Source organism: Cavia porcellus, unplaced genomic scaffold (genome assembly GCF_034190915.1).
Source record: "Cavia porcellus strain 051 isolate PalLab524CR breed Dunkin Hartley unplaced genomic scaffold, mCavPor4.1 scaffold_12, whole genome shotgun sequence".
NCBI classification, from domain to species: domain Eukaryota; kingdom Metazoa; phylum Chordata; class Mammalia; order Rodentia; family Caviidae; genus Cavia; species Cavia porcellus.
Window position 1 is genome coordinate 59,623,974 of NW_026947495.1, and position 124,269 is coordinate 59,748,242.

Here is a 124,269-nt window from a genome sequence, read left to right on the forward strand (position 1 = left end):
CCCATTTCTCTCACTCACCACAGGTCGATGCAGAGCTGCCTGCCAGTCCCGCTCTCAATGCCATTTGGGCCGATTCCAGCTCTCAGAGCTTTGGCGTGTCTCTCTCCCTGCCATGCGGATTGGAACACAGTAGCGGCAGCAGGAAATTCAAATCACGGCTTCCAGTGGCACGGGATCCAGCTTTTGCACTGAGATTTTATCTGTTCCTGTAATAGCATCAGGATTGCATTTCCAGTTGGTTTCTCTCAGCTTAGTTCGTTCCTGGGTTGGCAGGGTACATCTCTCCTCACGTAGGACTCCTCATACGTCACCGCTCCTGGATTCTAAACTGGTAATCTCAGAGAGCCTCCGTGGCTGCTGTTATTTGTCCGCCATGTTCTGATGATTATAAAACTTTATTACAACATTAAAAAAGATTGAAATAGAGCAATATGTTCATGGATCGGAAGCCATGGAATACGATATATTGTATTGTATAAACACAATATAAATTCTTCCAAAGTGGCTTACAAACTCACTGCAACCCCAATCCAATTTTTGAATTGTCTTTTGGGTGGAAATTGATAAACTGTTTCTAATAATACCACAAAAGCATTTGCTTTATTACAGATCAAAAAATGTTTAAACAGGAATGAAGAAAGTGTAGACTGGCACAAAAAAAGACCAGGATGACAAAACATAGAACTCAGAAATAGGTTCAAGCATACACTGACACTTACCATCAACACAGAGGTGCTTCAAAGCTGTCAGGAAGGGAAGGCCATTTCAGTAAGCGGTGCTGACCAGTAGACTGGCCAGAGAAACGACCCTTACCTCACGCTGTATGCCAGAGACAAGTTTCAAGTCAATGGAACCTAGAAGTGAGAGGTAACCCAGTATGCTGTGCACACCTGTAATCCCAGCATTCGGGAGCTGAGGCAGGAGGATTGCCATGAGTTCAAGGCTACCCTCTGCTACATAGCAAGTCCAAGGCCAGCCTAGACTACATAGTGAGACCCTACCTCAAAAACAAACAAACAGAGGCAAAACTATACAGCATTTAATAAGGAAATCACTGTATTTTTGACCAGATACAGTAATTTTTAGAACAGGAAATGCAAAATAAGTTAATCATAAGGAAAAATTGATGCATTTGAACATATTAAAATGCTAATCTATCAAAACCTTTGTAAAGAGCCACAAAGTAGGCAAAGATTTTGCAACACAAACAACTTATACAAATGAATGAGAAAAACAGGTGAAAATTTGTAACATATTCTTCATTTATGAAAAACAAGATCCAAATGGCCAATAAATGTGAAGTGTTCGGCTTCATTTGCTACAAGGAAAATGCTAATTAAAACCACAATAAAATTCCATTATATACCTATCAGTTTTTGATAAAAATCAAAAAGTCAATATACTTGGGAAGTAGTACAACAATCTTCAGAAAACAATTGATTCTAACAAACCTGCTGTCTCCATGGTTCTGCTGTCACGTACTCTTTTCTAGATGCACACCCCACAACCGTGTTCACAAAATCCACAGCAGCACTGTCTGCAACACCTCTAAACTTAAAAATAAAAGATCCATCAACAGTAAAATGAAAAACAAATTCTAACACATTCACATGATGGGATACACTATGGCCACACAATATGAATGAGTCTTACAAACGTCATGTTTAGCGGAAGACGTCTCAAAAGTGTGTAACTGGATACATATAAGTCTCTGGAGGGGGCCAGCCTACCTTGTACCTCACCAAGCAGTGCTGAAAATGAAACCCAAAGAGACCAAGAAGAGGTTAAAATATGGGAGAGGGGGAGTCTTATGTCCCTTTGACTAAGAACCCCAAGTGACCAGCATGCCCCTTATTTATTCACCCAGACACAGGCACAAGCAATCAGGAACATGGGTCCTCTGCCGCCCACCATGCGCGGCTTCCACTGTTCTCCCTTTTCCCTGCAGCGTGAGGAAACGCGCTCACCTTGCCTTTCACAGGTGAAGCCAGGTAGGCTTTAATCTTCCTACTGGCCTCGCAAAAGTTTCAAAAAAAGGAAGTGCATTTAATGTTTAGGGTGTACCTGAATAGTAAAACTGTAACGGAAGGCACAGACATGAAGAGGGGGGATGCTGTGAGAGTGGAGAGAAGGAAGAACACGGGAGGGATCCGAGGTGTCAGAGATGTACCATTTCCGAACTGGTACCCACACGGATGTCGCTGTCGTCACCCTCATCATCGGTGGTGGTACTGGGGCTACACCCAGGGGGTGCCCAACCACTGAACCACACCCCCAGACATTTTAAAATCTTCCTTTTGAGAAAGGGCCTCACTAAGCTGCCTAGGCAAAACTTGAACTTGCACCTTCCCCCTCAGCCTCCCAGAGTGCTGGGATGACATGTGTGTCACCACATCTGGCTTTTTATGATTATTTAAAAGGTGCATGTTTGTGTGTTTCATGGACTTTCTGCATATTCCACAATAAGAAAATCGACCATATGACCAGCACACAGGAAAAGACATTTGAGTCCACTAGCAATTAGAAGAATAAAGAATGAAACAAAAACAGATCACTTGTCATGATTGGCCTAATAGGCTTTCTTACTATAGAAAGAACAATATGTAAAATGTAACATGTACAAAAATGTAAAACTCATTTGTCTTGTGAATTGTCCTAATAGTAGCATGTGTGTAAGATGTGCAGACAATGATGTTTTTCACTCACAACAGCAGTGTTTACAGTGATGACAAATGAGTAAATGTCAATAAAGGAATCTTTACAGAAAATTTCACAATCCACAGAAGGAAATACTACACAGCTCTTAAGAATGATGATACATGTTTATAAACTGACATAGGAAGGTCTCAGACATAGTATCAGAATAACACATCTGTAGTCTGTTTTTAAAGATAATCATGTGTATTAATATAGTTTATACAAAACAGACTACAAGTTTAAATTCATACTCTCATCTGTTAGCACTGACTCAATCAGGAAATGGTAGGGGAGGAGGATTATGAGGGCGCTGTTCAATCTTACTCAATACACACAGATTACTATGGGTTATTACCTTTCCATGGGTCCTTGTGCATTTTTAACAAGTGGTATAGCAAAACAATACTGTGATCTGTTCCATTCTGAAACTAACTGGATACATTTGGAAATAACTTGCTTTCAAAGTGAATTCTTGGGGCTGGGGATTTAGCTCAGTGCATAAGTGCCTGCCTTGCAAGTACGTGGTCTTGAGTTTGATCTCCTGTACTGATAAATTTTAAAAAAAAGCATGGCTAAAGTGAAAATTTTTTTTTTTTTGTCTTTTTCATGTTTATCGGTACCATGGATCGAACTCATGACCGCCTGCTTGCAAGGCAGGTGCTTACGCCGCTGAGCTAAATCCCCAGCCCCTGCAGTGAATTCTTTTGTTCTTGGAGGCCCTAAGAGGCTCTGTTGGTCACAGGGCTGCTGGCCACCTGTGGAGTGCTGAGCAGGACACTAAGTGACTCCATCTCTGGGCTTGCATCTTGGAGGTCCTGCACACATTCTCATACCCAGGCTCAGTGGCAAGAGCAATGGTTTCCCAGAGCACTTTGCTAAAGTAAATAAATGCAGACGCTCCACATTAAATCACATTCATGGGAAAATGCATGTTCGGGTCCAAATCAGGAACCACACCCTAGGTGAGGGACTTTTGGAATTAGTAGCTTTCATTGGGACTCCTGAGGACCTAGACCTCACTTGATCACCACATATGTGCTTTTCATTTCCCTCCCTCCTCCCCTCCACCCTAGCCCTTTCCAAATGAAACTGTTATAAAGGTGAGAGAGGAGGCAAACCTGATCATGAATTATTTAAAATCTGTAGTAAATCAGTACAAAAAGCACTGTCAATACATTCATGAATGAAAATCCAACTACATGCATACGTTTTGGTGTGCTTTATTTTTGACAGAATGGTACCATCTGAAAGGAGACTGCGTAAGCGCCCTTTACTCTTTTGAAGGCTTGGCTGTGCCTTGCTGTGTAGGAAAAAAGCAAAATAAGCAAGCAGTGCTGGAGACCACCTCGTTTCCTTACCCACACTGACAGAGAGGCACCGTCTCAGAATGCTTTGTATGGATGGAGAGGATCATATGCACATTAAGCACAGAGAGACCTCGGCCACACGCCTCCCTAGCCTGGTCCTCCGGCAGCCACTCGCATGCACTTTGCTAAAGTGTGACTGATTCATCGCCTACACTGTGTCTTTTACCAGCGAACACCTTCTCATTCCAGAATGGAAAACAAACTAGGAATTAAGCACATCCGATATTGATACTTTATTTCCGTAAGTCACCAAGAAGAGATTTAAATATATTTATTCTTATGTGACTCTTAATAAAACACTTTCAAAACATTCTGTACATTTCAAGCCACTCTGACCGCATTACATTTCTATAAACGTGATTGGCTGGGATGAGGTGCCAAGATGTCTGTACAAAGATGTACAATATGTACAGTCACTGCTAGTACAGGCTGTGCAGAGCAGAGTCTAGGACACTAATTCATGCCAAGGCTTAGAAAACATTTCAACAAATAAGACTAAAGCTTGAGGCTGCCTTGTGATTTTTTCCCTTGGGCAAATGATTACTTTATACACAAATGTATGTATACGTCATACAGAAAGGATAGTCTGACTCCCCTGCTCAGCCAGCACCATGCAGCTGACCGGATGCATCACAGGGCTGCGCTCCTCCGCCCTCCTCACGCTGCCATCTGCCACTCTCACGACCGCCTCGTCATGGAGCTGCCGCTGCTGCCACCTTTGGCTGAACCACAGGAACACTAGGAGACTTAAACTTCGGAAGATAAAGGCCAAACTTGTTTTCAATGCCAGCGAAAGTGGCTGTGGCGAGTCTGTATCCGCCGATGTGGTCAGGGTTGGCAGGAGGAAGTTCTGCGATGCGTGACTTAGGTGTGGGTTCTGAGCCAGAGGGTTTGCTGTTGGCAGGAAAAAGCCCAGAGTTAGTGCGCTCCGACGGCGAGGGCAGCCCAACCCGTCAACACTCAGCCCGACCCGTGTGCCACAAAGAGGCGTGCTTGTCTTGACCGCTGCCATCCATCCCTGCTGCCCTATGATTCAGAGCTGCTGTGAAAGCAACACATTCATATATTTGATCTGGAGGAGACGTTTATGAGATATATATGGAGAGACAGATATATAGATATATACTTATACATATATGTGCGTATATACATATGTAAATATATGTGCTTAGACATGTATAAGCAGACTAGACACAGAAAAAAGGGGGGATCAGGAGGAAGCACATTCTTTTTAAAGTACCATTATGGATCTTTTTTCTTTTCTCCCAATTTTCCAAATTTTCTGTAGTAAGCATACAGGAAATTAATCATTAAAGCATATATTTTCCTTTTATCCTGACACAAGAGTTAACTTTTTCAAATAGTAGGCTCCTAAAAGTTATCACTGAAAGGGAAGAGAAACAGATTTACTTTTTACTTTCACAGAATATGGAAGCAGAGAAAATCCTGAATGTTAACCGCACAGTGTAAGAAAGGTCACTGTTCTCTTTTTTCGTATGGGTTCTTCATAGATCAACTGCTAACTTCCTGCTTAGCTTTTGAGCAGGAGAGGGGTTCCCAGGTTTATGAGGACTGGAAATGGTATTTGGTCTTCTGCTGAAAAGCTACCAATTGCTAGCTTTGGGTACCACTTCACCACCACGCAAATTAAACAAGTAATTCCTCTTTTCTCCAGCGTAAGCTATGAGTGCAAACTTCATGCAGCCTCGTCCTGACCTACACGCTGCCAACGGCTGTATCCACGGGCAGAACCTTTATGAAACTATGAATGTGGAGTGAATAGTAGAGGACGGTAAACAATGAAACATCAGAGGTGCAAAGGTGCTTGGATCTTTGAAAGAAAATTCACCAGAGAATTACCCACGCATGTTTACATTACTTCTGGGGAAAAGATCATGTAATAAAATTCACATAATATATGGACTAATTCCATAAAACTCAGTATTTTCTTATAATAAAAGTTATTCACATAACATTTTAATTTGCTGCCTCCCTAAATGTTCACCAAAAAGTTGCTTAATATGTATAATATATAATAGTTGTGTATTGTATCATTCTTTCTGGGTCTTAATCTCATTAACACTGAAGTTTTTAAGTGACTATTTCAAAAGCATTGAAGGATTCTGTCTTTTTAGTTTTCTAAGAGTCCCAAAAATGCCTTTGTAATCACAATAAGCATTTTTTCTGGTCTTGGTGATTTCTTTCTAAAAGAATTGAGCAGCTGCACTTACAGGCCTCCAAAATCAATGTAAAACCACCGCTGGAGAAGTTCATAGGTGACCAACGTGACACCAAACTGGGGTGAAGATCGAAACACTCGAGCTGAAAGAGACAGGTGGCATGGGGTTGTTTTAAAACCAGGATGACGACGGCACAGACCGCCAGCGAGTCTCAGGGGCCAGACGCTAAGGCTGGCCGGCCGTTCCTGTGTCCCGGCCCTCACCTGCAGTCCCTTTCCAAAACGCCGAGGGCCCTTCTTCCCGGAGGATCTTCCTGAAACAGTCAATGACACCACTGTATGTTGTCTGGCCGGCACGAGCAGCCACTTGCAGTCTTGTCTTGATGACATCAGCAGGGGTCACCAGAGAAGCAGCAGGCACACCTTGCAGGAGAGACACAGCACTTTATGAAGAACAGCGATACTGTGAACAGCTAAGAGTAGGATCTGCAACTTAACCACCTGAGGGGAAGCAAAGCTCCAGAGCTGATGTCTAGGCGCTAATGGAAAAAAAGGTCTCAGAGTCGCCTACTACCTGCTTCAGTACGATCAACAAAATCATTTTGTTTTCTTTCTGAATGAAGAAAATCACTATGCATTGCATGAATCTGAGGGGGAAATGCAGCAATGTCAATATAATTCTAAGTGGTCTCTTTCAGTTTTAATTATTTTGCCTGCTTTTTTCTTCCTTAATAAGATGTACTATCATACATAAATATAAAAGGATAATGTCAATTTAATAAGCTGCTGAATGTATCTGGCATCAAACTGTAGTGGTTTTTTATTGGTTTGATTCTTGTCAACCACCCCACAGGAGGTGAGTATCAGTCCTAATGACCACTCACCTGATGGAAGGGCTAACTTGTGAGTGCACCGTGACTCCTTTCAGACAGCTTACATGACAGAAGTCATTACACTGGGGCGTAAGGAGGCCGAGCAACCGGCTAAGGAACCGTGATCATCAAAAGGTCTTTTCATCCAGGCTCTGGGCCTGAGCTCCCTGGGGTCATGCTGAGATTGATCATCAGAAGATGGATTTCACAACTACTCCTCTCCCTCACCAACCAAAATGGGGCAAAAAGCAGCAACACAACCTTCCCCAGGGGATGAATTCAATTTGGCCTAAATACCACTGTCTCAGCCCTAGGCAGAGGGAAGTGATGGTCTGGTGGGGGCTCTGTTAAGATGATGCAAATTCCTCCCCTCTCAACAGCCCAGCACCCAATTCAAACAAAACTAGGAAACCTGCCCACCTTTAGAGAAAGGACTCAATATCCTAGCGCTGGCCAGCAGAGCTTTACCCTAAAAGTTACTCCTCTCTCATTCTGAGAACATATCAAATGTCCTCAAGAAGTTGGTACTGGGGGCTGGGGATTTAGCTCAGTGGCATAAGCGCCTGCCTTGCAAGTAGACAGTCGTGAGTTCGATCCCTGGTACCGATAAAAAATGAAAAAAACCAAAAAAAAAAAAAAAGTTGGTACTGACTTGGAAAGTGTTCGCTTGTTCTGTCAACCACTGACAGAATACCTACCTATGACTAAACTGCTCCTCTCTGGTTTTAGTTTTCATTTTTTTGGTGACTGGAAAGCACAAGGAAAATGGTGGTTCCCATTTAAAACAGGAAAACTGGCTGAGTACCAGAGAAACAGGATGGCTAAACACTCAAAGATGTGACTGAGTACATAACTTTACTGGCTTTACCAAAATGACAAATGCCAAAGGACAAGGGATTTTCAGGATCCCAAGTAAGGGCTTAAAGCTCTCCAAAGGAGGTTTTTTTTTTTTTTTTTTTTAATTTTCAAATGACCCTCTATCATCGCATGCAGGAACAGCAGCACATCCACTTAACCTGCTCAGAACCAAGGGTTCCTTGCATACCCCACGCACTACAGTCCAGAGGGGCGGAGGGGTCTTGCTGTTCAGCCAAAGTCATCAGCAGAGAACAAAGCCAGCCAGTAAGAGCCAAACAGGTACATAAACCCAGCCGGTCAGAGCCATGCTGAGCTCTGTAACTGTAATGCTTCATTCCCAGCTGTGAGAAACAAGGACACCTGGTTCACCCTACTCAGCTCTTTCCTGACTCGAGGCTACACCTGTGAGACCATAAAGAAGCATCTTAGTACTTTCCTGTATTTGCTAGGCTCCTGTCTCAGATGGAATCTCTTCTGTGCCTCATCTGGTATCCTAGACTAGATAAAGATTTTTCGCTCATTCCACTAACACATGGAGCTCCTTGTATTGCTATGTTGGCTACACAGGGAAGACAAGGATGAACAGAGTGAAACAGAACGGGCCCCCAAGCACTGTTCGCCTGCACAGAGAGAAAACCTAAGTAAACACAATGTTAAGATGCAGAGAGATGAGAATCAAGTTCGGCATGACTTGCTTATTTGGTCTGTAGGGCTACCATAGGAAGAACAGAGACAGCCTCATGAAGAAAGCTCAGCTCTGAGCCGAATCATGCAGACTCCAATGCAGAGAAACTGCAGGGAAATGCTAGACCTGTGTGTCAGCATGATGCATATAACAAAGCAACTGATTTGATGAGAACTTTTCCCCATAATGCGGAGCGTGGCTACACTGAAGGTTGCAGGGGCACAGGAGACTAAGAAACATGCTAATGATGAAAGCCCAATTTAGATGGAACCCAAATTTGGCTCCAAGTTGCAAAGCCGCATTAAGCTGTTTATCCACATTATGCAAATGTAATTAACTCTCATCAGAATTACAGCACATCCCACAAAGGAGAAAAAGCAATCATATTTAACTAAGTCAGATACAAACAATAACTCTTTCAAAAATAAAGGGAAAAAGTATCAGGAGGAGGATTCTTTTAGTTTAAAAAAAAAATTCTGCAGTTACCTGCCATAGCTCCAGCTGCAAGGAGATTTATACCTCCCACGTGTCCATTTTCATCAGCGAGCAGTAGTTTGCAGTGAGCATAAACAGGAAAATAGATTGCGGAGAAGGGAATGTCTCGGAGGAAACACGCTTTGGCACCCTGTCACACAGTGAGGAAATAGTGCAAAACAGTGTGAAAACAGTGTGTAAACAGTGTGAATGCCCAAATGAGATCCAAGGTGCTGTCAGTAACAAGCCTGAGGTGTCCCTCCCACAGCACTGGAACTGATGCAGAAGGGAAATGGATGTGGGGGAGCCCAGCGGGGCACAGAGAAACATGTATGACCCACCTTTGCAGAAAGGAGCTGGGTCTTAGATCCTAGAGCCCTAGACTTAGTAATTAGGCAGCCAATTTCCTAGCATTTCTCTTTGAGATTCAGAATTTTTTTAAAAAATCAATTTTTGTTGTCAGAGTATGAGCTCTACCCTGTTACATTTTTAATTGTGTACGATATTAACCAGAAGTACAGGGCTCTTTAGCAGATTTCCACAGATGATTAACACTGCATACCTGAAAATATAGTCATTGAACTAGATTCAGTTTTTAATGTTAATAAAAATTTCAATTCTTAAGCCTTCAGGATTTTGTAGGACAGCTGAGGGAATCAGAGGAGAGATTAGACTTCAGATCCCAAAATTAACAGCAGTCATATAAAGACAGCCTCTAAAATTATCAAATTGTCAAACTCAGTCTGTATCAGTGTAGAGCCTCTGCAGTGCCAGGAAGAAGCAATGGGGGCAGAGGGTAACTATTCTAGGAAAGGGGGGAAGAAGCCACAAAGGCATGGCGGTGCATGCCTGTACTCCCTGCTACATGGGAGGGGCGCTGAAGGATGGGGAGCTCGAGGCCAAATTGGGCAACATGGCAAGACCTCGTCCCAAAGCAGAAAACAACCCCTACACCACTAGGCATAGACGTGTGCACCCACACGCACACAAATCCCTCTTCCTTGTTTGCAGGTCCTAAATAGCAAAGGATTGGGGGAAACTCAAACACTTCAGCAGATTTCCACAGGAGTCAAAAACCACCTAGGGAAGAAACAACTTTGCTTGCTGCCATGTCTGAAGTCACAGTGAACGCCTTCCCCGGCCCTGTCAGCAGCTCATGGTGCTGCACTGCCCAGGGCTTTCCCAAGCCAGGCAAATACTGGAGCCTGGCATTTGGTTTACTGGGGCACCATTCTTAGAAGGCAAGAAAAAAAGTCTAAAACATCTAAAGGAAAAGAAAGAAACACTGTGTGTAAATTCAGCTCTCAAAGAGAATTCAAGAAATAATGGAAATGGGGGGGGGGTGTGCGCACAAAACTCTCCAGAGATGTGCTCGGCTGTCTGCTGGTCTCCAGAGGGCCCAACAGCTGTGTGACTCTAATCTGGAGAATTTCTAATTTCTAACTTGCAGATACAGAAGCAAATTTACACATTTCTGCAGGGATGGATCTATAAATAAATCAAATGCTCTGGGAAACACAGTTAGTTGCCTATAGTGGTTAAATTTATGTATTCTCCCTTATACCAGGCAAAGGAAAGGCAAGAAATGCCCTTCCTTGTTTAAGAAAAATAATAGCTTCTGCTCCATTACATCTGATCTGTAATGATGGGAGTAAGCAGACCTGCAGGGAAGGAATCTATTGACTGGCATTTTGCTACAGTACAGTACACTGTTGTTGTTCTTGTTAATGGAATTCATTATCAACAAATCCTACCACTTAACTTCTTAAAGACCTGAAGCCTACCAAACTCTGCTACTGTTTTACTGTAGTCAAATTATTAAGACAAAGGGAAGCTCCCACTGGGAAGATAACAATAGAGATATTTACACTCAAAATAAACCACTACGCTCTGTGGACAGGTTTAGGGCTTCAGAACACCAAAAAAAAATTCTCAAACCTATCAAATGGAAGCCTGTGACCTGAGACTGAAAGTCTGCAGCTTCAGAAAAACTGAAGATGGCAAAAGGCGAACCTGGTTTTGGACCCTAATCCCCTTAGCAGAAGTGTCTTCTCTTCTAATTTTTGTCTGATTTTCTATCCATGGATACCTGTGGGACAAGGTTGCCTTTCTAACTGGGAGCAGGGGAAAGAGTCTGGTTTCTGCATCCATTCACATTAGTTCTGGTACACTCTGAGATGGCCCAAGGGGGTCCACCCACCTTATACAGACCGAAAAGCCCCAAGTCCCGAAGCACGTTCAGCGCACTGACTCTGGGTCCGGTGGTGATCTCTCCAGCCACCTGCAGGCGGATCTTCACTATCTCCAGTGGGTTGGTAAAGATGACCTGGGAGCCTCCAGCCTACAGGCAAGGGAGGAGAGACGGGCAATTTCCACAACAGAGCCGGACGGCAGTGTAAATGAGAATAACCCAGCAAAGCCTCCATTCTTACCATCCTCACTCCTCCCTTTTCACAGAGGAATGAGGGTCCTACACTCTGGCTGATGCTGGCGGGCTCCCAAAGTTTGTCTCAGGTCAGTCCATGGCTGGGCTTATTTCTATTTGAAATGTCAAGATTGTTTCTCAGACCGGTCTTTCCAGGATCACCCCAAGCATATTCAAAACAACAAAACTAATAAACCCAATGTGGAAAACAAAAGTGAAGCCAGATGTGGCTGGCAGTGGGGTGCTCCCACAAGAAGTGGGACAAGGAGGGGAGGAGATTGGTATCTTTTACGCCCTGGAGCTAAACTTCAGATCTGCATTGTTCCTGTACACCCCACTAACCTCACAGAGGTGCCTTCAGCCAGAGGGAGCCAATTCTGCCCAGTTCACATCCTAAAATATATGAGCTGGAGCCCAACTCCAGACAGTTTAACACAAAAGAAGGGAGTTTAGAAAGGAAAATTTCAGTATCCTTTTAAGACAAAACTAGAAATATTCTAGAGGGCAGCTCTGGGAAGCGGAACAGCTAGTTAACCATGCGTACAACACACTCAGATCAAAACCACATTCCATGTTCTCTAGTGATGAGTGACAGAAATTTCAATTTCAATAATCAGACTGTATTTGCATCTGAAACCTGCCTACTAGGAGAAAAAAAAAAAAAGAATGTTTAACATAACTGCTACCAACTCCTTTTTGGTTTCTGTAAGACCACGTATGTGTATGTGTGACCATGGATATTTAAAAGTAAAAATAAAATATATATTGTCTCCTTTCATAAAATGAAAAAAGTCTCATTTGTACATTTTCATCTTAAACTGTGACTGCTTACATTATAACAGAACTATATTCACACAGTATCCATAACCACATAACCATAATTACAGAATCATAACTGCAATGCATGTCCCATGGGAAATGGGAAACGTGGGCCTTGCTGTGGCCTTGTAATTCCCTAGGTATCGAGATGCTACCGACCACACCCCCAGAATTCTCCAGCCACATTCAGTGGCATTTCAGTGCCCGACCTTTGCCTGCATTCCTACACTGATCTAAAACGCACGGCCTTCTAAGACCCATTTCCAAAGGGTAGCAGTGTGGCTCGGCCCATCTTCCAAGCCAACGTGGGACCACAAAGTCCCAACTACTGGGGTGCCAATCGTGACCCCTGATTCCTTTCAACCTCCACAGAGACTGACAGACACTAGATTCCCTTCCTCTTCAGGGCAGCTCAATGCCCTGCATTCCCCAGGGCCCTAATCCTCTTTCTGGCCAAGAGGCAGGGAGGCTGAGCGATTTGCCATCTTCCCGGCTCCCATCCTGCCTTTCCTCTTTCTCCCCTCCTCTCTCGGCTTCCTGCAACTCACACAGGTCCCCCAATGACGTACTGACCCAATTTTACATGTTGATTTGCCTGCATTTCCTTCTGTCTTAATCTGCTGCACTGCAGGCAGAAGGGAGCGTTTCAGTGTTTCAGCCTAAGCAAACAATACTTCCAAAAGGATTGCTGGGTAAAAATTATGTTACAACGATAATCCAAATAACTGTTCCTGTAGCTAGTATTAAAGATCAAACCAATTGAAAAAGTTTACAACTTCTTTGAAATCTCTTGTTTAAATAATGGTTGCAAAGACCACCTTTGGGAAAATGTGCTTTATATTCTAAACTAAAGATTAAAAAGAAGAAAAAATAGAGTTGATTTTTATTATAATCTCCCAAATTTGCCTCCACCAGACAGTGTCAGTCCCTGGGTGCCAACTGTTAATTGTGAATATTATGTTTAAACACATTCAAAGTTCTTTCATGTTTTTACTCATTAGTAAACTAAAACATCCTGCAGAGGGGGAACACTCCAATCTGAATGCCACCCCCAATCCTACAGCTCCCTCCCCATCTCTCTTCTCTCATACATAGGCTTTTTGGGAAATAACTGCCAGTTTATGAGATCTTACTCATTTAACAATTCCTCAGATTTTTTTCTGAGTCATAAAATAACAGGCTGTCTAAAACTCCACTGAAACAGAACAACTGAGGAAAAGAGATGACTACATTTTAAGAAGTATTCACACTCATAGCTGTATGCTTTGAAAGTCAGTTACCAAGCATACACAGTAAGTCCCAACAATGCACTCAACAGACCCACAAAACTAAATGATGTACGTTTACAAACATGTGCATTCTAGGAAGGAAGTGTGGAAACAATGCCACTAATGTAGTGAGATGCACGTCTGTGAGTTTGTTTCACACCTATGCAAGCTACCATATTTAAAGGAGCAAAACTAATAATTATCTGCATAGTTTATGCTTAAAAATACTATTTTAAAAATCTTACAGTAGATACTATTTTAAAAATCTTACAACAGATCTAAGAACATGTGAGCAAATATTATCCAGGAACATTGAATTATTTTAAGAAAGATGAAGATTACTATTGAATTTGTCTAAAACTTTGGATGTTTGAAAATTTAAGGGAAAGGACACATGGCAAATGTCACTGACCTTTTGTAAACCTGTGGTTGACCACTATCTCATACATATTAAACTGGGGACAAAGGGGGGGGGGATGAAATCTGAAATTAGTTCAATTACACTGGTAAAAATTCTAGCAACATAGAACAAAGATCATATTACCATACCCTTTGATTGTTTCCTCTCTAAAGAAAAAATTCAGGAAAATAGTTCTTCTATTCTAAGGCCCTGCTGATTATAAGCAATACCATTAATATAATACCAGTTTTCTAAGGGGGGGAAAACTGTTTACAGTAAATATAATCATTTAATATATAGAATTTCATAAATGTTAGTTCAAAGAAAATTACAGTATCTTATTTGTACAAATATGCCAGTTGCTAATTCTTTTTTTTTTTTGGTACCGAAGATCAAATTCATGACCTCACATTTGCCAGGCAGGTGCTTATGCCACTGAGCTAAATCCCCAGCCCCAATTTTTAGGTTTCTTTTTTTTTTCTTTTGGTACCAGGGATCGAACTCCTGACCTTGCACTTGCCAAGCAAGCATTTAAGCCACTGAGCTAAATTCCTGGCCCCTCCATTTTCTTGCTTATAGCAAGAAAATTAAACAGAAAAATTCAACTGCCCAATAAGAAAACAGTTAAGGAAAAATAATTATATGATCTTAATAAACAATGTCATTTATGGTAATAAAATGCCAAATTACATAAATAATATAAAATATGAGCTATTAGGGGCTGGAAGTTTAGCTCAGCAGCATAAGCACCTGCCTTGCAAGCAGGCAGTCGTGAGTTCGATCCCTGGTACCGATAAAAAGGAAAAAGACAAAAAAAAAAATATATATATATATATGAGCTATTACCCACCACAAATATGTCAAAATACCTGTTTATCAAAAGATTAAACATTGTTACGTCCTAGGAACAGTAACCGAATAGCTGCGAGAAAGCACTCTCACAGCACGGCCTCTTGTTACCTTTTGCATTCTGAATCACGAGAATGCCTTAACTACTCATCCACAACAGAAAAGAAACAGAACCAGTCTTAGAAAGAATGGCTTCTTTGTAGCCGAGGTCCTCTTTCACACATTCTCTCCCATGGAAATTGAGAATCTTTTATATTATAAATGTACCTTTTAAACTAGCTCACACTAGTTATCTGTGGATTCAAAACTTTCAAAAGTTTATGGCTATATGAACATTAAAAAAACCCAACTCATATGTAACTAGTGATTTGAAATAATAAACATTAAGATGTATAAAATTTTAAAATGAACCAGACACAATGACACAGATTTAAACGGCATTGCCTAATTCGATAACTTGCTGCTTCTGGTGCCGACTTTAGACAACATACTTTGGTGAAGCACACTTTGGTGAACTTTTTCTGCCACCAAATCACCAAAATTAGCTTCTAACCTCCTAATCACTATGTTTCCTTCATCAAATTTGCTGCTTATTTTTCTTAAAGAGATGCAAGCACTAATATTAAAACAAGCTAGATACTTTTATTTTTCAGTATTGTCTTTTTGTGGCTGCAGAAATGAACATGAAAGACATAAAAGTGAACAAATTCCCACCGGGAGTAAGAGCTACCCAAATGCAACAGGAGTGGAAAGAATACAAAAACTTCCATGGGGCACATAATTTTTATGGGAAAATAAACCAACTAAAGTTGATGGGAAAAGGATACTATGTCGTGAGGTCAGCAGGTCTCCAGTGTGCCCCAGGCTGAGGCTACACACAGGATTGAGCCTGTCCAACCTTCTGTCCTCTCATCAGACCCCGAGGGCAGGATCTACCAGGAGGCTGGGGGTTGGCCCTGTTGTGCCAAGTGCCCTGTGGATTTCTTTCGTTGATCTGCTGTCTCCTACCATTTGGAGCTATTTCTCTCCAGCCACACCAGCTCTTTCAATAGGTGTATAAAATACATACATTTAAAATAATCAGACAAATCAACAAAAGCCACACAGAATTAGTCATCACTAGGACTAAGAGACAGTGACTGTCTTACCGAAGTTCAATCAATCATTCTTAGATACTTTCATAAAGCCAGAGAGCAAACTAGTCCTTTCTAAAATAGTCTTAAAATAGTGACCGTTTAAAAGCAACAAATTGCAATATGTTTCTTGTTGGTGGTTACATACACCAGAATGTTATGATATCAAACTATAAATACTTATAGCTAGAGTAAGGAAGTGCTATGATCCAAACACTGGTGTGCTTCCAAAATTCATGTTTGAAATCATTACTTACCAATGTGACAGCATTAAGAGGTAGGGGTTTTGGGTAGAGACTAAGTCCTGAGGGTTTGTCTTGCTCGCATGAATGAGAGTAGAGCCCTTCTGGAAGAGACTAAAGAGGGCTGCCTTGTCCCTCCATGTGAGGAGCTGGTAATAAAGCACCATCTTGGAGCAGAGAGCAAGCCTTCACCACACTGAATCCACTGGCACCTTCATCTTGGACTTTACAGAATTAGGGGTGGTAGTTACTGCTGTTTATTAGTTACTCAGTCTAAGCAGACTTGTTATAGCACATTGATGGGCTAAGGTAAGAAGAACCAAGATCCCTGTGGACCTATCTGACATAAACATAGGACTTTTTAACTTACACACATATGGTGCGAACACCCTGATTCCTGGAGATGGGAGGCAGAGGAGCTGCCTCCAAACAGCTCTTCAAAGATGTCCAAGATCAGCTTCAAAGGAAGGCACAGAGATTTCTTTAGCTAGGGAGCTGGTCAGCTAAAGATCTTGCCCCCAAGGATCAGCAAATACTCCAATTGAAGAACTTTGCTTCTTGTTGCTTCCATAGGATACAACAGATGGGTAAATTCAAGGGAAGAAGCATGGAAGAAGAATGGGAAGAGTGTGGGTTTGGAAGCCTGCTGACTGAGACTGCCACAAACCAACCCCAATTTGAAAACTAGGATCCCACAAATACCACCTGTATCCCACAGAGCTTTTGAGAACTAACATGAGAGCACCGTGTAGACTGTGAACTCAAGGCACCAAGGAAGGGAAGAGTTCCTTAGGATCGTGTTCACATGGGCCTGAGGACGCTCACCTGCAACACAAGCGATCACCTCAGCCCTTTGCTGAGCAATAAACTAATTTGCGGTTTTATGACTTCTGTCTGCTAAGAAGTAAACACACTCTGAAAGAGATCATGCGGTCTGTCAGGAAAGACATAACTGACCTGTGATTAGAGTTTGACAATAAAATAACAGGTACTTAGACCGACAAAATATGTACTTTAGAAAGTACATATAGTTTGGTTTTACTCTCTTCCAAAAAAGTAATAAGAACCGTGGGAGCAATGAAACCCAAAATGTGTAATAGTCATGGTACAAAAGAGAGGAAAAGAAAGTACTCTAAACTATATAACTGCATGTATATTTAAGTGTATAAGATAGAAAATGATATCACAGAGTTTTATTGGATCAATGAACAGAACTGTTTGCAGTATCATTGATGGAATGTCCACTTTACAAGCTTTAATTTTGTGACTTGAACAATTATTTCTAAGATGACAATATGTAATCCATTAACTAGTGATTTCCTACTGTTCATTTTTTTTTCTGTAAATCTGTATAACTTGTACCCTTTCCCTGCTTTTTTTTTCTTTTCTCCTTAAATAAAATTAAAAATAAAAAAAATAAAAAAAAAAAAATTAAAAAAAAAAAAAAAAAAAAAAGAAAGTACATATAGGTCAATGCACTTAGACATCCAAAACTTTCTACTTTGGTATTTAGAAGCATTCCCACGTAAGTTACAGGATATAACCAAGAAACTACATAATTGACTTTTTACCCACAAGCACCATGAAGAAAATAAACAAATGACACATTGGGGAAAATATTCATTACACATGTATGACAATGTGGGACTTCCTATAAGTCAATAATAAATATGGAAGGTCTAAAAAAAGAAAGAATACTAGGTAAAAGACTTAAAGAGTTATTTCACAAAAAAAGATATATGACTAACAAACACATGAAAGAATATTCAACATCTTTGGGCATCAGGAAAAAGCAAATTAAAACCATAATAACCTGCCTTTCATCCTCACTAACTGCCTAATATCCAAAGATGAGAACTTTAATATCAGTGAAGATGTGAAATAACTGGAATATCTGTAAAATAGCCCATCCGATTATAAAAGTTGGTAGTTTCTTTTTTCTTTTCGGTAGTTTAAATTGAAAACATCTACCCTATTCTATCTTACTCACCCAAGAAAAATAAAAATGTACACTGATAAAAAGATTTATACAAGAATGTTTACAGCAACCTTATTAATAACAGACAAAATGTGGAAACAACCCGAATGTCCACCAGGAGACAAATGGATAAGCAAATTGTGGCAGATTTATACAACTAAGCAAAATTAAGAAACCAAAAGCTGACCTCCCCCTCTACACAACAAAAGGATGAATCTCTGAAAACAGTACGTTAAACAAAAGGGGACACGGGGAAGAATATACTTTGGATGTTGCAAATAATGAAACAACATTGTGACAGGACTCAGAGCCATAGTGTCCTAGAGGTGGGAAAAGGAATACATGGATTTTCTGGAAGGAAAAGGTCTTCATCTCATCTTGGGTGGTGCTTAAATGCACAATCTATTTATATTCCTATTCCCATGTATACTCCTTACTCTTATTTCTAAGGTGGATGTTCCGTTGTGACTTCCCCCTTCTCTAAGAGAGAGCTGCTTACATTTTCAATCAGGAAAGTCAAAGGCAATAAAACTGCCCCAGGGGAGGGCACACAAATGTGCTCGTGTACATGTGTTGTAGAAGAGTATGCACGCATGGTACACATGTACAGTACAGGAAAACATAGAAGGAAATACATCGAATCCTAGCAATGAAAAATGAAACAGTCTTGTGATGATATTTCTGCTCAAAGTAAAAAATCCCTCAAAAACCAAGGCTAAAAACTGGTGTTAAAAGATCAAAAACCTAAAACTATAAAACTCTTAAAAGAAAACCAAGGCATAATGCTGTGATCTTGCATTAGGCGATGACTTCTTATACATGATAGCAAAAGCATAAGCGATGAAAGAAAAAAAAAATAGACCAACTGGATTACATTGAAATTAAAGTCCAATTTTTCAAAAGATGCCATCAAGAAAGTGAAAAATATCTGCAAATAACATACCTAAGAGGGAACGTGTATCTAGAATATATAAAGAACACCTTATAACTCAATAACAAAAGATACCCCAATTTAAAAATGGGCAAAGATTCTGAACAGATGCTATACTGAGGTGGACACACAGTGGGCAATGTGCACATGAAAAGGTGCTCCACGTTGTCAGGTGTTAGACCACAAGAAGATCCCACAGTTCATGCACTCTGGACAGTAGCTATAATATAAAGACAGACAACAGCAAACGTCAGCAAGGATTGCAGACATCAAAACACACATACACAGCCAGTATAAAGAGGCTGCAGTATTTGGGAAAATTTGACAGTTCCTTAAAATGCTAATTAGAACCTTATGGAGAACCTATCTCTAGACAGAGCCTTTATACAAAGGTCCTGGGTTCAATTCTCAGTACCAATCAATTAATCCAGTAGCTCCTTTATAATTGCCATATAACCCACCAACCACTCCATTCATATTCAAATGAAAACATGTGTCCATGCAAAACCTCATATACCAAAATTCACAGCAACACTATTTCTAACAGATGAAAACTGGAAACAACTCAATAAATGGATAAACAAAATGTGGTATACCCATAGGATGAGTAATAAATAAATAAATACTGACACAAGCTATAATACAGTGGAATCTTGAAAACAGGCTAGTGAAACAGGTTGACACAAAAGGCTACATGTCTTGTTATTTATATTAAATATGCAGAATAGGCCAATCTACAAACAGAAGGTGTAGTACTAGTTATACAGCACTTGGGAGTGAGGTGGAAAGATTGGGAGTGATAGCTCTAGGCTCTCAGGTTCTTATTGTGGTGCTGAAAATGTTCTAAAATCATTTGTGGTGATGGCTGCATAACTCTTTGAATTACACTGAAAACCACTGAATTGTTTGTGCATGTTAAATGGGGGAACTGTATAATATATAAATTATATACCAATAAAGCTGGGGCTGGGGGGGGGTTGTTCTAAGGTTGTGGGTATAGCTCAGTAATAAGGCACATGCTTAGCATGCACAAAGCCCTGGTTCAATTCCCAATACCACCACAACAAAAATTTATTTTAAAACTTTGTCTAAAACATAGCAGGCATTCAATAAATGAAAGAATGCATAAATGAAATTATAAATAAATGAATAGACAAATCAAATGTGAAAGAATATAAATTTGGAGGCGGCAGCAGCAGTTTGAATTTCAACTTTGGCGTTTACTATGGATGTTTTAATCAACCCTAGTTAGGAATACTAGCAAGATGACCCCTATAAAATATTTAGCCCACTAGGAAAAGTCCCCACTGCTCATTAACAATCCAGCAGATTAGAATATATTAAAAACAAAAATCAGTGTCAATGACAATAATACTTTAGTTGATTAGGGTGGTAAGTGTATGTGTACCCCTTTTATTATTACTCTTTGTATCTATAAGCATATTCTTTTGCATGTTATCACTTATCTTTAGAAATTGATCATGGGACTGGGACATGCAGCTCAGTAGTAAAGTATATGCTTAGTATGAGTGAGGCCACAGGTTCAATCCAGAGGAAGGAAAGGAAAAGAAGAGAGGGGGGAAAAAAGGAAGGGAGGAAAGGAGAGAGAGAGAGAGAGAGAGAGAGAGAGAGAGAGAGAGGTCATAAAATAAAATAAACATCAATGAAAAATATATAACACAAGAGGACCAGAGATTTTCACTGCTCAGCCACCTCGAGATGCAGTCAGCACACATCACTTTCCTACCAGTCAGCACAGTCATTTTCATGGCATTAGGATTTCCCTCCCGTCTCTTAAGCAGAAAGTCAAAACCTAAGTCTTTGGGAATCCTTCTGCTGGGAAAAATCTCTAACTCAGTCGAGTCACCTCTTCCTAACTGTCCAGGTACAGCTGTGTTACTGGGTAATGTTTTTGGAAGAGCTCTTCTCACTGACAGCACAGGGTAAGCACACGGGGCGCTGCACGCTGCACCTCACCACTGCCTCGGGCGGCAATGACTCTCAGGATCAGCCTGGTGGGCAGCTACTCTGCCAGCGCTTCCCTGGTAGCATTCAAGAAACAGAACACATGCATTTCACAAGGTCAGGATATCCTGTAGAGACTCATCTTTTTTTGTCTAAGACTTCATTTTCTCTGTTGAAATTATCAACTTTTGGGAAAACTAGTGGCTTATGCTTTACCAATCACTTACACTGTATGTAGAATGACTGAATTGGTCAGAAGAAACTGCATTAATTATACATTTTCTTCCCTCTCTAAATAAAGAGATTAAAGTGGAAAGCAGGAAGATATTCAAGGTGAAGGACTGCAGACAACCTAATCATTCTCATGCTGTCCATTTCCAGCTAGACAATCAATCAAAGCTTCCAGAAATGAGTCATGATTAAGAAAGATACTTAGTGCCAGCACAACCCTCAAGGCACTCCAGGCTTCAATAGAAATTCTCAAAGTTCACATCTATTCACAGGGCCCGCACCCAAGGAGAACAAAGGAACCAAATATCTAATTATGGCCGAACCATGTAGGTCGCAATGTCAGACACAGCCAAAAGCCTCTGGACATCACACATTCCAACAGAAATCATTAGCTATACGGAATGGAAAGCGCATAATTTAGGTTTCTGGTAAATATGTGCATTGCTGTGGTAAAAATGAACTGGGAAGTCTTTTAACCAAATGGAAGCAAAAAGCACTGAGAAATGAGGAACAATTTTAGTGCTTTCATCCCACCTAAGCAAGAGGCTTATTCTTGTCCACTGTTTATCCTCCATGCAAAAAGAAATTCAGCCAGAGAGGCATCCTTTCTGAGAATGTGTGCACAGACACACACACGTACATGTTCAGACGTGCGCGTGAACACCCGCACACCAACCCACCACTTCCATAAGGAGTCTGGCTGCAGAGGGGGAAGACTTAAGTACATGCCAGGCTGACAAATCACATCAAGAAGAAGCTGGAGGAACCTGTCTCTGGGACCCCAGGGCCATCTTCTCTGAATTAAAACTTTTAAGGTCACTGACCTCATCACCTTCAGCTCCTTAAGCAACTGAGGTTTTAACCAAAACTCAGAAGTTATTAACATTTCCTGAAACAAAATGAACTAAAAAATCTCAAGCAAACCACACTGAAGACAATACCACAAACAAAACAAGCTGAGCTACAGACTTAGATGCAGGAATTGTTCTAAATTCAATGTGATGCTTCAGTTTACAGACAAAAGCATTTGTGCTCTAAGTAAATATACTCTGAATCTTGGCTTCAGAATTTTTATCAATAGCTGTGATATAGTTATAGTTGTCTGTCACACACTCCAGTCCTAAAGAAGGAATATTATAATCAGACCCGTGCTAGAGCTGAAGTATGAGTCCAATTAATAAATCATCTCATGCTTAAAATTCCAACTAATATGAACATGTTGTATTTTCTGTGTTGCTTAAGAAGAGTAAGAATTAGGATTTACAAAAGTCTGGAAAGTAATGCTTCAAAAGCTTCTAAAAGAGTTGATGAAAATAGTATTTCCTTTTTAATCTTCAAAACCAGTTATATTATACAACGACATTTTTAAGAATCATTCCATATGTGAAAACTTGCTTAGATTGCTCAAGGCCAAGGGAAATGCTAATCTTGTATCGTATCTAAAGTGCAAAAAGGTAAGAGGGATATATATATATACACAATATATATAATTTTTTACAAGAAATAGTCAGGGTTAATACTTACACAACCTCCAGCAAGAATCTCTGCTGGAAGTGGAATAGAGCCATCGCTTCTGATAAATTTATCTCGGACAAAATCATTAACCTAGTTAGAAAGACAGCATCAGTTAACTAGAATTCCCAATCATTTCCTCTCCTGGTACATTGCTGCTTTTTGAAGTCAGCAGAATATCTGTCTTAGGATAACAATTATCCAAGGTTTACACATAAATGTAAAGTTTTTGACTGGGCATGATGGAGCCTACCTCTAATCCCAGCTACTCAACAGACTGAAACAGGAAAAACATAATATCAAGGCAAGAGTTAGTGAAATTCTGTCTCAAAAGAAAACTTCAAAAGGCCTGGGAATGTAGCTCAGTGGTAGAACACTTGCCTAGCATTTTTAGGGGCCTGGATTCAAAGGGGAAGAAAGGAAGGGGAGAAAAGTTTTACAAGTGCCTTAGAGGCATGCCAGTCTCAATAGCATCAATTTTAAGTTTTTGGCTTAATCTAAATAAATGACACAAATTCAGTAAGAAAGAAACTTACAGTCAGTTTAATGGCCTTTTCTGGAGCAACTCCAATGAGCTGTGGTATCAGACCTATATAAAGAGGGAAAATCATCAGCAACGAGATATACTAAATATAACACACAAGTCCTGCAAGGAAATATTTTCCTCATATTACCTACCCATCAAACATTTCTAGCTTTTAATTAAAATGGGGTAAAACTGACGATACTAGTAACATAGAGTAGCTCAGTTAATACAGAATATCAATTCTCATAATTTTCTCTCCAGAAAAAACCAGCATTCATTTAAATCATTTTTTAAAAAGCCACAATTGCCAAGAAAAATGCAGCTTTTAGTATCATTTAATGAGTATCTTCTATAAGCAAAACATATGCCTGTTATATTTTTATTTACTAATACATGTCAAGCTTAAGACATTTAAAAAGAACTTCCTTAAAATAAGCTATTATTCTTAAGAAGCTAAAATTTCCGGGCTACAGAGAAAGAAAAAAATAATAATATAAGCAATTCAACATCTGTAAATATTCATATTCATTGGGCTCAGCTCTCTAAAGCACACAGCTTATATAAATTGTTAGCATACACTTTTTTGCATACTTTTAAAAAGGATGCTAACAATAAACATTTTATATCCTTTAAATTGTCCAGCCAAGGGGGAGTTATTGTGTTTGAATGCTTGCTTACTGCTGATCTTAAGCCTACTTTGAGGATACTGCTGAGTGATTTTCCATGAGTTGAGAGCCAGCAAATAATCATACACAGGGGCTACTGTCAGTCAAACTGAATTATCAGTGACAAACACAAACCCACACACACCTTCATGGATAGCGGAAATGATTTAAAAGAATAAATCAGCAGATGGCAGTCTTAACTGCCTCACCCTATTTTTAATCTAACTCGCATACAGCCATGGCAGCATGTGTATTTGTTTTACAACTTGCTTCACTAAAGCTCGTGGAATTTTAATAAAGTAATGATTTATGTCATTTTATCATTGTTGCCTACAAAGAAATTTAGCTAATCTGTCAACAATTTTGTCAGTCATCTGACAGAATAATGGACCAGTTCTAAGCAATATATGACAATCTCAATAATCATAGTGCTCACATATGGAACTCCTACAATCCTCTCCCTAACACAAAAATCTCTCATTTAAAGGATTGATTTTATCAGCTCACGTCATGAGTAAAGCCAACAGTCCCCCCTACTTGCCATACCTCACCCATTTAATCAGCATGACATCTCCCCTAGGTGCCCAGAAGATTAGACTATGTATCGTTTATTTAGGTTTATCCATTTGAGAAGACTAAACTATTAAACTATCTATTACATATCTAAGTTTCTTCTAATAGAAGACATTCTCTTTGTAATTTACAAAGTATACCAAGAAAAAGAAAGATTATTACTGAACAACACAATATTAGCGATGTCAACAAACCCCCTACTAAATAAAAATCTAGATAGGCAGGGTTTCGCCAGTTTAAAGTAAGGCTTCACGTGGGCAGCTCTGTATTCAGGTCAATGTGCATCTCTTCCCACAGAGTACAGACTGTACAACTGGAATTTAAGGAGCAAAAAATTTTGAGCAAAATTAATTAACTTTCAGAGCAGGGTTTTTGAGCCTAGTTTGATTCCAAAATGACTTTCTCATTCCACATATAATGAAAATGAATACTGTTATGGCCCTGGCTGTCACATGTAAGTGTAGCAGAGTTAGGACACTTGAGTATCTGAACGTAATGCTCAATGTGGTATTTTTTCTCCATGAGCATAAAGCTTTGCTTGGGCCCAGTCTTCCCTTTCCTAAGAAGAGGTTCTACGCAGAACAGTTTAACAGAGCTCAGAAATGAGGTAGAGATTAATAAGCCTCTGTGTGCAAAAAAAAATAAGTATAATAAATTATATAAATGCCCTGGACTTGAGCAGGTTGAGTGTTTTTAAAGAATTCCAAGTGGCGCCCCAAGGGATTAAAAAATTAATCTCCCCCGCAAAGGAACCCTAAATTCTAATGTGAAGACATGTCCATGAAGGTTACTCGCTTTCTAAAGAGAACAAGTTCCTGCAAAGCCAACAGGACTGGGGAGAAGGCTGTGCGGAACAGCAGGCTCGGTATAGGGTTGGTGATGACGGTCTCTGCAAAAGAAAATGTTCTCTGCTTTACTGGGTGCCTCTGAGCAAATGGGAACGAGAGGGAGCCCAAGGTGTTTCTTTTATTTTGTTTTAAACTTCAGGTGACTCACTGGAAATGATTCATAAACAGTTTTCTTGGAAGGGACCAAAAAAAAAAAAAAAAATCCCAGAGTTCTTCCAGCTGAAACAAGTGTAGAGAATAAACACCTTTAAGGAGCTGCCTGGCTTCTATTTCACAGATAAAAGCGCCACTGCTCCTCCCTAATTCTTTCAGAAAAGAAGCTCTCTGTGTCTCAGCTCCTGGCCTTGCATTACACCTGCAGGCATGTGCTTCAGTTTGCAAGAGTATGCTGACACTGACTCACATGGGGACAAATGCTGGATTCAGATTCCAAGAAACACGAAAGACAGGAAGAAGAAATGAAGACCCCGTGTGCACACTAACCTTGCGGGTCACCAGGGAAAATGAGCAAAGAGAAAACACAGAAATAGCTCTAGTCTGGGCCAGCAGGTTACACATTGGTTTGCACACTGAGTTAGAATCTGCTGCTGGTGAAATAAAATCGTTAACCTTAGCAGCTGAGGTCTGCGTACTCACCCCGATAGAGTCCAAAGAAGCCCTCGTAACGCAGGACTTTCTTAAAACAGTCAAAGCTGTTTTTGTACATCAGCTCCCCGACAACAGAGCCCGTGCCCCGCTGGTTTTGCATCCGGGTCTTCACCAGATCGATGGGATACACCGCTGTGGCCCCCACAGCTACGAACAGAACAGTTTTAAGGCTTTCAAGTAAACAATTAAGTGAAGCATCCACAGGATAATAAATCTTATCTCAGAAGGTGAGACCACAAGACGCAATATTTACGCTCACAGACAGGACTGTATTTTTCCTTTTTCTTACACAGCCAAAGGATGAAACCACAAGAGCCCACAGGCAAAGAACACCTGTGAACAATGCTCTTCTATACCTCAGGTTCATCCGTTAAAAAATGGATCATCACCAACACTGCAGTCAATATTCAACTTCCTATAATGACAACATGAAGCCATCACATTCCTTTTGTTTTGTTTCGTTTTGTTTGTAACAAGTCAAACTCATGACCTCAAGCTTGCTAGGCAGGCGCGTTGCCACTGAGCTAAATCCCCATCTCTAACCTTCTTTTATTCTTTCCATTAATGACTAATTTATTTTGCCAGTTACTTCTTACTAACTAGAAAATGGTCACATCTGCTAAGTGGCTGTAATTTTAAAATTTAGTTCACTAAAGCACTTCTGTTGCAACCATCGTATTAGAAACAAAGTTCCATACAATCCTATTCCTACATATAGAATTTCATTTTTCAAAACATTAAGGCTATGGATTTTTGTTTTTTGAGACAAGGTCTTGCTATGTAGTTCAGGCTGTTCTTGAACTCACTATGTGGCCCAGGCTGGCCTCAAACTTGTGACAATCCTCCTGCCTCAGCCTTCTGAGTGCTGGGATTACAGACAAGATTAAGCCGATACAGATGCCTTAGGCTATGTTTTAGAGTTTCTCAGGGTTGGATATATTTATTATTTGAACCAGAGTATTACATTTTTTAACTACTGAAAACTGAAACACACTTGGCGGCTTCTAAAACTGAGAATGAAAGGAAAAAAAAGAAAATACAAATCTCATCAGTTCAGCCTTGTTCTGAAAAAAATCATACACATTTTAATCACACCTGCTAGGTTCTTTTCAACAAACCAATTTCTGATTCTACACATTTCCTTAAACAGTGTCTCAAATTTCTGCTGGGAACAGGCAGGGAGAGGGCTTCAGTAAATAAATTACAAGTCTCGATATTCTGAAATGAATGAAAGAGAGGAAAAAGCAAAGCCAAACCAAGATCACTTTGAGATGTGGCTTTACTTCATGAGGTTCTGTGATTTGTCCCCAAGTGTTGATTTCCCTTATGCCTCTGAACTCGTTGTTTTAATGCGGGCCTTAACTGATATCACTCAGGTGAGCAGTTCTGCATCCCAGACTTTGACACATTACAGAGGTTTTATCCTGAAGACAGACTGGAGCCAGAGGGGCCACAGCCATGCTATGACAAGTCCTCTGATCACAGCTAAGAATAAAGAGTGCTGCACAAAGCCCTGCCGCCACGACCCCTAGGAAAAATGCGTTGTACCTCTGCTGATCTGCCCGGTCTAGTCAGATAACATCACCTAACATAGCCGGAAACACAGAGAAACTGTCACTCACCTCCAGCAATGGAGCCCAGAGTAAATCTGTAAGCAGACTCGGCAATCTGGAGCCAGATGGGTCGACCAAACCCATGAAATTGCTACGAGGAAGAAGAAAATACACTTGAGGAAACCAGATAGTTGATGGAAAAGTCCACAGTTTGGCTATTTTGATATAAGAAAATAAAATCTAAAAGTTATATTGTTAATGATGTAAAATCTTTCCTTCTGAAAGAAAGGAACAGGGTTTTCAAAAATGGAAGCAATGTTTTTGCAAAATAACCCTATTATTTGCATTTTACAGCCATATGCAGCAAAATAAACAGTAAATTTTTTTTTCTGATTTTTCATAAGCCTATTAATGCCTCATTTCCTGGCTAATGTGAGGGAATATATTGTTATCCTCCAGAAATGAATCTTTTAGGTAAACAAAAATTTCAGGTATAAAACGTTTCCCCCTTCTGTAACTAATTTAAATTTTTAAAATTGTTCTAAACGTACAAAAATTATTTTAAGTCCTAAATCAGGGAATGTTAATCATAATTTGAAATCTTACATGACTATTATCCTTGCCATATTTATAGTTCTAATAAAAACTCTGAAAATAATAAGGGAAAAAAACACCCCCATATAGCCCAGTGCTATTTCATAGGTATCGTATAGCATAAAGGACCTGAGAGAATTTGTCTATCTCCGTGTATCATCTTAGTCTTTAATATTTTTATTATGAAATACCTGCTACAATTATGCAAAGTTTGAAACAAATAATAGTTACTTTATCATAAATAAAACCTGAAAAATATTAACTTGAAATAAACTTTTTACAGAAGCACATAAGTGACTGAGGATGTAGCTCACTGGTAGATCACTTGCATGGCATGCTCACGTCCCTGGGTTTAATCAAAATAGCCAAAACAATCAAAAATTTAAAATTATAATACAAAGTTTAGATACTCTTTACTGTATTAACTATCACATATAAACATAAGTAATAAACATAAAATAATGATTTGAAACATATAAAATAGAAATTACTAAAAGAGATAAAGTATTTAAATTTCTTTGTATTAATGCAAACAATTTTTGCATTACTTTAGTATCCTTCAGTGAGTTTTCAAATGTTGAGTGAACACTGTTACCTAGTGAAGCTTACCAGTTAAATCTGATATTACTTTGCTTCAAAGACAACAGTTGGAAACATAAGCATAAACTATTCAAGATAATGATACTTAATATCATAAATTTTGAAGATATTGAACTTATAACATTGGTAGGAACTGAGTGACTGTATACCCTTCAAATTCACTTGTTAAAATGCCTAAGTGCATGTCTGGGGATGGAATCTTTGGGGATAATTAATTCATAAGAGTACAGCACACATGATAGGCTCAGTGCCCTTACAAGAAGACGTATTCAGCCAGGCATAAGTAGTGTGTGCCTGTACTTCCAGAGCTCTGGAAAACAGAGGCTGCAGGATCACAAGTTCAAGCCCAGCTTGGGCAAGTTGGTGTCTTAGTAAGACCTTGTCTCAAAAAAGTAGGGGGAGAGAAGGCTGGGGATGTGGCTCAGGGCTAAGGCCACCCTCCCTGCTAAGGAGGGGAGGCAAAGAGAGAGAAACACAGAGACACAGACAGATAGAGATCGATCCATTCTATTTCTCTCAATCACAAGTTTGGGTGAAAGTACCGCATCCTTAAAGTTTTATTTTCAATCATGGGTCCTCTCAAAAGATTATGTTACAATTCTTACAATAAAAAGGCCCTGATAGCAAATAAGCATCAAGTAACCACTAATTCTCTAATTCACATAAAAGATTTTTCCTGTGTTCAATCACATATTTTTCTTTCTACTCTCCTCCTTTTAAAGAATGCGTATAAGCCCTATAAAATCTTATGAAAACTGAAGGACTATAGCATGCTTTAATTCTTAGTTAAAACACCTCAAACTATAAATACCCAAATGCCTTTTGACAGAATGTCACCTCCATCCCTATTAAATAGCATTTATTAAAAACCAAGTAAATGGCTTCTGAGTTTTTTTTTTTTCTTAAGGTTTAGGTATCAATATAACTTATGGTTCACTTGTATTCAGGTATGCAAATTAACATAATTAATGCTATAGATTTCACATCATGAATATTCATAAATGAATGCTACTATAGCTGTCATCCCTATTAATGACTGTGTACTGAATTTTTAGCATTTAGGCTGAAAGAAAATATTCAGCACTAAGAAGATCACTTACTGTGAGCAAATGGGCCAAAGGAAAAGGCACTCTTCCCCTTAAGGTTATGATTATGATCATGCAGGTTGATATTTAACACAGTTAATTAAGTGTTTTTCAAAGCAAAGCAAGAGTTGAGAAACTCAAATGATTTTTAACAGGCTCTCCAAGCATGTGTGTATAATAGGAAATGAGTTGAAATCTCATTTTGAAGAAAAGATATTTTCCTTTTTTAAAAGAAATACCTCATCATATAAAAGAATTACCTGGGTAAAACAAGATCATGACAGTAAGTCAAGCAAACTGCCCAAACCAAGCTGCTTTGTGTAGCACACCAACCCACTGAAGGGAAACTTCTCACTCCAAAAGCCCATAATCCCAGCTACTTGGGGGACCAAGGTAGGAAGATCATAAGTTTGTGGTCAGTCTGAATGACTGAGCAAGACTCTGACTAAAAATAAAACCAGGTTGGAAAGAGGGCTCAGTGGTAGAGCACTTGCCTAATACTTTATGTGCAAGCCCCAAGTTCAACTTCTAGCAGGGCAGCAAGGGAGAAATAGAGAGAGAGAGAATAATGGCCTCTTCCAAATAACGCACTATAATGAATGCATATAAGAAAAGGAATTGTTCAATCCCAGGAGGAGGAGAAGGAATCTCAGAACTACATTTATGGCTTTAATACTCCTGAATTTGAATTCAAAACTCTTGACCTTACAAAGAAAGATTAAAACCCAAAGCATTGACAGTATCAAAGTGAGTAAAAGTAACATATTTTACATAATTTTTCCCCAATGCTAAATAAGACGACACACTTTTCTCCCACTAACAGGGGAGTTAAAGTTCATTAAAGACTATACATCTATAAGTCTAACAACTTAACAAGACAGATAACAAATAAACAAACATACAATCTTAGTTGCTTCCTTTTTTGAGAACAGACTATGGTGTAGGACTAAAACAGGTGATGGAGGTTAGAAAGAAACTAATATATGAACTTCAGTGTTTTCCTCTGTGTACTCATGAATCCAAAGTTCAAAGGCAGCCCAGGAGAATGCAAACTACACGTAAAAGACAAAATCCTATGACTAAAGAATGCTGTACATGAAAGAGAAATAAAAATCATTATAATAATTTTATGCATTTTATCTATTCTTGTTAAATTTTTTCTGACAGGGCTAGGGAGTTAGCTCAGCAGCATAAGCGCCTGCCGTGCAAGCAGGCAGTCGTGAGTTCGATCCCCGGTACCGATAAAATAAGAAAAAGACAAAAAAAATTTTTTTTCTGACAATTTTTTCATTTTTTAAATTTTTTTATTTTTTTGAGAAAGGGCCTTGTTTTGCAGCCCAGGCTGGTCTCAAACTCACTGCAAACTTCCTGCATCAGCCTCCCAAGTGCTGAGATTACAGGTGTGCACCGCCATAAACAGGTTTCTGAGAATGTCTTGACAAAACTTGGCTCGATTCACCTAGAGTGGCCTGTAGATATAACTTCCAGCAGAAACAAAACTTCGTGGTGATGTTTTCTTCTAATTCAAATGTAAAATCAGTGTGTAATTTTCTACTGCTCTTTTCTGGTTTTATGAAGGTTGTACTAGCCTCATTAAATGAATTGGGTAAGTTCGTGTTTTTCTATTAACTTTCATTTGTTTAAAATTTTACATATTTCATGTAATTGCCTACATATTTCATGTTACATATTCCTTTTTCCCACTTTTTAGTAGTGCATACTGGTTATGCTTTCTATTCTTTTTTTTTTTTTTTTTTTGTCTTTTTCCTTTTTATCGGTACTGGGGATCGAACTCATGACTGTCTGCTTGCAAGGCAGGCACTTACGCCGCTGAACTAAATCCCCAGCCCTATGCCTTCTATTCTGGGAAACATGTTTATGCATTCTACGCTTGGTAAGCATTTAGGTTGCTTCTAGCTTTTTTCTGTTGCAAATAATGCTACTACAAATAACAGAAATACATTATTTAACCCAGAGATGTACACATTCTTGTTAAGGACTACACCCAGAAGAACCAGCAGGGCTGTCTCTCATCAGCTGTGGTTGATCCCAAAGCGGTGATGCTGTCACTGAGGGTTTCTATTCCTCCACCTCCTGAATATTTGCCATTTAGTATAACTGTGGCAGGGTGGGTAGGATCAAACATCTCCTCATGCAGGTTTTCTGCTTTCTAATATCTAATTCTTCTTTCATATCTTTTCTCTTTATCCTTTGTGCTTTGTTGTTTTGTTTTCCTTTACATTAGATACCCTCTTTTGTGAGGTTTCTGTCCAGGTCTTTTTTTTTTTTTTTTTTTTAAACTGGATTGTCTGCCTTTTGCATATCAATTTGTAGAAGTTCATTATATATTCTGGATACAGATTCTCTGTTACTTAAAATGTATTGCAAATATCTTCCCCTCTCATGAAACTTGTCTTTTTTTTTTTGCTTAGTGCCATATATACATACATGTGTGTATGTATGATACATATTTTTTTGAGAGAGAGAGAGAGAGAGACACAGAGAGAGAGAGAGAGAGAGAGAGAGAGACTGAATATGTACTTCAGGCTGGCCTTGAACTCACTATGCAGCCCAGGTTGGCCTTGAACTGGCAGCAATTCTCCTGCCTTAGCCTCTCAAGTGCTGGGATTAAAGGCATATGCCACCACACCTGGATTAGTACTATATTTTGATGAACAAAATTTCTTAAAATCTCCTTCTTTCTTCCTCCTATTACTGGAGACTGAATTCAAAGCAATGAGTTACATTCCCAAACTGTTCTGTTTTTTGTTTTGTTTTGAGACACGTCTCACTAAACCACTAAATTGCCTACCCCGCACTTGAAATGGTGATCCTTCTGCTTCAGCCTCCCAGACAGCTGGGTTTACAGCCACCATTCCTAGCCTAATCTTTTGCTTTTGATTGATTTTTATACTATAAATAAAATCTTAGACTATGAATATAACCTATTGTGTTATTTTATCTTAACTTTAGAACATTTCAGCTGAAACAGATTTTTGTATATGACATGAAAAAGGTATTTGTCAAAAAGAAAAAAAATCACATGGTTTTTGGGGCCAGGGGTTTAACTCAGTGGCATAAGAGCTGCATTGCAAGTGTGAGGTTGTGAGTTCAATCCCCAGTACAAAAAAAAAGAAAAGAAAAGGTATTTGTCCTTAAATGAATATCCATTATTAACTTTTTTAAAAATGTAATTGAGGGCTGGGGATTTAGCTCACAATGTAAGTGGCTGCCTGGCAAGCACAAGGTCATGAGTTCGATCCCCAGTACCAAAAAAAAAGAAGTAACTAATAGAATTATTATAGTCAGCACATACAAAACTATTAAAAGTAAAATGTTTCAGACAAAAGAAGAAAATGTAACAGTATCATTCGTGGTAGTTAAGGCAGAATGTCAACCTGACTGACTTTGGGATCTACCCAAGGGACTGGTAAAACACACTTCTGGGTGTGTCTGGGTGGGTCACAGAGGTACAGTCTTGGGGTCTGTGTCTGGTGTCCTGCTCTCCTTCCTGGCCTCCACGAACTAAGTGTGTTTGTCTGCCATACCCTTCTGCCATGTTTCTGCCTTCAAGGCACCTGAATTCTCAGAAACAATAAGCCAAATGAAATCTCCCTTCAAGTTACAGGTGTCAGGTATGGTGTCTTGGCCATGAGAAAGCTGATTGATACATGGTTCTTCCTCCCTTCCCATCTCCTTCCATGTATTAAAAATAGAGGAAGGAGTAAGAACTTGCTAAAATTCTACCAGTCACATTTTTAAAAATGATAACATATACACTTCTGCCCATCTTGCAGTCTGCTCATACAGCCTTGAATAACAGAACAACCACAAAGAAAACAAAGGTCACTTCTACTTCATGCCTATGAGGTATCAGGTCTTGTGTAAGTTCATTCATCATCTTGCATAATTCTCACAACAATCCTGTCTGATGAATATCAGTGCCACTATTTAATAAATAAGAAAACAGAATGAGAGGATGTTGCCCAAACGCCCAAGCTCTTAACCATTGCCTCCTTTATAACTTTATATCCTTTATAACTTTTATTTCCGAGCTCACAGACTCTCTATTGTACACAAGTGTTTTCTTGTGTAATGAAGTACTCTCATTACTTCAGATAACAAAAATTATGTCTTCCTTCAAGTTTCCAGAACATTCCCACAGGGGAACTCTCTACGTAATAGTTGTAAATAATCACGTACAGTCAGTCCTCCATATCTGTGAGTTCCAAATCCATGGATGCAGCCAACCACAGACTAAAAATTTTTAGGAAAAAACACAACCTGCATCTACTGAACATACACAGGCTTTTTTTCTCTTGTCACTATTCCCCAAATGATGTAGTATAATAACAGTACTTACTCTGTACTAGTATAATAAATAACCTAGGGCTTATTTAAAGTAAAGAGGGAGATGTATGTAGGTTACATGCAAGAATGATGCTATTTCAAACAAGAGAACTGAATGATAGATTTTGGTATCCATAGGAGTCCTGGAACCAATTCCTACAAATAACAAGTAATGAATGTACTGCTCATTTAGCAATAAAGGAAAAAACTACAAGAGATCAAATCAAGATCTCTCTGGGAAGTGGCATGGAAATACAGCTAGGATTGCTATAATTCTGTGTTCTAAAGAATTTTAAAACTTGAGTCATTGGTACATTATCTCAAAACTGGTAGACACTGTGGCCCACTCTCTTAGAATTTCTCATAAATCTTATTTTGAGAGACAGTGCAGGAATACCCAAGCCCTCCTCCTGCTCTCTAGAGAATTCCAGATCCCCATGTCACCCCAGTTTAGGGAAAAGGCAGAGGAAGTACCAAGGAGAAACAAAACGGTGGTGGCCACTTCCTGTGTGCCCAACAAGAGGCTCTGCCTGCCCACACAAAGCATCAGATCAGGCCACTGAAGGCAGGCATCATCTTCAATCTGTCTCAAAGAAAATTCACACCAGTCACCTTCCTAGGGACAAAGAAACCTGAGGGCCACGCAAAACAAGTTCCAGATCTGACTTTTAGGAAGATCATTAAGAGCTGGGTGAAAAAGAAAGTAAGCAGCAGCAAAGTGGCAAAGGAAGAAATGCGCTGGGACTTGTAAATTCAGTTTAAACACGAGGACATCACCAAGAATAACAATATTAACAGATATCTAACACTATAAAGCATCTCCTCTGAAATGCTTCAAACTTCGAGAGCAAATTTTCATAAATACAAACTACAGATATGAAATTAAATTCAGCAAGAATTCTTTAAATATTTCAAATCTCAAACTTTTATAATTCTGTAAATTTTATTTAAAAATCATTGAATTTGAATAAATCCATCTAAAGGATGTGAGAACTCTTTTTTGTCTTTTTGAGACAGGGTCTCACTATGTAGTGTAGGCTGGCCTTGAACTCGCAGTGATCCTCCTGCTTCAGCCTCCTGAGTTCTGGGATTCCAAGCGTGCACCACCACGTCGGCCTGGATGTGAGAACTTTTTTTTTTTTTATATCAGGGATCGAAATCATAACCTTTTGCTTGCCAGGCAGATGCTTATGCCGCTGAGCTAAATCCCCAGCCCAAAAACTCTTAATGAAAATAAATAAACTTTCACAGTATCAGATAAGAAGCTTTTTTGGTTCAAAAGCAGCTAACCTGCAATGGGTTATGGATATATTTTAATCTATAGGAAGCTTTGTTGTGCATCAAGCAAAGCATTACCATAAAGTGTAGATATAAAAACTGTTCCATTTTCTTTGCTTCAACTGACCACAAGGGTTCTTATTCGTTTTGTAAAGAAGAACTAGAAATTATAACTAATTTCAGAGATAAAAACATCATTTAATGGCATGCAAGTAAAGCAAAGATTTCCCAATCTGGCCACAGTGAACATACTTAAGAACCATGATTTCTCACTTGGCCATCTGGCGAAGCGAATGATAGCAAACCCATCCTGTGGCGGCAATGAAGCAAAAGTGGGCTGGGCCCCTCCTGTGGCTCGCCCATCTCCACTGCCCGGCTCTTCTCCCCTGTCGCCGCCTCCTTTCCTCCCCTGTCCGCTTCCTTTCTCTGTAGCCTAGGGCGCAAGCCTCCCGAGAAATTATGAAAACACAGGTCCCACTGCAGTCAGAGCATGGAAACATCAGCCCCGAGCCTCGCCCACAAAGGACTATAGCCGCGGGCCACAGCGCCAGCTTCCGCCAAGTGACAGGCAGCACAGGTTTCAGGGTAAAACAAAACGTGTGGACAACTGTCCCACTCCACTCTTCAAGGTGACTGTGTGGGCTTTTCTCCCTACCAAGACAGTACTTGTAAAACTGATTGTCTGGAATTGTATTAACTTTACAGGACATAGAAGCTATTCTGAATCATCAACATTAAAAATAAATAAATAAACAAACAAACAAACAAAAAAAGCCACTTCTCCCAAAATGTAATAATAGCCAAAGTTTTCTTTCTGGCTCATTAACTAGACATGCTTTTTTATCTTGCTGTAATCTACAAGACAATCTCAGAGAATGATTTCAATGTTTTGTACTTTAAAACCCTAAAAATACCAATTTAAAACGATGCAAAATTTAACACTGATCTTTGTAAATGATTATACAAATGAATGGAAAAAATTTTAATTCCAGTGGGAAGGAGGTCAAGTCTACATATATACAAGCTTTTATTTTCCTTATTTTAATATACTAAAAGAACAAAACACAAAACCTAGTATCTTGTACAAATATTCTATAAGGGTGTCAGCGATAGCTCTTTAAAGGTAGTCTTTGAGGCAAGTAAAGTCTTTCTCTGGAACCAGAACAACCAGAAGCTTTGAGTTTGTCATGTACATACAATTTCAGCACTTATGACGGTGATTATGTTTATGAGACTACGTCTACCTGTCTCTGAAGTTCTGCCAAGTTGTAAGGTAAGGCTCCCTCGGCCAATGGGGCTATTCTCTCAATATCTGCCAAAGTCAAGCGCCTTAAGGAAAAAATATGAGACAGAATTATTAAATCACCAACAAATTCATCATAGATCAATAGCATCATTCCTTTAAAAAAAAAAAAGCCTGTGAATATTATTTCCCTGTTCATACAAATCATTTTAGTGAGGTAAAAATTTTAGATTCAGTTTATGACAAAAAAAAAAAGATTGAAGAGACATAACAGTGAAGTACATGATTTTTCTTCCCATTTTAGTAGTATTAGGAATTGAACCTAAGGCCTCATGCATTATAGGCAACCACTCTACCACTGAGCTACAGCCCCATCTCTCTCTACATTTTTGAGACAAGGACCTGCTACATTCCTCAGGCTGGACTTCAGCTGTCAGTCCTCCTGTCTCAGTTTCCCAAGTGACTGGGAGTACAGGCCTGCACCACATGCTCATCCAAGTACAAGGTGTGATGGAAATACATGATGAATATTTAAATTTTTAATCCCTTTCAAAATTCTCGCCCTCACTTTGCACACCCTCATTCCATCATTCTTGCCACTTTCTGAAGCAGTCATGGAAGTACTCTTTTATAAATGTCTTCGCAAGGCATGATCAAAACTATAGTGAATGCTGTTCCTGAGTGCCATCCATAGGAAAGGACAGAGATTTAGCTCAGTGACACAGCACTGCCTGGCAAGCAAGAGATCTTGAGTTCAATTCCTGGCACCAAAGTGGGGGAAAAAAGGATTTAAATGTAGGCCAAGATGGTGGCTCACACCTGTGATCCCAGCACTCAGGAGGAACATTGTAAATTTGATCCTGGGCTGGGCTACAGTGTGAGTTCAAGGCCAGTATGAATCTCATAGTGAAACTCTGTCTCAAAAAGACCCCCCACAAAAAAATTACAGCATGTCTTTGCCCTCCTTATTCACCAGAATGGACACCATACAATTTCTGGCTCTTCCCCACAGTCAAAATGACCATAAAAGGTAAATGTTTCAAATCAAGTCAGGACATTGAGGCAGCCCCATAGCACAACCAGTGGTACAAAAGAGAACTTCTAGAACTGCTTTGGTAAGTGGCAAAAGTGATGGGATCACTGGGTTCAAAGAAGGAGGAATATTTTGAGGCTCAATGGCAGTGTGTCTTTTAGTGTAGTAAATTTTTAATATGCAAGCATTCACTATATTCTTTAATCACACCTTGCGCATGAATTCAATAAGACTCTAATGACAAATATTACAAGTGAAGAAATCATTCTTACCACAAGCAAAGTATAGACATTGACAGTCCATATATATTCAGTGTACCCGAGCAATATATCTGCTTAATGCATTGGTTCAAAGATTTTAGAAGGAAGGCTATAGGCTGGGGATTTAGCTCAGTGGCATAAGCATCTGCCTGACAAGTATGAGGTCATAAATTTGATCCCCGGTGCAAAAAAGAAAGAAAGAAAGAAAGAAAGAAGGCTATAAAGCTGATAAATACTGTTTGCCTCCCAAAAAAGGGCATGAGGATAAAAGGTTGACTTTTTAAATCACATACGCTTTCAAATCCTTCAAGCTGGCTGGGGACATAGCTCAGTGCACAAGCACTTGCCTGGCAAGCACAAGGTCCTGAGTTCAATTCTAGTATCCCCCTCAAAAACAGTTTCCAAAGATTTACTTAAAAACAAGTACATTCCATGAACAACAAAAGGTTACTTAAGATCCAGTTATGAGGAAAACTTTTTGAAATCATTTATTATCATAAAGGAGGCTCAAAATCTTAGGCTAAAAATGTGAATTTTAGAGGATGAGAGAGACCCTGTACTTCTATCGATCACCAAAGATAAGATATGTATAAGATAGCTCACGTATTTAATATCATCTGCAGCCCAACAATTCATTATGTAGCATAAGGCTATAAATCACATATATACACTGAACTATGAGTCCCCAGTTCTACAGATAAAATCATTTTCTAATAAAGCAACTATTAGAGATAACCAAAAAATCTAATCTTTTAATAGACCAAAAATTTTCTTCCCACAGATCTGCTGGATATTCACAGACAAGGATTTTTCTTTGGATTTGCATACTTTGCAAATTAAATGTCTTTCATGTACTTTGGTTTTATTTTTTGTTAGTACTGGATGGAGATGAACCCAGAACCTTCACACTGAACTACATTCTCAGCCCTCTTATAATTTTACTTGGAGACAGAGTCTCACTAAGCTGCCCAGGCTGGGTTGGAACTTGTGATCCTCCTGCCTCAGCCTTCCAGAGCTCTAACACACCTGGCTTGATTTGTCGTCTGTTATTTTTTTATTGTTTTGCAGTACTGAACACCCGAGCTGGTCTGTGATAACTATGATAATGTCCCAGGCTTTTCTCAAGAAAATGACACTCTCCAACACAAAACAGTAAATACACTGTTTAGTAAAACGACTGTAACAAACTGAAGTGGTGATGAGATTCCCCCTCAGTTTATCTTTATAAATTTGAATATATATATATATATATATATATATATGCAAATTTCTACAAATCTCCTGAAATTCATAATGCTTCCAGAGATCCCAGATGAAAGTAATCTTCTTCCTCCGTCTTTTCCCCTCCCCTTCTCTTCTTTCTTCTTTTTATCACGTCTACCTCTCGCGCCCTCGGCCCCTCTGTTCACCTCAGCCTCCCCTTTCCCTCCATTCTCTCTCCTTTGTCCTTCTCCCGTCTGCCACCATCCTCGGGCATCTTCTTTTTCTTCCTGTTTCTTCTGTTTCCCTTTCTTGAAATTTATATAATAAATTATTGTTTAAAAAAATGAACCTAAAACTAAAATACACTACTGACTCACGCTTTTTAAAAAAACTTCCCTCTAATAAATATCATGAAGAATTACTGGAATAGTTACCCTGAAGCGTTATATAGATCTGCAAGCTGGTACAGGATATCGATTTCTAGTGGGGTGACTTGGCCGTAGCGTATGGCGCTCTGGGCAAATTCCTCTGAAAGAGAAAGGGAAAAAGAATGCTAAATCTTGACAGATTCTTAATATTCACTGAACTTCCACCTTAACCGAGGGAAATCTAATCTGAAAGCTAAAGGCATTTTGGTGTCAGAATAAAAATCTAGAACTGAAATAAATACTTAAGAAGTTCAACTACATAAAAATCACCATGCATTTCTGAAAGCCAGGAAAAGGTAGACTGCTAAGAGGACACCACAGCAAACAGACACATTTAACTTTAATGGGAGAACAATCTTCTCTTGTCATTCAGGTCTCCAGAGCTGCCCGATAAAAGTGGCTGTTCTCTGTGTCACCTAAAACATCCTATTATAATTTGCCAGAAGGAGCCTTACTCCTCTCTGCGGGGCAACTCCTCCCTGTGTAAACAAGCTGCTGCCACAGTGCCACTGACCTGTTTGACAGACTGGGCCACAGTTCTTTTCAAAACTGTCAAAGCCACTTTTCCACTCCTGACTCCTGCATCCCATTAAATCCACCTGGGTTTTGCAGCCGCATGCACACAGCACATGCACACACATGACATGCTTTCTAGATCCGCCTTTTGCGTGGTGAACTTATATCAGCCTCTGCCTCCTCGTGATGAAAGGTGAAAACGCTGAAGATTCAAGTTGATCCTTTAAAATCTCACCTTTTGTGACTTCGATATCTTTCCTTGTGCCGGCTAAAGTGCTGTATATCTTCCGAACAAGTTCCATGTTATTCAGTAAGGAGTTAAATGCATTGAAGTAGGAGAAGCTAACCTGGTGGGAAATACTTCCTCCAGCAGCCTAGAAAACGACCACACAAAACATTACAAAAGCAAAAGCAAGAGGCATGTTTCAGACACTGCGCTTTTCTCAAAGAGGATCCAAAGGAGTTTCGGTCATTAAAATGATTAACAACCAGTGCTTAAGAGTAAGAGGAAATCACCGTACTGAAAACAGTACGTTTCAGGCCCTCAGGGAAGTCTATGTGATTTCGGTTTTGAGGAAGAATGCAACATCTGGAAGCTGGACTTCATACTTCATCTACCTATAAGGTCAGATACAACAAATATAATTATAACAGATCAAAAACAATAGTTATTTAAACAGGATTTTCAAGGCCCTCAACTACAGAACTCTTGCTAGTCTGGGATAAAATGTAGGATCAATGTGCAATATGGGGAACATTTTTGAATTTGTTTTTTCTCCTGTACATATACAGAAACCTAGTAATAATTTCTCTTGTGGTAGGGGATTGAACCCAGAGCCTCCTGAACACTAAGCACATACTCTGCTGCTGAACTGTACCCCAGTCCTGTAACTATCTCATTTACTATACTGTATTGGTATTCTTTTTGTACTACTGGAGATGGAACCCAGAGTCTCATGCATGTTAAGCCAGCGCTCTGCCACTAAGCCACATCCCTGGTATGTTCTTGCTCTCAAAATTTCTCTGTTTCTCTATATATCTATCTCTCTCTCCCTTTCTCTCTTAAGTCTTGACTAGTTGCCCAGGCTGGTTAAAACTTAGGGCGATCCTCCTGTCTCAGCCTCCCCAGTAGCTGGGATAGCAGGCATATGCCACTGCACCAGCTCCCAGTAAACTTAAATTTTAAAGCTATTTTATGTCAGCTTTGCTAAGTTTTTAAGGTCACTGTAATAATTAAGATACTTATCAGCCTCTGCTGATCTCTGAATCTGTCTCATGAGAAGTAAAACTGCCAACACCTCCAAAAAAATATACAGAAAGTCTGATGAGTATGTATTTGCCACTAAGTCTTCACTGAATGACACAAAAGGGGCTGTCTCATACTGGGTTGGGGGTGGCCTGCATCACTCCTGCAATATGAAGAAGTAGTTTCTCCCTATGCCCAACACTTGAACATAAACTCAAAAAAGAAGCTATTTTTCAGTTCATAAATCCTAATTTCTAAGCGAGAGATATCCAGATAATTAAAAACATTCTTAGGGTCAGGGATTTAGCTCAGCAGCCTAAGTGCCTGCCTGGCAAGTGCGAAGTTCTGAGTTCAATCCCCGGTACAAAAAAAATTTTTCTTTATTAAAAGCTCAATGAAGCTGGGCAGGGTGGTGCATGCCTGTAATCCCAGCACTCAGGAGGCTGAGGCAGGAGGATCATTGCAAGTTTCAGACCAGCCTGGGCTGCAAAGTGAGCTCAAGCCCAGCCTGAACTGCACAGTGAGATCTTGTCCCAAAAAGACCAAAAAAAAAAAAAAAAAAAAAAAAAAACCCTCAATGAAATGCTTATGGAAATACCAGGGTAACAATTTTAATCATAAAAGTCTATCTCAAATAGTGTAGGTAATGAAGGCAAATGTATCCAACCCACTACTCATCCAATACATTCCCTAACCCAAATACAGGTTATATTTTTATTAACCTGAATTTGGACACCATGACTCAAAAGCAGGACTGAAATTACTCAGAACTGGACATGTCATGGTAAACTGAGTCTACAATAGGTCCACCCAACCTAGCAGGAAGCTTTGATGAGCCCACTCAGCCTAGGACACACTGACTGAGCCTTTCCTTCCAGGGTTTTCCTCCCGTCTTCCCACCGTCATCCCCTGTCTCCTTCTCTTTCCTTCCTCCTTCCATTTTTCGGTTGGGGTGTGAGGGAAAGGTCAAGGGGTGGGACGGTGTCAGGGAGGTACAATGTGCAGCAGAAAGTGACATGCTCCCTGTTCAGACACACTGAAGAAAAAGACCAGAAGTTGATCTTTCTACCCCAGTCTAAATCAGGGATAATGATCCTCAGCTGAAACAACAAAAGTGCTCATTGGCTTCCCTCCATTCAAAACAAGCAGTAATCAAAGATTTATACATAAATACAACACACGGAGAAGAAATTGGTAAGTGAGGGAAGCGTCACCACTCTGTGTGAGGAAGTGGATGACGTGAGTTTGCTGTTCCTCCATTCATCCAGATGATTATTTTATAGGGATTTGCAGTTTGAAAGAACAAAAAGCTGTGTCTGGTGCTTACACACGGAATGCACAGGTGAAGGGGCAGAGAGAGGAGTGAGTCGCAGAGGCCAGTGGCCACACAGTTCCTCCCTACCTTCTGCCATGGGCATGGTTATTACAACAGTGTAGCAGACAGTGACGATCCCTCCAGCAGAAAAAGGAAGGAGCCATCTAACAAGACCCTGGGAGCCTGGTAGGGTGGAAAGAGGTCAAGATGAAGGCGGTCGTGTCTGGGAGGGGTGCTGCCCACTGGAAAAACAACGGCTAGCCCTCCTCTACAAGCTCTCATTTCCCTTGAATCGGACTCTTCAAATGGGAATGAACAATTTGGAAATCTGAGAGCAAGGCGGTGGCTCTGGATAAAGCTATGACCTGAGGAAGGACTACTCACCATCACCTCTACTGCCCTTACACACATACACACACACACACACACACACACACACACACACACACACACACAGCTGTTTACCAGCTGCCCATCAGGCATGAAGTTTGAAGGGTTAGTCAGATGGATCCAGAGGCCAATCAAGGACCCAAGGTTCAGAGTGTCTCAGGAGACAGAAAGTTGGAGTACTAGCATTTTACTTACTGAAACTAAGTTCTCCTCCACAAAAGGAGTAAGCATGTGAGACCGAATGGTAACCATGATGTCACTGAAATCCAGACCAGAAATCATGCCAGTTTTGCTTTTGTCTTTCAGTGCAAAAGCCTGTCTTGCGTGTTCCAACTGCAGCTCCTGGAAGGAAAAAATGAGAACAGGGCATTCAGTTGGATACAGCAGATCCCGATCACATGTTTTGGAAAGGAAAGGAGGACAGATAGCCTTACCCCATGTGTACTTACTCCGCACAAAGCTTTTCTTTCTTTCTTGCAAATGTACTACATATGACTCCTCAAGGAAAAAAAAATGAACCAGAGCACAGCAATGAAGAAAAGAGGGGAGGAAAGAACCTTCAGATTTTCCCTGAGAAGTTTTCATCACTGGAAACAAAGCAAGTACAGTGTTTCCAGGGCCTTATTTCGGCCTTTAAAATACACAGTAATTTATTCTCTCCTACTTGAAAAATTTCTTGTCACCCAAATGTACTTCTTGAATGAAGAGTTTACATTCATAATGCACAAAGTATGTACCACTGTCACCCCCACTGATGTGTTTTGAAATTTGGTGTTTTTCTTTTTCTCTTTGAAAGAAAATGAATTTGGAAAAAAAGAGCTTGCATTAATTTTCAGTTTTTCAGTTTTAAATGTTGCAATCAAAGTCAGTCTTTCTCCCTGCATCAGACATCTTATTTTAAAATATGAGCTCAGTGTGAAACTACCAATTGATAAGTGTGCTACTTTGTAATGCTAAGATGAAAATTATGAAAAGCAAGCTCTATAACCAGAGTCCTATTATTCCCTCTGTTGGGCCTTGGGCACCATTACTCATCAACCATAAGACAACCCAGAATATCTCTGAACTTCTAAACTACTGTCTGACCCAATGTTGTAATAAGTGCTAGCAATTAAAAAAGAAAAGAGAAAAGAAACGACAGTAACCCACTGGACACCATACAGAAGGCGAAATTGAGTATTTCTGCTCTGGGGCCCCTGAGCCAACCCAAGTATACTGGGCACAGTGCTATCAGATGCCTTTTCTGTGCTCTTTCCAGCTCGGCAAGTAACAGTCATATCTAAAAATATAAATATTATTCATGGATAAGATTAAAGATCAAATATTCTGAGTTTCATTGGTTTTTATTTATCAAAGGCTTTAAATCAATCTCGCTTTACCTTTTCTGACATTTAAAATAGCTTTTGGTAGAAGTCATGCCCTTTTTCTTTAATTATACTTTTCTATAGACTTGTGATCTCTCTATGGTAATTCAAAGACACCCAAATTACTTTAGCTGGTATTTGTTTTATAATTCATTAAGCTATACATTTGTTTTATACAGGTGGCTTTCTGTATGTGTATAATAGTTAAACAAAAATTTTAAGATTTTTTTTAGCAGGGTGATGGGCTAGACACAAGTATATCAAGTCATCAGTCTACTAAATCTTTCAATAACTTTTTTGGGGGGAGGGGCACTGGCGATGGAACTCACAACCTCTCACTTGCCAGGCAAGCACTGCACCCCTGAGCTATATCCCTGGCCCCTCTTTCAATAATTTTAACTTCAATGTTAAATGATCACACTAAGGAAATACCTAAGTAAAAAGATATATTTGGATTTGCATGAAAAGAGCAATCTAAATGAAGAAACAAATTCAACTGGTAAATATGTATGTCAGATAAACGACTATGAGATAAACAGCTAGCATGATTTGACAACATTTTCTCTTTTATTCATGTTTTTCTATTTTTGTCATTCTGCCTAACTCCATCACTTTGGCACCTCATTTCCCACCCGCACCCTTTAAATGAAGCAAGAGCTAGGCAAAGCAGTGCATGCCTGTAATCTCAGCCTTCTGGGAGGCGGAGGCAGGAGGACAGCAAATTTGAGCCCAGCCTGGGCCACTCAGCAAAGCCCTGTTTCAAAATAAAAAATAAAAAGGGCTGATGACCTATATCAGTGCAAAAGCCCTAGATCCAATCCTCAGTGCTTTGGAGTGAAAAAAGAAAGCCTACTGATACAGGAGGTATTCCACCAAAAATAAGATAAAATCCAGCAAATGGGAGAGTCAACATAATAGAAAGGCAAACAGATTTTCCAGATAAAAGTTAAGGAAGATCCCAGGATTAAAAGCTCCAGCTTTAGAAAATGCTAGGAAAATGGTGTAGCTGCTGTGGAAAACAGTCAGCTCATCCCTCGAAAAGTTAAACACAAGGGCCAGGGATGCAGCTCGGTGGTACAGCATTTGCCTGATATGCACAAAGTCCTGGATTCACCCCACGCACCTCCAAGAAAACATTAAACATAGAATTAGCATTTGACTCAGCAATTCCACTCCTAGGTATATATACCCTAGATACTGAAAGTAGGTATTCAAACAAATATTTGTATATAAATGTTTATAGCAGCACTATTCACAGTAGACATAAAGTAAGAACAACCCAAATGTCCATCAACAGATGAACAGACAAAAACATCCTACATTTATACAGTGGAGTATTTTTTAGCCCAAAAAATGAATGAAGCATTATGGGTAATCTTGAACCAGTAACAACTAGCTTTTAGTCTTTCATAGTTACAATCAGCCATGAAAAAAAGCAATGGACAAAGGGTCATATTGTCTGATTCCATTTATATAAAATATCCACAGAAACAAAATGCAGCATGGTGGTTGCTAAACAGATACAGGACTTTCTTTCTGGGTAGTAAAAATGTTTTGAAACTCGATAAAGATATGTGGCCGTAAAATAATACAAATGTATTAAAAGCTACTAAATTAGGTATGTTGAAAGAGCTTTGTATCATGTGAGCTGCCTCCCTCCCCTCTTCCTTCCTCTCCTACCTATTCTCCTTCCCTCCCCAGAGCTGTGCATGAAGCCAAGGCTTCATCGTTGGCACTCAAGTGCTTTAACACCGAGCCACACTGCCATCCTTCACTTAGGAAAGCTCCTGGAAACCTCCAAGAAGATGAAACTGCTCGGACACTTCACATGTTTAAAACACACTAAAGAGCTCAGTGTGGTGGTGTACACCTGTAATCCCAGCACCCTGAGAGGCTGAGGCAGGAGGATCGCCTCAAGTTCGAAGGCATCCTGGGCTACACAGTAAGCTCAAGGCCGGTGAGAACTACACAGTGAGACCGTGTCTCAATCAATCAATCAATCAATCAATAAACAAACATATTACAAGAGTTTAATAACTAGGGCACAAAAGAGAGTGAGTTAGCACTAATATATAAAAAACTAAACAAAAACTGAAAATGCCAAGAAAATTTACGAATTTTATCATAGTACAGTTATCCTTCAGTATTCCCTGACCCCATCAAAGCATGAATACTAAAATCCAAGGATGCTCCATTTCCTTATATAAATGGTGTAATATTTGCATGTAGTATTGAATGTAGAATACAAATGGCATAGTATTTACACAATTTAAAGTTCATGGAATTTACATCCTTCCATATTCTGTAAATTGTCTCATACAAATAACCTCCACACCTCTCATAAGCTTTAAATGATCACTGTACTACTTCTAAAGCCCAGTACAATGTAATGTTAATTAAATAATTGTTCCACTGCAGCATTTAGGGCTAGGACAAGAAAGACTACATGTCCAGAAGTGTCCATGTGCATTCAGGGAGGGAGAGGTAAAACAACTAGCTTTTAGTCTTTCATAGTTACAATCAACCAAGAAAATACAAAAGTAAGAAATTAAGAAGTGGTAACACATGTTTACCGGAAGAAAACATGAAAAACAGCTATGAGTTTAAAGAAGTTGCCTCTGGTCAATATCAATGGAAAATGGGGCTGGGGATTTAGCTCAGCGGCATAAGCACCTGCCTTGCAAGCAGGCAGTCGTGAGTTCGATCCCTGGTACCGATAAAAAGGAAAAAGACAAAAAAAAAAAAAAAACAAAAACTAATATCAATGGAAAATAAAAAATGAGGATGAAACAGGGACTTTTACTTCTGTACTAAACTTAAAAGAAAATAAAAGAGAAGGAGGCAGAGGAGTAACAGTGTGTATGACACCAGTTGCAAATGCTAAGCTCACCTGGAGAAATTGCGTGAATTCTGTGTAGTTAAGATGCTTCTTCCGATTATGCCCAAAATGCAGCCGGATAAATTCACAGTCCCAGTTAAAAGGGATATGATGGTGAATTATAGTCTGCCCAAAAATTTCCTTGACATTTTCTTAAAAGGGAAAACAAAAATAAGTCAGTCATACCTAGAATAAGTAATCTAATCCACTGCAGTGTTCCTACAGAAAAAAAATTGCAAAGTTTTAAGTCAGTATCATGTGCTTCTATTAACTACAAATTTATTTTTATGCCCAGAAACCCATGTACAGGAACACAACTGATACAAAATATAATTTTACACTTAAGATTGTGTACCATTACATATAAGGCCATGATATTCTTAATTTCTCTTGATTTAATTTTAATTAGGAAGTGATTTATATCTTACACTATAAATGGCTGCTACTTTACATTCCTGTATAAAATCAATAGTGTTTTCCCGGTTCCTCAAGGAGTCGAATTAAGCCCTTTATCAGAAGCATGAATACCTAAATTATAGTACAATGCAATATTTGGCATACCAAGTATGGTTTGATTGAAGCTTGATTATTACATTCACACTAGCCTGAATATGTCTATTGAAGATAGGTAGGAGAAATACTACCAAAAGCATGTCATTAGCACAGCAGCAAGCACCTTATTAAAAGCTTCTGATATTGTCAAAAATATGGTCTTGACACAAGGCTTCAAAACCCCCATAAAATCCATGATTATTAATCTTAAGTAGTAAAATATTTTAAGAGAAGTGAAATTAGTGATTCACTTTTAAATAAAAAGTCAAACATAGCACACTAACTTTTAGAGAGGAATCAGTCACACTGTGTAATATACAACCAAGATTCTCTGGCAGCTTGTCTTCATGCACGAGCAATGTTATTCACTTTCTTACACAGTTTCACATTTATTATAAAAGTCAATTCACAAATGACTGATATTTTAACAAGCATAGACTGGATAGACTAATTTGAAAGCTCATGCCAAACAATAAAATAAAATAGAAAGTCATTAAAGTTAAGAAAGAAAGAAGCCTATATTAACTAATTTATTAAGAATAACATTGTTTTCAAATTTAAGCCAAATTATTAATATGAGTTTTATGATCAACAGCTATCAATTATACTAGAGTTAGTAAATACAAGTTTAGTGTTTTATAATCTGCTCAGACTATGCTGTTGTCTCTAATTCTTGCAAATTCTTTGGATAAGATACTGGTCTCATAATATAAATGGTTTAATGGATTCCCTTTGTGAGAGACCCTTTTTCTTAATAAAAGCACTACTACTGGGGTGAGACGAAGAATTCTGAACTTGAAATCCTACCAATCTGTACTCAAAATAATAGTTCTGAATACATTACATCAATCAATTAAGTTGGTAGAAGGCATTGGATGTCACTGGGGAGATGGGATTCTCATCTTCTCCTTCAAATGAATTGCAGGATTCATTTCTTGCCTAAGTAGCAACAGTTATTTCAGAGGTTTCAAAACGTGTCAAGTATTCTCACTTTCCAGTAAGTGTACATTAATTGTTATGTAGGTTTTTATTCCTGAAAGAAAATTAACTCAGTAACAATTCATAGAATCTTGGTCTCTAATCAACACAGAAGGATTATTCTTAAATCTATATGAAACTTCAGGGAGTAAAATACGTTAGTTTATAAGGTAATTGAAATAATAAGGGCTGGGGTATGAGACTCTGGGTGTTCAAGCCCCAGCACTGCAAAAACAAAAATGATTAATAAAATAGTAAGAGCAGTAATAAATATTTAGCACTAAAATCGTGTGGAAGAAAAGCAGAAATTTTTTAGGATCATTCTAATTAAATTAATTAGCTACTTTTCCTCCAAGATCAATTAACTTAATTGCTTATTTTTAAAGTCTAATAAAAAGTGTGCATCTAAAAAAAAATAGAAAGCAGAATAGAGTAACTTTAAGTTATATTTATTTATTTATTGCTACCGGGGATTGAACTCACATGTTTGCCAAGCAGGCATTTACACAGCTGAGCTAAACCCCTGGCCCCTAAGTTGCATTTATTTAATTAAGAATTAATTAAGAATAAGTTGCTGCATGGTAGACTTTATTTTAAAATAATTCCCAAAACTCAATTATTCCTAAAACTCAATTACTTAGTAACAAATATATATATTGTTAACTGGACAATTTTTATTTAATAGTGGACAAAACTGAACCCTTTTTATATCAACAGAAAATATCAGAATCTACAGTATGAAACTTTATCAAGTTAAAAGATTCAAAAGCCTTCAAACTAATGCAATTTAATTATCCATAAAATTTTTCTGCTACCACAAAAGGGTATATATATAATATTTGTAATGTAATTTACATTTAGAAAATTTATAATTTACATTTAGAGAAAAATATCTCTGGATAAAAACTTTTAGTTCAAAATTTTATTTTACAAACTGCTAGCAATCTCTAAATAAGACCTTAGAATGTCATTAAAACAATTAGAATAATGGCCTAAACTCCTCAGAGCAATCTCTCCAAATACAGAAGCATCCTTTGCCATGAGGATTTGCTTAGACATTTCCTACTTCTCCCAAAATGATGACATAACTTTGTATGTGGTTTTGTTATCATCATTCATATATGCTGTGGTTTATTAATTACTTCCCCAGATACTTTTAACTGTTTTAGTCATGCTATAGGCTACAACTGTGGTTACTGTGACTAATAAAATGTTAAACCTACTTTCTCTCTCTTGAGATGTATATTACTTTTTTAAAATTTCCTTTACCTTGCCTGAGGCTGGTACAGGAATGTGACAGAATCAGCATGACTAGGGTTTAGAAGTCATTCATATAATCACTTTTCTTTTACTAGTATATAATATATATATATATATATATATATTATATACAGTCTAGAGAGCTTAAAGATATTTATGAGAGATGATAGCTAAAATAACTGATGCTCTCATCCTTCTCGATTTTATCAGGTGCTGCATGATATGAAAAGGAACAGTGACAGTTTCAACTGTGCCCAGTACATCTAACTTAAACTGCAGAGCAAGCTTCCCGCCCAGAGAGAATCCCGTCTATCCAGTGGCAAACAAAGATCACTAGCTCTGAATAACTCCTTAACAGTGCTCTTTTAGTGGTCACAGTTCTGGCCTGGATGAAAGGGATGCGATGGTCCCACCTTATTGGTAGCAAGATCATGTTCTAATACTTTATACTAGGATAACATTTCCAACAGAAACAGGAATCCATTCGTTTTCTGACATATAGAAAACAATAGACCACTTTTTCACTTCCTGCAGAGCATGGGCTTATGAAAGGGAGGCCTTATAATTCCGATGAAAAGGGAATTGAAGCTAGATACAAAAGTAGCCTGTCATTATGTTCTCTTTGCTCAAAGGAGAGGAGCACAATGATTTGTCAGGAGGGCAGGTAATGGTGACAACTGTGATTAAGTAAAAATGTTCACAGATGTATAATATTAGTCAGTTTAGCTGTATCAGTCACTTATAATGATGGGACTAGATGAAATACACATCGAGAATATATATATTTATATATTATGTAAATATGTCTTAACAGAGGTTTCAGTTTCCCCAGCAGCCCACACTGTGTGTACCCATCTCATCCACCCTTATCCCTCCCCTGGATTGTATGGGAGCTCCCTACTGGTCTTGTTCACCTTTCTGCAATACAAAATTACCTCTGACCGGGGCTGGCACTCTTCTCCAAGACTGCCACCATGCCTGTTCCATGAATGAGCCTGGAAGGAGCTGCTGTACCAACGGTGTGGCCAGAGAACTCCTCCTGTAGGTATACAAGCCATCAGCCCTGAGACACAGCCCACCTACCATCAGCCCAACTTGACATCCTGATTCCAAGGATTCCAGCCCAGCGGGAGCCACTGCTTCCAATTACAGGCTTGAGACCAAACACTCTTATTGTCAGGGGGAAAAAAATTCCTCAATAGCTGAGTTTACCTGTATGGTTCTTAAAGTAAAGTCAGAAAATCTTTTAGGACACCCACCACAAACAGTGAATATCCTTGTATATAACTGAACAAACACAATGGTGAGACTTGTAGAAGAGTTTTTCAGTGAAGGACAAATTAGAGGGAAAGAGGAGCAAATGGGAGGCCAAAAAAGTAAACAAAGGAAAACAAACAACAACAACAACAAGACCAACAACAGGAACTTGTAGAGGAAGTCCCAACCATCAGAGCTGTAGACTTCCAGGGGGATCATAATGTCTTGGAAAACCTCCTCTGTGCTCTGGGAGATGTACTTTTCTTAGCCCTTTACCTACCTCCAGAAAAAATTAGTGTGTGATCGGTCAATAGAGTAGTCCTGCTGCCAAATACATGTAAAAAGATTCATTTTTCCAAAAAAAACGAGTTCACATTTAAAGAGCATCTATTATTATAGAAGCTAGAAGCTTCAATGGTCTCCCATCACATGGCACAAAATCTAGTAACACTACATCCTTTTTTGTTGTTGTTTTTTGGTACCTCTAACTCTAAGCTATTTTAGTAGGCTTGTGTATTTAAAAATCTATGATGTCTGAAAGCAGCACAAAGAAAAGAACCTCAAAACATTTTTCTGATTTAATGAATCCTCGGTGAAGCTCTACTTCATACCAAATTATACTCCTTCTCACCATTAGAATTTCATATCATCCCGTGTCCATGGTATTCTTTCCATTTAGAAAGAAATACAAGAGTTTTCATATTTATGCTTCCATCTCCTGACTTTTCAAATAACAGCAGTAGTCCAATCCATTCTACTCTTCATTTTCAGGAAAAAGAGCCAATTTTAAAGGCACAAACAGAACACATTTTTATTTGCTATTTTGCATACTGACAACCAACAGTAATAAACCAAAAGATAGCCCTCCTTTTTGAGGGTTCTATACTCAAGGATGACGATGTGTCCCTGGAAAAAAGTCACTTTGAACACATCTCATTCCTAGGAAAACTATTTTGAAACACAATGTTGATGAGTTAATAGAGAAATGAGAACATATTTTCATACTTATTAGTTAATACATAAGGTTTTTTTTGTTCGTTTTTAAAACGTGATCTTAGTCAAAAGGCCGAAGAGATTTTGTTTTTTTTTTTTTAGAATGATTACATCATTGTTAAAGCAGTAGGCCTTTTTTGGGAGGGAAGGGGGAAATGCTTGCAGCTACTGACAACATAATGTAATAAAACAGCTTAACTAGGTTACCTCAACCTAATTCTATCAAGCAGGACAGCCAGCACACTAGCAGATAAAGTGAGCCCAAGGTAAATGCACACTGTGTCTCGCACACCCCAGTCATGCGATGGTCCCTACAAGGCTCATGACACCTGGCAATCACAGAGAGACAAGCCATTAAGTTATTACTCACAGCATGCATTAGAAGTTTTATTTAAAAAAATCAAAGAATAAATAATTAAGCAACAGTTTATTCACTCCTTAGGAAAAACAACTCCAGGCCCTTTCTTAAGCCTTCCTATTCTGAAATGTATCACCAAGGCCTCAATATAAATCTTCTCCTAGTATAGAGGCAACTTTATTAACTAAAAACCTTGTTTAGCACATGAGTAAATATTGTTCAGTGTTTCTCTTTATATAAATAATGCAAAGATGCACAATTTAAGTGTACAGTTTGATGTGTATAAGAGCATATCTAAAAAAAGAGCATAGAGAACAGTATATTCAATATACAGATAACATTGTCATCATAGTCCACGAGAGATACCAGTGGCATAATGGCTCTCCCTCAACTGCACCTTCCATTCAGTAATCTCTAACTTTCTCTCCTTGTGTGCACAAGAAAACTATAAATAGCTACAAACTAGAAAACACAAGGCCCTTTGGTGAAAAAGATTTGACTCTAGTTAGAATGAATCTAAAATTTCCTTTTATCTAAACATACGTCTATAAATATATAAGCACAATTCATTTTATTAAGTGGACACAAACATGAAAACTGACCTTCATCACAGATTCAAAATCCTATAAAAATAAACTCCAAGCTAATTATTTCCACATGTAGAAATTGTGCAGTCTTGAATACAGTCTGCAATAAGTAGACCTTAGAAATCTTGTTAAATGGCATTTGATGCAAGTTTTAAAGTTTTTTTCTTTCTTAAAAAATATAAAATTATAATTTCATTTAATATATAACTATAAGTTTATTAAAATTTATTAATGTTATGAAATATTATAAAATTAATCATATAAAGATATAAAATTATGATTCCCTTCAGTTTAGTTAAGAAAAATTGTGTAACAATGGTGCTAAGAATATTGTTCAGTACTAAGGCATTTGCCCAGCATGCATGAAACCCTGGATTTGCCCCCTAGCACCACAATAAATAAAAATATTTTTAAATAAAGAGAAAATGATCAAGGTCCTTAAAAAAATAGGGTAGCACCATCAAAAGAGGTTCAGGGGTCCCCAGGAACAATGTCAAAACAGGATATAATTTTCTTATTCCATAATAATCTTCTTGTCTCTAGATTACAGAACAGAAAAATGAAAGCAATATTCTGGACAGCACGTATGTTCTTTAGGTCACACCCAGTGCTTTAAAAATTAAAACTGCTATGTTCTGTTTTTAATCTTCATTATATTTCTTGGAATCCTAGCTCATAAATCATAGTGTATAAACCAATTATTCAGCTATTTTTCCCTCTTTCTTTTCTTTCCTTTTTTTTTTTTTTGTGGTATGAAGATCGAACTCAGTTTCTCTACATTGAGCTAAATGCCCAGTCCAGTATTTTTTGAGAGCTCTCTAAGTTGCCCAGATGGGGCTTTAACTTTAGATCTTCCTGCCTCAGCCTCCAGAATGCTGGGACAACAGGTATGTGCCACCACACCTGCCTAAACAGTTTTTAATCTACTAATCAATAACGACATGGATCTCCATTGTCAGTCTGTTGGGTAAAGTAACTTGAATAACTTTATTTATTTATTTTATTTTTTTGGTACTGGGGACTGAACTCACAACCTCACATTTGCCAGGCAGGTGCTTATGCCATTGAGCTAAGTCCCTGGTGAACAACTTTATTTTTAAAATAGAAGGCAATCAAACATCACACAATAGGACAAAATAAACTAGATTTTAAAAAATCTTATCTTTAATGTACACATGATATAAGCATAAGTATACTGTCTCTAACTCAAATATTTGTGTCAAATTATTTCCCAAGCATTTTACACTACATTTGAAAATGAGATATGTAAACATGTGTGAAACCTACTGCAAATACAAAATGCAGTATTATGCGTCATACAGAGTTGATGCTGAGTAACAGGGAGAGATTGTGTGCTTTCAGCTATAGAATGTAGGTGTTTATGAAGACAGTCACCATTCTTACAAAGGCAAAATGGCCAGAGCTTGTTCTCAAAAGGGAGGATGCTAAGATATAGGCAGAAATCTAAATAGATCTGCATAGCATTTACTTGGGAAATTCTCATACAACCAGATTAATGGGTAGAGGAAGGAAATAGTTAACGCCAGGCTGGAAAATGTATTCACCAAAAGTTACTGCCAAGGAACTATGATGCTTCTAAATTCATTTGTACATTCTCATGATTCTTACCATTACTGTGATACTATTTGTCAAGTTTAAGTTAATGACATCTGTCTTATAACACATCATAGTAAATAAACATTTATTCCAGTGGCTCAGGGAAAGCCCAATTTTCAAGGGTTTCTCTCAAACGTACATATAATTGACACTACAAAAAGAGTTCAAGTTCAGCTTGCAAGATGAAAAAGCTCTGGAGGTCTGTTTTATAGCAGTAGGAACATATTTAACACTACTGAACTGTATAGTTAAAAATGATTAAGATGGCAAATTTTATGTTACTTTAATCACAAGAAAAAAATGGGGATTCAAGGTCCTTGAAAGCACTGTATTTTTTGTTGAAAAGCTTGTTGCAAGAAAGATTAGCTGATAGTTTCACTCATCATAAACTAACTTCTACAAATAAGTATCTTTAAAAATTAATGCAGCCAGGCATGGTGGTGCATTCTTGTAATTCCAGCACTCAGGAAGCTGAGGCAAGAGGATTGCCACAAGCTCAAAGCCAGTCTGTACTACACAGACAGTTCAACGCTAACCTGGACTACATAATGAGTTTAAGGCCAGTCTGAGATACACAGCAAGATCAAGTCCAAAAAAAAAAACCTAATGCACAGCTACAAATAAAAATCCTGTTCTGCACACTTGTGAAACATCAATAATGTGTTAGGTTATGTGTCTACCAAAAGATTTAAAGCAATGTCTATGTCCAACTCAGATATAGCAATTTTTTGTCTGTGTGTGTGGGTTTTTTGGGTTTTTTTTTTTGTTGTTGTTGTTTTTTTATCGGTACTGGGGATCGAACTCACAACCATGCTCTTGCAAGACAGGCGCTTATGCCGCTGAGCTAATCCCCAGCCCCCGAGATACAGCAATTTTAAAATTCTAGCCTTGTTTGCTAAAACCAACAAATCTAAAATGGGGGAAGGCTGGAATGTCAGAAATCACTAACTAATATCTTGTCTTAACTCTATCCTTCATTCTCACTGTTGGTGTCAAAATGACACAGACCAATTTTCCAAAGATACCACAGAGAAGCTCTGAACTCTCTATCCAAAAATCCCTTAAAGAATGAAAAGATTGTTCACTGTCTACTTTATAAAAAATTTTTGCCCAGGCTGGCCCAGAACAGAAAAACTTCTGTATCACCTATTTTATGAATGTGAAAATATCAGTGACTTCATGAGCTGAAGGAACAGCATTCCCATATTCCTTAATCTTTTGCATATCCTAATAGTCCACTTCGAAGAAAATAAAACCAACTTGATCTGTGTAAATCCTTTTAGGAAATTAATATTTCATTTACTGATTAGGTACTAAATAAGCCGTAATTTATATTCAGTTGCTAGATTTAACAAGTAAATACTGGGCCAGCATCATTAACTTTAAATCACATATAATCTTTCTTTCCCCTTACCAAATGTCACCTCTCCATTTCCACTTTTGTCAAACAATTGGAAAGCCACTATGAACATGGAATCTGGAGCACACAAAACAGATTCAAAAGCCAAAAACTCTTGATAGGAGATCAACCTGTAACAAAACACAAAATGTTACTGGCTAGAAAAGAAAGGGAAAATGTCAGATATTTAATCTGTCTTTACTTTATGAACTGTAGCTCGGGCTAACCAAGTAATTGATGAAAGATAGACTTATTTCAAGTATGGAGGAAACATTGCCTTTTGGTAAGCCTCTAATGAAAATGAGCACCAAGCAATAGGCTCTAACTTCACAGCAAGAGAGAGAACCAGACCAAAACTAACTAAACATAGGCACTGAGACACAGAGATCCAAATTCTACCCCAGATTGGGCAGCTTATTTATTAAAATCAAAAGGGGTGCAGGAGGAGGGTTGGGATATAACTCAGTGAGAAGGCCCTGGGTTCAATCCCTAGTACTGAATAAATACATCATATTAAACCTGAATCTGGGACTTCCGGGAGAACATGGCGGACAAATAACAGCAGCCACGGAGGCTCTCTGAGATTACCAGTTTAGAATCCAGGAGCGGTGCCCTGTGAGGAGTCCTACGCGAGGGGAGATGTACCCTGCCGACTCAGGAACGAACTAAGCTGAGAGAAACCAACTGGAAATCCAATCCTGATGCTATAACAGGAACAGATAAAATCTCAGTGCGGAAGCTGGATCCCACACCATTGGAAGATTTGAATTTCCTGCTGCCGCTACTGTGTCCCAATCCGCATGGCAGGGAGAGAGACGCGCGAAAGCTCTGAGAGCTGGAATAGGCGAACCATACGGCGGCGTTAAGAGCGGGACTGGCAGGGAACTCTGCATCAATCTGCGGTGAGTGAGAGAAATGGGGACCATTTCATAGACTAGGAGGCTCCAACAGAGGACATTCTGGGAATGAACAGACTAGCCAGAAAAGGGCCCTACAGTGACTTTAGTCGCATATTCCCCTCTCAAGCGGGAGTGGTGGGGAGCGCTTGGCCTGGTGACACTGCAGACTAAGATCCAGTAGGCTAGCCCAAATCAGGTCCCTGTGCCTGGCGGTGCACCCTAGCAGTGAAGCATTCAGTAGGTTGACCTGGAAGGGCGGGCCCAGCAGAGGGTGCCCAGGTCTGTGTCTCCCCAGTACACTGCAGTGGGCGGGAACACCTAGCCAGCGGATTCAAACAAACTGTAACAGACAAAGAGAAAAAAAAAAAAAGAACTGGGCATCCTACAGACGCTTGTATGGAAGGAACAAAAAGTATGGGAAAAGGGAGCAACAAGAAAGGCTCCTCAGTCCCCAATCCTGAGAACACTGATCCAGGAAAGGGAAATGCAAAAGAGAATGAAGACACATGCAATATCAGACACAGCACCTATAGATATAAAGTGGTATCTCCAGAGCCTCATAGACGAGTTCAAAAATGAAGTATTTAATGAAATAAAGCAAGAAATAAGTAGAATAGTTAGATGCTAAGCACCGTCCAAGAAAAACCAGATGGTGGGATGGAAGAACAGGAAAAAAAGGGGAGAATTGTTTGATGGAGAAAACATAGAATACGTGAAGCAGGTTCAAAGAGATTACCAGGAAAATAAAAACTCTATTGAAAGCTGGCATAACAGCTTGAAAGAAACTAAGGATAGATTTATCTGAACTGGAGGACAGATTTGTAAGGTGGGAGCATGAAATGAAAAACTTCTTAAAAATAACAAGAAAACAAACAGCAATAATACAAAGACTAGAAGATGGTAAGACGATCTATAACTTAAGAATAAAGAACATAAAAGAAGAAGTAGGAACTCAAACAAATGAACTACAAAAGCTATTCACAGAAATAATCCAGGAGAATTTCCCTAATTTAGCAAAAGGTAAAAATACTCAGATGTATGAGGCATACAGAACCCCAGCCACCTACAACCCAAACAGAGCTACACCCAGGCATATAATAATCAAAAATTCCAGAAATCCAATATAAGAACAGAATATTAAAAGCCGTCAAAGACAAGAAATAGATCACTTACGAGGGAACACCCATCAGAATTACAGCAGACTTTTCAGCACAAACCATCAAATCACAAAGATCGTAGGGGGAAATAATTCAAGCTTTGAAAGATAATAACCTCCAGCCAAGATTGATATATCCTGCACAACTGTCCCTAGAAATTGATGGAAAAACAAGGTGCTTCCAGGATAAAGAGGAACTAGGGAAATTTGCAACACCAATTCAACTCTACAGAGATTACTGCAAGATATTCTAAAAATGAAAAATACCAAGATTCCAGAAACAGTGGCAGAGCAGCCACAATGAATGGAGCAGAAAGCAAAATGAAGAGGACAAACTGACAACTAATGACAGAAAAAGAGCTCAACAGAAATGAAGCAGAGAAGGTTGGATGGTAGGAACAGCCATTTTGGAGAAAACAAGACATCATAATAGGTAGTGCTGATTTAATATCCTCTTGTTTTGAAGTCCTATCAAGCTTTTGTTCTTCTGTCTACATTGGTTTTAATGTGTTGTATCTTACTGGATTTTATTATATGTGATAATATAAACAAACACTTTTATAGATAGGGAGATTATACAGAAACCATTGTTCATTTTCTGGTAGTTGATTCTAAATCATTCTGTCATTCTCTTGAACGGTTTTACATTGTCTTGATACGTTTGATGCTACAATATACAAAGTTATACCCAAAGCTTTTAAGGGAAGAGACACTATGGTAACTACTATTATGTTGAGATTATCTTGTGGTAAAACACTATTTTGCTTATTGGCTATGTTTTGACCTGCACTGTTTTGTTGTTATGCCCTCTTATTTATCTCAATCTCCTTTTTATTATCTACTTTTTCATTTTTATCCTTTTAATTAAGGGAAAAATAAATAAAAAATAGCAGGTTATATTATAGTAACCCACTTTGATTTCCTATTAACTTGATTTGAAACTCTGTATTGCTCTCACCATCTTGTTTTGACTAATTTTCCTCTATTCTGTCATGCTTGATAGTACCAAGTTTAAAAGTATAGGCAACAACTATGAAGACAATAAGATTCATTGTGATGCCCATTCTGGTTGACTATTATCTTTCTTTGAAGTCCTCTAATGTCTCCAATATTTTGGTTTTATTGGTCTTATTCTTTACTGTTTTGCTCAATTTTATTATAATTGATGATTTAGGCAATTCTTCTTAAGATAGCAAGAGGCAGTATGGTAATCATTATTGATCACCTTGTATTTTGTTTTTACATTATGTATTATGTCCATCCTTTTGATTTGATTAACTCTGTCCTGGTATGTCACATTTAGTTTTACTTTCTTCAAAAAAAAAAAGAAAGTAATAAGAACTGTGGGAGTAATAAAACCCAAAATGTGTAATTGTCATTGTACAAAAGAAAGGAAAAGAAAGTTCTCTAAAAGATATAACTGCATATATATTTAAGTGTATAAGATAGATAACCATATTACTGAGTTTTTTTGAACATTGAACAAAACTGTTTGCAGTCTCACTGTTTGAAAGTCCCCTCTATATGCTTTAATTTTGTAACTTCAACAACTATTTCTAAAATGACAATATATAATTAACTAGCGATTTCCTACTGTTTATTTTTTCTGAAAGTCTGTATAACTTGTACCCTTTTTCTGTTTTGTTTTTTTTTTTTCTTTTTTCTCCTTAAGGAAAATTAAAACAAAAAAAAAAAACCTGAATCTGCTCAAGTCTCCAGATCAGAGTTTCTCCTCCTCAGCACTACTGACATTTTAAGTTGGAGGATTCATCTACTGTTGGGGTCTCCTAAGCATTACAACTCACTGAACAACATTCTTGGCCTTTATCCACTAGATGCCAACAGTGTTCCCCAGTTATGACTACAAAAAAAGTCTCCAGACATTGCAAATGTCCCTGGAAAGCAAAATTGCACCAGTTAAAAAGCACTGATCGAAATGTAATCACCAATTTAGAGAAAATATCATGGACAAATGAACATGTTAACCCCACATGACAAAATGTAGACTATAGGAGAATAAAGAACAGACATCCTATAACTGAAAGAAACTAAATTTTAAAAAAGATATAGAGGACAGTCACAGTTTTTAAAAGACCCAAAAGTTACTTAACAATAAAATTACAATGTACAGCCTTACCTGAATTCCACTTTAAAAAAAGAATACCTTTTGTGTGTGTACTAGGAATTAAACTCAGGACCTTGTGCTTGCCACGCAGGCACTTTGCTGCTGAGCTATCTCCCCAGCAACAAAGTAGAAATTTTTTAAATTCATAAGTCAATCAAAGAAATAGAAATACTGATAGAACAAATACCTGCTGATATAAGAAATTCATATGTTTAGGACAGTTTTTGTTATTAAGAGTTCTTATCTTGTAGAAATACATAGTGAGGTATTTATTCATGAAGTCTGTCATCTGGAGCTTACTCAACAGGCGGACATACACATGAAATAGATTTAGTAATTATTTTGATAATTATTAAAGTGATGAGTACACAAAATTCATTATTATATTATTCCCTGTTACATATGTTTAAAATGTCAATAGTAAAAATTTTTTTAAAGAATATTTTGAAACATGATCCCGGGTACCAAAAAAAAAAAAAAAAGAATATTTTAAACAAAACCTGACTGCACAGGAACTATCACAAAGAATCAACAATTGGGATTTCATCTTATTAAAAAGCTTTTGTATGGCAAGAGAAACCACCAACAGAATGAAAAGATAACCCACTGTGTGGGAGAAAAGGTTTGCCAGCTGTTCTTCACAAAAAGAATTACTATCAAGAACATAGAAAGAAATCAAAAACTCAGTCCTCTCAAATTTAAAGGCCCAATTCAAAAATGGGCAGCTGAGATGAATACTTCTCAGATAAAGAAATACAAACAGCAAATAAATATATGAAAAAATGTTCATCATCACTAGTCATTCAAGATATGCAAATTAAAACATCAATGAGATTCCCCTTCACCCTAGAAAGAATGGCTGTTATCAAGAAATCAACCAATAACAAATACTGGAGGGGTTGTGGGGGAACAGGAATCCTTCTCCACTGTGGGTGGGAGTGTAGACTGGTGCAACCACTGTGGGATCATTGTAGAGATTCCTCAAAAACTAGGATTTGACTCATCTATTTCCCTCCTGAGTATCTTTCCAGAAGAATTAAAAACACTGTACCACAGCAATATATGTGCACCATGTTTATAGAAGCACAATTTATAGTAGCTCTATCTTAGAAACAACCTAAATGCCCATCGACTGAGGAATGGATAAAAAAGATGTTGTATTTTTATACAATAGAGTACTCCTCGGCCATAAAGAGATAAACTTGAAACTTCTATAGGAAAATGGATGCAACTTGAGACCATATCATAAGTGAAATAAATCAGATACACATGTGTAAACATCATAGTGTCTCACTAGTGTGAGGTAAAAGAAACTATATATCTATATACATCTCTCTACATATATATCTATATACACATTATATATACACATATATATCTCTATATAGATGTCATCTAGATATAGTAGTTGTATATATAGTAGTTAAGATAGTTATACTAATGATTTCTTTGAACTCACTGAAGAGAAAGGTTTGTGCTAGTATTGTTCAGACAATTAAATTCAGATATTTTGTACTCTGAGTAACTGATTTGAAGATAACAATATGCAATGTGTATATCAGCGTTATACTCTTAATTGTTGTGTTTTGAAATTTTCTTTTCCTCTTTAAAAAAAGGATTATTTCAAAACAAAAACCCAAAGGACTTCCACTATTGAGATTTTTAGAACTTTAACAAGTCCTGTAATCCATATGTAGGACTATAAAATTAACCAGGGGCTAAACCTACACGGAAGTTACCTAGTATGACTGTATAGAGTTGGCTATCCCTCACAGCAAGCTTGCCACAAAGACTCAAACCCATCTTTCTGCTATTCATCAAGTACCACTATCCAAGTAACATCGTTATAAAAATCTGTTCCATATACACAGATATGGTATTGATAAGTTTCTTTTTCTCCTACAAACTGAAATTGTAAAAAGATAATACTAAAGAAAACTTCTGCACGACACATTTTGAAATATAGACTAATGAACACTGGGCAGTTAAAGAAAGATTGGTTTCTTGGGAAAAACACTGCAATGAAGATGAAAAAATCCATGAAAGAAGACAGTCTATTTTGAAACTAGTAGGTTTACAGGTAATAAAAATAGTAAGATTTGTGTTCTCCCAAAACTCGTATCTCTTGATATTAGCCAGGCATTTTTAATAGCTACAATTTGCAACAGCTTCCTAATTGGTGTTCTGGGTCCTTCTAGCCCTCCTCCAAGTCATCCTCAAATTGTAGCCAGAGGTTATTTTTTAATTTAAAAAAAACTTCAAGATTGAATTCACTGATCAGCCAATTCACCCATTTAAAGTGTACATCCAGGGCCACCCATTGGGAGCCCCCTTCTGTCCCTCTTAGAAGCTTTCTATTTCTCAAAAAATACTTCCTACTCTTAAAGAAAAAAGTGCATGTCCAATAATCCTTGGCAGAATCACAAAACTGCAAAGATCATAAACTGTCAGCTGGCAGACAATTTGGCCCACAAAGATGTTTTCTTTGGCATGCAAAGTATTATTTTTTCAGTTTCATTAGTTGCCAACATTAGGAAATCATAAAAGGTCATGTAAAGAGCCAGTTTTTTGGCTTCTCTAGATACAAGTGTGGGTAGCAGGAGGTTTCTGGCTCCAAAGAGTGCTGCAGAAGATGACCAGCAGTCACAAGTTACCCCCAGATCACCTTTCCCTGAAGATCTGACACATACACATTGATGACAACTAGGTGACAAGCAGCTCTTCGTTTAAAATACAAAAACTATGTAATGTACTAAACATCTACATTTTGTCTATTACATATTCAATGGGTAAATTTTACCAAAAAACTAGATGTGTTTATTTTACAGCTTTGAAATAGTATATTTTGTGAATATGATGTTCACTTTATTTTTTATATTCTTCAGTCTCTTGACCAATGGGAAAATAATATACCAAAATGTCAGCAGGTTTGTAATTTTTGAAACACTCAACATTTTTGCATAAAAATCTGTCCTATATGATGCATGTGTATATAAGGGAAAACATTTGTTAAAAAAAAAAAAAAAAAGGAACAGAGGCCAGGTGTGGTGGCGCATGTCTGTGATCCCAGCACTCAGATCATTGGGAGTTCAAGGCCAGCCTGAACTACATAGCAAAATTTTGTCTCAAAAATACCAAAAAAAAAAAAAAGAAAACTAGTTTTCTGCATTACAGATGAATACAGCTTCCTGAAGAAATTTTGAGTTGGATTAAAAATAAAAACTATCATTCTAGCAGTTAGTTTCAAACAAGCAATTGCTAAATATTTTAGATAAGATCACACAGTAAGAGTCTCTGGGATTTGCATTTAATGCATACAATCATTTTGCTTTTCATTACACAAGCAGAACTTCAAAGTTTAATCCTTAATCCCAGAAATAGGTTCTTAGCTAACGGCTTTTACTTTTAGAAAGCCCATCATACTATTTATTCTATACAATGTTGCTTTTACGTGGCTTTCCACTACAAACACCTGTATCAAAACACTGCTTAGTTTATATCTACTAGGCAACAGGAGATGGGGAAGAAACCTAGTTTATATGTTAGAACCCAGGTAGAGAAAACAGCACAAAAGAGCATAGCACTGGCCACTTCTAAACTAGCTTTTCCCACGCACCTTCCCAAAGAAACTGGCCTCCACTGCCTGCACCCCTTCTCTTGGTTTCACCTGATCTCAGGTGATTTAGAGGCAATATGTGTTCAAATTACATACCTAAAGAACTCTCAATCAAAAAATTTCAACAGAACCAAGGGACATTCTTGGGACTAGGGGAAAAAATGTACCAATTGAACCACAGATTTTGGGGGGTTTTTGTTTTGTTTTGTTTTGTTTTGGAACTACCATATTTTTATCTCTCATCATTACCCTGGGCATACAGAAAAAGGACAAAAAAGAATGTTTTAAAAAATGATTATAAGCCAGGAATATACCTCAATGGCATAAGCACCTGCCTGGCAAGCATAAGGTTGTGAGTTCAATTCCTGGTAACCAAAAGAAAAAGAAAGAAAGAAAAATGATAAGAAAAATAGACTTAAAATTAAGAGAACTAAATTTGTGTTACTAGGAAAATCAAACAACCCCAAGGCCTTATTTTCCTTAACCGTTAAATGAGAAAAGTTTATCTTCTTGAATAAGTCAAATACTTATTAGCCAGCATGATAGTGTATGCCCATAATCCCAGCATTGGATAAATTGAGGCAGGAGGACTGTTGCAAGCTCGAGGCCCAGGCTACATAGTGAATTAGTTCAGGGCTGTCCTGACTACATAGCAAGACCCTATTTTAAAACAACAACAACAAAACCTTTAACAATGATACTCCACCTTTTAAAAGTAATAATGAATCTCTTTGAAAAGCTGGGGTTTTTCCCTAGAAAAATACAAACAAAAATCTACTCACTTTGCCTTATATTTCACAAACTTCAGGAATTTCTAAAGCTCATTCATAAAAAAGAGACTAAGAACCCATGTGTTTTGAAAATAAATCTGTCTTTCTCTGCTTCTACAAATAATTTACATATTTCATTCATTTACTTGTAATTTTTATGACATAACTGTATGCGACCAATAAGCCTGATTGGCTTGGGAACTGCCTACAGGAATAGAAAAGCACATTTCTGGGTGTGTCACGAAGTATGACATGGGGTCTGTGTTTGGTGCCTGGGCCCCTGAGCCCCTGCTCTGTTTCCCAAGGACTGTAATCTGAGCATCTCTGCTCCACCAATCCCTTCAAGCCATAATATTTTGCTTTGGAAGCTGCTAATCATGAACTGGATCCCCAGAAACTGTTAGTCAAATTAAACCTCTCCTCCCTTAAATTGCAGGTGCTGGAACGAAAAATACCCAGCAACAGGAAAATTGATCAATCCAATTACGAATCAGACTTCCCATCCAATACCATTCTGCCTGGCTTCAAAGAGAAAAATAAAAGGAAAATTTTAAAGTTATTAAACTTTGAAGAAGAATATATTTGATAATTTTGGAAAATAGATAAAATGTACCTATGTTCCTAACACTTATCATTTATAATGACTCAGAATCTTTCAAACTCATTAAATACTCATTCAATAAATATTTGCTGTACTGAATTTCATGCACTGTGCTGGGCTCTGTAGGACAATAAAAATGAACACAGAACTGGGAGTGGTGGTGCACACCTATAATCCCAGCACTCAGGAGGATCACCGAAAATTCAAGGCCAGCCTGAATACATAGTAAACTACATAGTGCGACTCTGTCTCACAAAAAATTGTAAATACAGAATTAGTCTTGGACTTAATGAACTTAGATATTTTTCCATTACAAAAGTCATCTACCTGGATTTCACATCTAAGTCTTACCCCACTCCTATCTACCATTTTTCTAAAATCTGATCATATTTGTGGTGATAGTAATAATTATTAAAGATTCATTTTTGCCTAGTTCTTTACCTAAGCAACTCCACAAGTAAGAGAAAGAGCCTGCGCCCTTTGAGGTTGGGGAAGTAATTTAAAACTGCAAGCCAAATTTTTTTCCAGAATTGCTGCATTTGCTCTGTAATGCAGCCTGTTAGCGGTTTGTATCTAAATGTCCTCCATGAGCCTCATGTGCTCAGGAGTGGGCCTTCTGGAAGGTGAGTAATGTCAGGAGGGGATGCCTGGCTGCTAGGGGTGCAGCCTAGAAGGGTTTATCTCCCTCCCCCGCTTCTCTCTTCCCTCTCTGCTTCCTGGTCACCATGACATGAGCGGCTCTCTCCCATGCTACCCTGCTATCATGGCTCTAACTGTGAGCCCAAACAAACCTCTCTTCGTTTGTGTGAACTGAACACAATACACACAAATATTGCATCCCAGCAATAAGGAAAGTAACTAAGAGAAAGTAACAGCCAGACACAATTTTAATACAATAATGGTGACTTTTCCTGCTACTACAGATACTCTAGCACGGTGGTGACAAACTTATGGCACATGTGCTGTTATGTTTTCCTTTAGAGACAAAAATGTTAATCAATGACTAAACCTCAGTATTGAGATTTAATTGCAGTGTGAGCACTTTGTGATAAATTACTGGGTTTTGGGTTGCAGTTTGGCATTGGGTCTCTAAACAGTTCAGTATCACTGCTCTAGTAGAATGCGTCTTATTACTTCTGTGACTTTACAGCCATACAAAAGCACCTCCAAGACAAGGAGTCACAAGCCTACAGGATATTGTTAAAATTCAGCAAACAAGGTCCCAGCTCCACTCCAATAGTAACGACGCAATGACCCCACACCGAAGGACTAATGACGAAATCTCCCCCTCGCTGCTCTGAATCACGCATGCAGACCCACACGCGTGCTCTCGCGTTTCATGCCAAGCCTCTTCCTTTCCCCAGAATTCACCTCCCTACCTGTTCCTATTCATTCTGACAGATTTCACGCCTGTCTCACCAGCTCCACAACGCTGCCCTGACCACTCAAAGCAGAGTTAATCATGCTTACTGGGACCTCCCCTACTTTTAATAATCATCTACCAGAGCACCTCATCACAGAAGGGCTACCTTGTTTTTCTTTGATCATCTTTCCCACCAGGTTATGAGCTTCTTCTTAAAACCAGAAATTTCATTTTGTTTGTTTGCTGGCTCTAATGAGGTCTGACATTGCCGAATGTTTGCCAAATAAATAAATACCACTCCCTAAACTCTTAATTTTCATCATAGCACTTACACATCCCCTAACATGCTATCATTTATTTTTTATTTTGTTTATTACATTTGAGTAGTTTATTCACTGATTATTCTAACATCAAGGACCATAATGAAGCACATCAGGCCTTCAGTGTCTGTTGAACAAATGAACATAGTTTCCTAGAACCAATCCTGTTTCAATTACTCAATATAAAACATAGTTATTCCCATAAAACTCTTTCCAAAAAGGAAGGAATGCTAGTATTTTTGGTAATGGCAGTAAATAACTGTTCTTACAAGCTTCAAAGACATGCTTTACTAACATCAAAGTTCTAGATACAGGTAAAACTTAGGGTTTTTAATTTTCAATATGGTGTTGCAAAGCATTAGTTTTCAGAAAGCTTATGAAAATTCTCACCCATCCTTGGTTTGATCAGCCACTCCTGCCAAGAGCTGCACAATCTTCGGATTGCTATTTGGATCATTGTATAGTCCAAGATAGCGCTGCACAAAGTCTTCTGGGGTCATGTAATGTTCTCCATCAACCTCGGTACTGGCATACTAAAAAGTGAATCAATAATGCATGTGAAAAATTAATTTTATAATAAAACTAATTAAAATTACTCAGTATTGTGTAGCCACCAAATGTTTTGTGAAAAGCATAAGTTAAACCCAATATTAAAATCAAATAGCAACCACGAGTGCCTAATTTTTGTCCATAGAGTGAACAATCAAAGATGAAGAGACTGATCTAAGAACACCATGCTCTGTGTACTGACACGCCCCCCCACAGGATGAACCTTAACAATACACTAAGTGGAATGAGCCAGACAAACCACACAGGCATGCACAGGATCCCCTTACATGAACCGCCTGCCACAGGCAAAGCCACAGAATCTGCAAGTAGAACAGTACCAGGGGCCACAAGGAGGGGGCCATGGGCACTACCAGGTTAATGGGTACAAGGTGTCTTTTTGCGGATGATGAAACTTTTCTAGAATTAACGATAGTGATGGTCACATTGGAAATGTACTACTAAAAAACTGAGTTGTATACTTTCATGTCTCACATGCTGACTGTACTACTAGAGCTCTGAGTTATATACTTTTAAATAGTTACAATGGAGAAGTTTATAAGAATATTTTTATCTTTAAAATATAAACAGATAACAGATATCAGAAAGACTAAGAAAAGTGAAGGGAAGCAAGGACCTGAAAGTAAGAAAATAGTCTGCAGTAGCTGCCAGAGATTTGTAGACCAAGAGTGGGAGGTGGGCTGAATCCCAGGACTGACAAAAATTAAAAATAAGAGTGAGAGCAAAGGGAAACACAACCTGCCTGCAAACCTTAGAGGTGACATGAATGAGAAGCAAACAAGACCTTCTACTTGTTTATTTCTCTTTTTTTAAAGACCTTCCGTTTGTTCCAAGTTCGACTAATTGGAACAAAGAAACAAATTAAACACCCTATTTTACATCAATAATGTTTTTTGTGTCAGGGCTTCGCTATGCAGTTCAGGTTAACCGTAAACTCACTTCGTAGCTCACAATGGCCTCAAACTCACAGCGATCCTCCTGCCTCGGCCTCCCAAGTGCTGGAATTACAGGCTTGCACCACCACACCCAGGTTTATATCAATAATTTTTAAAGTAATAATAATAATATGCCACCTGTCAAAGAAATTCAATAGGTTCAAGGTACTGTAGTGTAGCATGACCAAACACGAACAACCAAAGCCCTCCTTGAGAGGCAGCAGATTTAGTTACTCTTGTCAACCAACAAAGCAGTAAGATCAGAAAACTTCCCAAAACTAAAGAGAAGCATTCACAAAATATTAAGCACAAAAAATTAAAACAAAACTCCACATTAAGGCCTGGCCCATGATAAAATTGAAGAACAATGAATAAAGAGAAAATCTCAACAGTTTTATGAGAAAAAAGCCAGATCACATTTCTAGTTAAAAGGATGCACCTTGAAACCACATTCTTAGGTGACATAAATCGGACACAAATGTGTTAATACTGCATTGTTTCTCTGGTGTGAGAAAGTGAAAGTGTAAATAAGGACCAAAATGTAACACATACTGTGAAACAGGAAGAAAATGTTCAAACGGGAAGGGGGAACTAGGGAGGGAGGAGGGGAAAGGAGGGCAGGGAAAAGAAAAAAAGTGAGAAAACAAAGAAAACATGGGAAGAAAGCTTTTGTAAACAAGAGGAAGACAGGTTAAAGGGAGAGCAGAGAAAAGAAAAAGAAAAGAATCAAGATATATAAGGTAGAAATTCCCTATGATGAATGTGATCATTACATATACCTAAAATGTACCAATACATAAACTTAATATAAAAAAAAAAAAAGAAGCAAGCTGAGCACAAAAAGAGAGAAACAAAGAAAAAGCAGGTCACGTATAAAAGAATCATGAATTGTGACATTGTACCCCTCAGGAGCAACACTAGAAGCTTAAAGACAATGGAAAAAGGCCTGGGAAATTCTGAGGGAAGTTATTTCCAACTCAGAATTCTGAACTGAGCCAAACTTTCATCAAATGTACACTTAGGTTAAAAGCACTTGGAGCCTGTAATCCCAGCACTCAAGAGGCTGAGGCAGGAGGATCGTTGCAAGTTTGAGACCAGCCTGGGCTGCAAAGTGAGCTCAGGGCCAGCCTCAACTATACAGTGAGATCCTGTCTCAAAAAAGACCAAAAAAAAAAAAAGTACTTGGAGATACCTATGCTTATGAAACTTTCTACTCGCATATACTGTTTCTCAGGAAGCTACAGGAGAATTTTTTGAAGAAAGGAAGGGAACTAAATTAAAGGAAAATATGGGACACAGAAAACAACCTGGGGAAATAGCTACGGGGATTCCAGGACAGCTGAGTATGTAACTCTGACCAGCAGATGGAAGGTCCAGAAAGTAAAGTCACCAAGGAAAATAGACGGCGTGGTTACCCAAGGCATTGGTTACTGGAGCGGAGTCCACTCTACCCTCCACTCCTTAGCACTCTACCGAAAATTAAAACCCACGCCTGTACCTCTATTTCTAAGCCCACGCCACCGCTCTGCTTTTGTGGCTCTTTCTTTGGTGTTTATCCTCTCTAATATACTATTTTATGGATTTTACTGTGTCCCAGGATGGGTCACAAGGGAAAGAATCTTTGTCTAGTTTGTTTACTAACATATTCCAAGCACCAAAGGCAATGCCCAGCACACGGTAGGCACTGCTTAAAGATCTGATACATTAGTGAATGGGAAGCAAGTACACAAATAGGCAAATAAAATGTTTAACTATAAAAAGCATTTTTTGCACAAAAATAGGAAATATAATACACGACTAGATTTAAACAAACTGTACCAGCAATTATAATAATGTAGATACCACATACTAACTTAGTAAAAAGAGTAAGTATACTGAGAAGAATGGAGGGAGAAAAATGAGGAAGGAAGTAGGAGCAGAAAGAAGTACGTTCTCAACTACCGGAATAGCTTGTTTTGTTTTGTTTTACAGCCTAGAAATAGCAGAATTAGAAGAGTGAAGAGAAATTCAAAATAAGTAGCCTAAAGCATTACAGGAATTGTTCTGGAACATGAAATGGAGAAGTAGGATCAGAGCAAAGAATTGTTGGTTTACCTTTTAGCCCAGTTTAAATGCCTATGAGAATAAGTTAAACCAACCACCAAAGACTACCATAACAAGTGCTTAAAAAGCCAGGTTAGACATTCTTTAGTAACTGATACTATCAAAGATGATATCAAACCTCACCCCAAAATCAGTTATGCTCTCTCTCCATGATTATAAAAGCTATTTCTGAAGTGGACTTGGGTTTACATTTTGACTTGATCACTAATTTGCTCTGCGTTCTTAGCCCAGTTCATTTTTGTTTTTTGGGGTTTTTTTGTTGTTGTTGTTGTTTGTTTGTTTGTTTTTGTCTTTTTCCTTTTTATCGGTACCGGGGATCGAACTCACGACTGCCTGCTTGCAAGACATGCGCTTATACCACTGAGCTAAACTTCCAGCCCCCCACCCAGTTCATTTTTCCTCCAGACTCCTACATAGTTGACACATCTGTACAATGAAGATGGAATAATGCTTAATGTTTCAAAACAGTATGAATGTAAACACAAGAAAAAGCAAACTGTAAGATGTTAATACCAACAGTGGATAGATTCTACCAATTCCTGTCAACTGCTTCTTCCCTTCCTCTTTCTCCAACATATAACAGAATTAGACATGGTCCCCTAATATCACAAAATTACCAGAGTTAAGGACAGGCAGAAGTAAAAAAAGGCACACTAGAGATGGAGAGAGATATTACAACTGGAAAAGAAGTCTAAAAACAGAATTTAAGATTGAAAATCCAGACATGGAAGCACATACCTGTAATCCCAGCACTCAAGAGGCTGAGGCAAGAGGAGCACTGTGATTTCAAGGCCATCCTGAGCTAGAAAGTGAGTTGAAGGCCAGCCTAAACTGCATAGCAAGACTGTCTCAAAAAGACAAAAAGAAGGGGCTGGGGCTTTTTAGCTCAGTGGCACTAGCACCTGCCTGGCAAGCATGAGGTCATGAGTTCGATCCCCAGTACCAAAAAAAAAAAGAGGTACACTTAAAAAGACAAGAAGAAAAAAAACTTGACAAGTCAACCAATAACCAAATATGAAGTTGGGCATGGTAGTGCATTCCTATATCCCAGCATTCTGGAAGGCTGAGGCAGGGAGATCACAGGTTTAAGCCCAGCTTGGGCAATTTAGCAAAGTTGGGTCTCAAAATAATAAATAAAAAAAGTGCTGGAGATATATAGCTCAATGCAAAAGCCCTGAGTCCAACCCTTAGTATTACAAATAAATAAACAAATAGGTATGAGAAATATGAGATATAGTGTACTTCAGGAAATACATCATGAGAAAAATGTACTGTTCAAAGAACAGGGAAGCAAAGAGAAAGTAAAATCCAATTTCAATTGCAAATGGAGAGAGAGGGTACTTTTAGCTGCTCAATGCGAACAAATGTAGTAATAAAAGAAACTTTTTTCTTTTCCTATGGGAAGAGGAGAGTTAGAGAAAGTAGTGGAGGAGAGTACAGGAGTCCAACGGTTCCCTGCCTAGTATAAAATAAGTTTGTGTATTTCATATGGGAAAGAAAGACAAAGCAGGTTAAGTATCCTGTAACAAACATGCCTATGGTCCAGATGTGTTTTGGATTTCAGAATTTTTGTGACGGTTAGATAATTGGCATATACGCAGCGAGATATTACGGGGACCTAAGTCTAAACCCAAAATTCATCTATGTTCTATATATACTTTTCTAGGCATGGTTCATCAAGGTTAGTTTTTTTAGACATGGTATCACTTTGTAGTTCAGGCTAGCCCTGGACTATGTAATCCAGGCTGCCCTCAAACTTGTGATGATCCTCCTGCCTCAGCTTCCTTAGTGCTGGGATTACAGGTGTGTGCCACCATGCCCAACTTCTGAAGGTAATTTTATACGATACAACTTTATATAATATTTGTAGTGCACCTACATTTTTTTTACTGTGACTCATCATATGAGGTCAATTGTAAAATTTTCTACTTGTTATATCAACATGTCAACAGTTGAAAACTTTTGACTTTTGATGCATTTCAGATTTCAAATTTTTGGATAAGGAATGTTCAAACTGTATACTAAGATATGCAGCAGAAGCAAAACTGAAAAGGCAGTTTGAGATCAAACAGTGGAAGCTCCGAATGAGAGAACAGCCGGAACTTTATTCTGTGAGTCACGAGATGCCGCTAAATAATTTGGAGGGAGGGCAAAGAAATGATCTGACCTGTGCTATCGCTGGCAGCACGGTACGAGGTAGCAGGGGAAGACGGGAGAGAGACTGTAACAGGGAAACCAAGCAGTGGCGGCCACCCAGCTCCAAGTAAGACAGAGGACTGAAGAGGGAGCCGTCCTTAAGAGCTTTGTGCTTTATATATTCCTTTTAGTAATGCATTTACAGAATTCAAAATTAAAATAGGGGCCAGGGATAGCTCAGAGGCATAGCACCCGCCTGGCAAGTGCACGGTCCTGAATTCAACTCCTGGTACAAAAAAAGAAAAAAGATATTCAAAATTCAAAAGGAACAAAAGATATGTAGTGAGAACTCATCCTACTGCCTCTGTACCCACTCAATTCCCCGCCCTCGAGGCTATCAATTTATATGTATCTTTCTAAACATGCTTTATGCATAGATAAGCATTTTACATATGCATATACATATGTGTGCTACTATGTATAAACATACACAAACATATGTATGTATAAAATTCTTAGCCATTTCTCTTTTTTCATAATTGGCATATTATTTATACTATTGTGAATGTGTCGCTTTTTCAAATTCAGTCCTTTCAAAAAACAACTTAGCTATATGCACATATACAATTGCATATACATACCATAAGGCACCATAAAAATGCTCACATCTTTTGACAAGAAATCCTGGGCCTGATTCCTATGAAAAATTACAGCAAAAGGAAACCTAAAAGCAAACTATAAAATAAGAAGATGCTAGATATGGAGTTCTGGTCATCTTTGTTCTCCCCTCATAGCTGTTTGGTACTGCTTTCTTTCAATAGCACATGACAAATGAGGAGAAGGAATAATGAAAACATTATTATTTTTAAAATATTGGCAATTCACTGACCATCCTTTTACCAGAGTCTTTATTTTCTGGCAGCTGAATTTGATCAGCAGTATAACCACTACCTCTGCAGAACACATTCACATGTGAATCTATAGAATTACCAAGATTTCAAGCATTGTTCTTTCCTTTTCTTTGAGACAGAGTCTAGTTATGTAGTGCAGGCTGGCCTCGAACCCACTATGTCACCCAGGCTGGCCTCCAACTCCTGGCGACCCTCCTGCCTCAGCCCTCATGAGTGCTGGGATTACAGGTATCCCAGGCATCAAATATTCTTAACTTTAAAATTCTCAGGAAACAAGTCAGCCTGGGCACAAGCCACTAAGGACACAGCAGCCAACAATGAAAACAAATGCTTTTGGTGACATGAAGTGAAACAGGCTTTGCCAGTGTCTAGGGTTATAAATGATGCCAGAGAACCACTTAACCTGAGGGACTTTGCCAGTGTTTTTCCCAGCGCTCCTAGTCTACTTTAACTTGATTTTAACTGAAAGACAGAGAATGTAGCTCAGAGGGAGAAAAGGGTAATTCTGCTTTTACACAAGGAGTCAGTACTTGACTTCTACAGGAGACAGTTAATTAATTAACTCATTAAATTAGAGACAATTACTTGGCACTGTCAGTAAGCCTGCTACTGGAACAGACAGAATGGAAGAGGGAGTTTAGAACTAAAACCAGAATCTCATTTTAAGTATCATATTAAAGACAAAAGTTGGGACCTCAAAATCTGGTGTTAGGGACGGGGGTGTAGCTCACCAATAGAGCACCTGCTAGCATTCTCAAGACCCTGGATTCAGTCCCCACCACAAAATAAACCCCAAAACTTTTGAGGCTAAGGTATAGTTCAGGGATACAACTTCAAAGTGCTTCTTTTAACTGATTGGGTAATGTTTTTAGTTGAGCATAAAGGCACACACCTGTAACCTGAGTTTTTCAGGAAGCTGAGGCAAGAGGGTCACAAATTGGATCCTAGACTAGGCAACTTAAGTGAAACAAATTTAATAAAAATTTAAAAAAGAATTTCTAAATGGCCTGATGATATAGTTCAGTGTACAGTGGCCCTGAATTCAATACTCAGTACTATCAAATAATAACAATTATAATAATGTTTAATATAATAATTTTTAATATAGTAATGTATTTTTGGTTTGGGAGGGTTTTTTGTCTGGTTTGTTTGTGGGGAGGGGCGGTATTGGGATTAGAACTCAGGGCTTTGCACTTCCCAGGTGGGCGCTGCATTGCTGAGCTATATCCATGGTCATTACAGTAATGTTTTTAAACAGATTTTTTTTAAAGTAAAAATAGTCTAAGGGTAGAAATAAGAAAATGTTAAGGGTCTCATTAAGGCCTACTCCCTTTACCCCTCCCTATCCCTTGCCCCAGAACTAGAGATTGAACCCGAAGCTTCCACCCCAGCACTTACTTTACTTTTTAAGTTTCCCAGGCTGAGCTCAAACTTGGGACCCTCCTTTCTCAGCCTCCCAGAGTGCTGAGATTACAGATGTATACCACATACCTGACACAGGGTCTGCTCTTCCTGCTAAACAAAAACACCTGAATGCTTACACTAAAAATAACAAAAACAACTTAAAATTTTGGGTTCTAAAAACCAACACTATGCTAAAGATTCCATAGATCAAGATTTTAAAGATTTAATATAGAATTTTCATAATATTTTCCATTTTGTACCTCTCATTTTAAAGGATACACTAAAATGATTTCAAACAGAATTGCCAAATATTATATCCTTACTCCAAATAACTGTAGAATTAATCACCTGCCATTTCAAAGATGTCTCTTAAGTTGTGGTAAATCCCTCTTGGGCAAGAAGTCAAGGACATGTGGAAGACATTGGCCAGAAGTAGCTGACAGTATCTGAACAAAAATAGGTGATCTATTTTCTAGATTGAACTTTTTCCTAATCCAAGTATTTGAAATGCAAAGTACACACAGCTTTGATAGTTCCAGAAACATTTAAATTTCATTGGCTATAACTGATAATCTGAAGCTGAAGAAATAAAATGAATCTTATAAGGGTAAACTCAAATATTTAATCGAAATTATTGTCTGTAAAACACAGACATATCACAATTACACTGAAGATCTCTGTCAACAGATTATGCTATCTAGAAATGTTTTGCTTTAGAAGCCAAGAGATCAACCTACCAAGGCCTCTCTCCCCTGTTTGGAGTGAACTAGATGATAATGACTCCTTTATAATTCACTAAAGTTAACCTTAAGTGACCTCAGAATGTAGGTAACTGTACTGCAGGCTAACTATATTAACTATATTTTAAACAGTTTACACACAACTCTAAATTTCTACTAAGAAAAAAGATTAACCTAAAATTTGATGGCTCGAATGAGTAAAAAAAAAAAAAAAAATCATAGCCTAAATGATAGAAATTACCTGTTTAAATGGTGTAAGTTCAAAAACAGTTCCCTCAATGCTTTATATTTCCAAAAAATACTCCAAAGATTAAAGGAAAGGTCTGATGTGCTGTGAATACAAATCTGGTTTCTTTTAAAAACTCATATAGTGTATCAAAAGCATGGATTTTCTTCATATTGAAATGGAAGTAATATATCTAAAAATGCTTGTTCAGCACAAAATCCACTGAAATAAAATCTATCATGTTATTTTGCATTCACCATAACACTGTGGCACCATGTCTGCTGCAAGGGATGCAGACCAGTAAAACAGTTCGTGTCACCAAGTAGCTCAGGAACAAAGGCACTATGGACTCTGAAACCACTGTCAGAGGTGAGTTCTAAAGCCCTACGCCATTACCTCATTCCTGGGTAAAACACACAACTGGACTGGTTGAGGTGATGTGTGCTGGCAGTCCTGGCTGAGAGGCTGAGACAAGCAGACCACGAGTTTGAAGCCAGTCTGAGCCACACTGTGAGATCCTGTCTCAAACTGAAATTTAGCTCAGCGCTTCCTGGGTTCAATCTTCAGTGCCAGGGGAAGCCGCAAAACAATGACACACATAGCTTCTTTTAGTTCCTTCTCTAGCAAGAGATTATGAGTAAAATAGCTGCACTGCTGTGAGGCTAAACCAATGCTGGACACCAAAGTGCTTGGAAGTGGTGAAACATGCATATTGAAGTCATTATTGTAAAATACACAGAGAATCCCAGTTTCTTTTCTGGCTTACTGAATTTTTCTGCATTTGCCCCAACAAAAAGGAGTTGCTGTGCTTCTCTCTCTAAAGGTTTCCCAGGGGTTGGCTTCCTGTATTCCTGAGCTCCCCAGGTCAGTCATGACTGGTCTCAGCAGCGATCTCTGCTTAGCCAACACGTGGCTGTAACATGAGTCAAACCAAACTCTTCCTCCATGGCTTCGTGCCAGCTGAAATGAACTGACATTTCCTTATCGTAACATCCTTTCAATTTCAGTAACTCGAACAACGGTGTCATAAAGTTTAGTAGGTGCAGACATCCCACAAAGCATCTCCCATATAAGAAAATGGCCTGGGTGAACAATGGAAGACCACGGTATGTATTAAGGTAAGAGCTGGGCACATAAAGCCAGTGCTCTTGCTGTCCCTACGTTACTGCTCTTCCTGCCCACAGAAGCCAAATTTAGCCAGGAATGTGTGCCCTTTCCCTAGGCGCCTCTGCAAACGGAGAAAGACTGCACAGCAGGTCTGACACACAAGCTCTGCTGCAAAGTTACAATGGAAATCACATTGCATTAGCACGTTAAATCAGAATGAAAGCATATCCTACTGCAAATGTTTGACTGAGAAAAAAATTTTCTGCACATTTGACCACATCAGCTTTTAAAAGTTTTACTAAGCCATACTGATTTTCAAAAATACAAATTTTAATCAGTAACACAAATCTTTTCCAATATTACTGAAATCAAACACATGAGCATTAGGGAAAAAGCAGTCTTCTATATCTTTCATGTTCACAAAAAACAACCTCCTACTTGATTTTACAAGGAAAATTCTTCATGACCCTGCTTTTCTTACTCAGAATGGTTCTATGAAATGCTGAGTTTCTTCTTTTTAACATATTTTCAAGAAAAAAGACTTTTAAAAATAAAAATATCAAGTATTTTCGCTATCTAATGTGGCAAGTCCTATGTCAGCTACCCCTGGACAATGGAATTCCTAACAGAGTGGGGAGTATGACAGCCTCATTAAACACTGAAATCAACCAAAGCTACCATAATAAACTAGGGCTTCCAAAGCAATGTTCCCTCACAAAATGATCAAAAACCTTGGAAATAAAATAATGGCCCCAGACTACTCAATAACCGGAACTAGAATACTTCCCAGGGCAGATTAAGTTGAATAATTAATTTACATTGTTCTTTAAATAAATACTTCGCTCTCTTGGTCTAAGTAACCATGGGAACACTCAAAGAGCACATATATTATAAGCCTGGACAAATCATCTCTCTGACAGTCAAGGTACAGCTCCTTGGGGGACAGAATGTTTAATGTTCACAAACCTTGATTAAATACCAACATTTTTGCCATAGAGCAAGGAAGACCTTCATCCTGATGGGGAGCAAAAAGAATTAAAAGATCTGGGAGACAGACCAACAAAATGAGTGTAAAAATCTGGCCTGATGCCATTTTTAATAAAGTTATTCCAAAAATAAAAAACAATCAGGGCAATTTGAACACTGAATAGAAATTAATGATATTAATGTATTTTTTAGGTGCAATAATTGTATGGTTTTTCAGTGTCACTTCTTTTAGGAACACATAGTTAAGTATTTATATATGCAAAAACATAGCATCTAGGAACTGCTTCAAAATAGGCCAGCAATGTAGATGAAGCAAGATTAGCCATAATTGGAAAATTATACTATTTTCTATAAATTCATATGTGACATTTTCCATAATCAGGATTCATCTTGAGACCATAAAGTAGAATAAATTAGACATATACATTTAAATATCATATGATTCTTCTTATATGAGAAACCCAAAATATAAAGAGCAAAATAAATAGGATAGATAATAGGAAATAGGGAGACAGATGTTTCTCAAATAAGAAGGGAATCAAGGGTTGGGGGAGGAGAGAGAAAACAGATTAAACAAGGAATTAAGATGTGTTATGTAGGGCTGGGGATTTAGCTAAATGCATAAGAACCTGCCTTGCAAGCAGGCGGTGGTGAGTTCGATTCCCGGTACCAATTTAAAAAAAAAAAAAGATGTGTTATGTACACGTCCCAACTCCACATGAGGAATGTAAACATTACGTACAGCAAATATATACTAAAAATTAAAAGCTAAAATAAAGACTACAGGAAAAAACAGGATGATTCTGTATATACTAACACTTTGTATCTCCAAACAATATTTCAAAAAGTGCATTAAAATACATACAGGAAGTTTACTTCATTTACTGTATCACCTTGAGCAAGTTAGTCATCTTCCTGAAGCTATTTCTTAAGCTATAAAATGGAAATACTAGGGCTGGGGAAGTAAGTCAAAGGCAGAGCAAGTGTTTGGTTTGTATGAGGCTTTGAGTTCAATCTCCAGCACCAAAAAACAAAAATAATAATAAACGAGCTAGGTGTGGAGATACATGCCTGTAATTCCACCACCAGGTGGATCTCAAGTTTGAGCCGTACTTGGGCAACTTAATGAAATCCTATCTCAAGATTAAAAAGGTGGGTGGCTGGAAATGTAGCTCGGTGGCACAGTGCCTGCCTTGCAAGCGTGAGGTTATGAGTTCAATTCCTGGTACAAAAAAGATTAAAAAAAAAAAAAACAGACTAAGGGTGCAGCTCAGTATGGAGCCCGTTCAATCCCCAGAACAAGAGAAAGGTGTGAGCTACGGACGGGTATGACTTAACAGTAACACACTTGTCTACCATTTCTGAGGCTGTGGGTTTGATCCACAGCACTGCAAATGAACAGAACACCAATAGTACCTACCCTTAGAATTGTTCTGAGATTAAATATGATTTGTACAAAACACATAAAAAACTGCCTAAAACATAACAGTAACCCAATAAGCTTTAGGCATTATTACCTATGTTGTTTGTTTGTTTGTTTTTTTAAAATCACAAACCCTTTACTCTTCTAAGTAAATGCTTGGGGAAAAAGACTGAAAGAAACCAACTAAGAGAAACCATTAGGGCTGGGGATTCAGCTCAGTGGCATAAGCGCCTGCCTTGCAAGCGCACGGTCATGAGTTCGATCCCTGGTACCGATAAAAAAAAAAAAAGCCACTACCTTTTAGGTGGCAGGAAATTACTGGGATTTGGGGGCAGGACTTTAAGCCTTCCCTTTCTACAGAAGTTTCTACCTTTTGTTTTTTAATTGTATATGTGAGTTAAGCACAGTGATGGCTGGGTAAGGTGAGACCAGCCTGGGCAATAAAGTGAGATTCCTTGGAGGCAGGGGACATGCTTGAATGTGTAATTTAAGTGGCTTGGGCTTGAGTCCTTTAAGAACTGGGATGTCTTACTCAACCCAGATCTCTAGCCCCCAGAATTGTATCTGCCTCCTTTTGGACAATCAGTAGCTATCTGTGTTGAACACAGTTGCTCAAAATAATGAGTCACAGCATGAGAGGGTAGGGAACACACAAGAACAACATTCAGGAGAGGGAAGAAACCACTAGAAAGAGTAGAGGTATCTACAGAAAGAGTAAGGTGACATTTCATCTTCAGAGATCCTAATTTTGGTTCATTATTCACGGTCCTTTCACTTGTATGGCCAAAATAATATGGTTAATGTTTGGATTTCTTGAAAATGTATTGCATAAAAGACACACTGTCATTAATCCCCTCCAAGACCCGCCCCTCACTTCAAACCAAGCGCTCACACCCTTGTTCTCGCCACTTTCTGAAGCAGTTTTGAAAGTCCTCTTTCCTTAGCGTTTTTACGAGAAGTGAACAGAAGTGTGGTGAGTGCGGCTGCCAAAAGCCACGCGAGACAAGGCTCATAACAACAGTCCAGTGTGTCCTCCTCACCTTATTCCCCAGATCGGCTCTTTCCAAAGTCAAAATGACCATGAAAGGTAATCATTTTGAAGTGATTCAGGACATCGAGGCAGCTACAACAGCCCACTAAAGACATTCCCAGAAAGGACTCCAGACCAGCTTCAGAAAGCGGCAAGGACTGCAGGGCCAGTGCGTCTGAAGGGGGAGGGTGGTAACTTTGAAGGGGATTAATGGCAACGAATCTTTTATAGTAAGATATTTGTGTGAAGTATTCTCCATATCTTTCTACTACACCACGTATTTTTGCAGGTAATATGAAAGCAGCACTAGCAAGAGCACTGCTGAACCCAGCAGTGTGACCTTAGGGAAACCCTCGGACGGCCCAGAAACTCTTCCCATACCTGTCCCCTACCCTCCCTGCTAGGTCTCCAGGTTTCCTACATGCTGCATACATACATTTGTTGTTTTCACCCCAGCCAGTTTTCTTTGCTCCTTCTGAAAACTGCATGCTAATTTTCCTTTAAGATATGCCTCCCTGGGGCAGGAATATAGCTCAGCAGCACAATGCCTGCCTGGCAAGGGCAAGTCCTGGGTTGAATTCCCCATACCCACACAAAAAGAATGGCCTCCCTTCCCAACTCTCAGTTTACACAGGTGATTCTAGCGGGGCAGACTCAACAGCTCCAAAGGTGAGCTTGTGATCCTCAATCTACTCCCTGAGACAACTGTACCCATCTGGTACTGTTTGGGGGTTGGGCAATAATTCCTAGGCTTAAACTAGAAATTAGGGAAAACGCTGACCTGCTTTTAACCTAGGGCTTCTCCATAGAACAAAACTGAAAATAAAGCCAAAGAAAAGGAAACCAAAAAAGGAGATATATGTGATTCTGACGTTAGTTAAGTTCCCCATCAAGTACTGGCTAAAATCCGTACATTCTGGACCCAGTCAAGTGTGACTGAATTTTTGTCAGTTAAGATGGAAACTGTCTTGACTAATGTATCTTCAAAACAGGTACTTCTTCCAGCTCTAGAAGTTAATACTGGCCATTCCAAGGATTGCACTGGAAGATACTTCAAAAATTTCCACAGTACTAAACTCTGGACAGACCGGAGATAGTGATTAAATGAATCATTTTACACACGGGGCTGGGGATTTAGCTCAGCGGTATAAGCACCTGCCTTGCAAGCAGGTGGTCGTAAGTTCGATCCCTGGTACCGATATAAAAAAGAATTTTACACACAAAAAAATAAATGACAAGTCTGTGTCCTGTTATTTCTGAGTCTGTGGTTGGACTATTACTCTTCTGTGGTCCAGAGGAGGCAACTGAAGATTTGGGAAAAAATTCTGCGAACACCTGCCTCAGTCTGTTGGTTCTACGAGCCTTACACTATGACTATGCCTCTTCTGGAACTTTACAGACTTTAGAGAAATAACTTATTTCTGAATATGGGAATTTGTGAAGATCTTTGCATGGCTCAAAAATGTGATTAACAATTGATTACATGCATGTACTCTTACATGCCTAATTAATATCTTAGTCACATTATTAGGTCTAGCATAGTTATCTAGGGAAGACAAAGAAAAAAAGAAAAGGGAAGTCCTCATTCTAACTCAGGGAAAAAGGAGACGAAAAACTAAATTTTATTTGGTTCTCCATATGTTAGGAAGAGTTGACATGTCACTTCATTTAATCTTTGTAACATTCCTTTTGTTATGTGTAGTGGTTCCATCTTAGATGAGAAAACAGGTTCCAAAACTAAGGGAAAAGCCACTAAGAAAAAGGGGTCAAACAAGGGTTCGAATCTAAGTTAGACCACAAAGCCCACACAGACTTCAGCTACATCCTGCTACCGCCTGGAAGGAAAGAGTTCCATCCAGGTCACAGTGTTGTAAGAGCAACACAGACAGATCAGACGGACAAAACTGGAAGACTCACAGTCTACTCAGAGCAAGAAGCACAGAAGTGTAAAGAACAGTTACAAATCGAGATGACATCTTTACACTGTAAGCTCAATCATTCTACTTTCAAAATGAAAGGCAAAAACTCTTTATTAGCTTCTACACTGTCAAAAAATTAAAAAATCAAACTCTTCCTCCCACCCGGGTCTACACACAAGGTCCTGCTCAACGTGTCTCCTTTCAGCTGAGCTCTAACTGGCCATTTATCTCCTCATACACTGACGCTTCATGTTCAGTGGTCTCCTTCCTATTTGCTGAACATCTGGTATCAAACCACTTTCTACATCCACGCCTAAGCACACAGGAGCTATCTCTTTGGAATTCTCTCAAACATCTGCCTGTTTCTTACTATTTAGTCCTCAATTCTAACATCACCACCTCAGAATTCACTGACCATCCTCTTGGAAAAGGATAAAACATGGTGGCCCTTATCACTGTTTATGATCAAAAAATATAGTAAGTGTTTCTTCTTTTAAAAATTTATGGGCCAGTGATGTAGTTTAGTGGCACAAGCACCTGCCTGGCTAGTGTGAGTTCAAGCCAGTACTAAAAAATTTTAAAATAAAATCATTTTTTAAATTTAAAAAATAAAAAATTTAAAAGTCACATTGCTCTTTTTTTTTTTTTTTTTTTTTTTTTTTTTGGTCTTTTTCCTTTTTATCAGTACCAGGGATCGAACTCACGACTGCCTGCTTGCAAGGCAGGCGCTTATGCTGCTGCGCTAAATCCCCAGCCCCACGTCACATTGCTCTTAATTTGCCCTCAAAACCCTTGCTGCCATGTTGAACACACTGTCTGAGGTTCTTGTCGCCCTCTGAAGCAATTCTGAAAGTTCTCTTTTGTGATTATCTTTAGTTGAACTGTCATGCCTGTCTCAGTACTCTGAACTGATTCATCACAGCTACCTTTCATGGCAATTTTGACTTTGGGGAGAGCCAGAAGTTGCATGGTAGAGGATCCTGTGAATCCGGTGGGTGGCGACACTGGAGTGCGTTCACCAAACTGTCTTTCAGTTGGATGGCACGCAGGTGCAGCAGCCACCATGTTTTTGATCATACCTCATAATAACATGAACGAGGACTCCCAGAACCACTTTAGGAAGTAGTAAGAACAATTGAAAATGTGCATTCCAAGCAAGGGGGAGCATTTGGAGGGAGAAGAATGGCAGTTTATCTTTTATTGTAATAATGTTTAAAATGTAAACATACATCACGTATTTTGATCATGCCACATAGTTGTCATAATCTGTAATTTTTTAAATTTGTAGACTTTTTGTCTGTCTCACCTTTGTGAGTCTCCACCTACAGCGAATTCCTCTCTTATCCCCACCTTCACTGAATTTCTTCACCTTATGTCTATAAAGGTAGAAACTTGTAGGGCATAGCATGGCACATACCAGACAACCTAAAATGTATTGATTCCAGGGTTCAAATGCAAGCGCTGCCAGAAAATACATATATATCTTGATTCGGAATAGGACATAAGATGGTATTTTAAAACACTAGATTTCTTATCTTTGCCATGATTTTTCAATCCTTGTGAAAAGTTAAAGACACAGTCTCATTATGGTGATAGTCTACCATTAATTTCTAAGACTTTTTAAAATGAAAACAGAAAAAAAAGAAAACAGTAACCATTTACGATGCTTCCTTAAAGACAATGGCTATCATCTGCAGTTCCTACATTCTAGAGAAATGGTGAAAACTCTCAACTGGACTGCTCTGTGTACCCAGACTGTTATTTGACCCAATTTACACTATGAAGCCTCCTTGCAGTGTTTGAATAAATTCTCACTTTTGAAATGATTTAATTTATTAATTTTTATTTATTTACCTTTTTGGAGAGAGGGTCCTGCTATGTAGTGCAGGCCAGCCTCGAATCACTTATGTAGCCCAAGCTGACCTAAAACTCACAGCAACCCTCCTGCCTCAGCCTCCCCACTGCTAAGATTATAGGTGTGCACCACCATGCCCAGAATGTTTAGAATTATTTACCTGGTCAAAGTTTAATACATAAATTGAAACCATTTTTATTTTCCTCTTCGTTTCTCTCTTAAACAAGTTAATCTACTATCTATCCTTCCATACCTTTCTCAATGCTGAGTCATACACAAACATATATTTGGGTGTAAATACATATACAAAAACATTTATGAAGTGTCTTTATTTTATAAGACAAAACCTTGCTACATACAAAAAAAGAAAATGTCTCCATTTTCTTGTTTTACTTAATAGTACTTTAGAAATTCCTAACCAAGCTGGGCATGGTAGCACACACCTATAGTCCCAGTACTTGGGAGGCTGAGGCAGGAAGATCTTCACGAGTTCAAGGCCAGTTTGAGCTACATAGCAAGACTTTGTATCAAAAAACCAACCCCCTCCCCCAAAAAATAAGAAATTCCCTAACTGGCTGGTGTGAACTAACTCATCCTCTTTAGTATCTGTGTAATATTCTATGGTATAGTTATTCCATAATCTTTCTACCACTTTTTTTTTTTTTTTTTTTTTTTTTTGTCTTTTTCGTTTTTATCGGTACCGGGGATCGAACTCACGACTGCCTGCTCGCAAGGCAGGAGCTTATGCCGCTGAGCTAAATCCCCAGCCCCTCTACCACTTCTCTTTGATAGCACTTTTTTTTTGGAAAAAAATGAGCATTGTGGTTAGCAAGTTTGTGTACTTACATATATATATATATTGTTAAGAATATTATTTTTCTGGAATAAAGATCCTAAAAATAGGCCTTTTTGTTTAAATACTTTCATCTTTATCCCTTTTTCCCACCTTCCCTCTCCTTCAACCTCTCTCTCATTCTTGCTTGAATTCCCAGCAGCGCCTCACAATGGCAGGTGAGGGCCTACCACAGAGCTACACCCACTGCCTGTTTACTTTCGTTTTAAGCCACTGCCAGACTCCTTTCCAAAGAGCCTTTGTTTCTACAAATATAGTAATGAGAACACTGTTGTTTTCACATTTTGGCTTCAGTAGATGCGTTCACCCTTAATAATCTTACAGCAACTCTAATATAGGGGTACACACTCCATATTTTTGGAAACACAGCTGGAATGCATATCCCAAAAAAAGAACAGTCCCTCGCTACAAGCCCTGTTAAGTTCCCTACACATCTCTAGCCTACTGGTTTAGGAAAAAGAAAAAAAGCAAAGAGGGCCAGGGCTATAGAAAAAAAAAAAAAAAGAGGGCCAGGGCTATAGCTCAGTGCACAACACCTGCTCTGCAGGTGCGAGGTCCTGAGTTCGATTCCCAGTACAAAAAAAGTAAGTACGAAGTGTGTACACAAATATATATTGAATCTAATGACATTTTTCCACTAAAAAATTAATGTTCCTAAAAACCTTAAGGAATAATCACTCTTTGTTTTATATCCGCATCATTCACTTCTTTTATCTACACAAGACAAAAAAATTTATCTAGGATATGATCTTTGTTACACTGGCACTAATGAAGAAAAGAACAGGGTCAAGATGACACTGAGTTCTACATGGTAGTAGATTTTTGGTCTGGTACATAGTTATATAGCTTTAATATACATTAACATGACGCATTGTTAAACGAAGAACACAGCCTATCTATCAACTAAAAACATTTAGGGGATCTTTTAAACATTGACTTTAAAGGGGTTTTTTTTGTTTTTTACAAAAGTATGCTGCCACAAGGAACAGACAAAATTAAGTCTTCAGTCTAACATTTTTTAGGATCCATAGCCCGTCACAGCCCTGATGTCCCCACCTCGTCTGCCTGCGCACTGCTCCTAGCAGAGCCTTCCGCTGCTGCACACCTGACTTAGCAGAACCGGGCCAGTCCTAGTGCGCGGGTGAGAGGCAAAACAAGAAAGAGATAAATCAAGAAACACAGTTCCAGGGCCGGGGATTCAGCTCAGCAGCGTAAGCGTCTGCCTGGCGAGTGCAAAACAAACAAACAAAAAAAGACAGGAGAGTTATAAAGGTAGGAACAGTAAAACCTTAACATAACAACGGGTTGTAAAGTTACAGCACAGCCAAACACACCAGAACTCATGTGTTGTGCTCCAGGTTCATGAACTTGGTGGAGGTGGAATGGGAAAAAATAGACTCTTGGTGAATACTTTTTTGTTCAACTAATAGAAAACACAGTTCATCAAAGCTTGAGAAACAAAAAACACAGAAAACAATTATTCTATCTCCCTATAATCAATATAATGTTTTATTCATAAAGTCCCTATGAGCTCACACATATAATTCCACTAAACTGAGTTCTGTTTTCAAAAGATGAGTTCACTGCTCTACAGAACAACTGACTCTAGCTGGGGATACAGCTCAGTGGCATGAGCGCCTGTCTGGCAAGGGCAAGGTCCTGAGTTCAATTCCTAGTACCAAAAAGAAAAAAAAAAAATACTGACTCAAGCTACATTGTGTGAAGTTAGACGGCCAATAATCACGGATCTAAATTTTACAGAGATGGCCAGGGATGTAACTCAGCAGCAGAGTTCAACTGCCGGTACCAAAAAAAATAAATTTTATAGAGAAAAGCTTTCAACTGTATTCTAAAATTTAAACTTAAATCTTCTCTTGGTAGTCTTTAAACAGCAAAGATGATCGTGAAATCAAATGATGCCCAAGTCCTACGAAAACCAAGTCATAAAGAAAACAGAACATATTTTAACTAGACTAACCCTTTTTGTAAAATCCCCCCTTGAAGCTCCTGTGGAACTATTCTCTCTAGTCCTCTGCCTTTCCACTGCAGTCATGACTGTCTCCTGTACATCACCTGGGCCTCTGTCCCTGTTTGCACTGAATCCTCCCAGCCATAAGGATTCATCTACTACCTGGACCCATTTGTATATGTCCAAATCCAACTTTAACTTAGTGGTTGCATTTACTTAGTAATCAAGCCCTGCCCACCTTCCATGCAAAAATTCCCCAAATGGATGTCTGATCAATTAACATCTATCCCCAAAATGCTAGGTCCACTATTCCTTCTTTACTTCTAATTTTAATACCAAATTTAATAGATTCTCTCCTTACAAAGTCACTGGTGTTGTCCTTCATTTATCTCCCCAGCCATCAGACACTCCAGGTCATTATCTCTCACATGGAGTATTTCAACAGCCTCTTAGCTGATCGCCTCAGTCACTTGCAGTCTCTCCACACTTTATCCAACTCACAAAGAGCTGCCAGAATCCTCCACTTCAATTTGCCCACTCAGAAACCCAAGGAGCCTCCCTACTGTTTCAAATCCAGACTCCTCAGCCAACTGTTCCAGCTAGCTTCAGAGTAAAGACAGTTTTAATTGCATCACCTAAAATAATCGGGTTATTTTTTCCTGTGTTCTTAAGCAAAACACAGCTGCCATTAGCCCCTGATATATCTCAGCCTTTCAAAAATCAGTTCGTTTCAAAATCCTACAAGCTGTATACTATAAAAGGGTTAAAAGAGTGGGGGTTCTGCCTCTGCCTTTGTTGGTGGGAATGTAAAGTAGGACAACCACTAATGAAATCAGCAGGAAAAGTCCTCAAAACAAGCTTACTTAGAAATTCCATGGCAGACGTGGGGTTGCACACCTGTAATTCCAGTACTCCGGGAGAATGAGACAGAAAGATCACAAACTCAGTACTCCGGGAGAATGAGACAGTCTTGGCAATTTAACAACTTACTGAAAAACTAAAAAAATTCAAAAAGGGGCTGGGGATTTAGCTCAGCGGCATAAGCGCCTACATTGCAAGCAGGCAGTTGTGAGTTCAATCCCCAGTACCGATAAAAAGGAAAAAGACAAAAAAAAAAAAAAAATTCAAAAGGCCTGGAAATCTTGCTCAGCACAAAGGTCATGCGTTCAATCCCTAGTACTGGAAAAACGAAAATGAAAAAAAAAAAAAAGAAAAAGAATTCTTTTCCTTTTGATCCAACTATGAGTTTGGTATATACCAAAAGAATTACAGGCATAATACTTCAGTAACATGTGCATAACCATGTTTATAGCAGGACAATTCACTATAGCTAAGCTTTAGAAACAGCCCAAATGCCTGTGAAAAGATGAACAGACAAAGAAAATGTAGTGTGCGGAATATTAGTCAGCCCTAAAGAATAAAATCACACCATGTCCAGGAAATGGGTGGAACTTGAGGGAATCATCATAAGCAAAATAAACTATACTCACATTAAACATCACATTTTCTCTTACATAAGAAACCTAAAATACAAATAAATAACATGAAGGAGAAATGATAGGAAAGTAAAAGGTAAACTCTTGGAGATAGGGAAGAGGATCAGAAGAAGGAGAAGGGGAGAAAAGAAGACATGGATAAAGGCATTGAAAAAGAACAAGGCACTTTCTATGCATGTACCAATCTTCCAAAATAAACATCATTATTCTGTGTTACAAGCATGTGCTAACTGGGGAAAAAAGAGACAAAGAAGAATCAATTCAAATGAGTTGTGATACTTAAGTCATTCTGAATAATTTCAGAAAAACATTTCTAGATGATGCTGGATTTCTACATTGTCTTCTAAAGCCATAACCAACCAATTAATTATTTTGTTTCCATTTCAAATACGATAATCTGGAAGGTTTTTTTTTTAAATGACATGATCTTGTGTTTACTGTACCTTTTCAGCTGAGCCACAGTAAACAGTGATAATATTGGAAAAGGAAATAAAATCTGGAATTATTTTTTAAAAAGTGTGTGGATTCAAACTTCAAGGGTACTCTGGTCTATACCACCTGTGAAATAAGTGACATTAACCAAGTCATTTAACTGTATATGAAAGGGATACTAACCCTACTTCACGGATTATGAAAATTAGCATAATGTCCTCACAGCACTGGGCCAGTGTAGGGCACCCTAAAAGGTCAGCGGTGTTCCCCGCCATCACTGTCACACGGGCGCGCTGTTCTGGGCAAGCCCATTTTGTTGCTGTACCACAGCGACTGCATTTGCCTTCAGCACTCGTCTCCTCAACACGGGCCACACGAGATGGCACAGACCTCTCAGAGAGGGGCTCACCCAACACCAGTCCATCATCGATCAGGAACTGGCTCCATTCTCTGTTTGAATTATTCAATTTGGTGTTTATTACTGAACTAAACACAAGCACGGGGCATGCAACAAATAGTCCTTATAAGTATTTGTCAGGAATGAATAAAATAAAAAAAGAAAAGGGGAAAGGGAGGGAGAGAGGAAGGGGAGGAGGGGCTGGGGACTTGGCTCAGTGGCACAGTGCCCGCCCATCACGTTCAAGGTCCTGAGTTCAAATATATATACTGTATCTCCAGCACCACACACAAAAAACTAGTTGGGTAAATATGTTTAGTGCTAAAGAAATACATAGTTAGAACGTATTTTGTCTTCTATTATATCTAAATATTCATGAGTTATAAGCATGTAAACCTTTGTAAAGGGATCCAATAGCTTTTTAGTATCCACAATTTTAAGTATTTAAGCCAGGGTAAAAATCTAATGTCACACTCAGTAACTGTGCTCCAGTGGACCTACCTACCTATCCCGTATCTTTCTAGCTGCTTTATATCCTCCTGAAGGGAAATATCTATGCTGTCACTCTCTTATCCATCAATAATGCTTTAATCAGTGCTCTACACTGAGTGTGAAGTGTGGAGTTACAGATTCCACAGGTTTTCAATATAAAAATAAGTATCATTAAAATAATGAGAAAGGAGCTGGGGGCCTAACTCAATTGCAGAATAAGTCTATGTGAGGCCCTGGATTTGCTCTCCAATACTGCAAAACAATTAAAATTGTAATACATAAAAAGATACTGATAATACGCAAAATGTCAGATGGAATGTAAAAATTTAAAAGCTGTCAAACAGCAAAACACAGCCCTGGCCTTTCTCCTTGTATCTCTTACCATTCCCCACTAAAAACAAAACAAAACAAAATTCCATACAGAATTACAAAGTTTTTCTCCATGGAAAGTTTAAGCTGGAAAGATCTAGTTCCTTTATGTCCTGCTGAGTCCACATGAGAAGATAAAATCAGGAAGACTAAATATTTAGCCTATAGGTACAACAGCCAGACAAATGCAGGTCTCAGAATTACACCAGCGTTCCTCATAACTTGAGCCAATGTTCTTTTCACTACATTAACTTTTTGACTGATTTTTCCCATGCCTACTTAATCCAGAAAATAAGATTAACTATTACATGAATTCACAAAATGACCAAGTCTGATCATATGACATAGTTAGCACTGCTATATTTTGGGATATGCTCAAGAATATTTGTGAAGAGCCAGATGGTGGCACATGCCTGTAATCCCAGCACTTGGGAGGCTGAGGCAGGAGTATTGCCATGAGTTTGAGGCCGGCCTGGGCTACATAGTGAACTCAAGCCCAGCCTGAACTACACATCGAGACCCTGTCTCAAAACAAACAAAAAGAGTATTTATGAAGAATAAAAATTTCAAGTTCTACTATAGTTATTTTTGTTCTATAAAAGGTATTTCCCTTAATAGATTTCATAAAATTTAGGATTCCCATTTTAACTAATTCTTTTTTGTTTTGTTAGCAGTGCTGCAAATCAAACGTAGGCTTTGTGCATTCTAGGCAAGTACTTACCAATGAGCTACATCCATGCCTTTACTAATTCCTTTTTATGAACTATACTTATACATGGCTATCTACACACCTCCTCCCCAACAATAGTTTAAAGAAGCCACCTCTTAGATAAAAATGTCATCTATTCCAGGCTCATCAGCATATGTTGGAATCTGTTCCTAATTATAGAATCATAGACTTTTAGAATTGGAAGGAACCTTGAAGGTCACCTTTCATTTTTACAGAGGAAAATAATACCCAGCAGGAATCTGGTGAAGGTTAGTGTCTACACAGGAGCCCAAATCCAGAATAAAATTTCTCAAAACAAATTTTCAGAGATAAATACAACCTTTAGTGAAAACACCTTAGTTCATCTCCTTTTACAGTTACTTAAGTACAACTTCCTCCAAAGAGAACTTTAGAAATTTTTTAACAGCAAATGAAAAAACTAAGCCAACTGTTTTTAAAACTCTACAGCTAAGTCACTAATCCTAAAAGCTTAGAAGTTTAGATCCTCTCAAGAATTTGAGAGCAACATTTCATAATGAACCCCCACAGGCCCGTGGATATAATAGAGGGAAAAAAGAAACATAACTTAAAAATTATTACATGGAGGATTGTTTAAGTAGGCAAGTTTTATGCAACTTTCCAGGAAGACAGCATTTTAGTTACTGTATCTGTCAATCATACAAAAAGTCCAATACATTTTAAAATATTATCTTAGTACTCACGGGAAACTAGAAGTTCTTTTTGGTCTACTTTTACACATTTTAAATCATGTAGGGAAAAGTGGTCTCAAGAAAACCACTTATCAACCCTTCATATGAAGGAAAAGTTGTAATCAAACATTAGTAAAAAAATTTAAACGACGTGTCCAGTCATGTTTGCAAAAATACATGGACACAGGATATTCCTCAAACGTTAAGTCTGAAAAAGGGCTAAATATTGGACCCCCCTTTTCTTTCAGTAAAAGATACACTCCATAAATCAATTTACCTGTAGGAATATGTTTCTCAACTCCTGAGGATCACCTCGCTTGGTAGTCTGCACCTGAAAGGGGGAAGGGAGGAGAGCTAGTTAATGCTTCACTAAAGACCAAGGCAATCTCTTGGAGTTCCCATCTGCTAACAATCAATGCTCTTATCAGGTGAAGGGCATTTAATTTAAAACAACCCAAAAGCCCTAATTGCTGATAACAACTGTCAAATTGGAGATCTGAGACTGGGGAGCTAAAGAGCGGTGTGAACAGCCTAAGATAGGGCAAATTACAGGCGGTGCTTCCTCCTGAACCGCAAAGGAAAGGCTACTTTATTCCACATCTACTAGCAACACAGTAGCAACTACAGAGCTTCAAATCAAGAGACCCACAAGAGTGGTGCAACAGGAGATTTAAAACACCCAAATTAACAGCATGGCCTAGCAGTCTTCCTTCCCGATGAAAACCAGTCATAGCGTATAATTATCTCGACGCCCCTCTCTTTCCTCATCCAACCAAAACATGACAGCCGCCACAAATAAAACACTTCTAACATCCTGCAACCTCCAAGGCAAACGTCAAGCACGGCCCTCCCGCTGCACGGAGGCCCCGAGTCACCCATACTCACCCCCTCCCCCACCGCAATACACTGATGCCCCAGGCAGCCCCGGCTGCTCTGGCCACTCGCTCTCCAGCTGCGGGCTCGCCATCCCAGGGTCTAGGACAGGACGCTACTCCTCCGTCCGTCACACACCCGCGGTCCTCACCAGCCCTCCGCCTCACGGTCCCTCCCTCCCCTCCCCCGCCGGGCATCCTCTTCCCTCGGATCCAAGCCCCGCGAGCTCCAAGCCGCCCGCCGGAGCCCCAGGACGCGCTATCTAAGAAGGAGGCAGAGAAGGAAATGGCAAGAGGTGGGGCGGCTGCAGGCAGGACCCTCGGAATGTTTCTTATGCAATAAAGGCAGCAGCGGAGAGTTGGAGTCACCTTGACCGCCATGCTGTGCTCGGAAGCCGGGGACGCGCGAGCGAGGGAGCGAGCGGGGCCGAGCTGTCAGGGCGCGCGCGCGCGTCGCCTCCCGGGCCGCGCCCGCCCTCCCGCTCCGGGGCGCGCGCGTCCCTATGCAAATGAGCCGGGCGGCGGCAGGCTGGGGACGCAGGGGCGGCGGCGGCGCCCCGGGGCGGCCGGGCGGGCGGGTTGCAGGGGCTCCGCAGCGCCCGCTGCAAAGTGCGGCGCGCGGGCTGTGGGGTTCCGACGCCGGCGGGGTGGCCGCTCCTGAGCCGCCGCCAGCCGAGCTCCAAGTTTGCAAGGCCTCGTACTGGGTGTGGCTTTGGGACAGGATGCTGCCAAAGTCGTTTTTTCCCGAGGTTTAAAGGAACGCTTGGGGCATATATTGAGAAAGATTTCAAAGCATCAGAGAGCATTCTCATTAACAATAGTGAGTGGATGACGGCTAATATCAATATTGATAAAAAGGGTTAGGAACCTCACTCTGGAGAAAACCTAAGGAAACATAACGAGAGATACACCTCTGAATTGACATGCGGCGAATATACCGGGTACATTTTTGTGGACTATTGTAAAGGTTTGTTAGTCGCTGGACTTTTCTGATTACGCAAATCCTTTGGACAATGAAATAGAGCACTAACGCTTTCAGAAAACTCCATGTATCTTCCATGGGGCTGGTGCACAATGCTAGTCCTCCCCTTTGCATGAAAACATTCTCCAGCAGCTTGCTTCCTCCTAGTTCTACCTAAGAACTGGTAGTTCTAGCTTGAGCCAAGACAGTGTCTCTGGGACTGTACTGGGCCATATAACTGATTCACTCAGACATTTACTGAACATCCATTATATGTGCCAGGCGTAGTCCTGCTTGTAAAGAATACAAATGTATTCTTTTAAAAAGATGTTATAATCCCTGTCTTCTAGGAGTTTACAGATAGATGATGTTATGGTCAATACATTGTGTCAATTTAAGAAGTTCAAAAATTTGACTAAAAGACCCAGCAGGGAGCCAAGCTCCTTACTTTATAAATATTCGGAGCCTGTGCAAGAGGAGGGCGTGGAAGGGCTGTGAGTGCTACACCCCCTGAAGGGGAGCATGCCGTGTGCAGTATAAGAGAGGAAAAGAGGCTCGTTCTCTCCTCTTTTTTTGCTCTTGCTGCTTTTGCTGGCTGCCCACCTTGAAGTGTTATCCCTGTGCCATGCTGCCCTGCCGTGGAGCCAGCTGATTATGGGCCAAAAGCTCCACAAACAGTGAGCTAAATAAACCTTTCCTTTCTTCATTTTGGGCATGCAGTGTTTTGTCACAGCAATGAAAGAAAAGTAACCGGGACAGATGATCAGTTCTTCCCTACATCAACCACATGTGGATTTTTCTGTTTTTGTTTTTTTAAACGAAGCATACTCCTTTTAACAAAAAACAAAAATATTCCACAACTTTAACATTTAATCGAACTCTATAGCCCCTCCAAATAAATTACATTCACCTGAAGCTCACCACAGTAATCCATAGGTATAGGTACCAGATCACCCCCACATTCCCAGTGTTGAATCTCACACAAGGCTTCCTATTTCTCCACACTAATCCTATTTCCCTTTTAATCTTTTTAGGAACCTTTATACTGTTTTCCATAATGGCTGCACCAAATCACAGTGTCTAAGAGTATCATCTTCTCTGTGCCCTTGCCAATGTTTTTTCTTTTGCCTTTTCAGTAATAGCTACCTAACAGGCATATCTCTGTATTTCATAGTGGTTTTATGTTTCTTGAATGATTAGTGATGTTGAATGTCATATATATGTCATACTATATAATATATATTTCCCTTGTTTCTGTTACTGTGACAAAATGCTCATGGACAGCAATTTAAAAGGGAAAAGATTTATTTGGCTCATGTTCTCTCAAAGATTTCAATCCACTGTCACTGGTGAAATTGTTTCTGAACCTGTGGTGCAGCAAGACATCAGGGTAAAAAGGTGTGGCAGAGAGAAGCTGCCCATCTCATGGCAGCTAGGACAGACAGAGACAGATGCAGAGAGACTAGGATGAGGAACGAGATGTCCCTCCCACATCACACCCCTAGTTTCCTGTTGCCTCCAACCAGACCCTGCCCCCTGAAGTTTCTGCCAGCCCCCAATAATGCTATCAAATTATAAACCCAATCCCCTGATGAGAGCAGCGAGTTCATGATCCAGTCACCTTCCTGAAGGTTCTGCCTCTGAATGTAGCTGCATTAGGAACCAACCCTTCAACATTTGAGCTTTTGGGGGACATTTTTGATCCAAACCACAACAGAATTGTATGAGTTTTTTTTTAAATAAATCTGATACACGGTTTGCAAATATTTTTTCCTAACCTGCAGGCTGCCTTTTCCTTTTGTCAGTTGTTTCCCTCATTGGACAGAAGCACAGTTTGATATACTGCTGCTTATTGATTTTTGCTTTTATAGCCTGAGTTTTGAGGGTGATAGCCAAGAAGTTGTTGTCAAGGCCAGTCCCAATGGACTTTTCATCTGTGGGCTCTTCTAGGAGGTTTACAGCTTCGGTTTTATATTTAGTTTTTTAAATACATTTTAAGTGAATTCTGTGCATTACAGACAAGGGTCCAGTTTATTTCTTTCACATGCAGAAGTTTTCTCTGCACACTTATTGAAGATGTTATTCTTTCCCATGGTTCATTTGTTAAAAATAAGTTGACCATATGTATTCAGATTTATGTCTGGACTGTTTATTCTGTCCCAATGGTGTGTGTTTGCATTTATGCTGGTAACATACTGCTTTAATTACTATAGTTTTGTAACGTACTTTAAAATAGAAAATGTGATGTCATGACTTTGATATTTTTCTTTTCCTCAAAATTGAATTGCTTATTTGTTCGTGTGTGTGTGTGTGTGTGTGTGTGTGTGTGGTTCCACACACATTGTAGGACTTTTTTCTATTTCTCTGAATAATACCATTGATATTTTGATACAACTGTACTAAATCTGTGTGTTGCTTAGGTAGTATAACAGTAACAATTCTTCTGAGGCACAAGGTTGGAATAGCTTGCCACTTATTCCTGACCCACTCAATCTATGCAAATGAGTTGGATCACAGAGATGGCAGCAGAGGTAGCAGCCCCACCAGGTGGTGGGTTGCAGAGCCTTGCACTGCCCACTGCAAATTGCGGAACGCAGGCTGTGGGATTCCGATGCCTGCATGGTTACCACTCCTGAGCTGCCACCAGACTGAATAGTGAGTTCAAACCCACCTTGGGCTACATAGTAAGATCTGTCTCAAACAAGCTCAAAAAAAGCAAGCAGAATAGGAAGTTAAAAGCTAAGAGGCATCCTGCCGTTGTATTGATTTTGTTGCTGATCATAAAAATTATGTCAGTCTTTTATTACCCCCAGTACCAGGATTGAACCCTGGGCTTTTGCACTGAGCCATATCCCAGGCCTTTTTTCATTTTTTAAATTTGCGGCAGCATCTCACTGAGCTACCTGGGCTGGATTGCATTTTCAATCCTCCTGCCTCACCCTCCTAGAGTGCTGGGATTACAGTCATGTGCCATAACCCCCGGCTTCAGCAGTAACTTTTTAAGAGTCATTTTCATAAGAGTCAGTATTTAGCTTGACTGAGCTGGAAATTTGACTCTGTTGGGGAAGATGTTACCCATGAAAATAATGTTACCTCTCTTACGTCTTTATATGAAGTATTCCCTGAAGACTGCTGTTTTGAGAGTTTGGTCTCTAATACATCAAGAGTCCGAGGCGGGGCACAGGATTGTGCAATAGCTGTGTCATCAGAGGACCAATCCCTTCACAGCGGAAGGGGCCAGCTGGGGCGCCCTGCGGGAGGAAGTGGGTCCAGCGGGGTCCCTTCCAAGAGTGTCTTTGCCTCCCTTCACTCCCTTCAGCTCTGTCTGCTTCCTGGCTGCTGTGAGGTGAGATGCTTTCCTCCTCTATTCCCTTCTGCCTCGATGATTCTGCCTTGGAGCCAGCTGAACCGCAGACTGAACCTCGTGAAACTGTGATCCAAAATAAGTATTTTCTTCTATAAGTTGATTATGTCAGGTGTTTTATGCCAGTGACAGAAAATTGACTACCAAACTCCAAACTGAAATGTAGATTTGCTAGACAAACCCACAAAAACATTTCTGCAACAATTTACATCCATAATAACTTGGAACTAGCCTGGCATGTTCTGAGTAAAAAATTAAAGTTATATTGAAGCCTTGATGAGTCAAAATGTAACGATTCCTGCAAGATGCAATTTAAGTGATCCTGCTCTGACAAAATTCATAGCTCTCTTCCCATTTTAATAACATACCATTTCTGTATACTGTCTAGCCTCCTTTTATTGTTTTACTGACATAATATATTTTTGTGCTATTTTCATTTCCTATGCAGTTACCACAGATACCATCTTGCAAGAGATAAATCAGGATGGGATACAAATACTTAGCCGAATATTAGAATATCACTAATTAAACCAGGATGAGTGCTCTTCCTAGGTTAAAGGTATACACACTACCACTATGGTGAGGAACAAGCTGAACTTTATGTTCTTTATCAAGATGCACTTGTTTAAAATACTTGAAATAAATACCATCATCTGGCTGTGGGAGAAACATACCAAAAGGATTTTTTTTTTTTTTTTGGTGGTACCGGGGATCAAACTCACAACTTCACACCTGCCAGGCAGGCACTTATGCTGCTGAGCTAAATCTCCAGCCCACAAGAAGGATATTTTAACCTCTGGAACTTTTAAGTATACATCTGTTTGAACCCATTCCTAGAATTATAAAATAGTCATCTATATTTTACTAAAACATTTAAAAACTTACAAATTGTAGAAGCTATGTATATGTGGTTGTGAGATTTTCTTGGCTTGTTTGGTTGGTTGGTTGGTTGGTTGGTTTCAGGTTTGGTTTGGTTTGGTTTGGTTTGGTTTGGTTTGGTTTGGCTTATTTGTTTGCATTGTTTTGAGACAGGGTCTCACTATGTAGCCCAGGCTGGCCTCAAACTGGTGGTTATCTTCCTGCCTCAGCCACCACACCCCAGTTTAAAATGTGCTTTGTAACTCCTTCTTTGTTAAGTGTCTTAGTGTAGAAATAGTGACCTGAAGTTAATGAAGATTGTAAAGGGTTATGTGTCCAAATTTAGCATTAAGTCTTACTTGGTAGGCTGACCTGAAAATCAATAAATCAGAAATTATTTCAGGCCAGGCATGATGGCACATTCATGTAATTCCAGCACTCAAAGGCTGGGAATCCCAGCACTCAAGACGATCACTGCAAGTTTGGGGCCAGCCTCAGCTACAAAGTGAGTTCAAGGCCAGTCTGAATTACATAGCAAAACTCATTTCAAAAACACACACACACACAAATAGAAATGACTTCAACTCAAGATACTGATGGCTAGATGCTAAGTGATACCCTTCTCTATACCATACAAGTATTATAGTCCCTGTAGGAACATTTGCCCTTGTTGAAATAAATTCTCATTTTGATGGAGAGGATAAAGAGAAGTATGAAAAATCATATGAAATGGTGATAGTCTTGCAAATACAACTTTTCCTAAATTGCTCTTTATCACAGTATGACTCTAAGTTCTGTAAGTTATGCAACAGAGACGACAGTGATCTCATTTTTGGACCACAACTTTCTTTATTCCCTAGGGAAGTAATAACTGCCAATTATTTTTTCCCCAAAGGATTTTGGAGAAATTCACTGAATGAATCACTCTAAGTAGTTACAAATGTGAGTGCTCTACCAATGTGCTTAGCCTGTATAAGCTCATATTTAGTAGAAGACCGTATGACCAGATGGAAGATTGAACTAGATACATTTTAACACTTCTTTATACACTCTAATCCCATTATTTGGAATGGGCCAAGTCTTAAGGATTTATTGAATTCCCTGTGCTTATTTAATAAAACTTGCTGTTACAGGAGATACAAGAGACACAAGTACATGATTCTCAAAGTATGACAAATATTTTACTAGTATAAAATATTCATTACTACTACTACTATTTATTTTTTAGTGAACAAAGTGAAAAGAATGATACTAGAATCTTTCATTACATGCCAAAAGAGAAGGAGCTTTATGAAATAATGCAATAGGGCTGGAAATATAGTTAGTGGCACAGCACTTGCATAACATACCTGAAGCCCTGGGTTTAATACCAGAGCTGCAGAAAATAAAATAAAATAAAACAATGGAGACAAGATTCTGTGGTTTGTCACATAGTCTCAGTCCAATAAAAAAAATATAGAGCTGGGGGCCAGGGATTAGCTCAGCAGTACAGCACCTGCCCATATTTATATATGAACAAATATCCTGCTGAACTCTCAGACACCCACCCTTGCCGTAGCCCTGGGGACTTATTTGGCTGTTGAATCTCTTCTCTTTACAGGTGAATGCAGACGGATGCTTTGAACTTGTCGCAAAATAAAGAAGCATCACTTTAAAAACTGGGAGAAACAGTAACATCCCCAAAATGGCCAAAGCAAATATGAAAAGGAGGAAAAGTCAGGGATTTAGCTCAGTGACTTAAGCATCTGCCTGGCAAGTGCGAGGTCATGAGTTCGATCCTAGTACCAAAAAAAAAAAAAAAAAGGAGGAAAGCTAGAAGACTTAAATTATCTGGCCTCAAAACTCACTACAGGGGCTGGGGATTTAGCTCAGCGGCATAAGCACCTGCCTTGCAAGCAGGTGGTCGTGAGTTCGATCTCTGGTACCGATAAAAATGAAAAAGACAAAAAAAAAAAAAAACTCACTACAAAGGCAAGAAATCAATACAGTAATGGTTCTGGTTAGCAAACAGGTTAATAAATTTATCAGTGTAACAGAACAGAGAGCACAGAAATAGATCCAGAATTATAAAATCATTTGATTTCTAACACAGCTCACTGAAAGCAAAGAAACTTTTCAACAAATAATGCTAAAATGACTATGCATCTATGTGAAAAACTAAACCTAAATTCCTATCTCACACTACACACTAAAATTAATTCGAGATGAGTTATAAATTTAAATTAAATGCTGAAATCATAATGTAGGGGTTTTTTGTCCCAGATTTTTAGCTTTTAGTAAAAAACACAAAAGAATAGCTTTGTGACATAGAAGAACATAAAGTTTTCTTAGGATATGAAACACATAAATCAAGAGTTGGGCATGATCACACAAGTCTGTAATCCCAGAACTTGGGAGGCTGAGGCAAGAGGATCAGAGAGTTCAAGGCCAGCCTGGGCTACACAGTGAGTTCAAGGCCAACCTGAACTTAATAGTGAGAACTTGCATACAGCTATTCCCTTTCTAGATATCTTCCCAACAGAATTAAAGACATCATATTAACAATGATATGTGTATGCCCATGTTTATAGCAACACAATTCTTAACAGTTAAACCTTGGAAGCAGCCCATATGTCCATTAACGGATGAACAGATAAACAAAGTGGTATTTATACAGAGTAGAGTATTATTTTGCCATAAAGAAAGATAAATTTGAATCATTTGTAGAAAACCAGATGTAAAAAAAAAAAAGAAAGAAAACTAGATGTATCTTGAGAACATAATGTTAAATGAAGTAAATCAGAAGAACAGGTTTAAATATTGCATGATTTCTCTTATGTTAGAAACACAAAATATTAAGACCAAAATAAAAGATAGATAAGAGGAAGTAGGGAGACAGATTTTTTTCAAGTGGGAAAGAGATCAAGAGGTGAAGGGAAAGAGCAGAGAATAAAGGGAAAAAAGATGTAGAAAAGGAATTAAAATGTATTGTGTCCCTGTAGCAAACATAAATGTACACAAGGAATATAACAGCATGTACTGTAAATATGTACTAATAAACAGCTCCCCAAGAAAACAAAAAAGAATAAATCAAGATAAATTAGATTTCTTTAAAATTAAAATTTTATGCTCATCAAAAAAATATCATGGGGCTGGGGATTTAGCTCAGCAGCATAAGCGCCTGCCTTGCAAGCAGGCGGTCGTGAGTTCGATCCCTGGTACCGATAAAAAGGAAAAAGACAAAAAAAAAAAAAAAAAAAAAATATATATATATATATATATATATATATATATATCATGAAGAAAGTGAACTGGGTATGGTGGTGCATACCAATAATCTCAGCATTCAGGAAGCAGAGGCAGGAGGATCATAACAAGTTCAATGTCAGCCTGAAATATGTAAGATCCTGTCTCAAATAAAAAACAGAACAAAACAAAATAAATAGGTAGAACTGGGATATGACTAGTGTTTGCTTAGTGGTAACAGCAGAAACAAGCAAGCAAACACACAAAGCTGCAAACTGGGAGAAAATGTTTGCAAAATGCATGTATGACAGAAGACTGATATTCAGGCTATAAAGAACCCCTAAAAATCAAGATAAAGATAAATAAACTAATTTTATTTTGTGGTATTGTAGTACTTTCTTTCTCTCTCTCTCTTTCTTTGTTTCTTTTCTTCTGCAATAGGGTTTTGCTACATAGTTCAGGCTGTTCCTGAACTCACTGTGTAGCCCATGCTGATCTTAAACTTGTGCCTCAGCCTCCCAAGTGCTGGGATCATAGGTGTGTGCCACCTTTTTAAAATTTGAGGCATGGTATTGCTAAATTGTTCAGGTTGTCCTGCAACATGTGATCTTGTTGCCTGAGCCTTCCTCGTAGCTGGGATTACAAGCGTGTACCACTGTACACAACCTATAGTCATACCTTACTGTTTACTGCCTTGAAACTAGGTGAATTTGGTCGTTCTTTTTTTTTTTGTCTTTTTATCGGTACCGGGGATCAAACTCACCAACTGCCTGCTTTAAATCCCCAGCCCCCTGGGTGAATTTGGTACTCCATGTGCACAGCAGAACTTGTCAGTGTCAACTGCTTTGTGACTCACTGCCCTTTCCAGTCCAAACGATTTGTTCAGTACTCCTCTCAGTACTCCTCGTTTGAGTACTCGTCAAGCCTCTCAAAACCAGTAAGTGACAGCTCCAAGGTACTAACGTAATTTTAAAATGAGCAAGAGAGGCACATGCCTGTCACTCCAGCATTCTGGGAGGCTAAGACAGGATAGTCACAAGTTAAAATTATACATATATATGGTTATATTTCAGTGAGAATCATCTATGTTCAAGCCTCAGCAATAAAACAAACAAGAAAGACTAATTAAACAGATAACCAGGTATTGTGGCACATGCCTGTAACTCCAGCACTCAGAAGGCTGAAGCAGGAGGATCACAGGTTGGGTCTAGCCTGGAATACACAGTGAGACTTTGTCTCAAAAAAGCCCTTAACCCAACAATTCTGTCTCTCAACATTCACCCATGAGGAATGAATACATGTACACACATCTAAATATACACACACACACATATTTATACATACACGTGTATATTATAAGAGCTATATAAAAATTTTATGTACAATACCCCAAAACTTGAAGTAGCCCCAGTGTATATCAATAGAATGGGTAAACAAGCCATGAAATATTAGTGGAATGGAATGCTGTTCAGAAATAACAAGGAGCGGAGATCCACACCATGTTGGAACTTAGGACTCTGGGAAGCCAAGCCAGCACCTCTCCTCCCTGGTAAGCGGTGGCAGTGTGGCAGACTGCAGCCCTTCCAGGGGGAGACCCAGCAGCAGCTCCTGACATCCGCACCATGTTGGAACTGAGGACGCTGTGAAAACAAATGACCATCCTGCCTCCCTGCTTAGCAATAGTGAACCTACTGCTACATGGCCTAGAGTCAAATATCCCACTTCCCCTAGCGCCCCCCCCCCCATTAGCAAGTGGGAACCAGAAATCTGAGCATCTCCTGGGAGGTTGACCATAGCAAATAAGAGGGACTTCCTTCTACCATTTCTGCGAAGGCAAATATTTTTATTACTCTTTTGCTCTTTTCTGACTAATGGTACTGCTCTATTCAATATTCTGTTTTGATAAGTTCTGTAGTGTTCTATATTTCATCCCATTTTGATATACGTGACTGAAAGAACAACAAAATATACTGTGATACCTATTACTGTTATCCCGGTAACCTGCTGTGAAGTTCTGTACCAATTTCACTGTACGATCTTAGTTGGCTTTATTCTGACTTGTTCTGTTGTATACTTTCAAAATAAAATAAAAAAAAAGAAATCACAAGGAGCAAGCTACTGCACACATGACAACATAGATGAAATATGATCCACAAAATCATAAAGTCCAAAAGAGTACATATTATCTAACGCCACTTGTGTAAAGTTACAGAACAAAACTAAACCATGGTGGAAAAAATCAGAATTGTGATTTTCAGGGGAGAGGAAAAGACTTGAAAGAGCCATTGAGAAGGTATATTTTTTGCTTTGATTTGGGTTTTTCAAACTGAGCACTTCAGTTTTATACAGTCCATCCAAAATGAGCATAAATTTTTTTCTTCAAAAGAAAAAAACTCAAATAAATATTGAATTCTAGAATAGCACTACTTTGAAGTATTTCAGAAGAGTACTAGGATTTTTAATTCACTTTGAAATGTATCAAGGAAATAAAAAGGATTTGTAGGTAGATAGCGAGATGTGCAGATAGGGATACCTGGTGAGGCATGTGGGAATTTACTGAAAAAAATTCTTCCAGCTTTTCTAAATATTTGAACATTTTCATAATATCATGAAAGCAGAAAAATTGCATTGAGTCTTTGTGTCATGACAGAGAGCTGTCCACGTTCGTAATTCTGTTGCTTGGTTAGAAATTGTAATGAAATGTATTTCTTACTCACTTATAAATCTTTGTACTATGCTGGAAGGAAGGGGAAAGAAATAAACCGCTTGACAAATAATATGCTCCTTCCTGGGTAAGGGAACCTGTGAACGTTAGAATGCATCAACAAAAATTCCTTAATAAGGGTTCAAATAATAATTAGGTGTGCTTGGGAGTTTTATGTTTGGGTAGACATATTCGTTTAGTCTGTCATCCAAAGGAAAACCAGAGAAGGAATGTGCCTGACCTCAGCAGGATCCAGACTGGTAACCTGAAGCCTAACTTGGAACTGTTATGGGAAAGCACACACAGGGTGTAACCCTAGACTGGGGAGTCTTAGCTTGGTGGGAAATACCCTGCCATGGGTCACTGTGTCCTTGGGTTCCCCATCCGAGGGCCAAAGGCCTACGGGGAGGAGGGAACCAAACCCACTGAACAGGGAATTTCCAAGAAGGGGAGGTAGGGTTGTACCCTGAGTCTGAACTGGAGAAAAGACTCTAGAAAGAGAAATTTGCAAATCAAGACAAGAAAGCTGGGAGTCGGGGTATACCCAGGAAGAAAGGCCTCCTGAAGGACTGCATTAGAAGAATGTTAATCAGTATAAAATTGTACTGATCAGAAGACCAATCAGGAAGTTTAAGATGGAAAGTTCTTGAGAAAGTGTGGAACTGCTAGACTGAGGAGACACAGTTAGACCTTGTGGAGAGAGACGAGTCAAGGGAAAATGGGCCACATTCGGCAGCCCGTGCTTGAGTCTCAGCTGCACGGGAGACTGAAACAGGAGTAAAGCACAGCCGGGGCAGCTTAATGAGACGCTGTCTCTCAATAAAATTTTAAAAAAGGCTGGTTTTGTAGCTCTGTGGTGGAACACTCACTCAGCATATAAGAAGCCCTGAGTTCATTTTTTGGTTTTTTTGGTCTTTTTGAGGCAGGGTCTCACTATGCAGTTCAGGCCTGGCTTGAAGTCACTTTGTAGCTCAGGCTGGTCTCAAACTCGAAACAATCCTCCTGCCTCAGCCTCCCAAGTGCTGGGATTACAGACACGCCTGGCTCTGAGTTAATCGTTAATACTGGGAAAAAATAAGAAAAGTGGGCAGAAATGTGCACTGGTTCTTATTTTTCTAGCCAGAGAGAAGAGTCCTCACTGAGAAGAATTAAAGGTCTCAACATTATACTCTGCATATTCTTTTTTTTTGTACCATGACCTCGCGCTAGCCAGGCAGGCACTTATGCCACGGAGCTAAATCCCCAGCCCCAAACTCTGTGTATTCTATTCCCAGCTGTCAGGATAATAGGATGCCATCTTTTTTTTTTTCACCAGGAAATTGAACTCACGACCTCATGCTCACCAGGCAGGCGCTGTGCCACTGAGCTATATCCCCAGCCCTAGGATAGCATCTTAAAGTATGACAATATAATAAGGAAAACAATGTAAAAATGAAGTAAAAAGGCATTAAGTGTTGGAATATAAATGTTCCCTTAAATTCCCCATAATACAAAGCCTTGGGGCTGGGAATTTAGCTCATCGGCATAAGCACCTGCCTTGCAAGCAGGCAGTCGTGAGTTCAATCCCCAGTACCGAAAAAGGAAAAAGACAAAAAAAAAACCTTTATGCTGCAAAAGACGACTCCAAGGAAAAGAATACAAATTACACATAAAAAGAGTTAACTACAGCCTGCACTTTAAAAAAATTGTTTATTGGTACAATTTAGATTTACAAAATGATCACAGCAATCATATCAAACTTGTACCTGTGCATGTCATGTCTAAATTCTTATTTTTCCTATGCCCTTCCCCTCCCTTCAACCCTTCTTGCTTTCCTTATTTAAAAAGTTTTGTTTCCACTAGGATAAAATGGAATAATAATCTTTTCTCATTTTTTCTTTTCCCTTCCTTTCCCTCCTCCCCCTCTATAATTCCCCTTTCCTTTTGAATAATTTCTTTCTGTTTCACAATATCTATTACACATTTTGGTCCTTATTTATATTTTCAGTTTCTCACATTAGAGAAACAATGCAACATTCACATATGTGCCTAGTTATTTCACTTAAGAGTATGGTGTCTTCCGGGAGAACATGGCGGACAGAAAACAGCAACTACCGAAGGCTCTCTGAAAGGCTCAGCTCAGAAGTCAGGAATGATGCGGACTAAGGAGACATGAGCCGGTAGAGATATGCTCTGCTGACTCAGGAACGAACTGGGCTGAGAGAAACCAACTTGGAATGCAGTCCTGGCGCTAAAATAGAAACAGAAAAGTCTCGGTGTGGAGGCGGGACTCCGCGCCATTGGAAACCGCGATTTGGGTTTCCCGCCGCTGGGCGGCTGGCTGCCTCTACAGTGGCTCAGCAAGGAGAGAGACGCACAGAAGCTCTGGGAACGGGAGTCTGCGAACGGAGTCGAAAACAGGATGGACAAGGAGGCGTACACTGCCTTGTGGTGAGGTGAGTGAGAGAAACTGACACTCTACCACAGTTTGACTCCAGCAGAGGACTTTCTGGGCTCGGGCAGTCCTGTAAGAGCAGGGCGTGGTGGCAACTCCAGCCACACATTCCCCTCTCGGACGGGATTGGTGAAAAGTGCCTGGCCTGCGTGACGCTGCAGGCGGACTTGGTAGGCTGGCCTAACCCAGATCCCAGAGCCTGACGGTGGCCAGGAGGGGCGACTGACTCCCGCGTAGGCTGCCTAATCCGTAACTCCCTGGGGCGCAGCGGTGAGCAGGAACACCTAGCCAGCACAATTTGATCAGGCTGTGGCTGACAGGCAGGGAAGCTGGGCCTCCTATGTAAACTTGCATATATATAAGGAACAGAGAATATGGGGAAGGGAAGCAACAAGAAAGGCTCCTCGGCCCCCAATTTTGAGAAACAGGCAACAGCAGACACCGCACCAATAGACATTAAGCGCCATATAGAGAGCCTCATAGACCAATTCAGGAATGAAGTTATCAACGACCTGAAGCTAGAAGTATGCAGAATAGTTAGAGAAATGCTAAGCACCACCCAGGAAAAAACAGATGGTGGAATGGAAGAACAGAAAAAGAGGGGAGAATTGTTTGATGGAGAAAACAGAGAAAGCATAGAGTACGTGAAGCAGGTTCAAAGGGACTATCAAGAAATTAAGAAGTCTATCCAAGACTGGCATAACAGCTTGAAAGAAACTAAGGACAGACTATCTGAACTGGAGGGCAGACTTGAAACATGGGAGAATGAAATGAAAAACTTCTTAAAAATAACAAAGAAACAAACAGCAATAATACAAAGACAAGAAGATGATAAGAGGAGCCATAACTTAAGGATTAAGAACATAAAAGAAGAAGTAGGGACACAAACAAATGAACTACAAAATCTACTCACAGAAATAATCCAGGAGAATTTTCCTAATTTAGCAAAAGGTAAAGATACTCAGATGTATGAGGCATACAGGACCCCAGCTACCTACAACCCTAACAGAGAAACACCCAGGCATATAATAATAAAAATTCCAGAAATTCAATACAAGAACAGAATATTAACAGCTGTAAGAGACAAGAAACAGACCACTTACAAGGGAACACCCATCAGAATTACAGCAGATTTCTCTGCACAAACCATCAAATCACGAAGAGCATGGGGGGAAATAATTCAAGCTTTGAAAGATAATAATCTCCAGCCAAGATTGAGATATCCTGCACAACTGTCCCAGGAAATTGATGGAAAAACAAGGTGCTTCCAGGATAAAGAGGAACTGGGGGAATTTGCAACCACCAATTCAACCCTACAGAAAGTATTGCAGGATATTCTAAAAAAAGAAAAATACAAAGAACCCAGAAATAGTGGCGGGGAGGCCACAACGAATGGAGCGAGAACAAAATGAAGAAGACAAACTGACAGCTACTGACAGAAAAAGAGCTCAACAGAAATGAGACAGAGAAGATTGGATGATAGGAACAGCTATTTTGGAGAAAATGACATCTTAATAGGTAATACTGATTTAGTATCATCTTGTTTTGAAGTCTCATCTAGCTTTTGTTCTTCTGTCTCCAATGGTCTAAACAGGTTGTATCTTATTGGATTTTATTATGTACGATAGTATAAGCAAAAACCTTTTAAAGACAAGGAGATTATACAGAAACCATTGTTCATTTTCTGTTAGTCGATTCTAAATACTCTGTAATGCTGTCATTCTCTTAAATGGTTTTACATTGTTTTGATATACTTAATGCTACAGTATATGAAGTTGTACTCAAGGACTTCAAGGAGAGTCAATATGGTAACTACTTTTGGGTCGGAATTATCTGGTGGTGAAACACTATTCTGCTTAAATGGTTATGTTTTGATCTGCGCTGTTTCGCTGTTATGCCCTCTTTTTTCTCAATCTCCACTCCATTATTTACTTTTTAATTTTTATCCGTTTAATTAAAGGGGAAAAAATAGCAGGATATAATATAGTAACCCACTTTGACTTTCTATTATCTCGATTTGAAGCCCTGTATTACTCTCACCATCTTGTTTTTGACTGATGTTCCCCTATTCTGTTTTGCTGGATAGTATCAGGTTCGAAAGTTTAGGCATCAGCTGTGAAGATAATGAGATTCATTATAACGCCCATTCTCGTTGACTTTTATCTACTTTTGAAGACCTACAATGTCTCCAATGTTTTGGTTTTGTTGGTTTTGATCTTTACTGTTTTGTACTGATGATATAGGCAATTCTATTAGAGATAGCGGGAGGCATTATGGTAACCATTGTTGATCACCTTGTATTATGTTTTTATATTATCTATTATGTCCACCCTTTTGACTTGACCGATTCTGTTCTGTTATGTCTCATTTGGTTTTACTCTCTTCCAAAAAAGCAATAAGAAACGTGGGAGCAATGAAACCCAAAATGTGTAATAGTCATTGTACAAAAGAGAGGAAAAGAAAGTGCTCTAAACTATATAACTGCATGTATATTTAAGTGTATAAGATAGAAAATGATATCACAGAGTTTTATTGCATCATTGAACAGAACTGTTTGCAGTATCATTGTTGGAATGTCCACTCTACAAGCTTTAATTTTGTGACTTGAACAATTATTTCTAAGATGGCAATATGTAATCCATTAACTAATGATTTCCTACTGTTCATTTTTTTCTTCTGTAAATCTGTATAACTTGTAAAAAAAATACAGTCATTGGCTTTGATTAATAAAAAAAAGAGTATGGTGTCAAGGTCTCTGGACTTACCTAGAAATGTCTCAAGCTTATCCCTCTTTATGGCTAGGTAGTACTCCGTTGTAAAAAAAAAAACCATCTTTTTTTATCCATTTATTGGTTATGGGCATCTGGGTTGTTTCCAAGATTTAGCTATTACGAACTGTGCTACTATAAACATGGGTATGCATACATCATTGCAGTATGATGCTTTTAATTCTTTTGGGAAGATACTAAGAAGAAGAATAGCTGGGTCAAATGGAAATTAGTCCAAGCTTTTTGAGAAATTTCCACACTGATTTCCACAGTGGTTTTACTGATCTACATTCCAACCAACAGTGGTGAAAGGTACCTTTCTTCCCACAGCCCCTCCAGAATTTGTTATTGATTGATTTCTTGATAGTAGCAGTTCTTTCTGGAGTGAGATGAAATCTTAGCATTGTTTTAATTTACATCTCTCAAATGGACAGTGATATTGAACATTTTTTTCATATATTTATTTACTGTTTGTACTTCTTCATTTGAGAGTGTGTTCATCTCAGATGTGCATTCTAGGTCTTTAAATTTGGGGGGGTCTGGTTTTTTTTTTTCAATTCTTCACATGTTCTAGATATTAGTCCTTCACCTGAGGAACAACTGGATAAAAATTGTACCCACTCTGTGGGTTGTCTCCTCACCGTGTTGGTGGTTTATTTTGCTGTGCAAAAGCTTTTAAATAAGATGAGTACCAGTTGTTGATTGTTTGTAATATTTCCTGTGCAATCAGGGTTTCATTCATGGAGTCGTCTTCACCTTTACCTGTGTCTTTAGAAGTTCTACTTATTCTCTCTTCCAGCAGTTTTAGAGTTTCTGTTTGAATATTTAGATCTTTCATCCATTTCAATTTTTAGCTTAATGCATGGTGAGAAACATGAGTCTAGATTTAATCTTCAGCATATAGAAAGTCAGTTTTCCCAGCACCATAATAAGAGACTCTTCTTCCAGTGAATGTATTTGGCCCCTCTGTCAAAGACAAGGTGGCTGAGCGTGTTTGGGGTTGTTTCTTCATCTTCTAGTCTGTTCATTGAACCTGCGGTCTGTTTTTTATCCTCTGCACTTTGAGGAAGTGCCAAGCAGTAACACTAAGCTGCTGCTTTTTCCTGATCCTGATGCCAGTAGGGGTAACAGGTCTGCCTAGTTTCATCCATTTTATTCCTCAGTCTTATTGCTTAAAAAGAAGCCCTAGAAACAGCCCTTGTTTGCTCACTCTCAAGTGACTCTGCTTTTCTGTCACCCTGAGTGGATGGCCTTGCCTCGATGGTTTGAGGTGAGGAAGAGAAATAAAACAGAATCAGCAGTTATAGCCTGCTAATCGTCCCCAGCCCTCCTGTGGAGTATTATGGGTGAACATGTGTTGTGCGATGGTGTGGAAGCAAATCAAAGAAGTGGAAAATGTAACCTCCCGAGTGAAGTGCCAACCCTTTCACTGAGATCCATGTGACCACGGCAATAATACCGTCTCATCAAAGCCAGTCGGCTCAGGGGTGCACACAGGAAGCAGCAGCGAAGTGAGTGATCCAGGGCGCGGCAGAGGAGGAAGGGGGTGAGTCACAGAGCAGCAACTGTGTAGATCAGACACTTTCCTCTCTGTGTAAACATGCTCGGGAACATGAAGAGGGCGTGGGGTATTTCCGCTTACCAAATTCTGACTACGAGGTACTAACGTTTCTCTGAGATGTAGAGTATGCCTTAGTGTTACAGATAGCTGTAAGCAGGAAACAGAAGGGAACATAATCATCTAAAATTTTAAAGGAACAGTGTGTACCCTAAGGTGCTTAGTTGTTGTAAACTTATTCAACAGCAATTTCTACAAAGGGAAAAAATCAAGTCAAGCTGGTTGGTACACAGGTTTTATGGAAACAATTATTTATCACTTCTCCTATTTAGCATTTCTCTGTGTTCCTTCTAGAATATTCTTATTACTGCATCCTTCTTCCTTCACTCATACTCTTAAGTCTTAACTCTTAATTATAAGCCTGATATTAGCTATATAAGTATTAATTAAAAGTTTATTGATCAGCCAAGGGAGGTGGTGCACACCTCAGGAGGCTGAGGCAGGAGGATCACTATGAGTTCAAGGCCAGCCTGGGTTAGATAGTGAGTCAGGGCCAGCCTGGGCTACAAAGTGAGTGCAAGTTCAGCCTGAACTACGTAGTGAGACCTGTCTCAAAAAAAATTATCATTCCAAGCTGGTTGCTCTCCCTGTAGCCTTTACCCCCGTATATGTCCTAAGTGAAGGTCATCACCATTGCTCTTATTGCTCATGTCAGAAGCTGAGTATCAGACTGTCCTTTGCCCCTCACATCCAAATTAGCCACCCAGTCTTGGGTTTTCCTGCACATCATTGCCTTTCAAGTTTTTATTAGTCCTCACATTAAATTAAGATGAAAATGATAGGATTATTTCCAAAAGATGAAAAATATTTCCAAAAGATGAGAAGTATAAAATAAAAAGTGGCCTTTCTTCTGAGAACACGGAGAGAGATGACCAGCACCCTCCACCGCTGGCGACCAGCGATCTCTCCGGTGGACACGTGGCGTGGGGATATGTAAGTAGTCTGGGTTTGGGGTGGAACCTAAGGCGGGCATTAGTGATGCACAGGTAGCTCATTGGTCCTAGGTTTCGCACCATAGGTAAATTCCCAGGGGCGAGAAGATGGCATCACAGGTAAATTCCTAGGGGCGGGGGAGACAGGAGCTTCCTGGTTCTGGTTGAGGCTTTCCTGGCTACAGAGTCCTGTCTGGGCCAAAATCCTTTCATATCCAGTCTTATGATTATTATTATGAAAAGGGGCAAAGATTTTTCTCTTTAACTACTTCCTGCTGGCAGGGGGCACTGTACTGGAGCCTAGGGGAGTGGACGGGATGAAGGTTGATGCCCAGGTAGAAGCTGGTGCCAGGTGTTTTAGCCAGGACAACTTCACTGGTGAATGCACATATGTTATACTGGAAAAACAAAGAGACAAGATGTTATGAGGAGGCATGGCAATGTCATATTTAAGGACCCAGGTGAGGTAGAAGGAAAGGTGCCTTTGATTTAGACATGTCATTATATCAGGACGAAGTTGAGGTAGGAACATTTCCATGGTAAGGCAGAATTATGAAAATTAAATGTGAGGTTAGGAGGAGTGAAGTTATGAGAGGTGATTACTCCCCCATCTGAAAGCATAAAAGTTAAGAGGGTGGGTGGGTAAGGCTTGTCTCTGGTATGCATGACGTTGGAGTCTGTAGGCAATACTGTTAAAGAGTCCTGCTGTAAAAATGATCATTAATAGAATGTAAGAAATTGGGAATCAAAGTAGATAATAAAACATGACTTAGCCTGTTAACTGTGGCTGCAAGGTCTTTGTGAGACAGAGATGGGTAGGCGACAGAAGATGAGATGACCACTCAGAATGATCAGATTTAGGGCTTGAGTGATGCAAAACCAGAACGGCAGTCTAGCAACTTTGATTTGGGCATGGGTCGCTGTAACCTGATTGTATCAGCAGTTTACCTGGTTGTGGGAAAGGCTTTTATGTATCCTGAAAAAGTATAAACAAAGTGAGAAGACAAAATGTACCTGTCAGTCTTGATCAGGGCTGTCTGACAAATTGGTGAATAAGAAAGGAAGGGGGTGGTCTTATATCACTGAGGAGAGGTTTACTAGTGATAACAGGTAGAAGCTGTTGAGGCCTCAGTGTGTCTAAGTGAGCCTGCATAAAAGGCATTTTTAAGATTTAAGACTGGGACCTGCACGAAATAGGTCTTGTTTATAAATGGCATATGTTGACCATCAATACCCTGTCATAGAGATTGAGGACTTAATATAGCAGCCTGAAAACTCAGGAAGACCTCTGTATATATAGCCTCTATGTCCACAAATATAGAGAATGTCTTACCTGAGACTTTAGTGCGACTTGGAATCTGAGACGGACACCTTAAAGGGGGCTGTTGTTGCCCTGAACCCCCTCAGTCTTCAGCAGCAATTTTTGTCAGCAATGAATCTGGCAGTGTTGACATTTCCTGTGAGGGCTAGAAGTTAGGATGGCTTACCCACACTCTGGCGGCTATGACAGTCCAGCAACCCTGGAGTAAGGTCTCAGAGAACACCAGGATGGGGCATTTTCTTGCCCAATGTCTTCTGCTGCATTTGAGCGTGGTCCACGGTGGGGGCGGGGACAGGCAGCTCCACCTTGTGTAGGTTTACCTGCCTCAGAACTCCCAATGCCACAAGTGTTAAAAATATGAAAAACCATATTAAGATCTCTAAGGTTTAAAGATCAAGTTTTGCCTTTTTGTTTGGGATTTGGACTACAGTAGAATTAAGTAAGTATGCAGGAATTTAATATTGGCATTTTAGATCAGAGAGCAGGCTTTATCTCAATGGCATACTGCTTTGTTTTAGGGTGCCATGTGGCAGGCCATTGTTTTACTGAAATTACATACTTGACAAAAAAGGCTTTAGTCTGCCTAAAAAGGCTTTAATGGAAACATTTTGCAATCTTATAATTAAATCTATCAAAACTGATCTAATACTGTCAAATTTTGAACACATTTACTTTTTAAAGTTGTTATTTGCAGTAGTATGAACCAAGACAAACAAAATAAAATTTTGAAGAAAACCCTTGTCTTGGAACAGAGCTAGTGGTTCCCAGCAAAAAGGAATTTATAACCTTAGTTATTAAACAGGAGATTGGTGAAAGCTTTGATTGATAAACAAGGCTGGTAAAATTATCAGGTGGCCAATAACCTTGATTAAGTGGTTTGAGAATTGTAATAGAAAAATAGCATCTCTTGAGTGGAGCTGAATTGTAAAAAAAAAAGCATGTCTGAGCAGAGCTGCTGAGCTGCTGTTTCGTGGCACACCGGCAGAGCACGCCAGGGTGGGGGTGGGGCGAGTGTTGGGACATAGCGCACAGGGGCAGGCTGGGACTGCCCCAGAAATGCGTAAGGTAGTGGTGGCAACGACGTTGACGACAGTGCATGGGGGAGGGAGGGGCTAGGATGGCCCGTGGGGGAGGGGCTGGGAGGCGGCCCCACACAGCCTGCAAAGCTGGAACTGCTTGTGGGGCGCAAGGATTAGAAAGCTGATTTAGGAACACAGCTGGGTTTTTATTAGCCTCCTGGACCTGTTTTAAAAATTTGTTATAGTTAGTATGCTTGTCCTGCTCTGGCACAGCTATAGGCACAGGGTCATTATCAGTGGTGTTTACCTTATATCTGTAATCAACTTCTTCTCGAGCTGCTTGCCACAGCTGATTTTGTTCTTGTGAGCTGAGAGTGGTATTTAGAATCACATAAACATCTTTAAAATGTAAATCATAACAATTAGTAATAAATTTAAATTGCCTGATATAATTCTGTGGGTAAACAGAGAAGCTACCTAATTTATGGGTTATCTGGGATAGATCAGAAAGGGAAAAAGGCACATGGATGTTAACAAGTCCCTTGGGGCCAGCTTGCTCCCGAAGCGGTAGCAGAGCCTGAGGAGAAGATTCCCGAGCAGAGGGCCATTGGACAGCCATCTGTCCAGTAGATGCGTGTGAGCAATCATCTGTAGAGGGCCTACAGAGCTGCTGCCGGTCACCCTGGGAAACAAAGGCAGATGGCGTCTCACTGTGTGCCTTGCAGCGAGAGGATTGCTGTTGGCAGCACAATGAAGTGTCATGTGCACTGCAACGGGGCAGCTGTTGCAGTTCACAAGAGGAGCCACAAGGGGGCGCCCGTTGACAGTGAGGGTTCTGGGAACATGGCAGTGCCTGTCACCATGTGACCCTCCTGAACATGGTGGCGCCATGCCATGTGGCAGAGGGTTGCAACATGGTGACTGTTCCCCGCGCAAGCTGCAACAATCAAGAGGACTGTTAGAAGGACATAGCGACCGAGACCTAGTATGGTAGGCGGGCAGTGAGAATGCTGTAGGGGATAGAGAATTCTCAGGAGAATAAGAAATTGGAGACTTTGAGGAAGCACTAACAGAGTGATTAGAGTTTCTGAGAGAGGTATAGGTCCCGGAAGGTGGAGAGGGAGACAATCGCACATCCGGAGGTGTCTGCGACGCATTGGGACCAGGACTGCTGAGAGAATCAGGCATAGGGGAAGGGAGGGCGGGAGGGCGGTCCTGCAGGAGGTAATGGCAGGGAACGAGTCTGGGGGCAAGCAGGCGGCTGCCGGGAAAACACCAGAGGAACGTCCTCAAGTGAATCCTGAGGGCAGGACGGAAAAGTTTATGGTGCGGTAGAGTTAGCTAAAAGTATTTCAGCAGGAGCACAAGACTTAATGAGAGATGGGCGTGTTCTCAGAATATGAAAGGCCTGAATATAAGGGAGTTCTAATAACTTGTCGCCAGTCTGACAGAAATCATACAAATTCCTGAGAATGCAGGGGTCAAATGTTCCTTCCTTGGGCCAACGATTGCCAATAATCAGGTAGGTTGGCCAGACCTCCCGGCAGTAAAAAGTTAATTGTTTAGTTTTTATGGTACTTTTAATTCTTAGAGTATGTAAATTAGAAATTAGGCATTGTAAAGGCATCTTTTGGGAGTTAGAAAATATGTTTTCCATGACTGATTCAGGCAAGAAATAAGCCAGTGGTCCAGAACAAGCTGTCACTCGTTTGTGGCACCACACGGAGGGTAAGGTTCCAAAAACTCGTATATTCCAGTCGTCACTGAGAGATTTATGAGTGGAGCCCACATGGGGTCAGTAACAGTTTTGCCCGTGAAAGCTCGAGGCTTTAAGGGAAGTGAGGCAGTCCTTTCAGTGTGGGCGGTCCAAAAATCTCTGCTTTGGGCTATCCAAACCAAAAGAAAGTGAGAGATTTTATAGAGTGTGGACACAGGTTAGCCCAGAAAGAACCCTGCCCTGGGCTGTCCTAAGGACGTGAAAATGCACAGACCCACGTGAACGGGGAGAACAGTTGACTGAGGCTGCCCAGTGCCAAAAGTTCCCCGGGGAGTGCTCACCTGAAATCAATCTGGCCGATGCTGAGTGCAGGCAGCTGGTGACAAGGACGTCTCGGGAGAGGAAAAAGCTCAGAATTAATCCAGGATGTTATCTGGTTATCAGCTAGGAGACTCAACTGGGTGTGTCCCAGGAGTCAATCACCTGCCAATCGAGTCACGACACCAAGTAATAGGATTATTTCCAAAAGATGAAAAGTATTTCCAAAAGATGAGAAGTATAAAATAAAAAGCAGCCTTTATTCTGAGAACACGGAGAGAGATGACCAGCACCCCTCACCGCTGGCAACCAGCGATCTCTCTGGTGGACACATGGTGTGGGGGTATGTAAGTAGCCTCGGTTTGGGGTGGAACCTAAGGCGGGCATTAGGGATGCACAGGTAGCCCATTGGTCCTAGGTTTCGCACCATAGGTAAATTCCCAGAGGCGGGAAGATGGCGTCAAAGGTAAATTCCTAGGGGCGGGGGAGATAGGGGCTTCCTGGTTCTGGTTGAGGCTTTCCTGGCTACAGAGTCCTGTCTGGGCCAAAACCCTTTCAGAAAACATGTGTATGCAGAGACACGGAGACAGGTAAAATAGAAAACTCTTTAGAAGCTTGAGTTTGAAGGACAGGTGACCTACAGGACAAGACTGAAAGTCAGCTGTGAGGCCTTCCAAACACGCCTCGTGTGGGTAAGGTCCCCAAAGTCTAGATTGTCATTGATCTGTAGGTAAGAAATGACCTTGCGTATGGCCCAAAGATCACTTAAGCTAGTTAAATTCACAAGACACTGATAAATAGCCAATGTCAGCTAACACTTCCTCAGTTCTTCCTATGTGTCAGATGCTATTCTAAGCACTTTCTATGGCTCTGTTCTCAAAACAACCCTGAAGGGCTGGAGATTTAGGTCAATGACAGAGTACTTGCCTAACATGCACTGCAAAACAAACAACAACAAAACCTGTAAAATAAGTTTATTTCATGTTATTATCCCTAATTCTAAGATGAGGAAACTGACAGTGAGATTAAACAACTTTCCAAGGTTATACAACTGGTAAATGATTATTTAAAAGTTAGGAAAAAGTGTGAAACGTCTTGAGAAACTTTTCAGAAAAGCAGCACAGCTTATGAAGAAAGATGGAAATATTTAAGTATAGACAATGAAGCTAGAACTGATTTCTAGGAGAGCTACCGAGAAAATAAAGATTTTTAAATGGTGATGACAAGATTATAAAAGAAATAACATAAGAATTTTTTCACATTTAAAGATGAATTTTCAGTCTCAGTGTGTAATTTGCATACCCAAAACGATGACTGTGGTGGTGCACGTCTGTAATCCCAGCACTCAGGAGGCTGAAGCAGGAGGATCATTGCAAGTTCGAGACCAGCCTGGGCTGCGAAGTGAGCTTAAGACCAGCCTGAACTGCATAGTGAGAGCCTGTCTAAAAAAAAAAAAAAACGATTCCATACTAAAGAACATTTTGAAATATCATAATGTTGCAGATAAAAGACGATGTCTTATAGACAGAATGCAATAGGAGGAGGTAAAAATGGTCTATCTCACAGAATAACCTACTGAGAAATTTTCACCTCACTTCCTTACTACCTTGTTTTCACAGGATTTGAAGCCCTGCTGTCCAAGAAAGAATTTATCTGCTAAGAAACTCCAACATCAGTTCAGATGAATTGGAACCTGAAACTGCAGCCTGACTATTTTGGCCTCCTCGAGCTGCAAAGGTAAAGGCAGATGAGAGTTACCATGGCTGAGTAGTCTTCAGTCCCAATGAGTGTGGGGAGCTGGGATGCTGCGCTAAAATTGGAGGAGGATGGTTATGTCTGCAGCCCCACTGAAGAAAGCAGGAAAAATGTGCTAGAACCAGCACTTCTCTCACCCCATCTCAGGAGGCTTGAAGAGCGAGTAAAAACTGATTCTACCATATTCTGCTCTCCATTTCCAGTCTCTATAGTTGTAAAAATTGCGGGCAATAGGAAAATGTTTTAAATTCCAAAGTTTTAAGATAGACCAGGCTAGACTTTGAATAACTTCAAATCCAAGAAAACTATGTAACCTGCCTAGGATAAGGGGAAGGTAGTCAGTGTAATTCAGAAGGAGTGGTGACTAGAGGGAAAAAAAACAGTTAATGTTTGTATCCCCTCCAAATCAGATTCCTTAGTAAACTGTTCACATAAAGGTAGTAATTGGGTTACTATGTAATGGTAAATCAACGAATCAGAAATTGAAATTTATGTATATGGCAAGTACAATTGCTTGAGTAATCTGTGTTTAGTGAGCTAAGCCTGGAGCTGATAAATTAATTTTTCCTAAATCATAATTTTGTATGAGATTAGCAGTGATCAGGTAACTAACCAAACCCATTATACTTCTTGCTATTCAACCAATGAATATTGGTTTAAGATGTAAAATAAATTTATTAGCATGATTTTTTTTCACAAGCTCATATTAGATGATGGATTCTTGGTTACTTTCTGTAGATCTTTAAATTGTGGGTGCTTTTTTATGAGAGTTTTGTTTGTAGTTGTGTTTCAAAGATTACCTTAGTAGTATTTCAAAGAAGACTAAAGAAAATATGTTCCTTCAGTTTCTCCATTTTCTATAACAAACTGAATGTTATACTTGACTTTTCCCATTATCTGCAGTCATTTCACTTTGCAGCAAGTCCAAAAATACAATTGTATTTCAGAGAAAGGTAACTTCGAATAATCCAGTGAAGATTCTCTTGGCCCACCTGATGTGTAACTATCTACCTTAACTGGTCCTATCCCTAACTCCAATTTCTGTAGCATCATCAGTAATATTTATATGAAGATTGTAATTCATTTTAATTTTTACTTATTTATTCTTGTGGCACTGGAGATTGAGCCTGAGGTCTTGTGCATACTAGGGAAATGCTCTATCACTTTTATATCCCCAGCCCAGGACTCTAATTAATGAAGTCTTCCTTCACACTGGAGTATTTTAAGATACTGTGGCAGGTTAAGAATCTCCTGGAACTATTTGTGGTATATTGATGCCCTATGGAGGAATGTCCTAACCCAGTGATGACGAGCTGTTCCGAGCTTTAAATGATAAAAAAAAAAAAAAAAACCTGCTCAGCATGCATGCCACAGGTTCACAATCACTGCCCTAACAACCTGTAACTCCCATAAGATAAAAAGAGAAAAGAGTTTATGGTTATAATTTAAAGAAATCTCAGCTTTATATGTCTCACTGGAAAATGTAAATGCATAATACAGCGTATGAAAAAGTAAGATTCAGGCCAGGGATATAGCTCAAGCACCTACAAATGCAAGGTTGTGAGTTTAATCCCTCCTGGTACCTAAAAAAATAAAAAGATAAGAATCATCAAAGAATCATCCTTTCAAATCATAACTATTCTTATCAATCACATAATGATTTAGATAAGCTTTTATCTATTTCTAATAAATGGATGAGGTGTCAAAAGTTGAAACATATTACTCATCCATGATGGTGAATTCTGGGGAAGTTAAAGCAGGACGATTTCAAGTTCTAGCCCAGCCTGGGAAAATGAGCAAGACTTTGTCTTAAAATAAAAAATAAAAAAGTTCTGGAGATGGATACAGCTCAGTGTGAAGATCTTGGTTCAAATCCTCGTGCTCGAGGGGTGGGGGGAAACATGAAGTCCATTTCTACAAAGGAAAATGTAGCAAAACTTTTCACCAAATGAAAGAGTTCAGCAGGATTTCTTCCCACCCAAGGACAAATGCAGATATGTAGTCATGGTTGAGAACAATTTCTCCCTGACCTTTCTTGTGATTCTTATATAAAGCAAAATGCTGTGTTTGTTTGTTGATAATGTAAATGTTTTAAGATTTTTTGAAAATACTGATTGTTTCAAATGAAAGTTTTCATTAGCTCAAGTATTAATTTATAGATAAGAATATCACTTTTTTTTTTTTTTTTTTGTCTTTTTCCTTTCTATCGGTACTGAGACTCAAACTCACGACTGCCTGCTTGCAAGGCAGGCACTTTGCCACTGAGCTAAATCCCCAGCCCCAGAATATCACTTTTTGTAGTAGCAGTAATAGTAGTAGTGGTAGGGATTAAACTCAGGAACTTTGCACCAGGATATATCTTCACCCTTTTCACTTTTTATTTTGAGATGGGGTCTAAGTTGTGAAATTTCCAGGCTGGACTTGAATTTGCAACCCCCCTGCCTCAGCCTCCCACAGTATTGAGATTACATGTATGCTGAGATTACACACCCAGAGAATATCACATTTTAAAAAGTTACATTTATATTTTAGATAAAATTTGATGAGAATTTGTAACCCAATATTACAGTAAGTACATAATCCTGGTCATACAGGGACTGTCCTCAAGGACAGTCAGATGGGAGAAAAGGGACATAACGAAATACAGCAGTGGGTCTAAGAAGAAAGAATATGGATCCAGGCAATTTTTTGTTTGTTTGCTTGCTTGTTTGGTGGTATTGATACAGGAGATGGCATGGCAAAGCTGGCTGGAACAGGGAGCAGGATCTGTCAATTACAAGAGCCCAGGGCAATGCCAGGACCTGTATGTAGAATTTCTGGGGAGCTCCTATCAAGACGTAAAAGAAGAGCGCGCACCGGGGAAGCTTGCTGTAGTGAATTCCACCGTAGCCAGTGCCATGTTTCTCAGATGCTGTGTATACTTTTATTTTCCCTTTTAACTTTCCTTTTCTGGCCCAACTTTGCTTTGCAGAGCTAGTTTCTCCCATACTCATGCACTCCTCAGTTTTCAGGTCAACTTTGTCACCATGTTTGGCTTGTCTCGCTCACTTCTTTATTTGAGGCAAAAAGGACCTGGAATACTTTTGATTGGTGAGCCATTTCTAAAGAAACCACCTGATACCGGTACATACGGGGGCCTCAACTCCTCCACACTGAGCTATATGCCCAGCCTTTAAAACAATTTTTTAAAATTGACAAAACATTATTACAACCTTGTCATTATTTTGTATCATTCTAGTCTCTGAGAAGAAGTAAATTTATTCTTAGAACAGATTCATCTGGGCCGATTTGACTCAGTAACTCCTTTAATTAGTAAGCATGGTGTGTAAATGTATACAAAGTGTTAACCTTTAAGCTGATTATACAGAAAAATGATATGGCTTTTTTCCTGAATAAAATACACAAGATTTTCTTTGTCTTTCAAAGTAAAATGTTAAGGTTAATACAAAATATCTTTGTCTACTTTGTAGAGTGCTAATTTAATTTTTTAAAATTTCAGATATAATCTCATTAAGTCACTACATTTCCTGGGCTAGTCTGAAACTTGTGATCTTCCTGCTCCAGCCTCCCACAGTGCTGGGATCACAGGTGTGCACCACACAACCAGTAACACACACAATCTTAAATATTAATGTATTTTATACAATAGTTAATTTGACTAAGATTCTCAATAAATTTGAAAGGAATGTGTTGTCAGTTCAAGTGAGAATTTGGAGATGAAAATAAAATGGTCGTAGTCTTGGAAGAGTTACCAATAAGGAGTAAAGTTGAGAATAAAAAAGGTGATGATTCTTAACCTAAAGGGAATAGGCAGGAAAGGGGGGCAATCTTTCTGCCACAAGCAGGCTATGTTGGTGAATGATCACAGCAAGCCCAAAATACTGCAAGCCTCAACTAGGCTAACTGGGGAGAAGTGAGAAAAGAATATAAAAGCCTTACTTGAGATGAAATGTGATGCTGTTACAGCAAAGAGCATGGGGTCACTTTGTTTATTGTGGGGAACCCAGGGAGGAGAAAAGGAAGGACGTTTTATGTATTTTACAGTTACCCAAAATCTCTCCTGGACTCCATCAATGTATTCCCAATAGGACTCTGAGTTTGGCAAGACAGTAGCTTACATTTATTGCCTGAATATTTGGGTGTTTAAATTGACTAAATGGTATTTAAAAAGCTAGTTTTTCTTTCAAGAAAGTGAGAATTGAATATGAGTTAAAATTATCCAAGGAAATCTAGAGCTATTGATGATCTAAGCTTGTCTGCAAGAAAATGCCAGTGTTCTAGGAAATCTTGTATTTTATCAGGGACACAACTTCCTTGGCAAAAACCCATCACCACTAAACTGTGCTGTGCACCTATCTTAGGTCAAAGCTATTCCTAGTGACATGCAGATAAAAAATGAGTAAGAGGGAAACACTTATGCTGGTATAATGGGCTGAATGTGGGTAAGTTTTAGCCTCTTGGATTCTAATCACATGGTCAAAGATGTTTTAAAGCTAAACAACTTGGCAGTTTGTGTTTCCAAGAACCATGAAGTACTCGAACAAAAGTGCAAATTTAAAGCCGGCGCAGTGTCACACGCCCATAATACCAGCTACTTGGGAGGCTGGAGCAAAATGATCCACATTTCAGCATAGCCAAGGCAGGTTATCAAGACACTGTCTCAAGGAGATTATACAGAAACCATTGTTCATTTTCTGGTAGCTGATTCTAAATACCCTGTAATACTGTCATTTTCTTGAATGGTTTTACATTGTCTTGATATGTTTGGTGCTACAGTATACGAAGTTATACTCAAAGATTTCAAGAAAAGAGACACTATGGTAACTACTTTTATGTCAGGATATCTTGTGGTGAAACACTATTTTGCTTAAATAGTTATGTTTTGACCTACGTACGCTGTTTTGTTGTTATGCCCTCTTTAATCTCAATCTCCTTTTTAAAATTATTTACTTTTTTATCTTGTTAATCAAGAGAAAAATAAATAAAAAATAGCAGGATATATTATAGTAACCCACTTTGATTTCCTATTAACTTGATTTGAAACCCTGTATTGCCCTCACCATCTTGTTTTGACTGATTTTCCCCTATCCTGCTTTGCTTGATAGTACCAAGTTCGAAAGTATAGGCAACAACTGTGAAGACAATAAGATTTTATTATGAGGCCCATTCTGGTTGATTATTATCTTCTTTTAAAGTCCTGTAATGTCTCCAATGTTTTGGTTTTATTCTTTACTGTTCTGTTCAATTTTATTATAACTGATGATATAGGCAATTCTTTCTAAGATAGCAAGAGGCAGTATGGTAACCATTGTTGATCACCTTGTATTTTGTTTTTACATTATCTAGTATGTCCATCCTTTTGATTTGACTGACTCTGTTCTGTCACATTTGGTTTTACTCTCTTCAAAAAAAATTAATAAGAACTGTGGGAGTAATAAAACCCAAAATGTGTAATTGCCATTGTACAAAGGAAAGGAAAAGAAAGTGCTCTAAAGGATATAACTGCATGTATATTTAAGTGTATAAGATAGATAACCATATTACTGAATTTTGTTGGATCATTGAACAAACTGTTTGCAATCTCACTGTTTGAATGTCCACTTTATATGCTTTAATTTTGTAAATTGAATAACTATTTCTAAGATATGTAATCTATTAATTAGTGATTTCCTACTGTTTATTTTTCCTGAAATTCTGTATAACTTGTACCCTTTTTCTGTGTTTCTTTTCTTTTTCTCCTTAAATAAAACCTAAAAAAAAAAAAAAAAAAAAAAGACACTGTCTCAAAAAGTAAAAAGCTGGGAGTGTAGATCAGTGGTAAAGCACTTGCCTAGCATGCACAAGGTAGTGGATTCAATCTCCAGTACTCCAGGTAGTGCAAATCACCGGGATTTCAGAAATTCAAGACTAAATCACAGCCACTTGAGGTGTTCTTATGGAACCATTTCAGTGAGCTAAATGGTTGCCTAGCAACCCTGAGTGGAAAGCAAAGTAAATATTACACTATATACAGTTAAATGCATAAAGGAGCGCTTGGTTAGCATGTACAAGGCCTTGCATTCAATGCTTAGCACCAAAAATAAAAGGAAACATGGCAAAAGTATTTATGGCCAAAGTTGAAAATAAGAAAAATATCTCTTGAAGCCAAATCCTACATTTTAGATAGGTAAAACTACAGCTAAGGTCCACTTAATTTTTTTTTTTTTTTTTGGTCGTCCTAGGATCAACCCAGTCCTTCTGGGGAAGCGCTTGACCGCTGAGCTATGCCAGGGATCAGGTGTTTGCGTCTACAACCCAGGTC

General features: G+C 39.1%; 1 protein-coding gene across 3 annotated transcripts; it reads right to left on the reverse strand.

Moving 5' to 3' along the window:
- Nucleotides 1–3,901: 3,901 nt before the first annotated feature.
- Slc25a12 (solute carrier family 25 member 12) lies at nt 3,902–93,454 on the reverse strand. Of its 3 annotated transcripts, none has more exons than XM_003478539.4 (18): nt 93,344–93,454; nt 92,380–92,433; nt 67,723–67,865; nt 56,498–56,613; nt 47,494–47,633; nt 43,435–43,581; nt 40,524–40,662; nt 39,779–39,872; nt 36,850–36,934; nt 27,768–27,849; nt 26,134–26,292; nt 23,422–23,474; nt 22,898–22,978; nt 11,333–11,473; nt 9,145–9,283; nt 6,508–6,666; nt 6,296–6,386; nt 3,902–4,958 (listed from the first exon to the last, which is right to left on the reverse strand). In XM_003478539.4, exons 1-18 carry the CDS (start codon nt 93,353–93,355, stop codon nt 4,757–4,759), a joined length of 2,037 nt encoding a protein of 678 aa, XP_003478587.2. In that variant the 5' UTR covers nt 93,356–93,454; the 3' UTR covers nt 3,902–4,756. The 3 variants fall into 3 exon arrangements, with proteins under 3 accessions (XP_003478587.2, XP_063115343.1, XP_023416852.1); XM_063259273.1 differs by lacking the exon at nt 93,344–93,454 and adding an exon at nt 93,180–93,307 and having other exon boundaries at nt 92,380–92,432; XM_023561084.2 differs by lacking the exons at nt 67,723–67,865; nt 92,380–92,433; nt 93,344–93,454 and adding an exon at nt 51,207–51,310.
- Nucleotides 93,455–124,269: the final 30,815 nt, after the last annotated feature.

Coding starts and splice junctions, on each gene's coding strand:
- Slc25a12 (XM_003478539.4), bottom strand. Junction 6,387..6,507: donor GTTTTGGAAAGGGACTGCAG/GTGAGGGCCGGG, acceptor TGTCTCTTTCAG/CTCGAGTGTTTCGATCTTCA. Junction 4,959..6,295: donor TACATTGATTTTGGAGGCCT/GTAAGTGCAGCT, acceptor TCCTGCCAACAG/CAAACCCTCTGGCTCAGAAC.